General features: G+C 40.7%; 4 protein-coding genes across 5 annotated transcripts in view; 3 read left to right on the top strand and 1 right to left on the bottom strand.

Annotated features, from left to right (window-relative positions):
• The first annotated feature begins 4,330 nt into the window (after positions 1-4,330).
• On the top strand, positions 4,331-60,119 carry LOC144014178 (striated muscle preferentially expressed protein kinase-like). 2 transcript variants are annotated; one of them, XM_077513775.1, is made up of 39 exons: positions 4,331-4,580; positions 6,078-6,554; positions 20,634-20,732; positions 24,237-24,387; positions 25,969-26,270; positions 31,126-31,265; positions 31,355-31,443; positions 31,524-31,699; positions 32,928-33,111; positions 34,805-34,878; positions 34,949-35,107; positions 35,209-35,398; positions 37,001-37,230; positions 38,424-38,543; positions 38,613-38,717; positions 38,888-39,094; positions 40,807-40,930; positions 41,000-41,172; positions 42,165-42,277; positions 42,355-42,523; positions 43,445-43,544; positions 45,523-45,723; positions 46,027-46,084; positions 46,158-46,235; positions 46,310-46,482; positions 46,568-46,594; positions 46,679-46,831; positions 48,137-48,179; positions 48,249-48,314; positions 49,083-51,564; positions 51,659-51,826; positions 53,828-53,950; positions 54,042-54,206; positions 54,281-54,854; positions 55,600-55,839; positions 55,919-56,142; positions 56,218-56,293; positions 56,391-56,540; positions 57,512-60,119. In XM_077513775.1, exons 2-39 carry the CDS (start codon positions 6,182-6,184, stop codon positions 57,756-57,758), a joined length of 8,526 nt encoding a protein of 2,841 aa, XP_077369901.1. In that variant the 5' UTR covers positions 4,331-4,580; positions 6,078-6,181; the 3' UTR covers positions 57,759-60,119. The 2 variants fall into 2 exon arrangements, with proteins under 2 accessions (XP_077369901.1, XP_077369900.1); XM_077513774.1 differs by lacking the exons at positions 4,331-4,580; positions 6,078-6,554; positions 20,634-20,732; positions 24,237-24,387 and adding an exon at positions 24,585-25,875.
• Positions 60,120-61,740: 1,621 nt separating this feature from the next.
• ctdsp1 (CTD (carboxy-terminal domain, RNA polymerase II, polypeptide A) small phosphatase 1) lies at positions 61,741-78,899 on the top strand. The gene is made up of 7 exons (XM_077513772.1): positions 61,741-62,573; positions 67,327-67,475; positions 67,556-67,657; positions 68,722-68,778; positions 71,191-71,283; positions 72,311-72,496; positions 76,422-78,899. Exons 1-7 carry the CDS (start codon positions 62,450-62,452, stop codon positions 76,551-76,553), a joined length of 843 nt encoding a protein of 280 aa, XP_077369898.1. The 5' UTR covers positions 61,741-62,449; the 3' UTR covers positions 76,554-78,899.
• A 1,384-nt stretch (positions 78,900-80,283) lies between these two features.
• obsl1a (obscurin like cytoskeletal adaptor 1a) lies at positions 80,284-92,663 on the bottom strand. Its single transcript, XM_077513771.1, has 24 exons — positions 90,898-92,663; positions 89,723-89,992; positions 89,367-89,627; positions 88,959-89,261; positions 88,615-88,881; positions 88,221-88,496; positions 87,540-87,654; positions 87,264-87,424; positions 86,910-87,182; positions 86,562-86,837; positions 86,216-86,491; positions 85,850-86,125; positions 85,498-85,773; positions 85,140-85,409; positions 84,794-85,060; positions 84,454-84,723; positions 84,092-84,358; positions 83,748-84,014; positions 83,568-83,680; positions 83,325-83,478; positions 83,083-83,244; positions 81,794-81,898; positions 81,455-81,721; positions 80,284-81,361 (listed from the first exon to the last, which is right to left on the bottom strand). Exons 1-24 carry the CDS (start codon positions 92,024-92,026, stop codon positions 81,081-81,083), a joined length of 6,582 nt encoding a protein of 2,193 aa, XP_077369897.1. The 5' UTR covers positions 92,027-92,663; the 3' UTR covers positions 80,284-81,080.
• A 17,158-nt stretch (positions 92,664-109,821) lies between these two features.
• The window catches only part of LOC144014175 (sodium/potassium-transporting ATPase subunit alpha-1), a 25,144-nt gene continuing 9,060 nt past the window's right edge, over positions 109,822-125,905 (top strand). Inside the window, exons 1-11 of the mRNA XM_077513770.1 lie at positions 109,822-109,993; positions 110,256-110,366; positions 117,286-117,345; positions 119,007-119,108; positions 119,199-119,300; positions 119,376-119,489; positions 120,569-120,703; positions 120,816-120,933; positions 122,783-123,051; positions 123,130-123,438; positions 124,567-124,701. Of these exons, the coding sequence (XP_077369896.1) occupies positions 109,982-109,993; positions 110,256-110,366; positions 117,286-117,345; positions 119,007-119,108; positions 119,199-119,300; positions 119,376-119,489; positions 120,569-120,703; positions 120,816-120,933; positions 122,783-123,051; positions 123,130-123,438; positions 124,567-124,701 (1,467 nt within the window). The 5' untranslated portion in view covers positions 109,822-109,981. The remainder of the gene's footprint in view (positions 109,994-110,255; positions 110,367-117,285; positions 117,346-119,006; positions 119,109-119,198; positions 119,301-119,375; positions 119,490-120,568; positions 120,704-120,815; positions 120,934-122,782; positions 123,052-123,129; positions 123,439-124,566; positions 124,702-125,905) is intronic.

Below are 125,905 nucleotides of genomic sequence, written 5' to 3'. Positions count from 1 at the left end.
CTTTGTGAGGACATCCATTGACATAATGCATTTCCTAGAGCCTTACCCTAACCGCAACCATCAAAAATGATTGCCTAAACCTAACCCTTACCCTAACCCCAACCATAACCCAATTCAAACCTAAACTCTAAAACCAAGTCTTGACCTTCAAAAAGAGGTCTTGCAAAGTGAGGACCGGCCAAAATGTCCTCACTTCACAAAAATGTCCTCATTCTGTTGGATAAAGACGTATTTTGGTCCTCACTATGTATTATGTACAAGAACACACACACACACACAAGGTCTTCCGCTCTCATTTCCTAAACAACACCGCCATCCTGCGCCAAATGGCGGCACTACAGCACTTAAAGGGCCAGGCTTGGCTACACCCACTCTGGGTGACTGTAAAAACCTTTCTCACTCCAGCATGCCAAATAAATACGGAGCCCCTAAGGTGACAGATATTTGCACCCCTATGTATTAAACATTATATTTCTACTCTGTAACCACTACTCCCTTAGCTCTGAAAGCACACAGTGGTAACACAACTTACAACAAATAGAACACAAGAAAGGCCACTTGAAAGGGCATATAAACACAAACATTTTTTTTTCTGAGTATGGCAGCGATCTATGGGGTTCCATGAGTGCCAAAAATATGTCTTTGCCCCTATGTCTTATTTCTATGGGCGTTTGATGTGACATATGTATGTCTATCGGTGTGTGACGTGACATATGTCTGTGTTTATCGGCGTGTGACGTGACATATGTCTGTGTTTATCGAATGTCGAACTGTCCTTGTGTCCATGCTATGTGTATATGTACATGTCTTAGTGCATATGCTCGGTGTCTATGTACGTGTATATTCTTGTTGCATATGCTAATGCATATGCTAGTTGCCAATGTACTGTCTATGCTAGTTGCTTTTGCTAGGTGTCTATGTATGTGTATATGCTAGTGCATATGATACGTGTCTGCTAGTTGTATATGCTACGTGTTGTTGGACAATGTTGTAGCTACTTGTTTTTGTCATTAACTTGTGTCCTCTGGATCTGCCCTTTTGACGACGTGGTTATGCTTTGGTACCGCGGTGGCCCGGCCCCGTACTGGTACTGTAGCTGGCAGATCGGCTCAGAGATCCCCGTTGACGACAGGCTACGCCAGCTCCAATCCAAAAAGTGTGCAATGCCCCATTTAATAATAATAATAATATAATAATAAGTTTTTAAAAAATAAAAAAAGGGTAATAATAAATAAATAAATAAAAAGTAAAAAAAATACAATAAAAAGGATAATAATAATAATAATAATAATAATAATAATAATAATAATAATAAATACAATTTAAAAAAAAATTGAAAGGGTCTGGATTTCTGTTTTTGACGGACGGACTGACGGACCGACGGATTGACTGACGGATTGACGGACGGACCGACGGATCGACGGGTTGACGGACGGATTGATGGACCGATGGATTGACGGACCGACTGACGGTCCGACGGATTGATGGACCGACGGACGGACTGACGGATTGACGGACGGACTGATGGATGGATCAGTCCGTCCGTCAATCCGTCGGTCCGTCAAGCCGTCGGTCCGTCCGCCAATCCGTCTACCCGTCACTCCGTCTACCCATCAGTGCGTCTATCCGTCTACCTGTCAGTCTGTCAATCCGTCTGCCCGTCTTCCCACTACCCGTCAGTCCATCAATCTGTCAGTCCAGGAAAAATGTGACCGAAGCAGTTTTATTTTAAAAAAAAAACAAAAACACACACGTTACGGGGGTTAGGGTTAGGGTTAGGGGTTACATGAATCTCTATTTCATATTCACCTCCAGTGGTGTGCGATCAGTACTGACTTATCCCTGGACAGCATTCTATGACATGAGTTCTGGTCCGGTGTTGGACTAGAGGAAAATAGACTTGACTTTATTGATCCCTTTGGGATAGCTCCCTCTGGGAAATTTACATTTTCAGCAGCAATTAGAACAGATAATAAAATAAAAAATAATTAAATCAATCAATAAAAAAGGTTATTAGACCGAGATTGAATTAAATCAATTAAATTAAATACAGTAGCGTACAGTAAAGTGCCATATTTGTGAAGCGCACTCTACAGCACCCCCAGTGAGGAGTCTGGTTTGTCTCCCTTGTGTCATTATCGTTAACCTTGTCCACCTGCGTGTGTCTTCCCATATGTGTGACCAATCAGTGCCCTCAGCCAATTGTGTTTCCCAGGTGTGTCTTGTTAGGGTTGTTATTTAGTCAGTGGTGTTTGTTCACGTGGTGTGGGAGCATTGTTTTTGTTAGGTTCAGTCGTGTCGTGTCGTGTCGTGTCGTGTCGTGTCGTGTCGTGTCGTGTCGTGTCGTGTCGTGTCGTGTCGTGTCGTGTCGTGTCGTGTCGTGTCGTGTCGTGTCGTGTCGTGTCAAGTTAAAACAAGTCTTCCCACGTCCAGTCAATTCTGTCCACGTCCAGCCCAGTTTGTCCACGTTCTGCTAAGTCGGTCTCTCCACAGTCCGGTCCTCCCTCACCTCTTCTTGGCAACCAGTCCTCTCACATCCCGTCCTCTTGAGAGAGAGAGAGATAAATCATTGCCGCGGTGATGAGCTGACTCTCCCCCCGGCTTTGTTTGGTGTTTCTGAATTAACTTGAACTTCCTGAATTCGTCATAAAATGCAGAGGAATCTCCACTCTGTGGCGTCCCAGCCATAGCAACAGCCCAACTTCGAGTGAAACCACAGCATAACAAAAAAAATTGACGGATGTAGTAAGCACCACATTGACATTATTTACCTTTAAATTATTTGCAGTAACATGCCAAAAAACAATCAATCCGTGTAGGTAAGGTTATGATCAGAAATGACAGTGATGCACAGGAAATAGTTGAAAAGCCATAAATGATTCCAATTTGATCACATCGGAAAAAAATATTTATTCATTCCTTTCTTTAACAAATAAATTCTTGAATAAAAAAAAAAAAAAAAGAAGTCAAAAATACAGAAAAACAATTCATGCCAAACTGCAAGTATGTGAGAATCCAATGTACGGTGTTTCCTCACTTTTTGCGGGCGACATGTGACATTATCCCCCTGGATAGGTCAATTTACACAAAGTAAAGGTTGACTTTTTTTTGTTTTGTTTTTATTGTCGAGGAAGCAGTAGGCAGTGTAAGACTTGTACCTTGAACTTCTTCCTCACAAGTGTAAAAGATTTGGGTGAAATTGTCAGGCGACCAATTTTGTTGGAACATTTCAGGGTTGGGCTTTGGTAGGCGGCACCGCTGTTCTTTATCACAACTGTAGGAATAGGAGCAGTTAGGAGGGCCCGGACGATTTTTGGAATTCAAACATCAGCCAATTGGGCCAAATGGCCGATTATTTTGCCCTTTAAAGGTTATTAAAGAAAACCGAAGTTTCCGATGCTGTGAAAGCACCCTGAATTTTGCTTGCGCAGCAATAGCAACTCGCAAGTGCGTAGCATATGTTATTCTGTTGTCACTGAGCGTCCTTTAATTTGTTTCATGACACCGCAGTTGGAGTTGTTTGTAAAACTAAATACACAACATTCGGAATTACATCCACTGTATATTTAAAAACAAAACATGCTTCGTTTTTAAAACAACACTAGCCTAGTGCTAAAAGGAAGTTAGCAAATGCTAAGAGGAAGTTAGCGTTGACTTCGGGAGTGTTTTTTTTTCCATCAACTAACAAATATTCAAACGAAAATCTTGTGGGAACACATACCCACAGATGAGCTAACACTACGCAAAGGCACAAATTCTTCCCAATGTGTGAAAAACGAGTTATTTTCATAGACTTCAATCGCAACGTACTTCTGTACTCACTTTAAGTGTGTACGCCATAGATGCACGGCACCACACTGCCCCCAAGAGGCTAAAACACACAGGAACACTCAGTAGATTATTTGTTCTTACTGTTTTTCCAGTTGCTATTATTTTAATTTATTCTATTCATTTTTATTTTCAATTTTAGTCATTTATTTGTTTATTTAGTCATTTATTTATTTTGAATTTTGGCAGTTTTGGTCCTCCATAGTCATGGCTCAAGCGCACTAGAAGTTGCTCTACAACCGGCCATCTGTAGTCGTCAACTGTCTTTTTATAGCAATTGGTACACACATTTGGCTTGATAACATTATCTAAAGTGCTGCGTTTGTTTGTGTGTGTGCAGGTCAAATGTGGCGGGCTGAGAAATGTGACCTATCATTGGCCGTGCAGCTGTTTGCGCTCAAGCGGAGGAGGCATTTAAGACCGGGCGACGACAGGAGGCGGGACAACGTAATTGCTCAAAAGTTCCGACGAGTTTTCAAAGGATACATATCGCCGAAGAACAGGAAGCTGCGGCGCTTGAGCATTTCCATGTCCCATCGGTTTTCTCTCCCTCTCTGTCAGCGGACAGAGGGGGGAGTCAAAAGTCCTGAAAAGCGGCTGTGGTCGACCGCTGCTAATGCTTCATGATCCGGGGTGGACTTACACCTGCAGAAGGACACGCACAGATTTCCCTCCATGGGTCTTGTTTCTTGAACCCGGGATTTGCGGGGATGGCCAAAATAAATTCCCGTTGGCTTTCAAGGCAAGGTCAGGTGTGTACATTTGTGGCTATTTTAAGAGACACGAGTTACATTGTGAGTAATTTCATCAGTGCATGGAATTATTTTTAATGGGTATATTGAAATCGGATCAGAAATATGAATAGTTAGCTTGTTAAGATGGAGAAATAAAACAATGCAACCCTTGCATCAATGTAATTCGGGACAGTATGTGCACATTTGTATAAACACACTTTGCTTTGTTTAAACGCACAGTTTACTTCTGCTGTAAGTTTGAAGGAGCTTGTACTTGACCTTGAAAGTTCGAAATACTGTTCATTTAAACACGAGGCCGACATACACCAATGTAACCAACATGGCGGCCAAGTAGCTCACTCAAACCACTGACCTGTATATATGACTGGATAGCCGATAGCCCATACACGCCACATTGCAAGACGTTGAAGTCACAGGGCGGCCATCTTGTTACTCCTATCTCGCGAGCAGACTAACTACGCGACACGTACAAATGAGACATATACAGCTCGTAAGCAGTTTGTATAAGGTCGGACGCGGGGTGGGGGGTTTGTGCCGGGGTGCTCACTATTTTGTTACAAGTAAAAAAAAAAAAAAAAAAAAAAAAAAAAAGGACAGTATGTGCTGCTTTGAAGACCGCTCAGCTCCTTAGACCCCAATATTCGATTTGGCAGAGGCAGTTATAATTCGTTCATAAAAAATATATATACAAGTTTCCTCCTGTAAACATCATTAAGCATATAATTTCTACATGTATTTAACTCATTCAAACCCCAAAACGTACAAGTACGTTTTTTAATACTTTGTCCTTCACTCCCAAAAACGTATTTATACGTTTTTTATGGTTTGTTTGTTTTTATGCTAGAGCATACAGTAGGCTTTGATGCAGCTTCTGACCTGAAGAGGGCGCTTAAGCGCAATGGCAGTTATTGCAAAAAAATTGCCACCAGGTGGCAGCAGAGTATAAGAGATCAGCCAAGGGCCATGTTGCAACAAGCTCTTTTTGCCAGTGTTTTCACCAGGAATGTTGAATAACTACAAAACCTAGCTATATTCTAATGCAAATTACTGCAAAATGGAAACGGGTAGAAATGTACTTTTTTTTTTCCTGATGAAAGAAGAGACTCTAATCTTTCCTTTCCATGGTTTTATATCAATAGAACAGAATATTCTGTGGGCCTTTCAAAATCAGTCAAAATCCAGTAAAACAGCCGGGAGCGAAGGAGGTTGCTTCAGTGAAAATGGCTGGGATTGAATGAGTTAAGGAAAGTTGTTAAATGTCTGAAGTCCTCTTGTTTATGTTTAACAAATGTAAATCATGATAAATCACTCTGTTTCTACTAAGTACTGTCTCAAATGTTCTCCAATTTGGATACTGTAAATGTATCGAATCGTATGCCGAGAAGCGTTTCCTGGGAGGAGCAATATGGCGCCCTCGTGACCTCAAAAGTCTTGGCCTATCGGCTATCCAATAAATATCGATAAGTGGGTCAAACTGTCTTGTATATGTTTCAGCCTCCTGCCGTGTGACAGCTGAAAGAATATTTGGCATGAGCCCTGCGAAAAGTGCCATCCGGATATAAAGTTCTGCCTCAAACGGAGTCTATGTGGAATCCAAGATGGCTGAAAGTGCAGCATCCGGTAGCAGTCTAACCAGCCCAAACAAGGCCAAAGCTACTGGAATGACAGAAGACCAGGTTGTCCTCAGCCAGAAGCCGGTGCCACCAGTTTTTGTCCGTAAACTCCGCAAGGCTGCGGTGGGAACAGGCTGCGATATCCGTTTGAGGGTTTCGGTGGCGGGCTTTCCAAGGCCGTCGCTCACCTGGTACCACGACGATAAACTCCTGCCTCCCACGGAAACCCAGGACTCAGGAGGGTTGTGGATACGGGACTGCCGTATGCTGGATGCTGGCTTGTACACTTGCGTGGCTGTCAATGAGCTGGGGGAAGCCTGCTGCAGCGCCGTTCTCGACATTCTGGATCTTGGAGAAGGTAAACCGCTTCTGTTTTGTGTTTGTTTGTTTTACACTGGCCAGGTTTACATGGAGACTTTTTCATCATTCAGACTGAAATCATTCCGAATGAAGATCTCTGGTCACCTGTTTACATGTGACGTGATCCATTCCGATCTGCTGTTTAATCGGATCAACCGCGGGACGTATGGACATCGATCGATAAAAATTTGAAATAGCGCGAAATTGAGATGATGGCGTAACATTGTACGTTTTTGTGTAAATTTGGACGTACACACGTTGTCCGCTGTTGCATTAAAAAACAATGTCGGAGCGTGTGAGGCTGCAAGACCTGCAGCCAGTTCTGTCGCATCTTCGGCAAAGTGGGAGTGAGCTTCGTCATGTGGAGGCTGTTTGGTTACAAGAGGTCATTGTCGCGTATTGTTTGGCCAAGATAAACAATCCGCGGTGTTTATTTTACCGTGACCGGTAATTTGCCATCTAGTTGACGTGAGTTTGTGATGCTAACCGACTGCGAAGCTAACATGCTGTCAACGAGACGGTGTGTGCGTTGTTGTCGCACAGTGGCGTAAACATGTACTTTTGTGTTTTTCATACCTGCTAGTAATGTCTATAAGCAATAACGGCATTTTCTCGCTACTCTGATTAACCAATCAGATACTTTCACGGCAAAATAACGCACGCAGGAGGGTTTCCGGTTGCGGCAAAAATAACCACTGTCTAAACAAACAAACAAAAGCAGTTATGTTACAATTAGCAGGGTGACCACTACCTGTCCTGTTTTTAATTTCCATTTTATTCCATTACATTGGAAACATGGAAACATTTATTCCAGTTGCTATATTTGCACGTTGTTTACATTTTAATTGTGGAAAAAAGGTGACTTAAATATTGTTGCTGAAATAAAAGTGCTATTATTCCAAAGCGCTAATCACAAATCTATTGTTCAGTAATTATTACCAATATCGTCAAAAATATCATCACCGCAAATGTCTTTGAAATATCGTGATATAATTTTCAGGCCATATCACCCACCCCTATATAGCACCTTTCATACATTCCAATGCAACTCAAAGCGCATTTGAAACATCCATAATACAATAAAAAAGAAAAAGTCACCATCCCCCCGCCCCATATCCCCATGATCGCACCCACAGGCACACACGCAAAGGAACGGAAAGGATTGAGTCTGTTGGGTTGTTTTTGCACTTGTCCCGGTGCTGCCATGGCCCAGTTTCATCACCAAAATTAGTTGGTGAGAATTCACAAGCATGTGAGAGATAAATGATCCTGTGCATGTGCACCCTCCTGATTAGCTTTATAGCCTCCTCTGGCCCCCAATGTTGATGATTTTAATGATGGAATTTGAATGTGACATTTGCTTTTAAGTCATTCAATTAAAAACTCAATGTTTCATCCAGTTTTGGATCCCTCGGTATCTGTAACACTTCTCTAGCACCCCTCCACTCTGCGTAGCTATTTCCGGCACGGTATGTACCTCGCTTACTTGAGGGCTGGTGGGGCGGGGGGGCTTCAGAGCTCTGATGTGTGCATGTGTCTCCGATTGCACCAACAGACATCATAGATAATTATAGCACCACCGAGGTCAAGAAGTGATGCTGTCACACTCACTCACATTCCGTGCCATGAAAGCAAGGCGAAGTGGCCTCGAAATGCATATTTGACGTCTGTGGCAAATTTTAATGGCTGCTTTCTCTGAACCTTTGAATCGTAAACATTGGTGAGAAGTAACAAAGTACAAATGTCTGACTCTAGTTTTACTCCCTTCATTGGAATACGGACATTTGTACATTCTGCGCCGTACTTTCTCAAAAATAAGCTTGTGACTTTTTTCACTTTTATTTTTTTCTTCAAAAAATTTCAACATGACTTCAAAAAAAAAAAAAAAAAAAGATACATAGTGGATTTATTAGTTGGAATGTGAACCAGGGAGCATTAAACACAGTGACACAACAGATGTGGAGAAGCAAGTTATTTCTTATCTTTTGCCTTATTTAAGATAATACTTTGTTTTCAACTCCACATACATTTTGTTGTAAATACGGTTTTATGGGGTTTTTTTTGTGCCAGCCTAAAACTGCTTCTGCAATTCAAAAATGGTCGAGGTGAAGTTTTATTTTTTTTCCAGTTGGTATCTCGAGCTAATTTAGTGTAAGCAAAGCTATGGGAACATATTTTTTGGATCACATTAAAGCTGAGTCAATGCTTGTTAGCTTATTGTTAAAAAAAATAAAATAAAAAATTCTTAAAATGTGATATCAAAACTGGTATCTGTACATCTATTTAAAAGTACTCGACAGTGTGAGAACTTTTGCCACCTCTGACCTGTTGACAAGAGCGCGACGTGGTTGGAGTTTATCTGAACATTCTGACGTCACGCGTGGTGTCATATGCAGCCGGGCTGTCTGATGTAGCTCCGCCTTCTGGCCCCTCATGTGTCAACGTCAAAACGTAGCGCTGCAATGATAGCAGCTATTAGCATGAAGTAAAGTGTCATCAGAGGTTGGTAACCGACACATACTTGAATGTGCGGCGAAGATGTCGACTTCCGCACACTCATTGCCAGCTTCAATTCAGCTGCTTGGTGGGAAAACTTTTCCTTTTGGACTTTTGGTTAGTTTGAACAGACCAGAACCTCCCCAACCAGTGTGCAGCTCTAATTCCTTTACCTTGGTGTAGGGCGAACAAAGAACGCTCGAGAGCTAGCTAGCTTTAATGCTAACTTTAACGTAGTTAGCTAATAACGCTAGCTTTATTACCGTTTTCTCAGTCCTTTTGGTACATTTCTTAGATCAGAATTGCAATTATCACAATTACTTGTTCAATTTTCGTTTCATTGTGTCACTTGAGCGCATAAAAAAAAAAAAATCACTTTCTCATTTATTTGGACCAAATTTATTTAATTTTATTTTTATGTGGTCGGTTTACAGATCTGTGTTCTGGCTTGTTAGCTAGCTCACATTAGCGTGACCATCATGATCACCATATTACTAAACAAGCTTCTTATGGCTTCAAGAACAGTGACATTTTGACTTCACTACTATGTTGTATCGGGAGTTTTTGAATGTCAATATTTCACTCTGTCACTTTAGGAACGCACAAGGGGCACTTCTTCCAATCCCTCCAGTGTCTGAAGGCCATTCCTGTAAAAATGCCCTTTGTGTGCGTAACATTATCTTTGTCGCTACCACGGAGTGCACGATTGTAGTCGGAGATGTGTGAGCAGCAGAGTCAGCAGCAAATTCTACGTGCTAGAGTTTCAGAACCCCTCAACGCCCTGGCTCAAGCAGAGGGTGGACGGCAGAGGACTCAGTGTATCTAAACTCTTCCCGGAGTAGGAGGGGGTTGATTGCTTCTGTGCTATTGGGGGCGCAGAGGGAAAGTCCAGTGCAACTGTACAGACAACTTTGAATCAAAGTTTGGCTGGACAAGGAGAGTACCGGAGGAGAAAGGGCCATGGGCTGAAGAGTGTATTGGGAGTGTTGTGGACTCACGGGGGCACTTCTAGTGGGCTTCACTGTGTGTATGTTGGTGTGGTGGGGGGGATGCTGAAAAGGGACCTGCTTGACGCTCGCAAGGCGTTGAGGAGCGTGAGGAACTGTAACAGTGGATCAAGGAGTAAGAAGCACCAAGGTAAGGTATTGTTTGGTCCTGTTGTCTTTTTGTTCCCTTGACAAATATTCAGTGGAACTCCTCATTTATGTTTACAAATGAGCAACGTGTATAAATTATAGTTGTTTTCATCGTAGGACATGTAACTGTGAAACCATAAACTCGCTTGGGGTTTAGCATGGTTTGTTGCGTATCTTGGTTGTGTTTGTTTGGTTTCTTTCTTTCTTTCTTTCTTTCTTTCTTTCTTTCTTTCAATTACATATGGCCAGCCATAACATCTGTTAGCAAGAGGCTAAGATGCTCTGTGTTTGTTTACAAGCTATGTGAGGCAGTCAGCCCTTTTTTTTTTTTTTTTTTTTTTTTTTAAGTGTGGGAACCCTTATGATCATAATACAAAATTTAAGCTGAATTTGGTTAGGATTTTTCTGATTAGTTCTGAAGAGAGGTCAAGGAAAATGTGCGGCAAGCTTGGAGTGACAGATCATATGTGATACTGTACTTTTTTTTTTTTTCTTCTCCATCGTCATATCTTTTCTGCCCACCCCAGCTCTCTTGTATTATACAACCTGCTTGTCGTTTCACATTCTCTAAATGTTACATTTAAGTGGATTACTGCGCCATTAATTAGATGGCCCTCTTGTGACGAGGCAGCTGAGGTCGATATCTGTGGGGTGACGTTCCCTACGGCGTGTCCCACGCTTTGTGTCCTGTCCCCGGCGGTTTACAGGGACCCGCTGGGATTTAGTTAGGATTAGATGGTAGGATCGAATGGCTCGCCACGTGACACAAATTGGCGTGCCACTTTTGAAATGAGTCTCCTCAGAGTCTGCGTTGTGCGAACACAGTCAGGTGACACAAGAATGATGTCTTGCACAAGGTCAACACTTCACGTTTCTTATTGCTTCATTCAGTCTTCTGTTTACTCTGCCAATTTTCTTCAGGAGTTATGGAATTATCATTCCATGTCAGACCAGCATCACTGCAACTTATGAATGCTGTTCGATCTGGGTTGCTTGTTGCTGCTGTGCTTTTAATGTCATCCCCTGCAAATTTCCAGTACTTTTCTTCACTGTCTGGCATCAGTCACCGTGGCAAAGTAATGATCAATTCTGGGTGACCCAAAGATGCTGACCGCAAAGGTCAGATCAATAAATAACACATCCTTCATAGGTGCTCAGCTGGAGCATTGCACCGTGCTCAACCGTTATATTGCAATGGGGGGGTTAACAACCCGCCACATTTAAAGTGACATTATCGACTGAGTGCATGGGATCAAGCAACAAGTTTTCAGACGTCTGCAACTACAGCAGTGCCGAGCGGTTATAATAAGCTATTAATGCGGTGCATGCCCAAGCACTTCAATGAAATCGTTGAAAATATTGATCTGTCACTGTCCTCTATTATACAATACTCTACTACTTTTTACTGCTTTGGTCTTAAATTCCTGTGTAATTTATCCTGTTTTCCTCGCGGAGATGTGGAAAGCTGAGAGCTTGTATTGCGCATGCGCAATGAGAACTCAAGTTATGTAAGTTCCTAGAGCTTGTTTCTGTACGCGTGACTTTTGAATGGCAAAAAAGCTGGCAGTAAAGCAGCATTGACAACGTGCATGGGCATAATTGGCTTGCTTAGCTTGTTCTCCGGTAAACAGTCAGGGGTTGAGAAGCGGACCAGCAAACGCCGGATTTTTGGCGGGCACTCGTATATGTGTCACTACAGCATACCAATTCTAAAAGGTGACCGCTCGCCACTGAACTACAGTACATACAAGTATAAACGACTTGTGCTCACTTTAAAGCACAATCAAAGCTATACTAGCAGAAAGCTAAGGAAAACTAAAGAAGGCAGATATGTTTGAGGACATACAATACATGAGTGACATTGTGGTGCTTCGAAACCCGTCTCAAAATCAGAACGCCAGGTTTCACAGTTTCCGAGTCTCCAGTGGCGTGAGAGTCAAGAAGACTCTGACTGTAATTGGTTTGCCATCGTCCAGTTCACTTTTGTTTTGGTGTGTGGTCGTGGCGCTGGAGCCGCTCCTGTGATTGTCGCAGAAGCACAAGGTGATTTGGATGCTGATGCTGCTAATGAAGCAGCGCACCCGCACGTTGTCCGTCAGTGAAAACGGTATCCGTCACATCTTTCATTGATTGGCCTTCTGTCAAGTCTTGTTGTTTTAAGCTAATTAAACAGCAAATTTTGCCTGCAATCAATGTTTCTGTCTGTAACTCCAAGTCGCAGGAGAGTTGTGGCCTTACTGAGAGAAATAATCTCCAAAATGGGAGTGTAGCAAGCCTCCCATTGGATGTTAGCCCGAAGAGCTGCTGCAATGATGGATGTATTGATTGGGGAGCATTTGAGCTGTTTCTTGGTGGGGTGTATCCTCTATCACGCGTAAAACACTCACATCGATTGCTGCATGCACTTCTCCGCCACCTCCCAGCGCTGATGGATAGACGAGGAAATTGAAAGGGTGGAGAAGTTGAGGCAGCGGTACACTCCAAGGCCATTCTCATGCTCACGCAAAGCATCAAAGTTTCAGAAATACACATCATATTCTGGGGGTCATGATTAGCTAAAAAAAAAAAAAAAAATCTCATGTATCGATTGTGTTTGAATACGGGTGTCAAGTGTGACAACTGTAAGTGCTGGAAAAGCCCACTGCCCTGCAACAGCGGTGCCCTCGTGGTTACCGATTATTTTTAGACTCATTTGATGAAGGCGGAGGAGGTGTAGAAAGCACAGATGTGTCTGTAAGGACAATTAAGTCTGCGTGCGCAAGGGAGGGATGGAGAGAAGAGCGTATGGGGGAGGTGGGAGGCAAGGGTAGTGAGAAAGTTGTAATAAAGAAGAGTGCTGGAGGGAAAGATGAAGGGTTGATGCACAGGAAGATCTTATAAAGAGAAAATAAAAATCCCTGATAAATTTGACACACACCAGAGAAGAGTGTTGTTAACAACCCTGCCATATTTGAAGACAATGAAGATTGTTGGAAATTTTGGCGCCTTTGTAGGTTTGCCACAGGTGTAAGCTGTGAAATGTTTTTGGAATGATGTTTCAATCTGCTTCGAGAGCTGAGATATCAATTATTTAGTAGGGCATTGACAATATTGTTGAATTTCCAGGAAAACTTCAGGTTTCCAGTAAGCAAGGGGGTTCGTTTTCCACAATATCAATTTGGGACTGCTCCACGGTGATTTGCTCGGGAAAGGCGGGACATTCTGTACAATACTTCCAGCTGATTGGACAATGCGGCATCTTGTACACGTTTGCTTTGACCAATCTTGGGCACGGATGAAAATGTCGTCTTTGTTCTTGCCGAAAGGGAGAAATGCACGAACATCTTTAGCAGCTAAAAATACACGAAGCGACTCTCGCTGTTCAACATTTAACAAGGAAACGGTGAGTCATTCTGCGAGAACAGAATTAATTGCAGCATCCATTCATCCATGTTAGGTTTGTTTGTTAGCTCCGGCGTCGGCTGCATATCCCGCCCCCAAAACACAATGTCGCTCTGTGATTGGTGGAAATCAAAGGGCTCGGTACAAGATGTGTTCTCCGGAGTTTGTGAACTCACAAATACCGCCAGAATTCATCTTGCAGAGCAAGGTTATGTTTTCGGGGCTGATTCTAAAGTCATCCATCGGTTTGACAGGCATGTTTTTTGCCGGGCGCTTTAGGCCTTCATGGGTTAAACTGAGAAAGTGTAATAGGTCCACATAAGAGAGATCCTTCAAAGAAAGGCAACCATCATCCTGCCTGTGGCTCACACCGCGTAAGAGACGTGAACAGGAACATCCCGCTAGCCTTGTACCCACAATGCTTTGCCTTCCAAAATATTAGCCTGAATAAGACACTTGCGGAATTTAAATTTCAACATTGAATTTTTTTTTGTCAATTCTGACCTCCTGATTAGATGCAGTTTCAGAGTGTAAGCTCAATTAGCTAGCCAAACCAACTGCATACTGTAATAGTAGAAATGGGCCAAGTACTGTCATTATATAAATGACTCACAATAACCACTGATGTGAATGAAGACACTCAAGTTCTTACAGTGGACTTATGGTGACTCATGAGTCACGCCGTACTTCAAAGTGCGTCAGTGGGCACTGCTTTAGCCACACTATGAGGAAAACCAAAATATTGACAAACTTTCCAAGTTTGTGTTCTTAGTCTTTATTTCCACGTTTTCACCAATCATCTTCAAACATAAGGAAGCGGATTGTATTAACTTGAGAAAAAAAAAAAAATCCTTTTTTTTCCTGTTTTACTGAATATTTTTTTCTGTCATAAAACAAATATTTAAAAAAAAAAAAACGGGAAAAAATATTCAGAATAACAGGAGGGAAAATTTATCAGAAAAACAGGAGAGAATAATATATATATATATATATATATATATATATATATATATATATATATATATATATATATATATATATATATAAAAAAGACAAATAAATGTTAAAAAAAACAGGAAAAAAAAAAAATATATATATATATATATATATATTGCAAAGTATTTAACTCATTCACTTCCAGCCAGTTTCACAGAAGCAATCCCGTTCGCTCCAATATTGTGTTCAATTGTTGTAAAAACATGGAACCAATCAAAAGAAAGATTAAAGTCTCTTCTTTCATAAGGAAAAAAAAAGTAAATTTCTATTTGTTTCCGTTTTGCAACAATTAGCATTGGAATATAGCAAAGTTTCATCATTATTCACAAATCTATTTAGAATTGTGAGTAAATGAGCTTTTTTTCCCCCAACATGGTCCTTATTGATCTCTTATACTCTGCTGCCACCTGCTGGCCATTTGTGTAATAACTACCATTTCTTCAACCCTTCTTTGCAGAGGCTGCATCAAAGCCTTCTGTATGCTTTAACATAAAAACAACGTAAAAACACAAACAAAAAAACGTATAAATACGTCTTTGGGACACAAAACATTTTTAAAAAATGTATTCATACGTTTTTGGGAGCAAAACTGTTAATTCACTTCACAGTCTTTAAGTGAAGATAAAGTGAAAAATGGAGGAAGACAAAAGTGTCATGGCGATAGAGAGAGAAGGATTGAGGGATTTTTGTTCATCTATTTTTTTTCCCGCCATTTGATGTTGTTTGGTGTATGGAATGTGGCAAACACACAGGAGAATATTCAATGTTCTACAAGACAGCTAGCAAATAAACAAAGGCAGCGTAAATTACAGTCGTGACATTTCCATTTCCATTTGTAAGCCATGTTCATTCCAACCTTCTACGCTCTCGTGTTTTGGTATTTGCCGTCATCTCCCTCCCTCCATTTCTTCTCCTTCATCAGTCATTTGCTGCCCCTTTCCTTCTCCTTTTGTTTTGTCTGCCTGCTCTGAAGGCAGCAGTTTCGCTTCTCATCTTCCCTCCTCCAACGTGGCCCATCTGCTTGCACCCTCCTCCTCCTCCTCTTTCTCATTTTGCGTTTCTGCCCTCGCTGTGGAGGCGGGGAGGGTGTGCGGAGTCCAAGCGGGATGCTGCTCATCGGTGCTCGCATATTACGCTCCGACACGACGACGCCTGCCTCAGTCTGCTTCGATGCTTCCCCCTCCTTCTCCTTCTCCCTCCTCAACCGTTCCATCGACGCCACACGGAAGCCAGCCGAATCCCTTTTTTGTGTTTTTCCACATTCCACGCCACACCCTCCCTCGCTGCTCAGGCATTAGTGCAAGCGTTTGGATGCTACAGGTACAAATTTTGTCCAACAGACAGAAAGCGGGATGAAGAAAATCTGGTCCAAGAAGAGGTTCCAGGCAAGTCCAAAATGAACACAATGTTGCACTTGTTGCGCTGATGAGATGATTTCGTATTTTTCCCTTTTGCCACGCCCCTCGCCTCGTAATAGCACACAAATGAGTTGTTTATTAGCATACCTTAATTTGTGAAAACTAGTACGCAAATGTGTTTGTTGTTGTCTTGCCTTATTTGAGTAACTAGTGGTTGACTTATCCAGTCATTGCAATGAAAAGAAGTAATTAGGCAAGAATGAAATGAATGTTCTAAGCTAAAAGTGTGTCAGTGGGCTACACTCAATTTGATTTGATTTCAAGACCCTTTGGTATACAAACAGATGTTTTCCTTGCCGATCCGCCGATCACGACGAGCAGCCAGGCAACAGTTGCCTCACGCCAAAAAATACTCAGCCATTGGCTGAGGAAATGTGGAGAAGGAATCTGTCTTATTTTGGGAAGGGGTGGGTGGCGCTTTTGTTACTTTCCATCCATTCCAGTGTGTCATGGCGGGTCGCTCTCCATGGTTCTGATTGACAGATTGCGGCCTGCTCACACGCACACGAAAAATGAAAACTCTCATAACAACCGTGGTTTGCATTGTGGTCGAACAGCACTGTATCTCACTTATAGTGATTGGTGAAGTATAACTGCAATCTACAACCACAGTAGTGCGGTCACTGTCAAATATTTTTTTAAATTGAGTCCTCTATCCATTAGTCAATCGATTAATCGACTACTCGGATACATTTTAATTTTGCATTCACATGTATTACAAAGCATTTTTTTCTTCCGCTTCGGTCATTGTTTTCCAAAGTCAAAACACGTTTGTCTTATTTTGATTAAAAACAGAGGATAATCAGTCTTCTTTCATGAAGCACTACAGAAATCAGTGAACAATTACTGTTGATATGTTGAAATCACAGGATTTGGACAAATGATTTTTTTGCCCTCTTGTTGTTCGATCAGGTGATGTCGTTAATATTTGTCAATTGTGGGCATGTGAAGCCGTTTAAGACACTTTTGTGATTAAGGGCTAAATAAATAAGACTTCATTTGACAATTTTAAATAAAAAAAAAAAGGTTCCAAACGGTTACTGGATTATTGAAATAGTTGTCAATTAATTTGGTAATCAATTCATTGTCAATTAATTGATGAATTTTGACAGCTCTAAACCACAATGAATTAGTAGCGTCAATCTAATGATATAGTTATCCCTGAAAATTCGGACTTTTCAACACAGCTCTTGAATTGGCGGCTTCCATTGCCAACGTGTACCATTTACGGTGACTGCTTACTCTATTTTGAATACAGATGAGCATGACATTTGTGGAGTAGCCTACTATGCTTTATAGGACATTTCACCAAGATTTTACATGCTCATCCAAGTGGCAAAAGCTTGAATGATCTCAGATGCCACTACAGGTAAACAACCCCTTCTTTCATTTGGCCAAGGTAGAGCGATTTGAGAAAACAGGCTGTCAAATTTCTATGTAATGTCAAATTGTTTCGAAAGGAGACGTTTCAATAAATTCAGATGCAAAAGAGCCCCAAAATATCTCAAGAAAATTGCCTATTTTTTTCCATTGAACAAAAGGCAAGCTAGCAAGTGGTGTAGTCCAGGATATACACGGATATACAGAGTATACCCACGTCTTTTTCAGTCAGCATTGAGTATACCGACTTGTAAATCCCCCCTGATGCACACCGTTAAGCCATGACCTACCCTCCTCTGCTTCTATTGGCTGGTACCCTCTGCCGTACACTGATTAGATTGGCTAACTTTTGGCATTTGAGAACTGATGAGCCAATCAGAGACAGAGGCGGCCACACAATGGTGACCCAGAAATTTAGGTCAGGTCAACTGATTTTCCCTCGTACACAGGAGACTTGATTGTGACGTGGGTTCGATTCCCGGGGTGGACGCATACCGGTTACACACTAACGACAAACTCAAGTTTTATAAATGATGATTTTTAAGTACCAGTAAATTAAAACAAAGAATTGCAGCAAATAGCAATACTTAAGTCTAACCAGACTGTTGTTGACTATTCTTGTTTAACATAAACTTTATGCTTGCCTCATGATAAATACATTTTATACTATTTCAGGCTGTTTGTGTTACCAATGTTAGGGTTTGGAGGCTAGAGGACCGAGGTGCAGGGAAATAGGGTGAGGAGGCAGAGGTGCAATCAAAAAGAGATTTAATTAAAACAAGGAGATAAACCAGGATCTAACTGAGAAAAAACAATAACATCCAAAAAAACAAGCAAAGCAAACCGTGGGGGGAACTTCAGGGCAAAAAACGGGCAGCATGACGTGAGGGAAACACAATGAATTGACGCCGACAGCGGGGAGACAAGAAACTAAATACACGCACACACTAATTGACAATTAGACACAGCTGGGGAAGACACAAGTGGAAGAGGATGCTGATTGGTTGACACGTGAGGAAGGGCAGGCAATCACAGGTGGACATGACAATGCTTGACAAGACTAGGGAGGCACACAAGGACAACAAAACAAAACACAAATCATGACTGAACCTAAAGAAACAGGAGGACAAAATCAAACTAAACCAAAATTAAACCTAAGCCATGTCAAAAGTAACAAAATCAACCCAAACCCAACCCAAACCATGACAACCAAACTGTTCTTAGCAAGTCATGATCATTTTATTATTGTGAGCAATTACAAATAACGGATTTGTTGCCATTTCTAAAAGAGGACTTTATCTGGACAATATCGGTACTTAAAAATAAATAAATAAATAAATAAATAAATAAATAAATAAATAAAATTGAGAGTATATCCACTTCTCCATGGATTACAACACCACTCAAGCTAGCCACTATGTTTTGCTAAATTTCTCAAAGACAACGCAACTAAAATGCCTTCCACAAACCCGATGATCGCAGTTTGTCTCTTCAAACATGGCAAGTTAAGTTTGTAGGCAGGTTCCCGATCTTTTCTGTACAGCTATTTAGGACATCTGCTCGATTTATCCTCCTCACCTTACAGGTTCCGCTGGAATAATGTCATTTTTAAAAAAGACATTTAAAAGCAAAATAAGTTCTTCAGTTCAGGTCATTGGTCGTTACTTTCTTTTCTGCTACCTTATTATTGTAAGGTAGCCGACATCTATTAAGCACGACATAAAAAGGAGAGAAGACTCTCAGTTCAAAGCTCGCGAGGAGAGAGGAGAGGAACTGACCAATACAGTTCACTACTACACTCTCTGAAAAAAAATCCTCTCCTCACCTTCTCTTTTTATCTGGTTTCCACGCCCCTAGTTCCATAGGAGTTCCAAACCTAATGATGCAAATGCAAAACATAATTGGAACACAGTGTACTTGTTTGTCTATGTGTGTGTGTGTGTGTGTGTGTGTGTGTGTGTGCATGTGAGTGGAAGATTGCCGAGTACGTGTGTGGTCAAGTTTGCAATCATTTCTTAACATGATGCAATGGTCCATAGTAAGCAAGATCCTATTTGCCAATAACACTTGTTCTTTTGTCTTGTTGCAGAGAAGCGGCCATTCCACGCGGACTTTTGGCAGATTCACGCATGGTGTGTTGTCATTATGAGCTTTTTTCCCCCCTCTCGTTCTGTTTGACTTTAGCCATTTTGAGATTTTGGAACGGTCCCAGCAATGTTTTATTTTTTTGCTGCTGGATTATGTCTGCTTTGAAGTGGCCATCGACGAGAGTGGCTCGTACGAGTGTACATCCATCCGCCCCCGCCATGCAATAACTTTGCAATTTAGTTTCTGCATTAAAAAGCCTGGCGTGAACAATGTCTGACCCCTTTGGGATATTTTTGTTCAGCTTATCTTGTTTGACACTAAATCACGATGACATGATTTCAACCGTCACATTGATTGTGAGGTTGTGACTTCCATGCCAGAGATTGAAGAAGCTCTTAAAGCTAATTTGATGCAGCTGAGTGGATCGACATCTTACTACAAGTAAAAAAAAAAAAAAAAAAAAAAAAAAAAGAGTGATGACTTAAATGCTGATTGTTGATCTTGCAACCATTAGGCCGAGCCGCCGGAATGATCTAATCAGGATCTGGCTTGATGGTGCGCAGCGCCAATGAGGCGTGGCCAAGCCAAGCGCCGTGAGCGCTAAACATATGTGTGGGGCCAAGCGCCGGTTTTAAAACCTGCGAATGGGTACGAAGAGGATCGGTCGTGTGGGTGAGAGGGATGCTGGTTTCCATAGTAACGGTGCTCTCCCGTCTGCCCTCTCTTGCTGCCACTACGGAAGCGAAGTTTTCCGCTCCTGCCGAAAGCAAAGCTACGGTAAAGCCGCCTCTTTTGATTCCTCGCCCGCCTATTCTTTATTTTTTTTCCTTCCTTTGTGGTTTCATCTCATTGGTGTGGAGATGTGATTTCATCCACATACGCCGTTCCTGGTAGCTGTCCTATATCTTTTGATGTTCTCTTGCATTTCATTTGGTTGTGGTTTAATTCACATGTGACTGTTTTGGCGTTCCACAACCCACACCTTATGTGCGCTACTCAGATTTTTTTTGGTTTTGTTGACATGGTAGTCTAAAGTGATCATTTTGGTGGAAAGAAAATCAAATGTTCTCCTCTTTTTCCATGTATACAAGCCATTAAGAACTCCCCTGGGGAAGTTGTCCTCTTCTAACTCCCCTTCTTGGCTCAGCCATCATTTCTTTCTTTTCCTAATTTCAATTCCAGATTCTGAGACCACAGAGGATGAGACCACGGAACCCCAGATGGAAGCCAAAGGAGGGCTGGGGAGACACCAAGACAAGACCACCCGGGGAGGACCTTTAGGTATCAATGCTAACATTGAAACATGACTTGTTGTATCAAACATGGACACAGTGTAAGCAAAAAAAAAAAAAAAAAAAAGTCATTCATTTTGACAATTCTTTTATTACTTCATATGCTCTATTAAGAAAAAGTCATATATATACAATAAATTAGGGATGCACGATAATACTATTTTCAACCGATACCGATATCGAATAATTTAGAACGTGCCGATGTCGATAACCGATAAGAAGCCGATAACTTAAATACAAATACACTTTCGAGTCCTCCCGATCAGTTGAATGATTGCAAACTTGACCACACGTACTCGGCAATCTTCCACTCAACACTGTATTCCAACTATGTTTTGCATTTGCATTTTTAGGGTTGGAACACCCATGGAACGAGGGGCGTGAAAACTAAATAAAAAGAGGGTGAGGAGAGGATTTGATTGATATCTCTGCTTCAAAGACAACCAGTAACTCATTTTGATTTTGCCAAAACAAAACGGTCATGTTTTAAAAATGCAACAAAAAACTGCGAGGGTAACATTTTGTGGAGACAGTAAAGAAAGCCCACACTTGGCGACTGCCATGTCAACATGATGCACCGTCTGTCAATATGAGGTCGCGCGCATCATGACATCACAAATATGCAAAACTACCATAGGAGAGGGGAGGGGTTGAAGATTTTGGCACAACCTGAGCCACAAATACAACGGATGGATCAACGCGGTATGTCTATTATTATCGATGGATTTCTTTATCTGTTTTATCTGTTTCACGTCAAATTGGTCCATAATTGCCAATAATTATTGGCTACCCATATTATCGTGCATCCCTAGTTTTTTCAGGACAGATACCGATTATTAGTAGTCAAGGAGGCCGATAACCGATATTTGAAGTCGATATTCATTTTCAGTGAAAATGGGGGGGAAAAAATATTGGCGTAAAAATGTTTTAAATACAAATTCCAATCTTAACTCTGTGTTGATGTCATGTCAGATGTTGCTTATTGAACATTTTTTTCAGACTTTTCAAAATATAGATTTTTTATTTTATTTTATTTTTTAATTTTAGACAATTGACATCCTTTTAAATTTCTAACAAAATGTTCAGGGAGCTCCCAAGGTTATCAGTTGGTCTTAAAAAGTTAAGTAAATACCATAGCTCTCTATAGGTTTCTCCAGTAAATATTTTTCCCCCCCAAATTTAAAACTGCTACGCATTTCTTTTTTTTCATGTCAAACAAAAACAAATGGTTCAGAAGGTTCTCAGATTGAGATTAAAATGGTTTTAGATTTACCTTTATGTTGGCGGTCAGATTTTAAAAAAGGCTGACAGGCCGATATTTGTCGAAATGCCCAATATTGGCGCCGATAATCGGCGGTCTATCTCTACAATAAATCAATGATAACAAGAAATAAGTGGAATCAAAGTTGATGAAAGTTGCTGTACCTTGGAATCAAACTGTGCTGCTAAAACGGGACCACATTAACAATCTTTGGATCTGTTCAATGACGGCAGTTTTCCCAATATGAAGAAATGTGTTGATTTGAGCAGACGTAACTTAATTCTCAGGCTCTCGTATTGAACGTAAATGGCTTCAGTTGAAGCTGCCTGCTCTCACATTCCTCCAAACCCGGCAACAAGTACGTCTGAATTTAGATCCCAAATATTGACGCCCTCCTCCTCCTCCCCCTCGTCCGCCACAAGGACACTTCCCTCACTTGTGCTCTGTGTTGGCTCTTTTTTTGCTTCTGCGTTGGCGGAGCGGCACCCCACACATCCCCAAGAGAAAGCAAACTCGAAGAATATGCAATGAGGGTGGGAGGAGGTGATCCATCATTTGTTCTCTTGAAGGAGTAGCTTGCGGGCGCCTCCACAGCAACACAATATCAACGCAAGAAGTGCTTGTTTAAAAGAAATGCAAAAAAATCATTTGCAACCATGAAGTTAGGGACCATGAAGTGACATGATATTTAAATTCCGGTACAGTAGCAGAAAATGATGGTTCAATAATCCCATTTGTCCATCATTCTATACTGGGGTATCGATCCAGAAGTGCAACAGATCACAAAAGTCACGGTTTGGATCAGATCGCGGATATGAGTCATGGATCAGATCGTTTTTCGAATCGGAAAAAAGAAGATAAATAGCACTTTGTTTTCATTTATTTTTAAATTGTTTTTTTTTTTCATTAAATTAAAACAAAATAAATTCAAAATATCTTATAGGGCTGTTTCGGATTTCGTGTTTTCATTTATTTTGTAAAACGCTTTTTCCCGTTTAAAAAAAAATAAAAAATCAATTCAAAATGTCTAATATAGTCGTTTAAGATTTAGGAACAGAACTTTAAATGCAATATAAGGCAGAAATATTCTCGTTTTATACATGGTTCATGTATAAAATAACAAGGTAATTACCGGTAATGCTTAAAGTTGTGTTCCTAAAATCTAAACTGCTGTGTTTGACATTTTGAGCTGAATGTTTTTCTTTTTGGGCAAAAGTGTTTTATAAAATAAATGAAGACAAAGTTCTATTTATCGTTTTTTTTTTTTTTTTTTAAATGATAAGACCTCAAAATGCGATTTAAGGCACATTCACTTCCTTTAAACATGGAGAGTGAATTACAAAGTAGCCTTGGTCCAGAATATTGAAAAAGAATTCAAGTAAGCCAGGTACCAGCTGTCAAACTCATTTACAGCTACCAGGCAGGTGCTCGTTGGTAATGCTAACGGCTATCTGCTAGCCACTTACGTCCCAGATCTCTGCCGTATCATGCAATGATGACGTAATTAATGGGGTTAGATGCCACGGACTTCCGAATTCCGGGTTTGCACACATCAGCGCTGTTTCCGGCCACAGGTGGCTGCGTTCCAACACTCGCACCAATAATTTGTACTTTATGAATGAATTACGTCGTTGTCGTCCTCTCTGCTCTGTACAGCTTAATGCCGCTATAAACGCTTACTCTCGCTCCAACCTCGCTTTCAGATAATGTCATATTTCTCGCAACTGTTACTATACTACAATGTTGTTGGTGCAAATCCATTGCCATGTGTGGTAAATCAGGTCCAAATTTGCTCCCAGATGTCAGAATTTGTGGGTGTGTTTGCGCCGGTATATGATTACAGCAATATCCTTAGTGAATAGGTGGGTAACTGGGCGCAGACTGCGGGTGCAGTTGTGGTGCAATATTTCACGCTATTAGCGGACACGGCACATTCTTAGTCAATCGACCCCTTTGTTTTATTTTTTGTTTTGTTTTCCTCCAAACAATACGCGATCTGAACCCTGGGGCCTGATCCGAAACGACCACGGATCAGTGATGATCTGTTTGATTTTAGCAGTTATTAACAAAACTTGTACTTGACCGCAATTTAAAAGGTCAGCCTCAACAATGGGCTTAAAACAGACGGCAAAACGCCTATTCATATGTTTGTGAAAATGATGGTCAGTATGATATATAGTAATCCAACATTCATACGCTGCTAACCACTTCCTTCCTGTTTGGTCCATCTAGGTGAGGGGGATGGGATGATGGACTATAACCCTGACGCTTGCGATCACCGAGGTACCCTTCCCGGCTCCTACGACCCCGTGGTGGAACGAGAGCTCCGGACTCTGGGCTCCCGTCCTCCGGGGCCCAACATGGACCCCGCAAACCCATCCAGGCAAGCTCTCGGCGGCGGTCCCGCGGAGGGTCCCTTGCCCGTCCGTCACCTGGGTGTGGAGCCGCTGATCCGCGCCTCCCACGCTAACCTGGCACGACCCGTTCAGGGGTCAGAGGAAAGTGTTTCTGTCGGAAGCGACTACTACGGCAGCATGTTCAGCCTCTACCGGGGGAGAACATTCTCCATGCCCTTATAGGCAGAGTCTGCAAGGCCAAATTGATAAAGACATTCAAAGCCAAGATGTCGTCAATTGATCTCCACGTTAGCATTTACTACGGATTCCGTTTTTTTCTTCATCAACTCTTTGTTTTGGTGCCGCACTTTCCTTTGACTTGATGTTGCTGTGGGAGCATCTAACTATTTCTCGACTGACATTTTCTTGCACTGTGAGTGTACCTTGCTGCACGTTTTCTGGACTCTCACCTTTTTACGCTTGCAGTGGCATGGATTTAATATTCGCATGAACACAAACTTCTAATAACCACACGAAGGGGGTCTTCCTTCTTGGCATGGCGTTTTGTTTTTTGTTTTTTTTCCCCTCCACTTCACTACATTTAGATGACATTTCTGACAAGTTCATGTGAAGTCCTCCATGTGGCTACTTTAAATGTTATTATCAAGCCATCTGCACTTATTTGTTAGCAGAAAAAAAAGTGACATAATAAGACAAAATGGCACGGAATGACATCGGTTCCTTCCAAAGCTTCTGGCAAATCCACAGGAGCTTTAACGTCACCCCTTATTTCCCTTCAAACCTCATCCCTCCAGGATTCCGGATAATGACGAATCACATCTCAACTCAAGCTCTCCCCAGCCACTTCTCATCCCCTACACAAACTGGACTTAAGCACCCAATGGAGACCACGATCAGTGCGGACCACATCATATTTCTCAGCTTGCGCCAGAGCAGGGATCCGGCGTTAATAACCAGGTGGTGACCAAACTGGCTCGCGCAGGGCCCGAGCACCCTGACAAGGGCCCAACTTTTGATGATCGGAGGGTGAGTGTGGATCAAGCAGTAGTTAGATCCATTCCAGACTGTGGAAAGACCAACGACGCACAAAACTCACAAAAGCCAGCTGCCTTCAATCAACGAGCCTCCTCGCTGGAGGACACGATGAGGGCTCAGGGCTACCCAAACAAGTTCAGTGAAGAACTGGAAAGGATGGAAACGCTTGTTGGGAGTGCAAGAATCAGAAAGGCGCGTTCGACTGAGCAGCTGGTGACAGGCAAGCTAGAGCCCGTTGCGGCCAAAAAGCAGGAGGCGAGGGATCGAGTCATGAAGGGAGCTCAGGCATGGGAGACTGCTGGCGGATCAAAAACCTTATCGGAAGTTCCGGAAAACGCAAAGCCGAGCACGAAGACTAACTCGGAGCATTACTCATCACAAGGAAGGATGGGGAATGTTAGCGTTACCATGGCGACAGCACTAGTTCAGCAGTTGCCAGGGCAACCATTGCCAACAGCCACAAAGACCACACTCACCAGGTTTGAAAGGGAATCATCTCGACTGATGATTGTGTGAAAGGGAAGGCTTCAACTATCAAATGACTTGCATCCTCTTTTTGTCTTTCAATGCAGGAAAAGCACACCAAAATGTTCAAACACGTCAGCAGAACACCAATCTCCGTCAAGTAAGGAAAAGGACAGATCCCGCAGTCCAATGGGGAGAAGCGTGTCGCCAGTCCCAGTGAGGGCAACGGAGTCGCAGTATCCGAGCAAGCCTCCGCGTCTCACCCCGTCACCCGCACCTTCAGTCAGCCCGCTTCCCAAGAGGAGGAAGGCGGAGAATGCGGCCGTTCCCGCCATCCTAGTAGAAGATAAAAGTGAATGGGATGCAGGCCCAATGAGGGTGAATGATGCCAAAAGTGGCTCTGCACAAGGTAAACGTCTACTTTGTGACCATTGGTGTCCTTTAATTCCGTGTCAGGTGATTTCAAATTTTGAAATCACAATCGCATGACGTCAATAGTTAACTCACGGGTAATCGCAAATTTTATATTTTCTACATGCGTAATAAATTTTTTTTTCTTTTTTCATGCTCTTAACCAACCCTTGTGCGCCGGAACCCCGGAAAAAAGATATAAGGGTTAACATGAAAGTGGAAAAACTAAGTAATATGCCTGCATCATTTAGTCATTGATACATTTCATAAAATAATTAATAAAATTGAGTTAAAATGAAAGAGATGTACTGTAGTGTAAAAAACGAGTGTGATCTTGATTTGTGTTGAGATCATTTATCTGCCACTAGATGGCATAATTGCATTTTTAAGACATTGGTGACAGCTCAGTGCATTTTTCTTTCCATATTAAGAGCTAACTAATCTTTAACATGAAGTAACTTGTGAAATTTTGCACATTTTTCAACTTCACCCCAGTCTCCACAAATATATGCATTATTATTACCGGTACATTTAATACTGCTAAATTTTGACATGGATGTGTCTGCTACATTGCGACTGAATTCCCCCAGTTTTATAGGCTTTCCAACTAAGGGGAGGTCATTACTCGCGCGTTTATATAAAAAAAAAAAAAAAAAAAGTGGCATTAAAACACAATTTAAATTAACGCGCTAATTTTGACGCCCCTATCTTATATACTTGAGAAGGAAAATACATCAGAGCGTAATGTTTTGCTCTTCATATCCAAACAAAACGAAATGAGGAGATTGAGGTGCCCAACCACTTTTCATGGCAGTGGTGGTTACCATGGCAACTCATTCCTCATTGAACATTTGAGTCCAAATGGTTTGTGTTTCTATTGTGCATCCTTTCTGCTCATGCATGATGCAGTTTTGTCTGCAAATGTAAATGATGTCGCCAGCAGCTTGGGCCTGCGTTGCCATATTAGGCCGGCGAGTCCACCTTGCTGGAGTATTTTTAGCCACCCTCGTCTTCTTCAGGGCAAATGCACTCTGCCTTGTGTCCCTGTTTGAGCCTTTTATCTCGCTGATGTTGTCCAGGCAGCGTGAGCTCAAATGAGTTGCAGGAAGCTGTTTTTTTTGTTTTTTTTGTTTTTTGTTTTTTTCCCCTTTCCTTCTTCTTTCTTACACACACACATCACATGGACGTAGAATTGAGGCCGGCGTCGCTTTTGATCCATTGGGCGATCGGAAATCAATATAATTTGAACAAATGTCAACGGCAGTGTGGGCGTCAGGATGTCGGTAACGTCAAATGTTTTATTTTTTCCGGGAAGCGGGATCACAAGTGTGCAGCCGCTTTGTAAGAGTTGCCGGCTTGACGTAAACGCCCCGAGGAGTGTTTATCCCTTACAAACGTGACTCGGACAATTGGCGCTTGGTACGTTTTTGCTTTTCGATTGGGTTTTAATAGTTCTTTGTCGATTCCACTATAATACATTATACAGTGGCTTATTTTATGTTGAAGCTTTCCTGAGGTTGAGAGTTTGAATTTGGGCTCTGGACTTCCTTTTGTGCTGTTGCATGTTCTCTCTGTGCTTTTGTGGATTTTTTTTCCGACATTCCAAATGTGAATGCTTGCTTTTGTCTCATTTTGCTCACTTACTTTGATGCTCATAACTAGAGCTGCAACAATCACAATTTTCCGGCCAATCACCGATCCCCCATCTTTAAAACGTCTGTCCTGCTAATCTCGGTTTATCCCAATATCATTATGATTATTATTATTATTTATTTTTTATTTTTTTTATTTTTTTTACATAATATGCAGCCACCTTCAGTGCCCCAATCTTGTCTTATTGAAAAACATTGAACAATATCTGTGAAATAATAACAGTTTGTTTTAACTGCACAATAAGTATTTCTCTCAAATAAAAATAAAAGCCTATTAATTATCTCAGCAGAAGAGGATACTTTTTTTTTTTCAAACCTCTGAGGAGAGAGATAAGATCAGTGGAAAAGATCAGTTTATTTTTAAGGGATCACCCAAATTTAAGGAAATCGTGGCCGAGAAATCGGCCGGAGGATCGATCGGTGCACCCCTATTCATATTTATGCACAGAATCAGATATTCTAATTTTGAATCATTTCATCGGTGGATCAATTTGAGTTAGGATTTTGATGTGATATTTGCAAATACGAGCGCAGATAAGCTGAAAGATCGAATATACCCTGTCATTGCAAGCAGTCCATGATATATACAAATAGACTAAATATGCAACATGTACCCAAACAATCTCAAAAGTACAGCAAAAGCTGGTCGTAGCCATCAATCAATCCATCCATCCAACCATTTTCTACACGGTTTACCCTGTTCAAGATGACGAGTAGGGCTGCACGATATTGGAAAAACATGCGATATAGTTGCTGAATGTAGCGATATCGATATTATTGCGATATGTAACATGTACCTAAAAAAATTACATTTTTATTATCTAATGAAAGAATTACATTTTTTCTCATTAGGCAAAATAATCAATCTCAATGTATTCTTAATTAATTGTAATTACCGCTCGATAATGTTCAACTATTGGATGGCAAGGCAGTGCACATTTCGTTAAGTACACTGTGTTCCAACTAAGTTTTACATTTGTATTATTAGGGTTGGAACACCCATGGAACTAGGGGTGTGGAAACCAAATAAAAAGAGGGTGAGGAGGGTTTTTTTTTTTTTTGCAGAGAGTGCAGTAGTGAATTGTATCAGTCAGTTCCTCTCCTCTCTCCTTGCGAGTTTTGAACTGTGTCTTCTCTCCTTTTTTTGTCATGTTTAATAAATATCAAACAGGTAAACCTGACAGTTTGACTGGTCAAGTTCAGATAAAAGCATAATATTCCATATCAAACTTAATGCACGTCTTTGCATAGGCCAATATCGCTATATCTTCGATATATTGTGCAGCCCTAGTGACGAGTAAGCATGAAGCTGATCCCAGCTGACCTCAGGTGAATGAAGGGACAACATGCGGTGTTAGCCAAACGCTAATTCGCACTCACATTCTCAGTTGCTCATTGGAAACCCAGCACATGCAGCAGACTTAAGATGGATGCAGCAACAGTGAATAATAATGATATGACGTACTTGATCATCATCGTCATCAAATATTTTAGTTTTAATATATTTTGCTATTTTCATTTTGTGAACATTCTCAAAACTCATCGTTTCTGTTTAAAACAATTTGAGCTTTGAGAATGTTCGCAAAATATCTTCAAACAAAAATACTTACTCACAGCCACGTCAGTCCAAATAAATGTCCTTTAATGTTTCGTATAACTTTACAGGTTTTCACTGCCTAGTTTTGCCACTTGTGTTTCTGCACCAATCAATATCTGTTGACAAAGGATGTAGCATGTGAGACGTTTTCTCACGTTCGGCACCAAGATCAGATCACGGTTGAATGATGAAAAACCTCTCATTCCGGATTGGGCTTTTACAAAATTATGTATAAAAGCAAGCTAACTAAAGCTTAAACACCACCTGTTTTAGCCCGGATGAGCTTTAACGGGGCATGTGAAATTTTAGCGAGAGTACCAAGTGTTCCATCTCGTCGTCAATTAATTGTGACGCACAGGTCCAGCACTGGGAATAAATAAAGTTCATAAGTCAGATGTGATGGGATTCATTCATTCATTAAGCTGCTGTGCACATCACTTTGCTGCCTCCGCCAAATTGTTACAAGTGCGCACTTTGGCCAAAGAAAAGTAGACAGATTGTTCCAATCTAGAAGTTTACCATGCGGGCCCGACTGTCATATTTACTGACTGACTCAACACTCAATGTTTGGGAATTTATTGTATTGTATATGTAGGGCTTACTTTTGCTCTCTCTCTTCTTTACGTATATATAATGGATACAACTCATACCAATATATCTGTGCACTTAAGATGAACATGTTTTGTTTATTTTTTATGTTAGTAAGAACAACCCATTATGATATAAGTATTAGGAGGAGGAATAGATAAGTTTTTGTACTTCTTCCTACTCCTTTGTACATGTAAATTATGATACTATTGACGATGTTTTTTTTTCTTTTCTCCATTTTTTAACTTCAACTTGTATTTTATACTTGTGATTAGGGATAGACCAATTATCAGCTGGGCCGATTATCGGTGCAGATTTTCAGCATTCTGACAAATATCAGCATCAGCCATTTTGAAGAATTATATGGCCAATAATAGGCCTATTTAAAAAAAGTGTTCAAGGGGAAAAAAAATCAGGGAACTAATTATTTAAATTTTCATAGATGCTTCTGAGCTTGGTAACTTCTGTCCTCGAAATTAAAAACTAAGATGAGTAAAATTTTAATACTTCAGATATTTTGAAATAATAATAATAATAAAAAAAAACTTTATTTACTGTAGCAAACAATAGGGAGCTATTTACTTACGTTTTAATTTCACTTTTGAAGACATGCTATACTGCCCCTGAAAGATCCCTGAGCTTTTTGTTCGATCTTTAAAACAAAAATGTCTATTGACTAAGATTATTATTATTTTTTTTACGAACCCTAAACATTTTTCAATAAACATATGCTTAAAAAAATAAAATAAAACAAGAGCTGGAGTTTGTATTTCTTATTTTCCCTTTTAGTGAAAATGAACGTCTGCTCCAAATATCGGTCAGCGGCGTCCTTGACTACGAATAATCTGTATCGATCTTGGAAAAAAAACCATATTGGGGTATCTCTACTTGTGATGTGTTTATGTTTATATATTCAATAAACCAACCAAGAGCACATAATTGCTCAAATTGCCCAAATGTGGCTTTTTCGCCAAGAGTGAACTGCTTCGAATTGGATTAATCTCCTCTTCTTCCAGAGCAAAGCGGAAGACCAATCCGAACGCTGGGAGTCAGAAGCCCCGCCCACAATTCAGATGAGGAGTACCTGAGTCTGCAGGAGGGTGTGATGGAAGAATGTGCTCAAAGTGTCCATTTCAAGAAACCTCCCTCTTTCCAGGTACGGCCTCTACACAGCAGCAATAATCATCCAGAAAATGTGTCAAGCACTAAATGATGTTTTTTTTTTTTTTTTTTTTTATTTAAAAGGTGGGGCCATGCGACCAAGCAGTGATGGAGGGCCAAGATGTTGTCATCGCAGTAAAAGTCAGCGGGCAGCCTAAACCCGTAGTTTACTGGTGATATATTTGACAAATACAATGGCCAGACATTACCTCACACTCCGTTGAATGACCCATTCCATGTTTTTGTGAGCCAGGCTGAAGGACAAGGTGTCGGTGAAGTCAGCGGGACGCTTCTCCTTGAGGGAGACGGAGAACGGGGCCAATGAGATCCGGATCATCTCAGCGCAGAGGTCGGACGCGGGGCTCTACGCCTGCCAGCTTGTCAATGAGAGCGGAACAAAGCAGGAGGAGTGCAGACTTGAGGTCAAAGGTCAGCCATCCAAAATCCTTTTCATGGCTTTGTGACCAATTTGTTGTCAATTCAATTGAGGCAACGCAAGTCTTGTTGGACATTGAGGACGTTTCGCCATTGGATGCAAAAGGCTTCTTCACTTCCAAATTTGAGCTGTGGAGTCCTCCAGGGGGCTGCGTCCCCTCATAGTGCTCACATGAGGGTTGTTGTTGTTGTTGTTGTTGTTGTTGTTGTTGTTGCCATGTGTGGCATGTGAATGACTTTATTTATTAATTTAAAAAAAAAAAATAACAACCAGTCATTAAACTGCCTGGTGGCAAAACGGCTCATTAGTGGCCACTTTTTCCCATTCCGTGAAACATCTGTCAGGAGATGTCACTCAAACAAAATGTCGGATGGATGGATGGATGGATGGATGGAATTGGGTTTTGGGTGAATGGATGGATGGGTGGGTCGGATGGATGGATGGATGGATGGATGGATGGATGGATGGATGGAACGGATGGATGGCTGGATGGATGCAAATTGATGATGCATGGATGGCTGGTTGGCTAGATGGATGGATTAATGGATGGGTCAGTCGGATGGATGGGTCGGATGTATGTATGTATGGATGGGTGGGTCGGATGAATGGATGGGACGGATGAATGGATGGATGGATGGATTAATGGATGGTCGGATAGATGGATGGGCGGAGGGATGGATGGATGGTTCGGATGGATGGATGGCATAGAGATGGATGGATGGCCAGATTGATGGCAGATGGATGGACAAATGGATGATGCATGGATGGCTGGTCAGATAGATTGATGGAACGGATGGATGGATTAATGGATGGGTCGGTCGGATGGATGGATGGATGGATGGATGGATTCGGATGGATGGATGGGACGGATGAATGGATTAATGGATGGGTCAGATGGATGGATGGATGGGCGGAGGGGTGGATAGATGGAACGCATGGATGGATAGTTGGAAGATGGATTGATGGATGGATGACAGATGGATGGACAGACGGATGATGGATGGATGGGCGGAGGGAGTGATGGATGGATGGAACGGATGGATGGACAGTTGGAAGATGGATTGATGGATGGACAGACGGATGATGGATGGATGGATGGATGGACCGGATGGATGGATGATGGATGGGCGGATGGATGGACCGGATGGATGGATGATTGATGGATGGACGGATGATGGATATACAGATAGTGAATAATCATGATATGTACTTGATCATCAGCCGCAGCGCAGACACAGCTGGAAATGATCCGAGAGGCCAAAGATGTGTCGGTGGAGGCCGGTGAGTCGGCCATGTTTGAATGTCACATGACAGGACCTCCAGACGTGGACGTGGATTGGCTGTGCAACGGGAAGCTGATCCAGCCTGCGCTGCTTAACTGCAAGATGCAGTTTGATGGCCGCAGGTCAGTTCATACGGCTTTTTTTTGTTTGTTTGTTTTTTGGGTGTTCTGCGGGCTTGTGTCAACTTTTAGTACTAGTTTTGTTGAGAACTAGTAGTAGTTTTAGTTCAAGCATCTTCACACAGCATTCACTTTTGTAGATGTAAGTCACCTTGTCGATTATTACTTGCATACAAGGTTAAAGTATCTGACATTGGTTGATGGATCAAAAGTAATATTGTGATATTGATTGTACTGAAATATTGGAAGTCTAAAGCAAAGCATATTGTAAAAAATGTTAGCATCTTTATTTAGTTTGCTTGGTTGTTGTGTGAAGCTTAAAGATCTGTTTGTTGGCTACAGTTAGCATCCAGCCACACGTTAGCTTGGTCAGCACGTTTAGCATTGTGATCATTAAAATAGCATTGACCTTTTGACTTCACTTGATTAATTATACCAATCTGGAAGTCTAAAACAAAAGTAGTCTATGTTTAAAACATAAACATCTTTATTTAGTTTGCGTGGTTGTTGTGCGAAGTTTAATGATGTTTGTTGGCTACAGTTAGCAGCTAGCACACGTTAGCTTGGTCAGCACGTTTGGCATAACAAGCTTGTGATCATTCAAATAGCATTGACCTTTTGACTTCACTTGATTAATATAAATTAAGCCAACATTGAAAGTCTAAAACAAAAGTAGCGTAGCCTATTTTTAAAAAGTAAGCATCTTTATTTATTTTGCTTGATTGTTATATGAAGGTTCAAGATCTGTCTGCTGGCTACAGTTAGCTAGCACACATTAGCCTGGTCATCACATTTTGCCTAAACAAGCTTGTGATCAAAACATTCATGTTTTTTGACTTCACTTGATTAATATGAATTAATTCAACCTACTGTAGCCTATTTATCAAAAGTAAACGTCTTTATTTAGTTAGTTTGCTTGATTGTTGTATGAAGGTTTAAGATCTGTCTGTTGGCTACAGTTAGCAACTAGCACACGTTAGCCTGATCGTCGCGTTTAACATATGCCTGAGCAAGCTTGTGATCATTCAAAAGGCATTGACGTTTTGACTTCACTTGATTATTATAAATTAATTGAACCGACCTCAATGTACTTCTTCAAGTTGGATGGGGAGTTTTTGTTTGCCAATGTTTGGGTAGGCAAATACTATGTAAGAAACTCGTTCCTAGAAGTATGTGTATAACCTATAAAGATGGTGTATACAGGATCAAAGTAAAAGCGCATACCATTATTTCTGAAGTGTAGTGCAGTAAAAGTTACATTTGCTATAAGTGAAAAATTTTCACGAGTAATGAAGTATAAACTCCATTACTTTACTAGACTGTTTTTTTTTTTTTTAAACTTTTTACTAGTCAAAGTTATAGTGTTAACTAATTGATTAATCACAAAAAAAATTGCATTAATCATGTAATTACACAGATTAATCACAATATTAATTTTGACCACAGATGATCCTTTAGCTGACAGTGGATGGTTACATTAAAGGTAACAGGTTGTGTTTGAGCAATAAACATAACTAGATGCTTTAAATAATTAAAAATACATTAATAATAAATAGAAGTAGAAATAAAAATACTTTTTTTTTTTTTTTTTTTTTTTTTTTTTTTTAATGAACTGATTCTTTATGATGAATCCAAATTGTAAAATGTGAATAATCTGATTAGAAATGTAATCGTTTGATGCCACGTTTTTTCTCAGATGCCGCTTGCTGTTGAATTCGGTGCACGAAGACGACAGCGGGACCTACACTTGCAAATTGAGCACAGTGAAAGGTGAACAACCGGAACCGATCGATCCGATTCATGATGGCGATGATGAGAAAAATACATGTTTCATATTTAGACGAGTTGACCTCCAGCGCTAAGCTGACGGTGACTCCCTCCAAGGAGCCACTGTTCACCCGTCAGCCGGACGTCCTGGAGGTTATCGCGGGTCGCACGGCCCGCTTGGACTGCAAGGTGAGCGGCTCGCCGGCGCCGCAAGTCACCTGGATGCACTTTGGTAGGGAGGCTCAACTTGACTTGCCACTGTTTTCCCCCACAAATCTCGTCACAACGTGATCTTCAAAGGAATGTCGTGTTTCTCCTCTCGGTGCCTTTCAGAGTCGCGAGTGGAGGAGAGCGACGACGTGTGCATTCTCAGCGAGGGAGGTCGCCACTCGCTCGTCATCGCCAACGTCAGCGCTGACGCGGAAGGCTTCTACACGGCCGTGGCTCGCAACGTTCACGGGACGGCGGAATGCACCGCCGAGCTTTATATACAAGAGCACAGGGCCGCCGTCTCCTCGCACATGTAAGACGTCACTCGGGATCAATTACTTTAGAAATCACATTCCCACTGCCCAGTACTTTACATTTAGCAAAATCTCACACCACCAAACTGATATGTCCACCACATTTACCGTATTTACTCTGTGTAAAAGCTGGGCCTGTTTAGTTGAACACAAAGCTATAATTTGGTCCTATAAATCAGTGGTCCACAACCTTGTATCCACCGCGGACCGGTTCATAGGGTGGTAGGTGGTAGGGGGGTGAAAGGATAGGGGGCGGTCAGGGCATCTCGCATCAAGCTAAATCCGGTATATTTCAAAATAAAACCGTTTGCGAACTCGTTTTTGGGAGGTAAGCTAGCTATCTGCATAGCATGACATGAGTTGGATATTTAAGACAAAAAAAATAAGCTCAGAATAAATTAAGCATGTACTTACCCATGGTAGAAGTCCCAGAAATAATGTCCCAAAAGCATATGGATGTGACAACAGGCAAGCGTGGCTCTTGTATACAAAATAGGACTCAATATACACGGTTGTTGTCGCGTGAACTCAACTCTCCAGCGTCATCTTGTGGTCTGGCGGGTGCACATTTACGGACAATTGCAGTCCGTGCGGCCGCCATACGGAAAACGCACCGCGTCCGTTCAGCTGTCAGTAATTGGGTGTTATCATCTTGACATGCTTTTCAAAATAAAACATTTTAAAAGCCTCGGTTAATCAATTAACCCGAAGTACAGTAAGCTTTATTTTTTTATTTTTTTATTCTTTCAACTGTGCTGCCGCCGCGGCCCGCTCCAAAGTGGCCCACGGCCCGGTACCGGTCCACGGCCCGGTGGTTGGAGATCACTGCTATAAATCACATTTGGTGGCTACACAGGTAACTGTACCTTCTGCCCTCTAGTGGGAAATCATTGAATTGTTCTGCCTGTTAAATGACAGAATAACTGTCACATAAGATTGAAACTACACTCCCATGACTATCCAACCAGTGACTGAAGTCAAAATCTAGTGGTCTACTGTATCAAATGCAACAGGTAAGTCAGGAAGCAGGAGGCAAAACCCTGTTTTGACAGATTTTGCAAGGCCCACAGAACATTGCGTTGTATTGCTATAAAAACATGGAACCTACAAAAAGAAAGATTCGAGTTTCTTATTTCATCAGGTAAAGAGTAATTTGTATATGTTACCATTTTGCAGCCATTAGCATTAGAATATAGCTAAGTTTAATCAAGATTCACATTCCTTCAAAGGGTTAAAACACTAACAAACAGCTTGTTGCAAAATGGTCCTGGCTGATCTCATACTCTGCTGCCACCTGCTGGCTGTGTTTTTAATAACTACCATTGCTTTAAGCCTCCTCTGCATGTCAGAAGCTGCATCAAAGCCTTCTGTATGCTCTTTCATAAAAAAATTTTTTGCATGGGCCAATATCGCGATATCGATATTTTTTTTGTGGAGCCCTACTTGCTGGTTTTAGTTTGTTACTCGCGGATTGCTGCTAACTTTGTTAGGTCGACTTTCCAATTTATAGAAAACAATGCATGAAGAAAGCAACAGCATCATGTCTTTGGCAGATGTAATAAAAAGCAAAACAACAGTGCAACTTTTCCACTACCCCGCAGGTCCAAACTTGAGAAGATGCCGTCCATCCCGGAGGAGCCCGAGCAGCCGGAGAGCGACACGGTGAAGAGAAGCATGCCGGATTTTATCAAACCTCTGGCTGACCTGGAAGTGATTGAAGGCAAAGAGGCGGTGCTCACCTGCAAGGTGACCGGCCTGCCTTACCCGGCCATCACCTGGCACCACAACGGGAAGCGAATCGAGAGCGGCGAGGAGCGCAAAATGACGCAGAGTGAGCAAAAAACCAAAACGGGTCGTCATCTTTGAGCGGCAAATAAGAAAGGTTGTGCGTGTTAGTGTTCGTTTTGTCAACAAAAACAACATCAAAATATTTTTTGCCATGTTTTTCACCGGACGAAAATGAAAGTAGACCAGACTAAAAACCACATCAAGAAACAATAATTGCGACCGAATCGGTCTGCATTTCCATCGACTAATAAAAACGAGACAAAAATGAGCGACATTTTTGTCTCGTTTTTTTCATAAAAACTGGACTCAAATCGATGGACATTTTAGTTCACAAACAAAGAGGAAATGAAAATGATGATTTTTCATTCAAAAAGATGAGTGCAAAGTCGTTTTATAGTAGATGGAAATGTTTTATATTACCTGCTGACAAAAACATTGTAAAAGTGTCAAATGATTGTCCTGACTAAAATTAGACTCAAATGTTGACAGTTTTTGTTGACGAAAACTAGATTAATACAAATTGTTTGCTTGAAAAAAATAAAAAAATAAGACTAAAGTGCTTGACTTATAGTCGACTAAAGAGTGACTAAATAAAATGGGATGAGGCGAACTAACTATGATCAAAAGTGTGATTGAAACCAGGGTTATTACAGTTTTGGAATTTTTCATTTGAGTTAGTTTTGAGTATTGTTTTTTTAAATTGAGTTAGTTTTAATTAGTTTTCAGGGTGGTTCTATTTGTTTTTATTAGTTTTAGTTTAGTTTGAGTTCGTTTCAGTGATAGTTTTAGTTTTTTTTTTTTTTTTTTTTTAATGTATTACTTGTGCCCAATATTTAAAAAACAGTATGGGAGCGATGTCATGTGAAGGTGCTTTTCTATTGGCTGCTGCTCGATGACGTCACTTCTGTGTGACACACTTTCAGACAGCCTTATTCCGGTTCATATCAAAATAAATCTTCTTAAAATCACATTTGAAATCATTCCCAAAGGCTCATGCATTCAATTAATTATCAAAGACTAAAACCAAGGACATTTTTTGCTATAATTATAGTTAGTCTTAGTTAGTTTTGTAAACAAAATGAAGAGTGTCAGTTTTCGTTTTGGTTTTATTTCGTTAAATTTTAGTTTTGGTTTATTCGTTAGTTTTAGTTGACTAAAATAACCTTGATTGAAAGTGGACTAAAACTGAGACTAAAAATGGCTGATAAAAGTAACACTAGTTTGTGTCTCCTTCAGACAGGGACGTCCACAGTCTGGTCATTCCAAGCGCTTGTCACGCTGACGGTGGCGTCTACAAGGCCGTGATTTCTAACAAAATGGGCAAAGCGGCCTGCTACGCACATTTATATGTTTCAGGTAGGCCTAGGTCCCATACTTTTTATTTCTTTGACAAAATGTGAACATGTTTTTGTGCTTTCTGAACAGATATAGTTCCAGATCCACCTGATGGCCCGCCCGTCATCGAGGCCATCACAGGAAAAACGATAAGCCTCAGCTGGAACAGATCAAAGAGATTGAATCCAACTTATGGTAGGATATTTTTGTAAAAGTCTGTGAAAGGTTATTTGTTAGTTGAAGCCATTTGTTGTGCTTCTGTTCCAGTTGTTCAGTGCAGCTACGAAGCTCTTAGATTGTAGCCATTCATTTATGAAATGAGTTTTGATGATCTCTTGACACTTTTCCTGCTTTAATGATTGCAGATTGTGGCTCGTTGACGTATGTGCTCCAGCAGCAAGCTTTGGGCTCCATCCAGTGGTCCACTGTGGCATCCAACTTGAGGGAAAGCAACTACACCATTAGCGGCCTTTCCAAGGGGGTCCGCTACGCTTTCCGGATCCTGACATCCACCGGCAAGACACTTAGCAAGCCTTCGCCTTCCACGGATCTGGTCCAGCTCCAGGACAGAGGTAAATTCAGTAGAGCAAATTTTACTTGAAACACAGTCTATTTGGTCCTCCACTAAATTGAGTCAAATTGACACAAAAAGTACGGAAGCGTATTGCATTCACTTGAGAAAAGAAAAGAAAAGCCTTTTTCTGACTATTTTTTGCGGGGACCTTTGTTTTATTTTTGTGCATTTTTTTTTTTTTTAATTTTCTGTTTTTCTGAATATTTTTTTTTCCCTGTCATAAAAAAATATTCCAAAATACGGGGGAAAAAATATTCTGAAAAACAGGAGGAAAAGGGTTTAAAAAAAAAAAAATTCAGAAAATCAAGAGGAAAAATTCATCAAAAACATAATAAAAAAAAATCAGAAAAACAGGAGGAAAAATTCATGAAAAACATAAACAAATATTCAGAAAAATTATTTAAAAAAAAAAATCAGGGACAAATTTATTCTGAAAAACAGAGCACCAGCTTCTGTTTGCGTAGTATTTATTTATTCATTTATTTTTTAACGTCTGAACTCCAAGTGACTTGTTGCAGACTCACTAATGACAGACACTTTCCCGCATATCTCCAACATCCCTTCAACTATATCATTTACTGGCTCAGTTAAGACATGTGCCGTAATTAGTACCACACACAGTATTGGTAATGTTTTTTTTTTTGTTTTTTGTTTTTTTTACTGTATACTATCATTTCAATGTAAGCTAGGTATATTGTTTTATGTAGCATGTAAGTATACAAACGTCAATCGATTGGCATGATTTTCGTAACAGTTAAGTTTCTACGGAAGCATATTGCATGCGAGAAAGTGTCCGCCATTACCGAGTCCTCAACAAGTCACTTGGAGTTCAGAGCTCAATGTTTTTTTTAACAGTACTCCAAAAAAAAAAAGACCGCCAAGCTAGTGCTCTGTTTTTCGGAGTACTGTGATTTCCCCCCCTTTTTTCTGAGTAATTCTGAGTAATTGTTCTCCTTTTTTTCTGACTATTTTTTTTAATTTTTTTATGACAAAATACATATTCCAACAGAATTAAAACATTCAAAAAACAGGGAAAAAGCTTATTAATCATTGATAAAGCGTATTGAAACATTATTCAGAAAAACAGAAAATTGCAGAAGAATGCAATATGCTTCTGTTAAAAAAAAAAAAAAAAAAAAAAAAAAAAAAAAAAAAGAAAATATTAAAGAAAAAAAAGTCACTCAAACGAACAAAGTTGATAGAAGCCAATCTACTCCCTTAGCCATGCAGGTCTTACTGTGTCTTAGTATATCGCTCATGTCAGCTGGAATCTTCGGAACGCCAAACATTTTTGGTATCCTTTTGGATATAAGCAATCATTAGGAGTGTCATAGCTCAGGTGGTAGAGTGGCAGCCTCCCAAGCTGAAGGTCGTGAGTTCGTTCCTCAACCCTTGAGTCACTTTTTTTTTCTTTTTTTTTTTCAACTAATAACATTTAGTGAAAATCTCCTTGCAAAATTTCTGAGTGAAAAAAAAAATCTTGAATATGTTTTTTTATGGAATAGGCCAATTCCCTCATTCACACTAAAAATACTTTGAGTAAAATTGATTCTGAATATTTTATTTTGTTCCAAGTGTAAATTTGACTCTGTTTAGAGAGGTGCCAAACAGATTTCTGTTTTCAGGATTTACTGTGGATCAAAAGGTCCTAACGTTTCTGCTAGTCCAAAAGAATTGGAACTGTGTATGAATGCACGTCTTTTTGCATAGGACCTTATTTGAGGAAAGCGCCAGTCATCATCGACAAACCCGACATCGTGTACGTGGTGGAGAATCAAGCCGTTAACGTCACCGTCACGCTGAACCACGTGCACGCCACCGTCACTTGGAAAAGGTCCGTATTTCTTTTCAACTCACGCAAGTGAACATGCTACAAAATGTTGCTGGCTTGTGTGTTGACCAGGAGGGGCGTGGCGTTGCTCCACAAAGCGGGGGTGTGCGAGATGAGCATGCCTGATGACGATCAATACTCCCTGAAGCTTCAGCGTGTCCGAGCATTGGACCTTGGCCAGCTGGTGGTGACGGCCAGCAACCAGTTTGGCAGCGACCTCTGCACGCTGCAGCTGGTCATGGCAGGTGCGATCACGGCACATTTTGGCTTCCTCAATCCAAAGTCACAACAATTATTATTAGGGCCCGAGCAGCGACCGCTGTGAGGTCCCTATTGTTCGTTATTAATTCTTCTCCGCAAACGATCGCACTTTTGAGACACTAAATGTGAACGAAAAACTCACCAAACTTTACACACACATGGGGCCTTGTGTTTGATATTTTAAAGTCGACATACATGATAACAGAAAAATGGCTCCGTAGCGCCCCCTGCATAGGTTTAACGGATCCCTGTCCCGCTACCATTGTCCTACAGCTACAGAAATTGTCTGGTACTTGTAGCACATCCAGATGAACAAAAAAGTATTTGACAAGTGTACCCTAAAATAGACAGGAAGTTAGGTCTGAATATTTGAATTTCCAATTTTGTCCAATTTTTGCACATTTACAGGGTCATACTTATGCCCCCCTTCTCCTACACGGTGACCCCGATTGTTTGCCAAGTTAAATACTGCTTTTTTGAAAGTCTAAACGTGCGTTGCTCATGAAACTTTGCACACACATCAGACCTGTCATGAGCGTGAATATTTTAGAGATTTCTTGTGCAAATTTGCAAAAAATGGTTCAATAGCACTCTCTAGACATTTGTATGAAGCTTTTCCAATTGTATGATTCAGCTAGATTTGTGAAAATTGGGACAGATACCTATCAGCCTAAGACCTACGAAACAGTATGATGTAGCCATATACTAAACCTAACAGGAGGCCGCCTATTGATTTTATATTGGGAATTAATCATCATTTTTGGAAAATGATGATTCATGAAACTATGCACACACAAGGCATGGCAAAAAACGTTTACAATTTAGACGATTCTTGTCCTATGAAACAATACCTCAACGTGCCAGTACCCTGAAGTGCAAGTACCCCAATGTGGCCCAGGTTGCGAGGGCCTTTTATAGCTGCTTGCAGCTCTAGTTATTATTATTATTATTCTTATTCTTTGCACCTAATCCACAGTGCCACCAAAGTTTGAAAGCATCATGGAGGACGTGGACGTGCGTGCAGGAGAAACAACCCGTCTGGCTGTCGTGGTCGAAGGGAAGCCCGATCCAGACATTCTGTGGTACAAGGTGCTTCATGCAACAGTTGAACCCGTCAAAGTCGGCTCTGAATATTTGATGAGTTGTTTTGTTGAAATCTTTCACAGGATGACGCGCTTCTCTCAGAAAGCAGCAACTTCACCTTTGTGTACGACGAGCCCGAGTATTCGCTTGTGATCCTCAACGCTCGCACCGAGCACTCTGGCGTGTACACGTGCACAGCAAAGAACCTGGCCGCGTCCAACTCCTGCAAGGCTGAGTTGACCGTTCGCACAGGTCCAGAATCAAAAACATCTTCCAGGCGTATACGTTTTTTTTTTCTTCTAATTTTTTTTATATTATATGCAAGCAGTAAAAACGTACATATCACCCCCTTAAAATATATATATTTTTTTTGTGTTTCCTGAAAAATCAAAAAAACGACTCAGACAATTATTTTAACTCTTTGACCACCAAAAACGTTTTATAACGATTAGTAAAATTACGATGTATACCGCCATAAACGTTAAATGATGTCATCTACGTTGGGAATCAATGGGAAGTGCAACGTCTAAGTGCAGCGCTGCCTGGTCAATGGGTTGTGCAATCAAAAACACCAGCTAACCTTCAATGGGCTGCCGGTGTATGAAATTACAATGAAACATGGTGGAATCTGATGAAATAGAACGTTTTCAAGGACGACGTGAATGATCAAAGCCTTTGTCACATTAACTCGTACGCAGTATTGTGACCCATTTTTGGGCTTTTTGGTGGTTCTGACCAAATCATTTCAAAATAAGATACTGCCTACAGGCTACACCTAATTCACAGAGCGTCACGAAACAAAAAATGTTTGTGTCAAAGTCACTGTTGTGGAGAAAATTTACCTTTTCACAAAAAGCTTGTTTTCTCCTTATTTTTCTATTTCCGCTTGTTACTCAAATTACCTATTTTCAAATGGTGATTACTCAAGAACGGAATAAGGTAAAAACATATTTTTTTTTCCTAATAAAAGAATGGAATGCCATTTTTCATTTGGTACCCACATTGTAAATGTAGTAAAAGTACACAATATTCTATTTGCCTTGAAAGATGAGTGAAAATGCTCGAAATAATTTGGCACTGTGGGGGTTGGTCTTTTTTTTTCTTTCTGATAACGTGGCAGTAAAAGAGTTTTAAGAAGGTGTGAATATGTCAAAGTGTGCCTTTTTTCCACAGAGCAAAACGAGGCCATGGAAGCAATGGAAGACGAGGGAAGCATTCTCAGGAAGATGCGACGCTTGACAGACTACTATGACCTCCACAAGGAGATAGGCAGGTACGTGTGTGCCCGTCCTTGTGAGGGATAAGACCAAACAAGTCGCACCTTTTCTCAACTGAAGCACCGTCATGACTAAAACCACTTACTGCAGAATGAAATCAAGTCATATCAATGAGCATAGACTTCCACCAAGATAAAAGTGTTAACCGAAGTGTTATTCTGTATGTTACATAATGTCAAACAGAACGCGGCCAACAGCTCTTTGTGGAGACAAAAGCGTTGAGCTCTGTCAAGAACGAGGCCGTAAGTGTAAATCCACATTTTTACATGAGAAATTTTCCTAATTTGGAACAAATTGAAATCACTCATAGATGTCCAGTAAATGCAGAGTGCCGTCACTTAAAGGGATACTTGACTCATTGAGCCATTTTCAGCAGTAAAAAGTTAATATTTTGTTTATAATTAATGTGGTAATTTCATTATTTTATAATGTACAATTAGTACCTTTAAAAAGTAATTTTTCTATTGACTGCCGACTGATGATGACATCACCTGTGCTGAGGAAGTTGCTAACGACCAATCACGGCTTAGTTTGCTGACCAACCCCAGAAAACAGGTGAGCCATGATTGGTCGTTACCTACTTCCTCAGTACAGGTGATGTCATCAGCAGTCGACGGCAAGAGGAAAAAATTGTTTTTAAAGGTATGAATTGAACATGAAAAATAATGAAGTTATCAAAATATGAACTTTTGTTCAATGAGTCAAGTGTCCCTTTAAGAGTATGTAAATTGTGTTTACATTAGGGGTGGGAACCTCACGTACGATACAATACGTGACACAAGGCTCACGATAACGATAATCTCACGATACGACGATTATCAATATATTGGTCAGGTAATAAATCCACGATAATCTACCATAAAAACTACCCAAGACATAAAGTGATGTTTTTTTCAACGAGAAAATAGTTTCATTTTGTACCATCACTGAAACACAATCCTAAAACTGGTGTCTTCTTCACAGTGAGTACTTTAATGTATTTTTTTTTAAACAAATACAAATGTCTTCCTAACAGAGACCACTTTCTGTCAACAAATTTGTGTCTTTCTTAAATATTAGTGTCATGCACCATGTCAGTCAGTTTTTTTGTGTAAAAGTAAATAAATAAAATTACAAAATTGTGTGTTTCAAAAAGTCAAAACAAAAAAAAAAATGTTAAAGTTGAAGATATAATACACATTTTTCATAGAAACCGATAAATGTCATAAGTAAGCTGATGAGTCTTCTTCGCCTGAAGACTTGTTTAATATTTCCCTGCCACTCTTATGAGGAGCTCCCCCTAGCGGCCTGCCAAGTAATTGCTCAATAAGTAATAGAATAATGGAGCCGTTATAGTGGCTGTATATTAACTCATTCACTCTGAGCCATTTTCACAGAAGCAACCCCCTTCGTTCCCGGCTGTTTTACTGGATTTGGACTGTTTTTGCGAGGTTCACAGAATGTTGTGCTCTATTGCTACAAAAACATGGAACCTACCAAAAGAAAGTATATTTGTATCTGTTTCCGTTTTGGAGCAATTAGCATTAGAATATAGCTAAGCTCCATTATTAATTACAAACCTGTGGAAAACAATGGGGAAAAATAACTTTTTTGCAACATGGCCCTGGTTGATCACTTATACTCTGCTGCCACCTGCTGGGCACTTTTTCTAATAACTACTAATGCTTTAAGCCACCTCTTCAGGTCAGAGGCTGTATCAAATCCTATATTCTCTAGCATACAAAAAAATGTATAAATACGTTTTTGGGACCATGGGAATATTTAAAATAGAACATTTTTATACGTTTTTGGGAGCAAATGAGTTAACTAGAAATATTGCGATATTTGCGTGGGTGTATTGATAATCTACCGGGAGCCAAAGTATCGCGATATCGATATATCGTCACACTCCTAGTTTGCGTGATCCTATTAACTAATAAACAAAACAGCCATAAAGTTGTTGGCCAAAGTAACATCAAACGTTGCCGGTCACAGGGGGACGTTTTCCTACGTGAAACGAGTGACTGACAAGAATGGAAAGAAGGATTTTGCCGCCAAGTTCATATCTGCGCGAGGGAAGAGGAAAGCGTCGGCGCTGCGAGAGATGCAACTGCTGTCCGAGTTGGAACACCAGCAGATCGTCTTCTTCCATGACGCCTTTGAGAAAAAGAATTTGGTGGTGCTGATAACCGAGTTGTATCCCTTTTTATGTGCAGCTTTCGTTAACCCGTTAAGCGCCTGTCAAAAACATGCCTGTTAAAACATGCCTGTTAAAACATGCCTGTCAAACCGATGGATGACTTTTACAATCAGCCCCGAAAACCTGAAGTTTTCCTGGAAATTCAACAATATTGTCAATACCGACTAAATAATGTAATGTAATGTAATGTAATGTTTAAAAAAAAAAAAAAAAAAAAAAAAAAAAAAAAAGATACGTGTGTGTTGAAGATCTTATCCGTTGTATTTTGTAGTGTTGTTTTCCTCAGCCGTGGCTTGAAGGTGTCATGAGGAGATGTTAGAGCGAATGTCCCGAAGAACGACAGTCACAGAGTTGGAAGTGGGTGGAGTTCTGCTTTTTCCCCGTAACATGACCTCGGAATCATCTTCTCATCGTTTGCGCGTCTCCACAGGTTCGTCAAAGTGTTCGGCAGGTGTTGGAAGGCCTTCGCTACCTTCATGAGAAAGACATCGCCCACCTTGATATGAAGGTAGCTGCTAGTGTTCACACAATCGATCACACAATCGATCAGATGAGTTTCCAATGACAACAATTTTTTTTTAGCCAGAAAACATTTTGATGGCAGCGACGGGCAGCAACCAGATCCGTATTTGTGATTTTGGCAACGCCGTCAGACTGGAGTCGTCAGACGAGCACTACTGCAAATATGGCACCCCTGAATATGTGGCGCCGGAGATTGTGAACCAAAGCCCCGTCTCCATGGCAACCGACATCTGGTGAGCCAGCTGCCTGCGTGTGCGTGCGCACTACTTGCAGCAAAGCACGTCACTGACTTTCATGTGTCTATGCTCCTCCCTACAGGCCAGTCTCCGTCATTACATATCTCTGGTAGGTCATACAGAAAGTGCACCATTTTTTTAATTTATTTTTTTTTAACATGCAATGCCTCATATCATGTCTACACTATTGCAGTCTGACAGGAGTGTCACCATTCGCCGGTGAAAACGATCGAGCCACCGTGTTAAACATTCGCAACTACAATGTGGCCTTGGATGAGGACATGTTCTCAGGCCTCTGCAAAGAGGCCAAGGGCTTTGTCGTCAAGCTCTTGGTGGTCGACCGACTGTAAGTGCTCGCAGATATACAGTATATATGGATGTTAGAGATAGACTGATATGGGTTTTTTTAGGGCCAATGCCAATTATTAGTATGAAAGAAAGCCAATATTAATAAAAAAAAAAAAAGGGGGGGGCGGATATTAACATCATTTAAAAAATATTTTTATATAAATTTATTTTTTTTCCCCAAAAAATTCTTCAAATTATTATCATTAATTATTAAACCTGACTTCTCTTTGTTTGTGTGTTTTGAATTGATAATTTTATTTAGATATCTCTCTCTCTCTCTCTCTCTCTCTCTCTCTCTCTCTCTCTCTCTCTCTCTCTCTCTCTATATATATATATATATATATATATATATATATATATATATATATATAATATAATAATAATAATAATGCATTATATTTAAAGGCGCTTGGCACTCAAGGACACTACAGTGTATTAAGAGAGGACTTTAAAAAAAAATATTTAAAAAAATTCTATTCATATAATATATGTTTATATTTAGAATTATATATGTGCATATATATATATATCTATATCTATATATATATATATATATATATCTATATATATATATATATATATATATATATATATATATATATATATATATATATATTAGGGGTGTGAATTGCCTAGTACCTGACGATTCGATTCGTATCACGATTCACAGGTCACGATTCGATTCGATAACGATTAATCCCGATACGAATTTATAAGTCGATTGTTGCAATTTTTTTTCATTCAAATTTAGAAAATACTAATCAGTAAGCTTGTAGAGTGTAAGATTTATATGAAAATGTATTATTTATTTATCTGAAATTTCAGTCTTATAGAGGTTGTAATCTGTTTCATGTTTGAACAGCATTAAAATAAAATATTAAGGCTTAATGTTCCGTTCATATAACATTCTTCCATGCTCAAGGTGTGAATCCTAACCCGAAGTCAGACGTTTTGTTGAATATTTTTCCATTAAAAATGGAAGTTTAAAAATCGATTCACACACAAAAAAAAAAAAAAAAAATCGATTTTTTTTAACACCCCTATATATATATATATATATAGCACATTTTAACGAATATTGGTATCGGCCTTTTATAAAAATCTAACGGCTATATATATATATATATATATATATATATATATATATATATATATATAGCCGTTAGATTTTTATAAAAGGCCGATACCAATATTCGTTAAAATGTGCAAGACCGGCTGGCCGACTATCGGTATATACCTAATATAACCTAATATATATGTATGTATGTAACTAAAGCGTGGCATTTTCTGTTTGTTGTGACAGAAGGCCGAGTGCCACCGAGTGCCTTCGTCATCCTTGGTTCAAGGTAGCTGTCCGACTTTCAGTGTTTCATTTGGGTTCTTCTTCAAAACATTGATGACATTTTATCTCGCAGTCAGAAAGTAACGGGAGCATCTGCACAGCAAGGCTAAAGCAGGTTTTGTCGAGAAGGCGATGGCAGGTACAAAGCTAATTGTCAATATTCATTGGCTGGCCTCAACATTAGGTACACCTCTACAATCCAATGCCATTCAAGCAAATATTTCAATCTGTCAGGACATGGACAATAATCATGAGTTTAGCCATGTCAAGGGAGTTCATATTTAAACAGTACAGTCATTCTTTGTTTCATGAACTTTATTCAGCCAATCCTGTACTTATTTTTCATTGGTATGTTGTTAAAAAAAATATTTTCTGTTGCACCAGCAGCATGGCATGAGCTCAGTGCGCTTCAATTCGGCCTCACCAGTGGGCAAACCCCAGTCTGCACGTTAATCCTAAGCATATTTTTGGTTTCTGCCCTCATCCTTCCTCAGAGGCTTCATGTTGATTTCCTGGCTCACGCTGCAAGCGCTTTTTATGTCATTCGCTTTGTTAAAACAGTCGTTCCTGTAGCCACAATGTCTCATTTATTGCCTCTTTGTTCTTCAGAATAGCACAAATTGATTATTTTGCAGCGAGATTGCAAACACGAACACCAGCCTTGTGTTTTGCAATGACTTCCTTCTTTTTTTTATTACATTTCAATTAAGCCTTCTAATGACAGTATAACAAGCAGTGTGAGAAAAACAACTGAGCTATCCGCACACCTTTGAAAGGAAATAAAGATTTTTTTATCTTCCTTATGATGTCATTAGATTGTGGAGGTGTGCCAAATGAAGTGTCAGATTATAAAATGCATTGACAAAGCAATTCTTCATCACTTTCTATCCTGACGTTTGCCCCTCAGCGCTCCCTAATCAGTTACAAGTCCAAGATGGTGATGCGAACGATCCCAGAGCTACTTAATGACGCATCGAGCCACGTGTCCATTGCCGTGGCTCGCCATTTAAAAGAAGGCTCCCCGCCACCTTCGTCGTCCTCCGACTCAGAAGCGGACGTGGATGAGCTTCCCTTCGTTCCGATGCCGTTGTCTGCGTTCTTCTCTGGTTCCAGAGTCTCCCTGAATGAGATGCCCGCCGGGGATCAACATGGGCCCAAAGATATTGTAGATAGGAGTAAGAACAACTTGGACACAGCTGGTGTCAAACGAGAATCTGGCGAATGTGTGACACGTAAAGACGAAAGCCCAAACGAGGAGATCAGTCAACAGACAAAAAGAGCTCCACTGCAAAAAGGATCAAGTACGGAGACGGATGAGACAAAAGCAAGACGATCGACCATGAGGAGAGGCAGTTCTGCTGACTCTGCGTTGCTTCTTCAGGGTGATATCAATGAACCGACAGAAACTAGCAATAGCCTGAAAAAGACCGTTTCGCTCGAACTGCCCAACCGTAGTCCGAGCCCTGGAATGACCAAAATAAGCCAGGAGGATTACGCCTTGAAACTGGAGCTCATGCGACAACGGCTGCTCAGGGGAGGAAGCGTGGACAAAAAGATGAGCGGCCTGCGAGGACCCTTGTTTGAGACTCTCGGCATGGATAATGAGGGACAGACGGGCTCTCTCGATCGCAATCTGAGGAGATCCCGAGCGGGGCCGCCCACGCTCGTGCGAGCGGCATCCTCTGAGAGTGCAGGACAGGACACGCCAAAGACCAAAGTTTTTCAGAAAAGCGCTTCCTTCACTCAAGAAGATTCAGAACCCGTGCCTCTTCATCGCAGGTATGGCGCTCCCTTGGAAATCCCAACAACAAACACTGGAGGCACCGAGGGGAGAAAGCTTCAGGAGGCGACGTCCATGTCTGCCCTCACAGAACAAACCATGCAGGAGTCACCCACGGAGCCAAACTCATTTCTATACCCAACAACATCGGAATGGGACCAACAGAATCGAGAGAAAAGGACCAATAAGGAAAAGGTCAACAAAGAAGAACATGAGCTGAGATCTTCCCCACTTGTTACTCCATTGATTGTCATTGAAGAGGACGTTGAGGCAGAGGATAAAAGGAAAGAATATTTGGATCCACATACCAAAACAAAAGCACCATCCGCATACGAAAGCAAGTCAGAAGCTTTGGGCAGGTCATCTGTAACATCTGACCAAGCGTCTGGCAAGTTGAATGGAATTGAACCCGAAGGCGTCGCCCCTTCACCACAACACCCGGCCGTGTTTGCCAAAGTGGCAACCACAGATCGATCTTCTGCATCTCCAAAGCCAGAAATTACCGGCATGCTGCGCCAACCACTACTTAGAACAGACATCAAAGACATTGACTCGGAAGAGGTATTTGAAGCCATGTTCAAGAAGCGCGAGTCATCTTTGACTCGCAGTCTCAGAAAGCTAACCAGAAACAAGTCGGAGGAAAAATCACCTACACTGAGCCGTACGATTGGCGGTGGCGGAGAAGATGAGGTTTACAGACCGGGCCAGAGGGGAGCCCCCCTTCAAATGGTCTCCAAAGGGCTACAAGAGAAGTCCAAATCAGTCCACGACCTGCGGGACGATAAGGAAAAAGAAGAAGCAGGCCTCAGCCTTATTGGGAGGTGGTCACTGCGAGGAAAGAGATCAACATCAATTGATAAAAAAGCGGAGAAATCAAAGGAAAGTGCAGCCCCAAAGAGGGTCACGTGGGCAATCGGACGTAGTAAATCTTTGGACACAAATGAGCAGGAAGAAAGAGGACGAACAAAAGCTGACGAGTCTGCCGTTTCCGCTATGAGGCGCATGTTTGAGTCCAAAGTGGCCGGAATCTCTGCCAAGATAAGGAGCCAGTCCGAGGACAGGAAGGAGAAAAGTCAGCTGGGGAAGCTCACAGATTCGCCAATCCTAGCAATGCGACACAAGTTTGAGCGTAAAGTGGCCGAAACGCCCACAAAAGTCCGCAGTCTATCAGACCAAAGACACAAGAACGCGGAGGAATCGACATTTTCTCGCCATCGCCACTCACAGTCGGAGGGGCGAGGACTGAAAGGAATGGGTGTGCCAGAGAATCAGCTGGCAAAACAGGCCGGCGTTGGCGCATCAAAGGAGTCCGTCGAATCCACTTCCAGTGCTAAATCTGAGAAAGAGAATGACCAGCGGTCTCGATGGGACCGCTGGGGTTTGACCAAGAGCAAAAAAGACAAAACACCTTCTCAGACTGACCTCATTTCTTCACGCACCCCAAAAGAAGAAGAGACTTCGCACGCTCAGAAGTTTCTGCGTTCCGCTTCGGATTTCCCACCCGTCTTCCACATCAAACTCAAAGACCAAATCCTGCTCGAGGGCGAGCAAGTCACCCTCAGTTGTCTCCCCGCCGGCAGTCCGCATCCTGACATCGCATGGATGAAAGGTTTCTTGCTTCCGTCCTCGCGTTAACATTCAAAATGATGTGGCAAAATTCGAACATTCCAAGTATTTATTTATGTTTTTTTAACGTCTTCCAGATCGGAAAGCTGTGGATGTGGATGAGCGAATCCATCTGATCTCCCATCCGGACGGCAGGCAGCTTCTTAGCATCCTGAAGTGCAACCAAAAAGACGCTGGGGTGTACGAGTGTGTTGCGAGCAACCCCCTCGCCACCATCACCACTTCTTGTACGCTCACCATTGCTTGTAAGTGTCACCCGAACAAGCAGTCATCAAAACCAACATTCAAGTCGCTTCTACTCATCTTATCTTTCATCACTTACGGCATCTTCCCATTTTCAATGGGAGAGGGCATGCAAATGAATGCAGTAGTAATCAGCTTTTATGTCAGACCATTAACCACATACTGTATTGGTTTGGGGGTAAATGGTTGGGTTGTCGGGTATCTGCCGTAAAAGCTGCACCAAACAAAAACATGCGAGCGACTCGTGGCAACTCCTGACGAGCCGAAAGACGCGCCACAAGTTCCAACACTCGCACTCGCTGTAGTCATAATGTGTGTCTCAGATGTTGAGGCATGCCCGCTTCAATTCTTTCATTTCACGGTGTGTGTTACGTGTTGAACCACTCAAATATTTTGTCTTTTCGTGACCGGCTATTGGTGGGTTGCAATCACGTGATTCTGGTGGCGTGCGCAATTCAACTGGAAGTCAGGAAGTAGGAAACACCCATTGAAAAAGATAGAAAGTGACTATGTCCAAAAGCGTTGGGTGAGCCTGGGCGTACCTGACAGGCTCTAAAAATACTGTATTAAAATATGTTGGATATGATCCTTACACTCTAAGGAAAAGAGATTTGCCTGGTGTGGAGGCAATTGACATCACGAACTACCTCGTCCTCCAGACATCGTACTACGCCGTTAGCCATATGAAGGCGTATAAAAGCCTGGAGGCTTACAGCTATTTCGTGTGTGGTTAGGTCAGCAAACTTGGATCAAAAGAAGCACTAAATGACTACCGTCTTGTTTATGTTCGGGTGAGTAAATGTCTCTTTTTTTTTTTTCAACTCAAATGTACACAAAGCTGGCATCAGGCTACAAGGTAGCTGGCTAACTGTTACGTTAGGCTACCTGCTGTGTTGCTAGGTTAACCATTCTCACAGGTATGTTGAGGCCTTCCTGGGAGAAGGACCTCAATTTAAGAACCACTCGTGATAGCTAACGTTGCTAGCATTGCTGAAAACAAAGACACAGCCACCTACCGTGGACACACAAGCTGTAGAACAAACTCCACATAGTCATATCACGGTTAGTTATGTTTCTAGTAATACCGCACCGACCTATTGAGAGTTTTATTCCGCTATGTAAGTAGTTTCATTACTGTAGCCTTACCTTTCACGCATGCGATAACTTCATATCCAATCGTTGTCCGACTCCGCTCCTCCGGATTTCCGCCGGAGGTTTTAAATCCAGGTCTGCCGTCTTATTTCTGTAATTTTTTTTTTTAATTTTCACCTTTTTGGGTTACTATTTTCGGGCCGCGAAAGTAGCTTTCATTTTTTTCTCGATTAGACCGGTTGGTGCAGCTATAAACGGCACAAAACGTCAGCATTTTCTCAGCTCTTTCCTATGGGGAAATTACTTCTTGTCGTCTATCTGGGGTTGGGCGCTTGTCGTGACGTCACATGAAACCCACCTATAAGCAAGAGTTTATTTGACATTCTGTATTATTCACAATATAGAAAAACTCACACCTTTACGACTCTACAGATTGAAACATCCATCCATCCATCCATCCATTTTCTGAACCGCTTACTCCTCACAAGGGTTGTGGGGGATGCTGGAGCGTATCTCAGCTGGCTGTGGGCAGTAGGCGGGGTACACCCTGAACTGGTTGCCAGCCAATCGCAGGGCACACAGAGATAAACAACCATCCGCACAAGCACACCTATGGACAATTCGGAGCGTCCAATTAACCTGCCATGTATATCTTTGGAATGTGGGAGGAGACCGGAGTACCCGGAGAAGACCCACGCATGCACGAGGGGAACATGCAGACTCCACCCAGGAGGGCCGGAGCCTGGACTCGAACCTGACTCCTCAGTACTGGGAGGTGGACGTGCTAACCACTCAACCAACGTGCCGCCCCAGATTGAAACATAGTTAGATAAATATTCTGTCAGCAAATATCAAATGAGCAAATGGTCGCCTCATTCGGTCCTCTTTCCCCTTTCCCACAAAAATTCAAGACGTTCCCAAGCGACCTGGAACCCCTGAAGTCCCTCAGATGTACAACAACACTGCCCTGGTGCTGTGGAAGCCGTCTGACACCAAGCCTCCGTGCAGTTACGCATTGGAAAGAAAGACGGAAGGTGAAAAATCCTACTCTTCAATTTGAAACTGCACCATGAACCTTTTAGGTTTTATCGTTTTTCAGTGTATTATTCCATCTTGTTCCGTCAGGAGATTCAACGTGGCAAACTGTTGCCACCGGAGTGGTTGACTGCTACTACAATGTGACCGACTTGCCACGAGGTGATGTGTTCCGGTTTCGCGTATCCTGTGTGAACAAGGCAGGACAGGGACCACATAGCAATTTTTCCGCTCCAGTCCGTTTGGATTCAGCAGGTACGACTGCAATGTCAGGCTGAAGATGCACAAGTTGTCAAATTTTGTGTGTTCATGTGTTTTGTTATGGTCAGCTGACAAGGCTTCACCCACGGTGGCTGTTGTCAAGACTGCCGCTGTACCGGGACCTTTGGCATCCCCCTCAAGTCTCCTCACATCCATAACGACTCCTACAACCTCCACTTTGACGGGTCCTGAAAATGCAACTTCACCGTTAACATCCCTCCCTCCTGCAGTACTGCCATCATCAACATCCATAGAGACCTTCTCATCTCCATCTGCAATGGCAAATACGCAGGAAGCACCGAAAATGAGCGGCAAACTTCCATCTGCACCGTTTGTAGCAGGCAAGCTTCAGAGTCCAGTGAACGTTGTGTCTCCGATGACGCAGATCCCAACCACTCTTGTAACTCCTCCTTCAAGTCCCACCAAAGCGGCCAATTACATCCCCACCACCACCGTGGCTTCTATGGCCCCATCTCCAATCTCCTTCTCCCCTAAAGTGCTCCAAACATCCAGCCTGAGCCCTATTGGTGAAGGGGCCTGCACGCCCACCAGAAGCACACCAGGCGGCCGCACGACACCCTCCACAGCTCTGCGCCAAGGCATTCCACAGAAACCTTACACCTTCCTCGAGGAGAAATCCAGGTGAGGGAAAATACTTGAATGTACGCAGTTAAACAATTATTAGCCCGTATCTGAGTGAGGGAGGGATGAACATTTGCCACACAGGAAAATGTTGACTTCACATCAGGGTTCGTTCAAGGTAGCTGAGTTTCCTAAACATTCTTAAACAGTCGTAATGTTTTGAACATGTTTCAAACGAATAATCATTAAGACTGTTTGGAGAACTGTTAAGACCGTTTTGAGGAACATTTAGGAACGTTTAGGAAAAGTTACAACCACGACACTGTTCAGTTTCCTAAACATTCTTAAACTGTCTTAATGGTTCTCTAAGCAGTCTTAATGTTTTTTCTTTGCTGCAAGACACCTTGAACATGTATGAAATGACTAACCATTAAAATTGTTTGGAGTACCATTGAGACTGTTTTGAGAACATTTAGAATCATTTAGGAAATGATATAACCTCGACAGTGTACAGAGTTTCCTAAACAATCTTAAACTGTCTTAATGGTTCTCTAAGCAGTCTTAATGTTCTTTTCTTGTTGCAAGGACATGTTTAAAATGAATAACCTAGAAGAATGTTTGGACAACCATTATGACCGTTTTGAGAACATTTAGGAGATGTTACGAGCTTGAACGAACCCTAACGTGAAATCAATGTTCGCCACCGTCACAAACGTTCACAACAGTGGGATATGGGCTTGACCTTCGCATCCTACAAACCGTACATAATAATGCAACTATTTTTTATTTTTTTTTTTTTTGCCAGAGGTCGTTTCGGAGTCATCCGCGAGTGCCGCGAGAACGCCACAGGCAAAATGTACATGGCTAAAATCATTCCCTACAGCCAGGAGAACAAAAAGGAAGTGCTGAAGGAATACGAGATCCTGAAATCTCTGCACAATGATAAAATCATGGCTCTGCACGAAGCATATGTCACGCCGCGCTATGTTGTGCTGGTAGCAGAGTACTGCACGGGAAAAGAGCTGCTGCACTGCCTCATCGACAGGTTAACCGGTCACAAATATAGCGTCCGCATGCGTGTACCATCTTTCTAATTCTTTTTTTTTTTTTTTTTTTTCAACCAGGTTCCGCTACTCTGAGGATGACGTGGTTGATTACGTGGTGCAGATCCTCCAGGGAGTCGAGTACCTCCACAACCGGCGGGTCCTCCACTTGGACCTGAAGCCCGACAACATCATGGTGACCAACCTCAACACCGTCAAGATTGTGGACTTTGGAAGCGCTCAAAGCTTCAATCCGCTTAGTCTCAAGCAGCAGGACTTGGGTGCAGTAACACTGGAGTACATGGGTGAGGACAATCATTTACATGAATATCCATTCTTCGATCATGAGGTTCAACGCTTCTGACAAATGTTGCTTGAAGCTCCTGAGATTGTGAAAGGCGAAGTAGTGGGTCCTCCCGCAGATGTTTGGACTGTTGGCGTTGTGACTTACATCATGTGAGTCCAATCACTTTGATCCCGTTTCAGCACATGAACAATCAACACCAATTTTTTATTTGTTTTGGTTTTGTTGTTGTTTTTCATGCACGGGAAGGCTTAGCGGCCATCTGCCCTTTGAAGACAAAGATCCTCAGCGTGTGAAATCCAAGATCCTGATGGCCAAGTTTGACCCAACCAGACTTTACCCCAACGTCTCCCAAAGTGCCTCAGCCTTTGTCAGGAAGATGCTGAGCAGTTACGCTTGGTGAGAAATCGCTTACATTTGAAAATGAAGGATTACTCAAAACTAAATGTGGGACAAACCTACTATTGCTTTTCCTATAATCAGAGATGGGAAGTAACAAAGTACAAATACTTTGGTATTTTACTTGAGTAGTTTTTCCACTACTTTGTACATTGCTGAGTATTTGTTTTTTCCACTACTTCTGACTTTTATCCGTTACATTTTAACATGACTGTCTGTACTTTTTACTTGAAACGTTTCCAAAACAAGGTCGTTATTTTAGTTTTTGAAACGCATGAAAACGATTCAAATATTTGACCTGGAAGAAAAAGCAGCTGTCAAATGTCCCCTGATTCCGCCAATAAACTGCCCTACATCCCTGCTAGTGATTGGCTTTATGTTATGACACGCTATCACATGAGGTACAATTGGCTCGATAAGAACAAGCCGTAAATACGAGGGTAACGCGCACCGCCACAACAGAGGATCATTTGAACTTGATAAGAAGAACGCTGCAGACTGCCAGTCAACGATTATGAAAGAAGGTTCAATCATGTCAGCGAGGAGTGGAGCGGCAACATGAGCGAGCGATACTCAACGCTGTTGACTCGAGAGAAAATTTTATGTGAAATAGTCTTAGATCCAAAATTTTAAACTAATCTGCTGACAAAAAAAAATATACAGTGGCAAAATGATTGTCCTGACTAAAACTAGACTAAATCGTTGACAGTTTTTGTTGACTAAAACTAGATGAATAAAATGGTTTTCTTGGACTAAAATAAAGACAAAAATGCTCGATTTATAGTTGACAAAAAATGGACAAAATAAAAACGGGATGAGGTTGACTAACTATGATTAAAAACTAACAGGTGTGCTTGAAACTGGACTAAAACTGAGACGAAATTTAAAAATGGCTAGTCTTCATGAAATGGAGAAACACTGCCCCCTGTTGGGGAGGAGGAGTTAACATCCTGTGTTGTATGTGTGTTTAGGGCGCGCCCAACCACGCGCGACTGCTTCACGCAAGCCTGGCTCCAGGACTCATACATGATGAAGCTGAGGAGGCAGACCGTCACCTTCACCACAGGCAAACTCAAAGAGTTGCTGGTGGCGCAGCAGTGCCGTCGCGCCGACAGCACCACAAAGCACAAGGTGCTGCTGCGCAACTACCAGAGCTCAGGCAACAAGTCTCCGTCGTCGTCATCCGCGCCCGGCTCGCACGTTCCCCACTCCAAGTGAAATTCATGAGGACGGAAGGGATGCTTTTGAAAATGTCCCACAATGCATCACTCACTGCTGTGTTCTTCAGTTCAAAGACTCCAAAATCTACAATGGAGAGATGCTATTCGCCTGACTGCACATTTCCATCAATCGCGCCCATTAAACAAATTTGTAAAACGACTCTTTCAGCACAAAAACATCACCGACCTTGTTTTAGCAAATTTCGAATGTATACCATTCTTTTGAGCTGCTAATTATGTTTGCATATACTTCTTTTAGATCTTCACAGCAAATAACTTTTACTTAAAACTGTTTACTTTTTTTCATGTTAATTTATTTGCATGCGTGTGTGAGTGTAAGCATCTCTCAATCACTTATCGACTCTCTTAAACCCGATTCACACTGGCTGCGCAAAGTTGCGTTGCGTTGCGTTGTTCGTACGACTTCCGCAAGGACTGCAATTCACACCACGTGCGTTACGTGTCCGGAAATCTGTTCCCGACGGACCACAAAATCACCTGGGGTTCACACTGGAGAGTTGCGTTCACCCGATAACAACCGCGTATATAGACACTTCTAGTGTGACGTCACCTTGAAGTCCGCCCCTTGCGGTTGGCAGGCAGTGCGTCAATGCGAGTGAATTAGAAAACAATTAGTGTGAGCTAGAAAATCGGTCAAACGATAAATCAGCGAGCAATGCGTAGCCGACGGATGCTCTAATGGCTCAAAGTGAGATGAGAGCATTCTTTCGGCTGCCAGCAGCGATTCTAAACCCCACGAAAGACAGTGAGGAGTAAAAGACTAGCGTGAAATTACGACCCAACTGCATTGCACCCACAAAAAGTACGAGGATATGCTCAGATCATTTTACATCAGTTACTTTTTTCTCTTCTTTTTTTTTTTTTTTTTTTTTTTTTTTTTTTTTTTTTTTTTTTTACAGTTGGTCATAACATTAACCTCTGATTGTAAATTTGAGACAGACGTGATGAATGTGCCGTATCTTTAGTGAAACAATCATACTTTTTTTTTTTGTATAAGTATTCAAGTCATTTTGAACAAAAAGTTAACAATTTAACATGATTATCATAATTAACACTTTAACTCGGGCTTGATTTCTGCTGAGGTATGTGTAGGAAACATGCGGTCTGTTTGTTAGCAGCTCGCAAGCTAAGATAGCTTCAAGACTTCCATATACAGCAAGACGAGCATATCCGGACACAAACGATTTCATGAATGACAATTTACACGATGAAAGTAGTGATCAACGTACTGTTTCAAGCAAAAACAACATACCTTAATCTTCCACTTCCACTTTGCCCTCCAACAAACACCATATTTTTTTTGTAGCTAGCGGCTTCAAACGACTGGTTTCAATGATTCGCAGTAATGTAGTGTCCTACTCAGGACGTTTTTTGTGACACTTGACATATTTCCCACCTTTTAATGAAAACGCTTGCCGAAAATCAAGCTCTCTACATTCATTTGTTATGGGATGTTTGCCCTTTGGGATGGCAGTGGAAGCTAAGCGGTGATGTTGCTGGAAGAGTCTAGTGTCCTATTTGTAAACAATAACTACGCTATGCTTTTTGAACATTATTTCTGGGACTTCTACCTGTTCTCCCATGGGTATGTTTTGTGTTTAGTGTAATTTTGTCATGTTTAATTTATTCTAAGCTCATTTTTTGTCTTAAATGTCCGACTCATGTCATGCTATGTAGCTAGCTAGCTAGCTAGCTCCCCCCCCCCCCCAAAAAAAAAAAAGAGTTCGTAAATGGTTTTATTTTGAAATATACCGGATTCAGCTGGTGTGAATTGACACGTAGACTTGTATGTGTATCCTTGCGGCATCCGTCCGGAAAACGCACCGCGTCCATTCCGCAGCCGGTGTGAATTGGACTTCAGACCAAAAACAAAAAAAGTGTGTCTTTGTGGTTACTGTATTAGGGATTAGGCAATAGCCCAAATTTGGGGTGCAATTGCTGCATCTGTTGTTGAACGTGTAGGACGTTCGCGGTAGGACGCACACTGGTTACTTGCTGTGGTTGCTCAGTAGTACACTTTAGCTTGGTGAAGTCATGTTTGCCCAGTCAGTGCCTAGATTGGAGTCAAATCCAAACGATGTTTCTTGTCATGCGTCTGTTGGTTCCAATTCACACGTGATGAGTTTCGTCGGACAAAATGTTTAGCGCCACTGTTGCAATTTCACGAGTCCGACTGACTGAAACGATAGCATTTAATAGTCGTGTGCGTTCTTCTCAAAGCACTACTTTTTCTATCAATTTGGATGCCTGAAGAGTTGTACATGTGCCAACTTGCTGTGTTTCTATGTGGGATATGTTGTTTTTCAGACACGGTATGTAATAAAGTAAGATTTGCCTAGTTTTTGTGAATGCCCCACAACACATTTGAATAGTCCCATTTTTCTATGTACATTTAGGTTTTCCGTCGGAGTAGAATATATTTTACGATATATTTTACAATGAAAAATATACTTTAGCAGAAATTGAGGCATATTTGTACTAAATGATCACTATAGTGTCAAGATATGAAGTGGGCTATAACCATTCATTTTTGTAGCGCTTGTCCTCAGAGCCACGGAAAAGCTGGAGCCTATTCCAGCTGTTTGAGCCAGAGTACACACTGGACTGGCTACCAAGTGTAGATGAACCTGTAAAGTAGTGTTAATTTTAGCCACCATTTTTAAATTTAGTTTCAGTTAAAGACTAGTCCAATTTCAATCACGCTTGTTAGTTTTTACTGAGTCCATTTTTAGTCAACTATAAATTCTAGCATCTTAGTCTTTATTTTAGTCCAAGAAAACATTTTTATTAACCCCTGTATTTTATTTGTTTTGGTCAGCAGATTATGTAGAACATTTCAGATCTAAAACTATTTCACATACAATGTTCTCTCATCTTTTTGATGAAAAACAACTTGACACACAATTACAGTACAGTATATTAACAAGTGGCTACATCGCGCCATGCTATGAGCTAGTAATTTAGCTAGCATTAGCTAGTGGTCGGATTAACATTATTGTTGGAACATTATAGTCATTGGATTAATGTTGCATTTTAACTATAATTTCCTCTTTTTTTTTTTTTTTTTTTTTTTTTTTTTTATAAACCTTTCATTGTGTGTCCACAACCTGTCTGTCTCATGTGTTTAGCTGCAGATTTGAAAGGGGGTGTGTCACTACGTGTCACATGATGACAGTGACAGATTAGCAGACAAGATCTTACAAAATCATATTTTCATCTCGTTTTTGTTCCTGAAGATTTTAGTCCTGTTTTTAAGTTCATTTCTGTCTTCATTAGTCAACGAAAATGCATACTGATTCAGTCCCAGTTATTGTTTATCGCGGGTTTTAGTCTATGAAACGTAATTTAATAAATATATTTATGACAGCAGCTGGTAAAGAAGATAATGCACACTTAGAATAGGCCTATCGCAGAAAGTTTTGACATAAGTTGTTCCTCGCTATAACGCGGTTCGCTTCTCGAGACATCGCTGGATATTTTCAAAGGGCAATTTTGCATATCTTTTTTTATTTTACAGTAATGTACCTATTTTATAAAATTGATGAAGATTTGAACATTGCGAATGTTTAAGCAAGAGAGAAGTGTGAGAAAACGTAAATACCTCGACGAGAACTGTATAAACTGTGTGGTGAGGGACTTTAGAGCCTTAAAAAGATTTATAATAAATGCAAATCATAAAGCTAACTACTCAGCGGATTCATTTTTTGCGGGTATTTTTGGGAACCGAACACCAGCGGAAAACGAGGGAACACTGTATTGAGTTTAGTTCCCCCTTAAAGCAACATTTAATGAACAGCCATCTTCATATTTGTTAAATTATTTACTTTAGACGAGCACAACAGAAATCTCAATCCACATTTTACAGGCAAGGAGAAAGTTTTTGTCCAACTTTTTGAGCCACCGAACCCAGAGCCTGAACTTTTTTGACGCTCCCTTGTGTGAACCGAGGCAGTTTCAAGGGTACCCGAACTGGGGAAGTTTCTGAAAGGCAACTCCCACGAAAAGACGCCACTGACTGACTGACTGTCTGTTTGTCTGTCCGTCTTTCGTTTGTTTTTTCTACCCGACCCTTCCAGCCCTGCATCCTTTCGCCACCGCCGAATTTATCACCGGGAATCCGCTCCATGAACACAAACCACGGCTGAGATTCTTCCACGTTGACGTCGAAGACTTCGAAATAACTTCTCACAACGGAAGCACCCGGACCTACCTAAGTCAACGGTTTTTTGTTTTGTTTTTTTAATTTGTGCCTATTTCCCGGATATATTTTCTGTGAATGCCGCTAAGTTACGCATCGGAATGCTTCATATTTACTAAAATGGTATCGGAAAAGTTTTGAGTTAGTTTGCTACTTTTAAGGGACCATCTACAAAGTTGTGCGAGGCAGCAAGAGGCCGCGGCACGCACCGACATTCCCTTGCTTTTCACTGCGCCGCTTTAAGTGGAATGGGGACGCCTTGAAACCACCGTGTTTGGATCTTGAAACTGTGTGGGGCGCCCGAGCACCATATTGAATCAAAGTTGGCAACTTTTTGGTGACAAATGTGCTGCAGTAAGTTCGGCCTTTCGGAGCAAGCGACACCAGTGGCCGGCCTGCAAGCGCTGAATGGAGGAGGACCTGTAGGCGGCGAGTGGCGAACCTCCGCTCGGCTTCGCTGCTGGTCGTGAATGCACGAATCCACAAAGTTTGACGCGCGAGCACACTCGGACGTTATGGACAGCCCGTCCTCGGTCATCACGCAGGTCAGTCGGGATGAAGAGGGAAATAAAGCCGCGGACAGAGGGGACACGGGTGAGTTGAGTGCTTTGCTTTTATGTCTTCCTCAAATGTTGCTTTTAGGAAAGTTTACGCCCCCGCAAAAAGAGAGATCGCATTCCTGGGAATGAGCCGATATTGTGCGTGACAATTCTTAACGGAGTTTGAGCACCATCGAGGAGTGCAAACAAGTTGAAAGAGGGTGAAAGTGCCACTTTTGACGCAACTTTCTGCTCATCATTGCTGCAGGCCTTGAGTTTGTGGAGCGGAAGTGACGACACAGCCAGTTAGGAGTCTCCAAAGTTCGGTGTAAACAAAAAAAAAAAAAGTGGAGAAAAGACGCCGTCAATATTACTTTGCGTCTCCATACAGTCTTCTCGAAAGCAAACCACGTGATTTTAGTTTGAGTTATTTATACTCATAACTGACTAACTTTATAGTCATAACTCATGACTGTGATGTTTGTTGTTGCACATAAGCATATGCAGGAGAGAGCAGAGAGTGAAAGTGCAAACAGTGCCGTGCTTCTTGTGTGCCTTGCTCAACGACCACAGACGAGAATTTGTCCAACAGACATTTTTCCATTTTATCCACAGTAGTGTTAATTTTGTCTGCCATTGTTAAATTTAGTCTCGGTTTTAGTCCAGTTTCAGTCATGCTTGTTAGTTTTTTATCAGTTATTCAACCTCATCCCATTTTTATATAGTCAATTTTTAGTCAACGATAAATTGAGCATTTTAGTCTTTATTTTAGTCCAAGAAAACGTCATTTTATTCGTCTAGTTTTAGTCAACAAAAACCGTCAACCTTTTAGTTTAGTTTTAGTCAGAACAACCATTTTATCCCTCTGTGTGTGTGTGTGTGTGTGTGTGTATTTATATATATATATATATATATATATATATATATATATATATATATAATTTTATTTTATTTTTTCTTGTCAAGAGATTATATTGAACCTATTTGGATCTAAAACAATTTCACATTAAATTTTCTCATCTTTTTGATGAAAAACAACTTGACACACAATTACAGTGGCTAAATATGGCTCCATGCTATGAGCTAGTAAGTTTGCCAGCATTAGTAAGTAGTCGCATTACCATTATTGTTGTTACGTTATAGCCATTGGATTAATGCTAAATTATAACTATAATTTACTTTTTTTTTTTTTTTTTACCTTTCGGCTTGAATCCACTTCCTTTCTGTCGCATTTGTGCTATGCGTGCACAGACGTGACATATTAGCAGAGACAAGATTTGACAAAATCATATTATCATCTCGTTTTTGTTCATGAACTAAAATGTCTGTAGATTTTAGTCCATTTATTTATTAAGTGAAGTACATTTTCGTCTCGTCTTCAGTTAGTCTCGTTAGTCGGCGAAAATGCTGACTGATTTAGTCCCACTTATTGTTTATTAATGAGGTCTAGTCTAGTTTTAGTCTGGTGAAAAATGTTTGTTGACGAAATCATTTTTGTTTAGTTTTTGTTGATGAAATTAACACTAATCCCCAGTAAGACTTGAACCATCACCCTGCGGCTGGAAAGTTGAGCCGCCACTCACATATATGTTTAGCTGTTTTGTGTTCAAAACTAGTCATAAAAAATGTTGATAATGAAAAGCGGGGGCAATTGTGTAATATGATTGTGTGTTAATTGGGGTTTCCACATCACAGACTCGTAGAATTCAATTTCCAAATTACAAAGGCTGCAATTTTGAAAAAACAAAGAACTGCCATTATTCTAGTATTTTCATTTATTTATATTTCATTTGTTTGTTTATATTGTATTAAGATACGTTCAGTGAACGGCGCAGTCAACACGTTTGCATGTTTCACAAAGCTTGAAAAGTTTAATGATGAAGGATTTATTTATGTTATTGTTATAATCTGATGTATGGTTTACTGAATTAAGTTTTTACGCCTTACTTGTTTGGTAGACTTTAGTGAAGTTGTACTGAACACTAACAGACTGCAAGTCAAACTATTTTTAAAAGTGAACAACTCTATAAACTGTATTTCATATTAATTCATTTAATTCTTTTATTAATTAATTTTTTTAAACATCTTTCAGACCAAGTTTCCTCAGAATGAGTTATTTTTTGTGTAAAACCTAATGATGATAAAATAACCCTAACGATAGAATAACTCATTTAATTTGATTGTAAAAAAGAGTTCAAGCAAATCTGTGCTTCGAAATGTTGCCGTTGTCGTGATGATTTTGTTACTGCAAAATACAACATTCCTCGTAGAAGCATAGTGACGGGATGGTGGTGAGTTAGGATCATAATCGCGAATCGCGTTCGTGTGATTATATGTACGTCCGACATACAAGCATTACTATGCTGAAAACAAGTTTCACACGGATGTAAGCCGAAATGTGTTTACTCACGAGGTGGACAATTGTTCAGTGTGCACGACAGTCGATTGCGGAGTGTCAATGCGGGTTACTGAGTAATCGGTTGGCCTGGCAGTTGTTAAGTTACATCAAGGCCAAATCACACTGCTTGCATACATTAAGCACGCTTATCTGACTCATCGGTTTTCTTCTTGTTTGTCATCCGACCGCTGAGATGAAAGCTGAAATATATGCCAAATGTTTTCACTCAAACAATCGTTTTCTGTGATGAGTTACGCTAGTCTTGTCGTTGTCTAGATAAAAAAAAAAAGGTTGACACGGAACAATTTTCATCACAAACGTGCATGTGAACGTCTCTCTAGTTCAATAATAATAGTCCAGAGATATTTGTCAAAAGCATCCATGTGTAAAGTGGTGCTTTGTGCTGTCTCCCGTATTTTGTTTGTGTTATGAATTTAATGTTTAATTAATTAATTTATTTATTCACTTACCTACTTCTTGTTATTAACTCATTCACAGTTTGTTTCACTGAAGCCCACACAATATTCTGTTCTATTGCTATAAAAACATGGAACCTACCAAATGAAAGACTAGAGTCTCTTGTTTTTATCAGTAAAAACATATATATTTGTATCTGTTTCCGTTTTGTAGCAATTAGCATTAGAATGTAGCTAAGTTTCATCATTATTCACAAACCTGTTGAAAACACTGGCAAAAACAGCTTGTTGCGACATGGTCCTGGCTGATCTCTTATACTCAGTTGCCAGCTGCTGGCCGTTTGTGTAATAACTACCATTGCTTTAAGCGACCTCTTCAGGTCAGAAGCTGCATCCAAAGCCTTATGTGTGTTCTAGCATAAAACATGAAAGAAAAAACAAAACAAAACGTATAAATACGTTTTTGGTAGTGAAGGAAAAAGTATTAAAAAACACATTTATCCGTTTTTGGGTTTGAATGAGTCAATTTACTGATGTAAATTTTTATTCACTTGTATAATTACTTACAATGTTTGTTTTGTTCTTGTTTTACTTATGTTATTCTTTACTACATTACTATCCATGTAAAGAACTTTGTATATAGCGATGTTTGTTTTAAAGTGCTTTATAAATCAAGTTGAGTTGAGACTAGAGTAAAGAAGACCTTGGACTACTTTCCGGACACTCCAAGGTGCGCTCGAACGCGCCGCTTCCTGCATCAATACGCGCCTGCTTCCTCGTCTTCCTGTTTTGTGCAGCGCTGCGGAGGCCAGCCGAGGGTCAGATGGCGTTTGAATGCACAAGCAGAGGCAAATGAAAGAGTTTGCTTTGTTGGTAATGCGCTCACGTCCGGCTCAACACAGAGTGGCCACGTTTGGTTCTTGGGGGTGTTTGTTTGGGCTCTCAACAAGTCGTCAAGTAACTTCAAACTTAACATTGTGGAGAGAGAGTTGGGGTACCTCACGATAGGATGTGCGATACAAGCCTCACCATAACGATTATCTCACGTTTTGACGATACCGCGATTTGTCAATATATTGGTCAGGTAATAAATCCACGATAAAAACTACTCGAGCCATAAACTGATGTTTTTTCAATGAGAAAATTGTTTATTTTTGTACCGTCACTGAAACACAGTATTACAACTGGTGTCTTCTTCATACTGAGTACTTTAGTGTATTTTTTTTTAACAAATAAATACAATTGTCTTCTAAACAGAGACCACTTTCTGTCAACAAATTTTTGTCTTTCATAAAGAAACACAAGATTTGTGAAAAACTAACCAGCTATTCTGTGAAATGGTTCATTTCAACTCTTCTGAAAAGAATGCCAATTTATGTTGAGCAATTATGATTTTATAGCGCTTTTTTTTTTTTTTTGAATAGTTTTGCATTAAGTACTGTATCGGGCATTTTGGACGATCACATGATCATCGTGACCCTGTGTGCATAAAATACACATTGAACTGTGGATGTAAACAAAATGGAAACTTTTATCTGATGCTTGTTGCAATGCTGTGAATGTTAAATGCAGACTTTCAATTTTTTTAAAAATGGCATGAAAGACAACAAAGACAGTGATGAGGAATGATGGTGTCCCACGGCGAACATCAAAGGTGGAATTACGTCTTAAAACAAAGAAGCACTTCAAAAGCAGTACAGTCAGAGAGGACACGTCAAACATTTGTTTCCAACCGAAAGCCGGATAAAACTGGCGCATCCAGCCGTTGGCGAGTCCAAGTGGACGGTAAACATCCGGGTGACTTTCACTCTGCTTGGCTCAACTACATGTGTGCTAAGAATGCTTTAGCCCACATTAGGAGCAAATATCATGTTACTTGCATAGGTGTATCGATAATCTATCGGGAGACAAAGTATCACGATTTATCGCAATATCGATATATCGTCACACTCCTCGTCATGAGGCTGAGCACCTGGTCTTGCTTCATTGCGCAGGTTCCACTCCCTCGCCGTCCACCAAGAAGCCCAGAAGCGGCGGCTTGTTTTCCATCTTTTCCTGCTGCCTGTGCCGAGACCAGCCCGAGCCGCCGCCGGTCAACAACAACGCCCCCCTGCTCGTTGAGGAGAACGGCACCGTCTCCAAGGCGAGTCACAGCTCCTCCTATTCCTTCCTTCCTTTCGGTTTGAGGCGTCCCACCCGGCTCACGTTTGAGGCCCCTTTCAGATCCAGGTGAAACCGCTGCTGCCAGCCGCCAAGTCCAAAGACGCCGGAAAAGTCTGCGTGGTTATCGACTTGGACGAGACGCTCGTTCACAGCTCCTTTAAGGTACAAAATGGACAAGACAAGTGCTGCTTCTGCAAATATCATCGGCATATGTTATCATGTTAGGGTAACAAAATTACATGAATTTTGAAATGTTAGAAACTGTCCATGGAAATGTATGGGAATAAAAGTGGAATTGAGCAAAGTGAAGGTTAAGTAATTTGGGAAAATCAGCTTGAGTAAAATCCACAATTGATTGAATGCAAGTACATTGTTGATGAGTGCCCCTATTTGAAGATTTTTTTTTTTTTTTTTTTTTTTAACTTGGGCTACTCGATTATGAAGAAAATATTAATCACAATTATTTTGATAATAATTGAAATTACGATTAGGATGATCATTTATTTTTTTTGGTACAAAACTACAACATATTAAATGTAGAAATTATTAAGACAAATACAATTATTTGAAACTCTATAATTAATCAAAATCCTTTTGGATGAAACAAAATATATTAAATTAGTTATTTTAAAATTTAAAAAAAAGGTGCAAATGTATACATTTAAACCACTCAAAATTAATATTAATAATCTTTTTTTTTTTCTTCCATTATGCTGCTTTATTTATGACATTTTTTTTTTTCTCGGCCGTTGTGATGCTAGCCATAACTGAGGAACAATGCTAAATTAATTGACCTTTTTTTTTTTTTGCAGTTAAGGATCATTCTTTCATGGATTTTTTTTTTCTCCCCATAATTTGCATGGACAACTTCCAAATTGGAATACGTCCAAATAGTTTTCCATAGAATAATAGCGTCCATCCATTTTACAGTACATAAATTTGTGAGTAAATTGACACACATTATTTCAATATGTACAGCATATATATATATATATATATATATATATATATGTATGTTTATTTATTTATTTATTTATTTATTTTTATTTTTTTTCCCCCATTTTTCTTTGACAGTGTCGCGTGAGATTATTCCAATATAAAAATGTTCTTTGGCTCCATAAATGTTGAGTGAATACTGGACGAACCTAAACGACCTTTAAATGACACTTTTGTTATCTCCAACATGACGTAATGGTTTTCTATCGCTCTTGACTTTCTTCATCCAGCCTGTGAACAACGCCGATTTCATCATTCCTGTGGAAATCGATGGAACCGTACACCAGGTAGCGCCACTGTTTTTATTATTTCGGTTGTTGCGCGCACAAGATATGGTGGACAGAGGACCGAAGACCCGATGCCAGCGGCCCGGGCCTGATTCAAGTAATCCAGGATAGGTTTATTCCCACAAACACAGCCTATTCCGGATGACTTGGTTCAGGAACGTGGCCCTCAACGCCACACAGAGAAAAGAAAAAAAAACACATGGAGGGAATGAGTCCCAGTTTTGCATGTGTCTGTGAATTGCACGTTTATATTTAGCTTCTTGTACACGTCCAGCTCACCAGAATGATGATAGTGTACATCAGGGTTTGTGCAAACTTTTTCTTTGGGCTGTAATACAGAGAATGGAAGGAGGCAAGGGCCAATTTGACATTCTTCATTCTTTGATTCATTTAAAACGCAAAAACCATCAACGTTGGTATTGATAGGCCAAAGCTATTATTTATTTATTTATTTTTTAATAAAGCCTGGACTTGTTCCCCAAATCGCTGTTCGTTTACTGTAAAATGGATACTTGACTTATTGAACAATTTTCAACATTGAAAATATTTTGTCCAGAATGAATTTGATATCTGTTAGGCTCTGGGGTTGGATCCCAAAAACGGAGAATAACTCTTTATTCGCGTAACATCGAGAGGCGTAGAACAAACTTGACTAGACGATAAACAACAAGAATGTATTGAGAATCACGAGACGCTAAACTAACTTGGCTGTGGAGGTGCACAGAAGAACAGAGGTAATAATCCGAAGGAAAAAAAACCACCCACTTCGCAGATAGACTTACATAGACAGCAAATCGATCTGATTGGCTGTGGCTAAACGTGGGTAACAGGACTGATTTGGAATTTTCTGATTGGCTGTTGACCAATAAGGAGATTAAAGATTCCTGACATCACATAGCTTCTCACATCACATAGTGTCTTACCAGTTGAAACTAGATGCTGGTTACATCAGTTCAAAACAGACAATTGACCTCACGGTCATGACCAAAACATAAGCCTTATATGACCCTAGTCATGACAGTAAGCATAACCCTTGCATGATCCTCGTCATGACAGTAAACATAACCCTTGCATGACCCTAGTCACAACAGCAAGCATAACCCTTGCATGACCCTAGTCACGACAGTAAACATAACCCTTGTCACGACAGTAAACATAACCCTTGCATTACCCTAGTCACGACAGTAAGCATAACCCTTGCATGGCCCTAGTCAAGACATTGTTAAGCATAACCCTTGCATGACCCTATTCATGACAGTAAACGTAAACCTTGCATGACCCTAGTCATTACAGTAAGTGACCCTTGCATGACCCTAGTCAAGTTTTTTTTTTTTAAGTTTTGAAAAAGTTTTAAATCCATCACTGTTCTGTCTTACCTGACCAACTAACTAGTGCTAAGCTAACCTGGGAAGTTTCATCTCTCTGGTCTAGCGAGTAAGGCCTCAGTATCCCTCTGCGAGAGGCTCGCGTAGAGGCGTCACGTTGAAGCTCCGCTCGTGCGTTTGCCTTCCGACTTGTGCGCAATACACATCACAATACACATCGGTGTCTGCTGGAGTTTCGCACCAAGTCCCGCTGTCGTTATGGCTGGGACGCCACAGAGTGGCGATTCCTCTGCATTTTATGACGGATTTAGGAAGTTCAATTTAATTCAGAAACACGGAACAAAGCCGGGGGGAGAGTAAGTTCATCACCGTGGCAATTAATTATTGCCAATTTGCACCGGTGTCGGCCGTAAACTCTCTCTTTAAGTTATTGTTGTTTTCCGCCTCTCGTCCCAGGCACATATCCACATGCACAGCCGTGGTCTCCGAGCAGGAAGTCGATTTGCGCCGCCAGTTGCCTTCACGGAAACTATCTGGGCGGGAGGCGGGGAGAGAGAGAGAGAGAGAGAAAAAGAAAAAACGCCATCGAACGGACCAATCAGAAGCGAGCTACGCCCCGCCATCTACGGCGTTCAAGGATTGGCGACGTGTGCACGGCAGCCGGCCACGAGCGACGCGGCACTTAAAATTCATGGCTCACGTCGATCATGTGACCTACGGCGATCATCAACGCGAGAGCAAGCGTGGAGGCATAAATTAGGCTTTAAGTTTCCAAACTCGCTTTGTGCTCGGACGGCATCAGAGGCAACAAAGTCTGACATGTTTGTGACTATTTTAGTGAAGCGTAATTGGTCGAAAAGAAAGAAATGAGAATGATGAACATCAGGAAAGCTAATTCAGTAGTATAATGCAGGCAGGCCAGACCCAGACTTTTTTTTTTTTATTCTACTACAAAAAAATAAATAAATATGATGGTCCACAAAGTTTAGATGCCACTGGTGAACTTGATTTTAAAATCTTACCATTGTAATGTTGGTTGCAAGAAGATAGTTTTGTAAAAATGATCCGATGTTTTATTTTTTTGCAGGTGTACGTCCTAAAGCGGCCTCACGTGGATGAGTTCCTGAAAAGGATGGGAGAAATGTTCGAGTGCGTCCTATTCACTGCCAGTTTAGCCAAGGTGAGATGTCGCCGTTTGTTTACAATTCACTGTTGGTGCGTGGCCACGCCCACCACATCCCACTTTGCACTGCCCGCTTCATTTTCATTCGTCCTACCACGGAACACCGGCTTTATGCCGCACTGCCGTCACAGTCAACGGCATGTAGATAGAGAGACTTCTATACAAGGTTATTTTACTCAACTAAAACTAACGAAAAAACTCAAATTAAAAAAACTATTTCGTTCATAAAATAAAATAAAAACAAAAATGCTTTATGAAAGAGCTGAAACTACATTTTATGTTGTCAGAACTAACTATAATGACAGCAAAAATGCATTTGGGGATAATTTTAAATGTGATTTGAAGTACGGTATATTTATGTTGATATTGATCGGAATAAGGACGTTTGAAAGTGTGTCACACAGAAGTGACGTCATCTAGCAACAGCCAATAGAAAAGCACCAAAAGATGACGTCGCTCGTTTTTTAAATATTGCGCACAATTAATACACTTTTTTTTTAAACTAAAACTGAAGCTAACTAACTAAAACTAAACATTTATTAAATAACTAAAACAAATAAAAAAACAACAGAATCACCCTGAAAAACTAATTAAATCGAACAAAATTTATAAAAACAAAACTCAAAACAAAATAAAAACTAACTCAAATGAAAATTGTAAAACTATAATAACCCTGCTCTTATATAACATATTCATATATATACTTATATATACTTTTATTCTGCTTTTGTGGTGTTTTTTTTGTGTTTTTTTTATCCCTCTCTCTATTCTCTTTTCTTTCTCTCTCCCCCTTCAAACCTCCACTGTATTTCAGTATAAAAACACAAATCCCTTTGCTACATAAATAAAATAATAATAATAAACATAATAATAATAAACATAATAATAATAACCATATAAAAAGACGCATAAATAAAATAATAATAATAATAGAATAATAAAAATACATAATAAATTATAATAATTAAAAAAATAAAAATAATGAATTAATAAATTGTATCCATCAACCCTGTGACCGACGTAGTATGCGGACCCCGTGTCGGACCTCCTGGACAAGTGGGGAGCCTTCCGCTGCCGCCTCTTTCGGGAGTCGTGCGTCTTCCACCGAGGAAATTATGTGAAGGATCTCAGCCGCCTTGGCCGCGACCTCAACAAGGTCATCATCGTTGACAACTCTCCCGCCTCCTACATCTTCCATCCCGACAACGCAGTGAGTCTTTTCTTTCTCTTTTTAAATATTTTCTTCTTCAAAGAAATAATTGACAGGAAAATTGAAGTACAGATCTTGATGAGACAAAACACGTTGATGGTAGTAACAGAAAGGAAAGATGGGATTGTGCTTAAGGGCTGTTGAGAAAAGGAAAAAAAAATCCAAATTCAATTTTACAAATGGGTGAACACTTTGGAATCATGTTTGTGAGGGTATCAGCTCTGGATAAATCACATGAATGGAGATCGGGTGTTTTTGTAATCGGTTATATACTCAACAAACATATAAACGAAACACTTTTGTTGTTGCTCCCATTTTTAACTCATTCACTCCCAACCATTTTCACTGAAGTGTTTTCCTGGATTTTGACTGATTTTTCAAGGCCCGCGAAATATTATGTTCTATTGCTATAAAAATATGGAACATACCAAAAGAGAGATTAGAGTCTCTTCTTTTATCAGGTAAAAAAGTATATTCCTATCTGTTTCCGCTGTGCAGCAATTAGCAATAGAACATAGCTAAGTTTCATCGTTTTTCACAATTCTGCTTAGAATTGTGGGGAAATCAGCTTGTTTTAACATGGCCTTGTTGATCTCTTATACTCTGCTGCCACTCAACCATTTTCTGCAGTAGAAAGACTGCATCAAAGCCTTCTCTATGCTCTGGCATAAAAAAACAACAACAAAAAAACGTATAAATACGTCTTTGGGACACTTAAAACATATAAAATATGACGTATTTAGACGTTTTTGGGAGCTAATGAGTTAATGAGATGAACACAAAAGATCTCAAATTTGTTCCACAAAAACAATATCAGCATTTCTCTCCAATATTGTTCACAAACCAGTCTAAATCTGTGATAGTGAGCACTTCTACTTTGCCGAGATAATCCATCCACATCCAGATAATCCACTATCCAATGACAGTCAGTCCAGTTTTCTGAGTCCCCAAAAAAACACTTAAAATTTAACAAAAGTGCTCCTTTGAGAGTGGCCTTTCTTTATGGGCAGTCTTAATTAATGCTGCATTCGAGGAAGGTCAAAAGTCTGATTTATTCCGGTTGTTTTCTTCCCAGTTCCGACCTGAAAGCGTTCGACGCGAACGTAAACAACCAAAATGGCGGATAGTGATCAATTGGGTTTTGTTTTTTTTTGGTCCTCAAAACTCATTTTGACCTCCAGCAAGCTTACCTTTTTGCTTCATTTGTTTTGATCTGATTTCATAATCATTCCATACAATTTAGTAGTTCACCGGACAATTTCATGGCGGGAGATAGCGGCAATAACTGTCACGTACGTTGTGTTACGTCAAGTTATGTCGAATATTTATGGGCGTATTCAGACCTGCACTGTTTGGTCCGCTTTAAACGGACCAGAGTTCATTTCCCACACTAATCCGGACCTTTTGTGCAGGTCTGAATACACACAAACAAATCCTGGTGTGGACCAAACAAGCGGACCGAGACCCACTTTTTGAGGTGGTCTCGATATTTCCCGGCAGTGAATATTGTGCTAAATTCATTCCTAATCATGCGTATTCTGTTTAGCCATGCTGCTGTCATCATTTTGTGGTGGGGGCAGGGCACGCGAAACGCAACGGCTCCTCCGGTTATTGCACGCAATCGATGACACTGTTCCAAAATTAGAAACAGCGTTGTGGAAACACCATTGAATGAGCTTCCATTGACGCTCGCAAATATCTTGCGTTTAATAATGCCGCAAATGTGCAGAGCAGTAATGCAGCGCGTCGGAATTTCATGTTGTCTTCTATTTCCACGTTTCGATATGCGTTCAGCCCTCGTCATTTTTGTCCAATGGGAGCACAGATCGTCACGCGGGTCGACGTGATTGCGCAATATATACCGGCAATATCGTGATATGAAAACTGCCACAATATCGTCGTCGTCATGTTCACGATATTTATAAGCTACGCATCTGTTTAAAAAAAGTCGGGTTGATTTCCATTTGTGCAGTTCTAGCACCCTCTGGTAGTTTATATTTATTGCTGTTATGTACAAAAGCACAATATTGTGTTTTTTTTTTTTTTTTAGTGTGAGCTCATTTTTTTACATTATTGTGACCTTTTTTAAATATCACCAACCTCCCCACAATATCGTGATAATTATCGTATCGTGAGCTTCATATCGTGATAATATCGTATTATGATATTTGGATATCGTTACATCCCTAGTGAATATGTACCACACCAAACGAAAAAAATAAAGTCCGCTTTTGGTCCGGACCAAACAAGCGGACTAAAGGACTTTTCTGGTCTGAATACACCTTATGAATGAAGAAAGCTATCTAGTTTTATACTCGAGTAAATTGTGTTTTATCATTCACTGTATGTCTTTCCAAAAGGGGTCGCCATTGTTGCCATCGTCTCCCGCTGCTGCCGACAGCCAATTACATTCCGCCGATTACAAGCAACAACAGAACAGCGGCTCAACAAAAGACGCTTTTCTCGGCTCGTGGAGGGGGCGGGGAATTTTAAAAGTTCACGTGACCATAAAACACGAAACGCTGTTTTTCGATACACATGACTGCTTCAATTACCGGCGCCTTCATGAGCATATCGTCAATCAGGGATGCGGTTGCTAGGAAACGGCAGTCGGCCTTCTCTCCGTCTGCCTCCGCGACCGTGATGGGGGAGAAAGGAAAGGTATGCGTAAAAGAGGCGTTTCCCAGGTAATTGTCATGTACATTGTCCTCTTAGCCAATCAAGTCTTTCGGGGAAAAGGCACAATTAATTAACAACTGCACAATGAGAAAAGAAAGAAAGACGTCACATTGTAGTCGGTCGGGAAAGTCATTGTACTATTTAATTTTTTTCCCCCGATTTTGCAAGTGGGATTTCCGAGTTCAAAGGGGGTGTTCCCGTAAACACTTCCTGATTTGTCAGAAAAGTCCAATTTCCGACCATCCTCGAATGCAGCATGAGGCACACCTGTGCACTAATTATGATGGCTCATCAGCATCTTGGTATCAGGGTTATTATAGTTTTGGAATTTTTCATTTTAATTAGGTTTTATTTTGTTGTTAAAATGTCGTTAGTTTTCACATTGGTTCTATTAGTTTTTAGTTGTTTTAGTAATTTAATAAATGCTTTGTTTTTGTTTAGTTTGAGATAGTTTCAGTATTAGTCTTAGTTGTTGTTGTTTTTTCCCCAATGTGTATTACTTGTGCACACTGCACAATATTTAAAAAAACACCATAGGAGTGATGTCATCGGAAGGTGCTTTTCTATTGGCTGCTGTGAGATGATGTTACTTCTGTGTGACACACTTTGCTTTTTCTGGTTAATATAAAAATTAATCGACTTCAAATCACATTTAAAATAATGCCCAAAAGCTCGTGCATTAAATTAGTTACCAAAGAGGAAAACAAAAGACATTTTTGCTATATTTAAGGCTGGTTTTAGTTAGTTTTGTAAACATATAATGTAGTTTTCACATCACATTTAAAATCATCCCTAAAGGCTCATGCATTAAATTAATTACAAAACAAACAAACAAAATATAGTTTGTTAGTTTTTAAAAAAAACAAAAAAACATTTTTGTTTTTATTTTATTTTGTTCACGAAATAGTTTTTTGAATTTTAGTTTTAGTTTTTCTGTTAGTGTTAGTTAACTAAAAATAACCTGTGAAGTGGGCAAAGGAGAAGTGCTCACGATCACAGATTTAGACTGCTTTGTGAACAATAATTGAGAGGAATGCTGATATTGTGTATGTGGAACAAGTTTTTACATCATTTGAGTTCATCTAATAAAAAATGGGAGCAGAAAGAAAAGTGTTGCGATGATATTTTCTGTTGAGTAATTTAAGTTATATCATCCTTGATCGATGGTAAACGTGAGACGGAATGGAGGTGACTGTGAATAAACAAAATGACGTCGTCCGTTTGGTGTTTGTTTGGCGACCCGCAGGTGCCGGTGGCCTCTTGGTTCGACGACATGTCCGACACCGAGCTGCTGGACCTCATTCCCTTCTTCGAGAGGCTGAGCAAAGTGGAGAATGTCTACGCTGTCCTCAAGCACCAAGGGGGGGCCGCAAGCTAACAGAATTGGAACAGAACGGAATGCAAAATCGGATGCGCCTGCGCTCAAACACACACACAAAGCAGCTTGCACTGCCCACCCAAACTCAGACTCTTCCCTTTCCCAGCCTCCAGCAAGCAAGCGAGGGAGTCTGCGTGTCAGTGTTGAGGCTGCCATCACGTGGCCGTCCAGGAAACTGCACGACACTAACGTTCCCTTTCCTCACCTCGGGAAGTGGCGGCCGCGCGAGCAAAACGAACGCCAATTGGATTCTCAGAGAGTTCAACCATTCACTTTTCACTGAACGTTATGGCATCCCCAATGCGCTTTTTAAAAACTTTATTATTTTATTAGCCCTCACACAAAGACAAAAAAAAAGTGCCACAGCCCTCAAAAAACATCTGCTTTGTGGGTGTAGATTTCCAAGTCACTTAAGGTCACATTTGCTGTATATTGACTTCTGGGTCCGTGTACTTTTCGGTCATTCGTGTTTCCTTCTGAAGCAAGGAAACGAAAAACGGTAAACGAACCGATTTCCATTTTTTGTTTTGATGTATATGAACAAATACGGGGAAACGAGTCATCCCCTGTTTTTGTTAAAAAAAAAAAAAATGAAAAAGAAAAACGAGACCTTATCTGATGTTCTATCCATCCATCCATTTTCTTGACTGCTTATTCCTCACAAGGGTCACGGGGGCTGCTGGCGCCTATCTCAGGTGGCTCTGGGCAGTAGGCGGGGGACACCCTGGACTGGTTGCCAGCCAATCGCAGGGCACACAGAGACGAACAACCATCCACACTCACAAGCACACCTAGGGACAATTCGGAGCGCCCAATTAACCTACCATGCATGTCTTTGGAATGTGGGAGGAGACCGGAGTACCCGGAGAAGACCCACGCGGGCACGGGGAGAACATGCAAACTCCACCCAGGAAGGTCCGAGCCTGGACTCGAACCGGAGACCTCAGAACTGGGAAGCGGACGTGCTAACCACTCGACTACCGTGCCGCCACTCTGATGTTCTATTATGTGTTTATTTAGCACAAATTGGGAAATGAACATTTCCCGGAAGCTGTTTTCTCCTTGATCCGGAAGCCGTTCATCTTTTGGTGCTACATCAATGCTGCTGTTGCGACGACAACTTGCTGCCCCCCAGTGTCTATGTCGAGGTCTCGGTTGGCGGCCATTCTTCGGGACTTCGAAACAACTTCTACACAATATTTATTATTGTCGGTGAACAGATGGAATCATATATTTTGTTTTGGGGTGGGAAACGTTTTACTCTGCGAGAAGATGACAGTGGCCTCGAAATAGACACTAGGGGGCAGTAAGCCGCCACTGCAGCAGCAGTCGTGACAAAGCTGCAAAAGATGAACGGCTTCCGGGTCAAGGAGAAACCAGCTTGCGGGAACCACCTTTCATTTCCCGATTTTTGCTAAATAAACACATAATATAGAACATCAGATAAGGGCTCGTTACCCGTTTTTGTTTTGTTTTTTTTCTTCCACAAAAACGGGAGATGACTCATTTCCCGTTATTTGTTTGTATACATTAAAACAAAAAACAAATCGGTTCGTTTACCGTTTTCTGTTTCCTTTGTTTTAGAAGTGAAAACGAGTAGCTAAAAAGTACACTGACCCTTGTGTTTGACAGGCTCGCTTCCCTTCTTTCGAAGGTGAAACTTGAACGCTTCGGTGCAGCATTGGAAGAGCAGAACTTGCCCGCTTGCCTTGTTTTGTTGTAAGGACATCGTCTTTTTTTCTTCTTCTTCTTTGTTATTCCGAAACGGTACACATAGGCTGGAAACAATCTCATGCAAAAGTGTGTTAACGTTGTCTATATTTAAAGTTGAAGTCAACCTTAAATATTTCTTGACAATAATGTTATTTATGACCTCGCTCGTCTAAACATGACATTCTGATGATTATGATATTTGTGGAATGCGAGTTATGAAGCAAAATCCGGCCATGTTTATCCATCTCAAGGGGGCGGCCATTTTGCCACTTGCTGTCGACTGAAGATGACGTCATAGTTGCTCAAGCAATGAGCAATCACAGCTCAACTGTTTTGTGAAGAAGCTGCAGTATGATTGGTTGTTAGTGAGCCCTGAGCAACTGTGATTGTTTTTTTTTTTTTTTTTATTCAAACTTTGCTTTTAACATTGACAACATTCCACAAATATCAAATCAGAGTTTCCATCTTGTTAAATCCAAAATATTGAGAACAAAAATCAATCAACAATTTTACATAAAAAAAAAAATAAACAATGCAAACAAACAAAATAACATAAGGCACAGAAAAATTCAAGCAACTGTGATTGGTTGTTAGTGAGCCCTGAGCAACTGTGACGTCATCTTCAGTCGACAGCAAGTGGCAAAATGGCCGCCCCCTTGAGATGGATAAAAACTGCTGGATTTTGCTGCTTAACTCATATTCCACTAACACACTATTAACCAGAATACCATATTTAGATTAGTGAGGTCATATAGGATATATTACAGTATTCTTTAAAAATAAATAAATAAATAAATAAAAGTTTTATTGGGTTGACTTCCGCTTTAAAGTAGCAACCCACCCCAAACATTTCTTGGTTAATGTTTTCATGTCTGATTGTTTTGGGATCTGTACAATTTGTATCTGTTGTGTCTGTGAGTGGGAATCCAAGTGCATTTTTTTCAGGGTGGTATTGCGAGAGATGTCAGGTGAGTTGAAAGGGTCTGTGTAGCAGCCAACAAAGCCTCTTGGGCTGTTTTTAACCCGTCTCGTATGCAAATGACAAAAAAATCACACCCAATCAGATGGAATGACAGTGGATAATTGTGCTCCACAGAAGAAAGCAGGGTTGACAATTAAATCTATCATGTTAATATTTTTTTAATAGTATTTCTGTGTGCTTGCAAAGATCCTGTCAATCAAACTACATATTCATAAGAAAAAAAAGGAAAAAAAAAAAAAAGATTTTGTTGCTGGTCCATGATGGGTCCTCTAATGCATTTAGTAATCCCATTTTTATGGCCTCTTCAGTGACATTAAAGATGGATCCAAACTTGTCTAAGAAACACCAGCAAGTTACTAAAATGAATTGTACTGTTCTAGGCACATAACAGTCATATGATGTTTGGTGTGCTCACACCAGGTGGCTTATTTATATAGGGCTTTGCCATTACAACTAAAGTGTCACTACAGAGCCACTACTGTACCTCACAGGTTCAGTAGATTTGTTTTGCACAGCAAGGAAGCAAACAAATGTCATTAATATATGGAACATCCATGTTACTGTATTCATGATTTCATCTTTTGACCCGTTTTATCATGCCATGTTATACATGAACTGTATGTAACAATGCCTTTACCCTTATAAACGCGAAATGAACATTGTTTTGTCATCTTGTTGTTTATACGTTGAGGGAGGGGTGAACATGTACGCCTGGAGGATCAAAAGAAAGAAATGCACAATTGACAGGTAAACTATGTGCTCCCGGATTGCTGGTCACACACCCGTGCAAGCCGATGAAGTCACAGGACGGCCATCTTGTTACTCCCACCTCGCAAGCAGTGTACTGTATAAACTATATGGTATACGTACACATGAGATGAGATGTATACAGCTCGTAGGCAGTTAGTTTTTTTTTTTTTTTTTTGGGGGGGGGGGGGGGGGGGGGGGTCGGGTCACTGGTCACTATTTTTTAACAATTAAAAAAAAAAAAAGTAAGAGCGTATGTGCAGCTTTGAAGAACCCCTTTATCTTTTATTGCTGAGTTCCATAGACACCAATGTTAAATTTTTCTGAGGCATCTTTTGTTGAATTACAGTTATAATTAGCAAAAAATATACGTTTCCTCCCGTAAACATCATTAAGCATTTTATACATGTATTTAATGCAGGTTGTAAAATGTCTAAAGTCCTCTTGTTTATGTTTAACACATTTAAAACAGCATAAATCATGCCGTTTCTACTAAGTACGGTCTCAAATATTCTCCAATTTGGATACTGTAAATGTATAGGATCGTATGCCGAGAAACGTTTCTTGGGAGGAGCAATATGGCGGCCTCGTGGCTTCAAAAGTCTTGGCCTATAGGCTATCAAGAGAGATAGATATACATACATAGATAGATAGATCAGTGGCTGGTCAAACAATAACTGCTCGCTAGCTGTAAATAGCTTCTTGTTAGGTATGGTTTTAATTGGTAACTTGATAAGACAAACAAATACTGTAGACAACAGCGACTGAATTGGCATTGTAGATGTGTTAGTGTTGTAGATACTTGAGTGCAAAGAGGCTAATGTGTGAATGTGTTCGGCCAAAACAAGATTGTATCACTAGCTTAACCAAAGAAATGACTTGACCAGCTTGCTTGAAAATTTGTGGTGACCCAACTTGATCCCTCCCTCGGACTTCCCCACCATCAGTAACTTGGGACTTGCTTGAAACTTGAATTGGTGGTTAAGACTTGAAACCTATTTATGAATTGCACCTCCTTCCACCTCTGTTTAATAGTGTCAACTAGAAATTTGAGGATTCGAGGCAGATCGACTTGCAGTTTCAGATCATTTGCATTCTCTCACAGTGAGATTTGCGCTGCTCTTGGCTTTACCAACATTGAACTTGACCACGCCGCTCATGTCTACGCTGGTGTGCTTCAGTGTAAGTTTGTGCACAGTGCCGTGGTTCTCCAGGCGGACTGAGGGGCCGGAATGAACATTCTCGCCGTTCAGCGTCCAAACTGGAGGTCTGCTGAGAGCCACAGAGACCTTGCACTGGAAAACCGCTGATTCATTCTCCGTTACTTCCACATCGTCTAACTCTTGCACCATCATAAGCTCCTGGGCTGTGCGGTAAGAATATATTGTTTTATTACGAACCAAAAAAAATAAAAAAAATGAGGTTAAATGAATGGAATTAAACTGTTAACCGTTCTTACCTTCTACCATAAGTTTAGCTTGGGAGATATGCTGCCCAATCTCAATACTGTATGTGCCCTCATCCTCAACTTCCACCTCGTGGATGACGAGTTTATGGCAGCAGCCATCGACCAGGAGATCCAGTCGGTCGGATGGGACGAGCCTTTGCTCACCCCGGTACCAAGTGGCACGACAGCGAGGGGAGGACACGGTGCACTCCAGGATGACACGATGTTTCTCCAATGCTGTTCTGTCCCGCAATGGTTTCACAATGGACGCTGGGAGTTCTGAAGCCAGATGAAACGTATGCATATTATGATTGCCGAAATCACAGAGTATTGACTACCCAGGAGTTGTACCTTCTACTTCGAGGTAAGCCGTAGATTCAACGTCTCTGCTCACAAATCGTATTTCTCCAGCATCTTCAGCTTTGACATTGCACATCAGCAGGAAGTGTTTGGTCCCTGAAAGAGAAGGAATTTAGCAAAATGTCAATGCCTTACGTCAATTGCTGTTAAAGTGGTTGATGTATCAGACATATGCTTGGGACACATTCCCACGCCACGCAATGCTAACCTGGCAATAGCCAGATTGATATCGGTGGAAATCAATGGGCTCGGTACAAGACGTATTATCCGGAATTTGTGAACTCACAAATATTGCCGGAATTCATCTTGCAGAGCAAAGTTAACGCAATGCACCAGTCACAATTTCACAAAGTCACATAGCAACTGTAAATTACAGCAGGATTGTGACTCATTGATCAGTTCTATTCACAGTCTGTAAGTCAGTTGACCTTACAGTTTGCCCCAAAACAAAAGGAAATACGCATCGCTGCGTGCAGCTAACAGAAGTCAGGAAAAGACAGTCGCCTCACTCACTTCGACCGATTGTCAGAAAAACCGAAGTTTTTGGACATTGTTCCCATCAAGCCGCGTAAGAATGAATTTATATTACCTCGTAGTTTCAATGTTCTGTTGGCATTTATAGTAAATAGTAAGTCAATAAATGTGTGGATGGCTAGCTACCCGGAATTATTGTTAGCCTTTGGCTAAAAACAACAACTCAGAAAATTACCTTAGTGCAGACTTAGTACTTTCTGGTTATTTTGGAGGGATTCGACTGGTCGTATGTGTGCTCTTCCACAAAGTTTGATCCAACGCAGACATTTTTTGTAGTTGTTTGAGAGTTTAGGGAAGAGAATAAACCGGACAGTGTCTCTCTCGTATCTCCCTTACACAAGCCGTAACGACAGCAGGACGCCGGTCAGTCGATCGGGATAACGGCTATCACTCTTACACAAGTCTAAGACTACAGCGTTGAACAATTGTATTGATTTTTTTCTTGGCTTTGAACAACCATGCAATGCACTACCGGGAGCGGGATTGCTTTTGTTTGTCCGCAGGAAAACACAGGTGCCGTCGCAGACATGACATCTTGCGTCTTGGTTGGTTTTCTAGGTCATGTGCGCGTGGTTTACGGTAAGGTAAATTCAAGTGTGGTCAGCCGGGATAGGCAACCCTGAACAGCACATTTTATTCCAGTCCTGTGGTAGACAAGCGATCAGTCTTTGGCGTATGCCACCTCTCACACTGTCACCTGGTTTATAGTTTGAACTGCATTAAATAGTCAATGTGTTTCAAACGACCTTCTGTGCGAGTCTTGATGGTGCTGGTGGGACGGATCTTGTGGCCATCCTTATACCACTCTCCGCTCACATCGTGGAGGGAAACCTCACACATGAAGACTGCGTTCTGATCTTCCTGGATGTAAAGGTCCTCTAGATCCTGCAGAATTGTCAGCTCATGCTCTAGGAGTTCAGCAAACAGGTTGGATCAGAGAAAAAGGTCATAAACATTATCCGCTTGCAATTTTTGTTTTCACATTCACCATAAACCTCCAAAGAACAGGAAGTGCTGATTTCCCCAACATTGCAGGTGTAGATGCCAGAGTCCGCCAGAGAGCACTGCAGGACCTGACAGAACTTCTTTCGCCCCATGGAATAAATGCGACAGTTCTTGCCTGGCTTCAGCTCAATCCCACTCTGATTTGTTGTTGAAGATGGACAAAGGTGTTTGTTACGTTTTGTCCATTTAAAGTTTAATTCTGCATTCAGAATGCCAAAGATTTCACCTTGAACCATTTGACTTCAATGTTTTGTCGAGAGAATTCACACTCCAGAGTGGCAGGAAATTCTTCTTCCACACGGACATCAACCAGTGCTTTTAGGGTGGTGGCTGGAGTCTCTGTTAATGTTGTACTCAGTTGTAAATACTTGTGCTGGAAGCGGTGGGGGTTTAACCTGCTTGTTACCTTTGACTGTGAGCCTGGCAGTTGTGCGCACCCCTTCGGCTGAGAAGGCAATGGTGCCCGTGTCCTCCAGAGTGAGATTGGAAAGAGTGAGGCCATGGACTCGCCCATTGGTGCTCACCCTAAACTGGTTGTTGGGCTTCAGCCGAATACCATCCTTCTGCCAATTGCCCTCCACATCAGTGTGGGACAACTCCACCTCAAACGATGCCGTCTCACGTTCGAAGATTTCCTGGTCAGTCAGGCCTTTACGAATGGAGATTTTGCGGGCTGGGAAGGTAGAATTAGAAGAAAAGAAAGTTTTCAAATGCTCTTGGACCCCGGTAGTATATCGCTTGACCACTTACGCTCAACATTCAGCTTGACCTGTGTCCTGTCGTGCAGAGTCTCACAACGGTAGGTTCCGCGGTCCGACAGACTTAGATTGTGAATGGTCAGACTGCGTTTACATCCATTCTGGTTGAGTGAATATCGAGACCCTGCCTGGATGACCACCCCCTGTCGCATCCACTGCACCTCGCCCGTCTCATGGCTGATCTCCGTCTCCAGGGTGGCATCACCAAACTCGTCTGCCATGACAGCCTCCATTTTCTTTGTAAACATAACTTGAGCTTCTGAATATGAAGGAAGCAGGGGACACCAAGCTCATGCAACACAATTTTGATATTCTAGGGGACATTCACCCACGTATTGCTTGTAATACTCATACCTTGGACTCTGAGGCTTGCTTTGCTTGTTTTACCTTCAGCTTCAGCTGTGATTTTGGAACAATCCAACATCTGGCACTTCCTCATCACTAAGGTGTGGCAGAGACCATTCTGTGTGACCTGGACCCGGTCACTGAGATTGATCACCTCATTGTCCATGAACCAAACCAACTGCACATCCTCGGGCGAAACCACACACTTAAAGGTAGCGTCCTCCCCTTCCAGCACAGTGGTGTTCTGAAGTTCAGTGAGGAACTCAACAACCCGAGGCACTGAAGTGACAGAACGACGTGTGTGAACCATTACCAAATGTGTGCAATAGAAATATATCAGCATACGTACTCTTTACTGTGAGTGTGGCCACTGTGCGGTCGTCTTTGGACTCGCAGGCGTACTCTCCAGCATCTTCTCTTGTCAAACGATGGATGGTCAAACATCGCTCGACTCCATCTGCTCGAATGGAAAACCTCCTGTTGGGAACCACTTCCACGCCGTTCTTCAACCACTGCACATCTGCTTTGGCCTTGCATACTTCACAGCGCAGGGTCACCATTCCGTCGGCATGGGCCACAGTGTCTTGCATTGGCCTTACAAACTTTATTCTCATACCTGCATTGATCAAAATGATTTATTTTTATGATGACGTTCTACTTGAAGTATCAGCTGTCAAAAGAAAACTGTTTTGTACCTTTTACCAGCAGGCTGAAGTGAATTTGGTCAGTATTGACATCACAGGTATACTCGCCGGCGTCTGAGCGCCTTAAAGGTGCGATGGTGAGGTTACGCCTGTGGCCTTCCATGAGTGCCTGGAAGCGCTCACCTTCAACGGGTGTCCAGTCTTTGAGCCAGCGCACCACAGCACTTTCCTTGGAAACAAAGCTTGTCAAGGTCACACTTTCTGCCTCGTAACCAGTCACAATAATGTCATCTTCCTTATTCAGGAATGTCACCGGAGGCTCTTAATACCAGAAAAAAAAGTACATGGTCAGTTTGTCTGCTCTAATGTATGTCCTGAATGGTCAAAGTACTTGAGGGGATGGCTGTACCTTGAATCCGAACCACACTCATCATTTTGTCGTCTACTGCATCACAGATGTACTTTCCAGAATCCGAAGGTTGAACATTTGAAATGATGATTTTCCTGAGAGTCCCGTAGCATTCAATAGTAGTTCGGGAGTCATTGACAAGCAGCTTGTCGTTGCAGTACCACTGGACAGGAGCATTTGCACGGGACAGCTCACAAGCCAGGATTAGGTCATCACCCGCTGCCGTCTCCTGGAAGTCGGCATCTTTAGAGTTGCCCACGATGGCCACTGGAGGCTCTGAGGCAGAGAAGATGTTGCAAGTTTGTGTTTCCAAGTAAGATGCATTGATTTGCTTCGGTACAGTAAATGCTACCTTGCACTGTAACCTGGAAGCTGATGTTATCATCTTCAGCATCCAGAAAGTATTCTCCAGAATCTCTAAGCTCAGCGTTGAGAATGACAAGTGAGCGAAACGCGCCTTCCTCCTCCTCACAGAGTCTGTCGTCACACTCGATACGGCAGCCATCTTTGTACCATTTGGTTTTGGCATCGCCTCGGGAGAGTTCACATTCGAGCACAATGTCGTCAGAACGTAGTACCTTGAGGTTCGTGTCCAGCTCAGACTTCCTTAAAATATTCACTGGGGGCACTGAGGTTGCAGAATTACACATAAAACAATCAATAAGTTACACAATTGAAAAACCCCCCACAAGTTCTGCATAGCTGGTGACTGACTTACCTAAAATTTTAACCTGGAAGTCAAGTTTGTCATCTACAGCATCGCAGCTATACGTGCCAGAGTCCGCTGGGGAAGGAGAGTGGATTTCAAGACGACGGAGTAATCCATTCTCTGTAATGGTCACAAAATTACTCCGCTCTATTTCTTGTCCATTTAACAACCACCTCACTTCTGCATTGAGGCGAGATGCCTTGACCTCCAGTAGGATTGACTTCCCTGCAAAACTCTCCAACTTTCTCGGTGTGTTTTCAGGACAGTAAAGCACCACCGGTGGCTCTAAATCATTGAAAATGCTTTAATAACGGACATGAGCGTCTTAATGTTAAAAATTTACCTTCACTCTTACCTGTAATAGTCACCATGAAGGCAACAGAGTCATGTTGAGTGTCACATACAAACTCTCCTACATCCTTCACAGAGGCCACAGGGATAACCAGCCGACGTTTTACCCCATCCACTTCCAGGATGAGATTTGGACCCTCTTCCACCTCCAGACTGTCTTTGTACCACTTGACATGGGCGTTAGAATGTGAGATCTCACAGCTGAGTTGGAGCTTGGTGGAAGCCAAGTGGGTGAGTTTCAGCTCAGATTCAGTGGGGCAAATAATTCGGACGGGAGGCTCTGGTGCACAAAAGAAATACGACTAAATAATCTGAAACATACAAAATGTATTCAGTCAAATTCCAGTTTTACCTGTGACATTCAGTTGAAAGAATACAGAGTCTCCATTTGTCTCGCAGATATACTCCCCTCCATCCTCCACCGTGCTGTGGAGAATGGTCAACCGTCTGTAGGGTCCCTCTTTAGTCAGCTGAATATTGCCACCCTCCTCCACTTCTTCACCATTCTTGAACCATCGAACCTTCCCAGCTGAGCGAGACAACTCGCACTGCATGTGAATGTCCTCCGAAATGAAACCTTCCATCATGACATCATCTTTAGGGTCCACAATCATCACCGGGGGTTCTGCGGAGGAATTATGGGAATTGTTTTGCAAAAAAAAAATCTTTATTTAGCTGTCGCCGTACTTGACGTCCTGCGACACACCTCTAATGTTGACGATGAACTCCATCCTGTTGTTATCCACTTGGCAAGTGTAGTTGCCCGCATCAGAGATTTCAGCAGAGCGGATAATCAGCCTCCTCAGGGTTCCCTCTGCCTGCAGAGTGATGTTGTCATTGGATTCAATTTCACAACCATCCTTAAACCTGGATCAAACCATACAAAATACAGAATTACAGACATGAATAAACTCAGAAACAACCAGCTTGATTGAGCAACGTAGCAATAAAGGCCATATCAATTCCTCTTGCTTGGATTCACCACATAACTTGAGCATCCTCTCTGGACACATGGCAGAGCAGCACCACAGGGTCGAGCTCCATGCTGCTCTTATGAAGATCTTCCTCAGGGGTTGGAATGAACTCCACTGGGGGACCTGACAAATGGCGGTGATTAGTTTTACTGATTCTCTAGCAACTGTTTCTCCAAGGTTGTTATAGGTAATGGCCGGAGCTTAAGGTCCTGTTTGAAGCCTCACAATGACATCAAACTGTTAACTGTTGTCATGTGAACAGCATGGTGAAGACGACATTCCAATTGGAAGTGAATTGGAAAATGGATTGGTCTCATATCACATCATATATCTGTTGTGAATTTTGCCATTCAGCTTGTTGTTAGAGACCGGCAAGTTGCACAAAAATATTGAAAAACTGAACACCTAGAAATTAAATTAAGAAATTCAGGCTGAAGTAAGTTCACATGTAAAGATTGAAGCTCATTTTAGTTTTTTGCTGAAATCGCGTAACTTTTTATGAGAAGTGAATCTTATAGTGCCAGAACAGATTTGGTGTTTAACAGGAGAGAGTTGAAGTTTGTAATTAGATTTTTGGGAAATTCTGCTGGACAAGATGTGCTTTTATAGGGAACAGAAACGGAAAACAAGAGAAAAATCACAGCAGAAATGGTGGCCATAAAAGTATAGCATTTGATCAGGCACTTTACCTGCAACTTCAACCACGAATGTGACGACATCCCCCGATGTCTGACATGTATAAACTCCAGCGTGATGTTTCTCAGCTGACTGGATCACAATTCTCCTCATGTTCCCATCCGATTGGATGTTCAGGATATCGCTCACCTGCAGCTCTTCACCGTCTTTGTACCAACATACTTTAGCTGAAGGGTGGGAAACTTCACAGTAGAGCACAATGGTGTCGCCCGTCTCCACCTTCTTGGTACTGTCAGATTCCAGCAAAGGGCTGAATTTGATGACTGCGGCTGCAAAGACACAAGTAGGCTACATACTCAACATTATGAACCATTTGGAGGACTGTCATTCATGATGTCATCTCAGGTTCAGTTTGACAACAAAAAAACAAGAGACTGCTTCACTTACGTTTAACCTTGAGAACTGCTGAGTTTCGCACCCCGTTGGCGATAAATGTGATCTCCGCCTCGTCCTCTTCAGGGAGAGTTTCATGGATTTCCAATGTATGCTGTGTTTTGGATTGTTTTATTGAGTATCGGCCACCATCTCGTAGTTGAGCACTGTTCAAAAACCAGGTACCAACTCCAGAGGCCGACAACACGATGGAAAAGACAGCATCTTCTCCCTCTGTGACCTCCAGGTCCTGAAGGTGACTGCAAATCTTTGTTCCTGGAACTAAATAAAGCAAGAAACCTTACTATTGGGATCCGGATTTCACATATCATTTCCCTAATGTTTACAATATAACGTACCCATATGGACAACTTTTGGAAACTCTACATGGCCACTGCGGCCGTACTTGTTGATGCAGCAGACTCTGAAGCGGTAGTCTCCCTCGTGCGGTACGCTGTCACTGCAGATCTCTGTTGAGGTGGCGTCCTCGGAGGTAAAGCATTTCTGCCACTCTTGCGAACCCACTTCCTGTCTCTCCACCACAAATATGGAGCGGGTGGTCTGGTTGTATGGCGCGGGAACCCACGATAGCAGGGTGCCATTCGGGCCATCCATATCCATTTTCACTCCAAGCGGACAAATTGGTGGACAGTGTCTTGCGGCTTCAAGAAGAACATTTGTGATTGTACCAGAAAAGAAAAGAACAAAAAGTCTCTTACATTTTTGTCACAAAGATGATCTAAAAGAAACATGTTATGACAGCGTACCTCTAACTTTAAGACGTGACGAGGTCTTAGATCTTCCTGTGACAAAAGTCACCAGCCCCGAGTCTTGGTGGGCCACGTTGACAAAGACCAGAACGTGTGTTTTCCCAAACGACTTGAGGATTGTCTGGTGTGTCTCATGCAGCTTGAGGCCATTTTTGAACCAATGAATCTCCATGTCTTCGTCCTCCACTTCCACACAGAATGCAGCATTCTCACCCTCCAGCACCTCCACCTTGCGTGGAAGTTTACGTTGGATTTTACCTGAGAGAGTAAGACTTATTGTGAATATTTATACGGGTGCTCGCCTTCATAGCAACACGGCTCACAAAGATAAACGGTGACCTGGTGGAGAATACCTTTAACTGACAGCTCTGCTATGCTCTTTGCCCCATCTGGCGTCTCGCAAAGATATACTCCATCATCGTCCATTTCCACATCTTGGATGGTGAGTTTTCGCCTTGTGCCTTGCTGCTCAATCCCATATTTGCTGCTGGCCATCAGCCTTTGATCCTCACGGTACCACGCGGCCGGGAGTGACTCATCGGGAACGTCGCATTCCAGAACAGCGACATTCCTCTCTCTTGCCTCCACATCTTTCAAAGGATGCTTAAATCGCACATGTGTTCCTCCAGAGCAAAGAGAGGGCCGTAAATGTTTTTATTCTTTAAAAGTCACATTTGCGAAATACTCTAAAGCCAGTTATATATCTAGCTACTTTTTTTCTGTCCTCAGGTAGTTCTATTACTCGCTTTACCTCAGCTTAGATGACTATAGGGGAGATGTGGGGTACACCGTGCACATGGTTGCCAGTCAATCACACTCACATTTATACCTTGTTGTCTATTAACTCATTGACTGCCATTGACGGCTATAGACGTCAAACGATTCATTTCAACTGAGCTGGCATTGAATGAGTTAGGAGTCAACACAATGGGTGGATTCTAAACTTTAAATACGATTTGTGGCAAATTTAACAGGTTCTGATTTTAATAGTGATAAAATTATCCAGAAGACGCAAATATGAATATAAAAATACCATTATGATCAGGACTACTATGTACCCACCAAGCAGCCCATTGAAAAGAGATACAATGCTGCTATCTGCCATCGTTACTGGTTGTTTTTGATTCCACAACCCATTGACCAGACAGCGCTGCACTTAGATGTTGCACTTCCCACTGATAAAAAAAAAAAACTTAGTTGACGTCATTTAACATTTATGGCGGCATCCATCGTGATTTTACTCATCGTTATGAAACATCTTTGGCGGTCAAAGAGTTAACCTAAAGGAAATCGGAGTATCTGGAGAAAACCCATGAACGCACAATGAGGCACATGTAAGGGTGTATCCCACCTATCACTCAATATCAGCTGGTATAGGCTGTAGATTTCTTGTGACCCCGAACATGATAAGCGGTACATAAAAAATGAACATCTAGAAAATCACAACACTGAAGTAAAAGGAAGAAGAACTTCAGCGGTGCAACTAATAATGTGCACGCTGCGTTGTGTTCCATCAGTTGCATCTTACCTTTGACTGAGAGATGAACTGCACTGAGAGTGTTTCCAAGAGCATTGGATGCCACACACGCATACAGTCCCGTGTCCTGAACTTTACAATACAGAACCTTCAGTGTGTAATAACCTTCCCTGTCTTCGTATATCAGGTGGCGCCTCCCCGGTTCGAGGGGCATACCGTCCTTCTTCCAGATGATCTCTGGCTTTGGCTTCCCTGTGACGAAGCAGCGGAACTTTGCGTGTTTCCCCTCTGCCACGACATACTTCTTGACCTTAGAGGTGCTGACCGGTGGATCCTCCCTGAGTCTTGACAAACTAAGTTTTGCCCCACTGTGTTTTGGAGACCACTGGCTGGACTTTCTGCTATCTTCTCTCTCTGGCACAGGTTCAACAAGAAGGACAGCACCAGCCAGGGCCTCGCCATTGCGGTTCATGGCCTTGCAGGTGTAGACACCCTTGTCAGGCATGCGTGTTCTATAAATCTTAAGCTGGAACCATCCTCCGTCTTGAACGCTTATGCAGAAGTGAGCGCTCTCAAAGATGTCGTTGAGTTTCTTGCCATCTTTTTCCCATACCACCTCCGGCAAAGGCACGCCCCAGACTTTGCATGAGAAGGCGGCGTCCTCTCCTCTGTGCACTCGCAACGACAGGGGCTTGATAAGGAACCCGGGTTTGTCATCGGATGTGAAATCAAGCTCCCGGTCAAACTTGTGAGCTCCGTTCTCGTCACTTTGGTCCCCATCGTCTTGCCAGTGGTCTCCGTTGGGCAATGTACTGCTTCCGTTTAGATGCCCATTTTCTGTCATCTGCTCCTTGGCACCATGAACTTCCGCTTGCTGGTTGTTTGCCTCCACTTTGAGGGAGGCTGCAGCATATGTTTCCCCAACATTGTTCTTGGCTTTGCAGATGTATTGGCCAGCGTCCATCTCGCTTACCCCACTGATGCTCAACAGGTAGAACTTTCCCTCCTCTGAGAGCTTGTACTTTCCTTCGGTGACAATCTGGCTGTTTTTGCGCTCCCAGATCACGTCGGGACGAGGGTCTCCGCCGATTTGGCACTTGAGAGTGGCGTCAGCCCCACATTGTACCACCACCGGTCGCGGGTAGCCCAGAACGCGAGGGGCGCCCCCAAAAATGTCCATGATGTCGTTTTTTGTTGTTGAATGAGGAAAGTGGATCTAAGAGGCAAATAAACACAAATTAAACACGTTTTTGTAGGGCTCCTTGTTTGTTGATACTTTTAAGAAGTGTTCCAGTTTGACTTTTGCGCTGAAACTCGTAGTGTGTCTAAAAAAAGCCACTAGTGAGCAGACGGAGATACTGTCCTGCTTCAAGTTCAGAATGGTAAGTGTGCACACATGCTAGGCAATTTGTAACTAATAATATTAAAGATCAAGCTTACCTTTTTTGAGACGTTTGCTTTCAAGCCTGGTGGTACCCACTTCTCACGCTGGTGACATTTTCATTCCTGCTGACCTTATTGCTCTTCTTTTAATGACTGATTCCCTTACAATGAGATTTTTTTTGTTTTTGTTTTCTGCTCTTAATCGGGGTAGTAATTCCGTGGTCACTTGTCCTTCTTGTGTCCCTGTGCCCTGTCAAGTAACATGACGAGCGTATGCGTCAGACACCGACATTGTCCGTCATCCTGGGAGAGGGAGGTTCATTTTGGAGGAAGGGCACTGTTGGTGTCAGGACTTGCGCAGCTGCTCCCACTGGGCTGCAATCCCCCACTCCTAATAGCACTAAAAATAGCATCCGCTTCCATGACAGATTATGTTAGGCCTTCCGCAACCACTAAAGATAGCGAGGAGGCCCAGATAAAAACTCGTACCCTGACTTCAAGCTCACAGGAAGAGGTGGGACACCACAGCTGCCGGTGCGTTGGAGTCTTGTTGGTGCATGAACAAAATCTATTAAAATTAGACCTTACTGGGCATGAGTACACTCAGTAGACACTTCATTCAATACACCTGATGGTGTAAGTCAACCATTTTGTTCCCATCATCCACGCATATTATCTCTGTATTTAGGAATCAAGGCAAGTTTATCTTGAGGCTTTCCAATTAAACTTTTTTTTAATCACCAATCCTAAACATTTTGACAAATGGTGCCCTATTTTGAAGAGCTAACATCCGCCGAGGTTGGCAGCTTTTTAGTTTCTCCGGGCATGAAGAGGATGCTGGTAACATCGACGCTAAGTTCTTTCCAAATACAGGGAGTCCTCGAGTTACGTTGGAGTTCCGTTCCTACGCTAGCGAAGTAACCCAAATTTCGACTAAAGTCGAATTTCCCCATTAAAGTCAATATTTACATCAAAATAATTTGCATAAAAAACCTCAAATACATTAAAATAAAAAAAGAGATGCTGTCCGACTGTAAGTACAATGGCCAGGTTGATAAAGCGATTTTATTTTATTTTTAAATGTATTTGGACATTTTAAAAAAAAATTATTATTTTTTTTAATCCTCTTTGATACTTTTAAATAATGACTCGGTGCTGATCATTTTGTGATCATCTCTTTGTGTCAAAAAGCGGCCACTCCACTAATGAACATCGAGCGCAAATTATTTGTTCACTGGACAGCAATGTCTTGTGAAAGTCACTGACATTCTCCTCCCATGCACTCATCCCAGCAGCTGTTGGCATGGCGATCACTACCGAGAATCAAAAGCTGCTTGAGCTTTTCACTGTCAGAGAACAGAGAATCCCACTTGATCTCAACAACCAAGTGTCGTTTATTTCTGACCAGTGACTCCACGTGGTAGCAATCCACTTGCTCATGGCGGAGGAGGGGAACAAGTCAGCGTGTGTTTCACAGTCTGTCCACTAGATGATGCCAGAGCTCTATTTATTTGACCACTCAGCTTGTAGGTTTAGATTAAGCGTGTGTGTACACAGTAATGCAAAGACAGATCAAAGGGTTTTGTCAGATGACCTTTGGCCCCATCCTGTCTCCATGGAACCTGCAAGCATGCTGGGAAAAAACAAGAGATGCTGAGAAAGACGGGGGTGGTTTTAATGCGCTCAAAAATGGCAGCATGGTGGACCAGTGGTTCAGGAATGTGGGCTCCGACCTTTGACCTGTGATGGTGTGGGTTTCCTTTCTTCTCACATTCCAAAAGGATACATGTTAGTTTCATTAAAGATTCTGAATTGGCCAAAGGTGAGAATGTGAGTTTTTGATGAGTTGTTTCTTGAATTGTTTCCCATCTGTGAGTTGACCTCACCTTACGCTCAACGCCAGCTGTGGGTACCCCGCCTGGTGCCCCGAAATTGATAAGTCTGTACATATCGACTTGCAACTCCGCCAAGGTTCTGTTCACAGCTGATTTTCAGTTCCATTTATGGATCGAATTTCCAGTTTCATCGAGTGGGTTTGCTTTTGCATTGATCCTGCATCAGCAGTGATGCAGGCTCCGCGTCGGCCCGTCGTGGTCATCAAGGATGTACGTTTGCACCCTCGCCAGTGATCACCGGTTGTGTGGGTCATGAGTCAAAGAAAGCGATAACACATACAAAAGGCGGCCCAAGTGAGTTAGTTTCCTCTGCAGGGTGTCCGTGGTCTAGCGTGAGAGGCTCGGTCATCCCATCAGGAGGAAGTCTCGGGGACCAACCCAGGACATGCTGCAGAGACTATTGCCTGTCTTTGGACGCGCTGAAAGTGGATGTGGAGAAGGAAGTCAGGGCTTCCCTCTGCGACCCGATTTTCGCGACAAGATGTATAGTTTGATATGACGTGGAAAGTTTGGTTTGTGGATGCCAGGCAGGATCTATTGATGTTTTTTGCAAGGTTATTTTAGTTAACGAAAACGAAGGGAAAAACTGCAATTAAAAAAAACTATTTTGTTCAAGAAAATAAAATAAAAACGAAAACTAACTGAAACTACATTTTATGTTTACAAAACCAACTAAAAGTAATTATAATTATAGCAAAAACATCCTTCGTTTTAGTCTTTGGTCATTAATTTACTGCACGAGCCTTTGGGGATGATTTTAAATGTGATTTTTAGTAGATTTATTTCGATATTAACTAGAATAAAGATATTTGAAAGTGTGTCACACAAAAGTGATGTCATCTAGTAGCCAATAGAAAAACACCTTCAGATGACGTCACTCCTAGGTGACACATTTGACTTTTGGCTCCAATGGCTCAGCTTGCCTGTCATTTAACTGCAACGCTAGGTAAGAAATGCATTACTTTTTTCATTTCACCATGATGTTTATTAAATATTATGCACAAGTAATACACATTAAAAAAAAAGAAAACTAATGCTAGTCTTAAGACCTACATGCACCAATCTGACGTCAGTGCATGCGCGAGGAGTAATTCCCCTCCATACCATCGGCGGCAGTAGTCATTATTCCTAAAGGCAACCAGAAACCTCTTTACGGGGGCGGGATATAAAACCGTAAACAATGCATACCGGTTACTTTTTCTCTCATGATGTCCTCCCACGTGAATGAAACCCTCCGGCTTTTTGCACACTATCGTATATAAAAGTCAATCCGACCTGATATGTCCAGTCACATCCCCTTGTCATGCCATAGTTTGGCTTTCATACCTTTGTCGGCAAACCTTTTTAACGGTAATATCGTACAATGCCGGTCTCTCTTGAACCAAAGAGACAAAGTCATCTTCCCGATCTTCTGTCCAGACAGACATACGTTCAAATGCGCAAAATGAGCAGAAAAAAAAAAAAAAGGTCCAGGCTTTCCATCAGTACTCTTTATCCGCATACGTCACTCTCTCTTCTTGCCCCGTGCGTTGATTCGCTAGCTAACAGCCAATCACAGTGATCAAATGCCCCGACGCCAATTCAACATGTCGAATTTGTTGGAAACGATGCCCCCAAGACTTATTCCAATTCGATCCAACTTTACGACAGTAATTTATACACTGATCAGACGCCGCATGCCGCCGGCCCAACGCTGTCCGACTCCGACATCCGATTGATGTCCTATAAACTAACTATAAAATTAACCATTTAAAAAAAAACTAACACAACCAGCCTGAAAACTAATTAAAACTAACAAAAACAAAACTCAAAACAAAATAAAAAGTAACTAAAATGAAAATTCCCAAACTATAATAACCCAGTTTTTTTTTTGTTTTTTTTGCACCATCTTTTGCATAAGTCATGTGACCTCCATGCAGCCAACCGAGCGAAACCGTAGCGGCCTGACATTTGCGCTCAGGTCAGTCACGTAACTTATAAAAAGGGCTTTTGGCGGCAGATGTGCGTGTCAATTACACGCCAACACATGGGAGGGCAGATGTGGAGGGAGAAGTCGATGGCGGCGCATTGCATTGCCTGGTCGCCGCTGGCAACCATCTGCTCTGAATGCAGGCCCTTGGGCGCATGTTTTGCTCCTGCCTCCATCCTAGTGTTGTTGCCTCCCCGCTACTGCAATTGTAAATCTTGTTTCCATAGTGGACCAAATCTGGAGGGACGTGTGTGCGCACATCGCCTTCAAGCACTCGTTAAGCACAGCTGCTCATTGTGTTAATTGGCCTCCAGTAACCTCCAACTCCCATTAGTGGCACGTTATTTACTGTGCGCGCACGTGTGAAGGTGCGTTTGACCGAGACAGACGGGGAATCATGAATGGAAGCGAGGTATAAATATTTGATGACCTCCTTTTTCAACAGACCTCCCTAACTCTCCACCGCCACACAAAAAAAACAACAACAAAAAAAACTTGAGGCTGCTGTTACCGCGGTAACCAATTTGTGGGCTCTCAAAGGCGTCCTTCGCGTGAACTCTCATGCAGCTTTGGGAAGCGACTCTTCCTTGACGTCCCACTTTTGCAACTTTTGTGATGAGCAGAGTGATGTTGTGGAGTCGTGTTCATTTTGTCTGACATTTTGAAATTTGAGTCTCAGTTTTAGTCCAATTTCAGTCATGCTTGTTAGTTTTTATCACAGTTAGTCAACATCTTCTCATTTTTATTTAGTCCTTTTTATTCGACTGTAAATCGAATATTTTCGTCTTTATTTTAGTCCAAGAAAACGTCATTTTATTCATCTAGTTTTAGTCAACAAAACTGTCAACCTTTTAGTTTAGTTTTAGTCAGGGCAACCATTTTACCCATATATATATATATACATATATATATATATATTATATATATACACATATATTATATATATGTATATGTATATATATTATATATACATATATATATATATATATATATATATATATATATATATATATATATATATATATATATATTTATATATATATATTATTATTTTTTTTGACAGCAGATTATATTGAACCTTTTCAGATCTAAAACCATTTCACATACAATTTTCTCTAATCTTTTTGATGAAAAACAACTTGACACACAATTACAGTATATCAACAAGTGGCTACTATGGCTCCATGCTATGAGCTAGTCAGTTAGCAAGCTAGCTGCTAGCGAGCTAGCTGTTTTATGTTAATGTATGTGTTCATGAAGTGGCTACTATGGCTCCATGCTATGAGCTAGTCAGTTAGCCAGTATTAGTTAGCAGTCGGATTAATATTATTGTTGGAACATTATAGTCGTTGGATGTTAAGTTATAACTATAATTTACTTTTTAACCTTTCACCGTGAATCCACTTCCTGTCTGTCCCATGTGTTTGTGCTGTGTCACATGACAGTGTCACAGTCTCAGATTAGCAGAGACTTTTCATCTTGTTTTTGTTCATGAACTAATATGTCCATCGATTTTAGTCCAGTTTTTATTAAGTGAAGGACATTTTCGTCTTATCTTCATTAGTCCCACTTATTGTTTATTAATGAGGGTTTTAATCTAGTTTTAGTGCGGTGAAAAATGCGTGTTGACGAAATGATTTTTGTTTAGTTTTTGTTGACAAAATTAACACTGCTCTATTCAGCCAAGCCACAATAGAAACTCAACAAAAATGCCACCAAAAGTAGATAGACAGGACAAAGGTGCAATCTGGTGTCGTGCCAAACACCAAATGTTACCGGTTTGATGTTTTTGGAAATCTAAAAATAATGATCCATCCATCCATTTTCTGAACCGCTTGCTCCTAAAGAAAAAAAAACAAAACAGAAACCCATCATGATGTTGAACAGTGATGACTACGAGCTTTTGTGTACCTCTGATGAATCTAAAAAATAATCTTCATTAAAAAAAAAAAAAAAAGTAGCCATTTTTACCAGAAGAAAAGATGCTCGCTGTGATGTGCTTGCTTGTTTTGGTGCTCACTTTCATGTCGGGCTGATCCGATTATCGTCTTGTGCACGTGCGCGCTGTTCGACGTGCTGATTGGCGCACACGCGCAGCTGAATGGCAAAGAGTCAGACGAGGGAATGGTGTTTTACGTAATCCGGCGCGCACGTGGGCCCGATTGAGTAAAACGGGCCGCAGTCAAACAAATAAATCCCCTTGCCGTGACATCCTGGCAACATTTTGCGTATGCGATTTGGACTTGCGTGTCTGCAATGTCTTCATTCACAAGCCTGTCACAAAAAAAAAAAAAAAAAAAAAACGATGCCAAATGACTTCTTTGGCATTCCAGCAACATTTTGACTGATATTCAACAATTTTGTACTCTTCCATCTTCACAAACGTCTCCCTGCAAATCCCGCCACTGTAATCCAGCGCTGCGGTCATGAGATTAAAAGGAACGCATGTATTTATAGCGGAATATGACGATATTAATTTGGGAGTTGGCGATGGTTACTGAGTCAATGCTCCGTTTGGATAATCTCGCCAACATGCGAATAATCCCATGACGCAAACGCACGCACAAACCTGATGAACTTGTCAAGTGTGTGGGGTTGGATTGGGTCATCCTCAAATCCAGATCTGTCGCTTGGATTTTCATCATTTTCTCGACCCCGTGGACACTCGTGCGCCTCTGTTACCATCCAGGGTGGACCTTGTTGCTAGGCAACACTGCCCTATGTCAGAATGCACCAAGGTGTGCGCGCGTCAAATCCAAACCTCAAAACATAATAGGTGTCGAAATCCGGTCCTGGAGGGCCGCAGTCCTGCAGGTTTTGGAGATTTCCCTCTTCCAACACAAGCTGAGTCCAATTAACAGCAGTGTTCAAGGGATACTTGACTCATTGAACCGTTTTCAGCAGTGGAAAGTTCATATTTTGTCCACAATTAATTTGAAAATTTCATTTTTATGTACAATTAATAGCTTTAAAAAGTAGTTTTTCCTCTTGCTGTGGTCGACTGATGATGACGACATCACCTGTGCTGAGGAAGTAAGTAACGGCCAAACCCAGAAAACAGGTGAACCGTGATTGACTGTTACCTACTTCCTCAGCTCAGGTGATGTCATCAGTCTACGACAGCAAGAGGAAAAATGACTTTTTAAAGGTATTAATTGTACATTAAAAAATAATGAAAAAAAAAAAAAAAAGAGCAATGATGATAAGACGTTGAATTGGTACGACTACCGAATGAACAATTCTGAGCTCTTTAAGAATAAATAAATAAATAAATAAATAAATAATGAAGTTATACCACATTAATTATAGACAAAATATGAACTTTTTACTGCTGAAAATGGCTCAATGAGTCAAGTATCCCTTTAATTTTGACAAGAAATTTGAATTCTTTTGACTAAAATTAATTAGCTTTAGTCATCTGATTGTATTTTAGTTTTAATCTAATTATAGTCGACAAAAAAGAGCAATTTTCGTGGACTAAATTTGGCAGTTTAGTCGATATTTTCCTTCAACATACATTTCAACTTTTATGCAGAAATTTGTAACTGTAGTTTAACACGCAAGACACATTTAATATAGTGTCTCATCCTGGTGTTAATCATTAAATGCAGCGTGTCCACATCTGCATTTCATCTAAGATAATGCAACATCACGTGCTGGTGTCTTATTGTATCACTTTTAAATGTGTCCATGTTCCAAATGACGTTTTTAACAATGAGCACGGAACCCTTGACCAATCAGTCGAGTTATTAAGAAAGCAAATACCGTCATCAGTTTGAAGCACAATTGACGAATTCATAGGTCAGATCTTACTACTCCTTTTTCCGATCATGTGTAAATATTGTGCGTTGTCAATATTCTTTTTTGTTTTTTCCTATTTTCAAGAGAGAGGTCAGAATTGTTCATTCGGCAGTCTTACCGATTCAACATATCATCATCATTGCTCTCTCTTTCTCTTTTTTTTAATCTGTGCAATGTGTGCACGCGCGTGTGAATTTGTGCTCATAAGTTCACCTGAAACCTAATAAAAGAAAATTACGTGACCCTTCACCTAAACCGGATACTTCAGAGTCTCGCCAGAGTCGTAATGTTCAGAAGGTCAAGGAGACCAGAGGAAAGATCAAAGGAAAAGAAAGACGAATCAAAGTGAAGTGTGCGTGCGTGTGAATTTGTGCTCATGAGTTCACCTGAGACCTAATAAAAGAAAATCCCATGACCCTTCACCTTAAACGTATACTTCAGAGTCTCGCCAGAGTTGTGAAGTTCAGAAGAGGAAAGGAGACCAGAGTTTAGATCAAAGGAAACAAAGATGAATCAAAATGAAGTGTGTGTGCGTGTGAATTTGTGCTCGTTAGTTCACCTGAAACCTAAAAAAAAAATAAAAAAAAAAATCCCATGACCCTTCACCTTAACCGGATACTTCAGAGTCTCGCCAGAGTCGTGAAGTTCAGAAGGTCAAGGAGACCAGAGGAAAGATCAAAGGAAAGAAAGATGATTCAAAGTGAAGTGTGCGTGCGTGTGAATATGTGTGAAATTGTGCTCATGAGTTCACCTGAAACCTAATAAATAAATAAATAAAAAATCCCATGACCCTTCACCTTAACCGGACACTTCAGAGTTTCACCAGAGTCACAACGTTCAGAAGGTCACGAAGACCAGAGGAAAGATCAAACGAAAAGTAAGATGAATCAAAGTGAAATCCAGCACCAACCGTTGACGATATTTCTATTTTATTTTATTTTTTTGTTTTTCGTTTTATACGTTTGAAATGAATGTATCCATTTATTTATTTAATTTGAACATGAGGTGACATTTTCAAAGTCCAACATGGTCAGCCGGGGGTGTTTAAAATCATAAAAGTGTGCTTTTAGTGGATGTAAAGCAAATATTTGATTTTTTTTTCTTTTCTCCAGCACATGTAAGCAATATGGAGGCGTGTGTTGTCTTTGGCCTGAACGCACACTTCTGGCAAAGGGCCCTAGCTTGAAAAGAGGCGGGTCCATCCATGTGAGCTAACTGTCGCCGACGACTGCTCTCTCTCGTCTGTCAGTCTGTCTGCGTGTGTCAGGAGCAGCCGATCTCCCTTCGTTCATTTTTATCTTTGCGTTCCCAAAAATACACAATACACAGTGTTTGTGCGCTGCACTGTGTGTGTGTGCTGGTAGTTTTCCATGAGGGAAGCTTGCGCGGGCCCAGGGGGAAAGTCTCATGTGCAAAGGGGCGGAGCTGGCAAAGGAATTCTCAACTTGTGTGCTGTGTGTAAGTGCGCACATGGAAGTGTGTCTTTTAAAAATGAAGACAAGGCAAAAATATGGGAAGTGTGCTTAAGCGGCAGAGCGGAAAACTCCAAAACATAAAAACGGGGGGGGGGTCATACGTGTGTGGTTGTAAGAGGAAATAAGATGGTATTTCTCAATAGCCCACTCAAGTCACACGTTTCTTTTTGCTGACATTGAGCAGCAATGGAAAACTTGACTGAATAACTCACTACAATGTGCCACAGGTAGCGGAATAACGGTGATGACAATAGCCCCCCCCCTTATTTTAATGCTATTTTTAATGAAGCACGTTAGGGGTTTGCCAAAAAAATATTCTCATTTAGTACAATTCAGAATCAATTTTAAATGTCCTAACATGGATTTTATTGAAATGATTTGATGTCAAGTTTAATCCCATTTTAGTGACACGATCTCACTTCTGCAATCTCTCAGTTTAGTCATCTGATTGTATTTTAGTTTTAATCTAAATATAGTCGATAAAAAAGAGCAATTTTCGTGGACTAAATTTGGCAGTTTAGTCGATATTTTCCTTCGACATACATTTCAACTTTTGTTGGACAGCCTTTGGCTTGAAAGGCAGGGCTTTTATTTTGAAGGCAACAACGGATTGCGTGAACTCCGTGATGAGATTTCATAAAGCAAAATGCACGGTGGCCATAACTGGGGGCAATTTATCGCGATATTACAGCACGCAATTCTTGTATCGATTCAACATGCGGCTCAGTTGCACTTTCAGAATGGAAGAATGTTAAATGAATGGAACATTAAGCCTTAATATTTTATTTCAATGCTGTTCAAACATGAAACTGATTGTTAAATATAGTGGCTCACAGTTACAAGCCTAAAGTGTAAGATAAATAAACCCATTTTCATACAAATCTTATAGTGTACATGTACACGCTTATTGATTAGTATTTTCTAAATTTGAGTAAAAATTTACAAAAATCGCAATAAAGGACTCGAATCGTGACCTATAAATCGTGATGCGGATCAAATTGCCAGGTACGAGGCAATTCACACCTTTAGACCGCACACACATTTTGTATAAACCGGTGCTAATTTCATCAATGGAAATTTTTCGGCATAATTTTTGTCACAAACATTTTTTTTCAGATGAAAATTAAATGAAAACTAAAATGGAATCTATTCATTGAGAGTATAACGATAACTAAAATTGACTAACAATTTCGTCAATGATTAAAATGAAAATAACACCGTGATGGAAATTCGCACAATCCAAACAGAAGGAATGAAACGCGGGTGGGAGAAAAGAACCACTCAGAAACTGTTCCATGTTACTGCACTTTATTTCATCTTTAAACATGATTACATTCTTTGTGCAGCTGTAAGATTATTAATCTCAAGCAATTTGCACTTTTTTTTATTCAGGTGAAAATTAAGTTCTATTATTGTCAGTTCAGCATGTTTCATTGAAACAATTAACTCTTTTACTGTCACACGTTATCAAAAAACTTTGATATGACCATTCACGAAAAAAGATACAATGCTTCCATCTGGTCGCTATAGTTAGTGGGTGTTTTTGATTCCACAACCCATTGACCAGGCAGCACTGCACTTAGACTTTGCACTGAGAAAAAAAATAAACTAAAAAACTTAGTTGACGTCATTTAACGTTTATGGCGGCATACGTCGTGATTTTACTGATCGTTATTAAATGTTTTTGGCGGTCAAAGAGTTAATAAAGATGCTGTTGTATTAAATGTATCTTACGTGTTAAACGACAGTTACAAATAAGTGTTATCATTTTTTGAATAAAAGTTGAAATGTATGCTAAAGGTAAATATCGACTAAACTGTCAATTTAGTCAACTAAAATTGCTCTTTATTTTCGTCGACTAAAATTGTATTAAAACTAAAGTAAAATCAGATGACTAAATTATGACCAAAACTTGAATTAATTTTAGTCAAAAGACTATAACTAAAGCTGAATGAAATTTCTTGTCAAAATGAACACTGGTATGAACCGGTGTGTGAAAAGCAAAGTGAGCGAAGATAGTAGCTCTTTGTTAGCGCTGGCGGCTGGTGGCCCCGGCCCGGCCCCGCCGACAGTCTATTTTCAAGACAATTCTTTTCCACATGCACACAGCCACCAGCACTGTGACATGTACAATTCCACTTTAACAGTCAAGACAAATATTGTTGTGTCATAATTGCCTCTGTCAGCCTAACCTGCTTGTCTAGGATACGTGTCATTTGCTAATATTGACACGAGAGGTGCCAGTGATGATGTTAACTGCTTCGGATTCCTACCGTCAAACTTCGGTTTCACATTTCATTGCAATCGTTGGAACCCATGAGCAGTCCAAATCTCATATACTTGTCCTTTGAGGCTCAGATGGAGAAAAAAATGGTGTGGATGCCCAAAGCAGGATGCTAGATTTACAAAATCAACTTTGTGTTAACTGATACCTGTTCCTATGACTGGGAGCACGATACAGAGAGTCCTCGAGTTATGTGGTACGTAGTGTTAATTTTATCCGCCATTTTTAAAATTTTGTCTCACTTTTAGTCCATTTTCAATCACGCTTGTAAGTTTCTATCATTGTTAGTCAACCTCATCCGTTTTTATTTAGTCCATTTTAGTCGACTATAAATCTAGCATTTTAGTCTTTATTTTAGTCTAAGAAATCATTTTTATACGTCTAGTTTTAGTCAACAAAAACTGTCAACATTTTAGTCTAGTTTTAGTCAGGAAAGTCATTTAATCCCTGTATATTTTTTTTCAGCAGATAATGATGAACATTTGGGATCTAAAACTTTCACAGAAAATTCTCTCTCATCGTTTTGATGAAAAACAACTTGACACAATTACAGTGGCTACTATGGCTCCATGCTAGTAAATTAGCCAGCATGAGTTAGTGGTCAGATTAACATTATTGTTGGATTGTTAACGCTGTTGGATTAATGTTATGTTATAATTTACTTTTTTTTTTTCTTTTTTTTTTACTTAAAAAAAAAACACTTTTTTTAATCTGTCTGTCCCATGTGTTTGGCATGTTGCACTAGCTAGCTGAAGATTTGAAAGGGGGTGTGTCACTGAGTGTCACATGACAGTGTCACTGTGACAGATTAGCAGAGACAAGATTTTATGAAATCACATTTTCGTCTCATTTTTATTCATGAACTAAAATGTCCATAGATTTTAGTCCAGTTTTTATTAAGTGAAGGACATTTTTTGTCTCGTCTTCATTAGGGGTTTAGTCTTAGTCTAGTTTTAGTCCGGTGAAAAATGTGTGTTGATGAAATTATTTTTGTTTAGTTCTCGTTGACGTAATTAACACAAGTAGTATGCCACCTACGTCATTTCGGCTTTACAACTCCCTCGTCTGGAGCACCTTCTTTTGGGTTAATTTCCCACAGTGGTCACGCCATTTTCTAGTTATTTCAAGTTGTGTTGTTGTTACCTCCAGCATCGAGCAGGTCAGCTCGCCATCAGGTGCATCACATTTCAGTGATGAATTTTCCATTAGCGCCACTTTGCCGTCCATCAGCAATGAATGTCTGTGCGGAAGCACGAAATATTGGTTCCAGCATCTTCTGGGTGACGCAAATATGTTTCTAAAATTATGTATTTTGATGTCAATATCGAGTTTAATTCATTCACTCGCCGCCATTTTCACAAAGGCAATCCCCTTCACTCCCTGTTTCACTGGATTTTGACTGATTTTGCAAGGCCCCACATAATTTTGTGTTCTATTGCTATAAACACATGGAACGTACCAAAAGAAAGACGAAAGTCTCTTCTTTCATTTGGAAAAAAAAAAGTACATTTGTATCTGTTTCAATTTTGCAGCACTTAACATTAGAATATAGCTAAGTTTCATCATTATTCACAAATCTAATTAGAATTGTGAGTATTTAAGCTATTTTTTTCAACATGGCCCTGGTTGATCTCCTTTGCTCTGCTGCCACCTGTTGGACATTGATGTAATAACTACCATTTCCATTCTTTGCAGGTGAGAGGCTGCATCAAAGCGTTCTGTATCTCTAGCATAAAAAAAAAAAAAAAAAAAAACATGTATAAATACGTCTTTGGGACATTTAAAACAGTTAAAATAGAACGTATTTACCGTAATTTCCAGACTATAAGCCGCAACTTTTTTCACACACTTTGAACCCTGCGGCGTATACATCAATGTGGCTAATTGATGCATTTTTTTTTTCTAACGGCCGCCAGGGGCGCTCGAGCAGAAAAGATAAGAGTGAGACATGTGGAATATATGTGTGGAGGAAGACGCAAATTTAATGTAACTTTGCGCTTTGTGCATGAATAAAATGAGCATGAACAGACCCTCATCATGGAAATACAAGTCTCAGTCTCAGTGACTTTTACCGGTATGTTATACCAGAACATGTGAGTGTGATTGGCCGGGGAGTGATTACCCCGTGCACAGTTTGAGTTAACATTGTCGTATATTTTAGATAACCTGTACTTTGTCCAGTGAGCCCGATGTACAATTTTGCACTGAATAGCATGTCGTGCACATATCGAGGAACGCATGCACTCGTTTAAATACAGACCCCCAGAGTGTATCCGGGATATCCTCACCCAATTCCTGCTAACAGTGAAATCTAACTTAAGTCGAAATTTGGGTTACATGTCCAGCGTAGGAACGGAACTCGTCCGTAACTGTATGTGGCGCATGACGAGGCTAATGCTACGTTCAGACCAAATGCAGAATGAGCGTTTCTGGCGGTATGATTCCATCTTTAGTCAATGCAGTTGGTGCTATTCTTGCGTGGATGCGTGGGGGGCGGCGCAGATGGCTTCTTTATTTCCAAAATGACTTCTTTTGAAGTCACAATCAATAAAAGGGAACATGTACAATACTTAGTTTAGCCTTTAGCTTGCTTAATATCCGAAGTAATTATGTCCATATGTTTATTCTGGATTTTTCCAGGCTCTTTTTTGTAATCACGTTTTGTTTTTTTTGAAGTTTTGAGCCATCACAAGAACTTTTACCTTGGCACGGTTTTATCGTGTGCATTGGTCCCACTTTTTTTTTCTGCCCAAACTCCCCCAATCCTTGCACCAACTTCATCCATTCATCTGCCATGCCAAAACAATTTCAGCGCTACATGCAGCCTTTCGACTCTCAGACACATTCCATTATTTCGCAGCCTGACACAAACGCAGGGAATTTGGAGCAGGCATGCAAACGTCTGTACTGGAGGACCGATAGGATGGTTCACGCAATAGTCAAAGAGTAAGAATATTATTTAAATAACTGTCAAGAAGTATGGACATCCTGCGATTGTCTGCTGTGTTTCAGACAGCCGAGTTCATGTACAAGTCACACTTTCCCGACAGAACATCTCTGTGTTTAATTTCTAAAAATATACTTGACGTTCACTCGCCATCTTAGCACAAGAGGCTGAGAAACACCCTCCTCTTTTCCATCCCAGATATTCAAGTCATACTTGCACAGTGGAAGCTTCTTTTGTTTTCAAAACAATGGCATAGCCTGTTCCTAAGCTTCTCGCATTCATGGTGAAAAACATCCTGATTATAAATGCGAATCATAACTTTACTCTGCAAAAATGCGCATGAGATGTTTGCCAAAGGAGAAAGAATGTCATGTCAATGTCAAATGTTTACTCGCTATACTGAAAGTTTGGACTGACACATTTTAAGCCTATAAGCAGATAGTGAACCAAATTCTTTTGTTCTCATTCATTTGTGACATGTACCCGAGGTTCAACCGGGCTAATCTGGAGCTGATCCCGCTTATACTTGTAGTCAATCAGTGTCCAGCCTCTATCACATAGTTGTAAAACGAAGAAACTTTGGTTTGATTATTAAACTTTTTTTAAAGGTCTATACGCCACTCATGGTCCAAAGTCCAGAACATTGCAGCATTTCTGCTCGAGGATGAAACATTTTTACTGCACATTGTCGGATAAACTCAACAAGCTTCTCATCATTCATTCACAGAAGTCAGCTCGCAAAGGGCATATTGTTAGCTTACACGCTGCCTCTGCGTGCCGTGGAAGGCTTTGTTTAGGGTTAAACAAGACAACAGCCACGACTACTCCCCCACGTCATCAGCCCGGATAAAATTATGATTTCGGGGTTTTGGCCTGCGAGTGGGAGGAGAATTTGCCAAAGAGTAAAAAGTGAGAGGCCTGGAAAGCGTCACCACTCCTGTGTGGTTTCACAGAAGATGTTTGTCAAAGGGGAGAGAAAGGCTACACGTGTGACGAGAAGTGCTGTGAAACACATGCTAGTTAGCATCCCAAAGAGCTCCAATTTTCAGAAACGGCACCACAAACCTCTTTATTGTTCCGCAAAGAGCTGCTAGCAAATTGTTTTGTCTTTGTGTGAGCGTGCTGTCCCCCTTATATCAGTAGCTTTTTGTGTGGAACTTGGTCATTAGGATTAAAAAGGATAAAAAAAAAAAAAAGCAAAACAAAAAAAACACCCTGTAGCCTTAAACAGGTTATGCAGCTAAATAAACTGGATTGTTCTCTCCCCCCAAATTGACCCTCCCCCTTCCTGTACGGCTTTGTGACTGTAAACAGTTAGAAGTTTACTACAAACACTTCCACCCCCTCCCCCAACCTCCCTCCCCTCCTCCAGCTCCCAACAAGGACAACCTTTCCTCCTTGCCGGTTTCACTGAACAGTAACGCAGCTTTTTGGTTTCATAATGGACTCAAGGGGTCACTTTACCAACTGTTGCCACCTCCTCAGCCAGAAAAGTTGCTTGTGGGTGGTCTTAAAATGTGCTCGAAGAAATGAATAATTTCCAGTTGCTCGAGTAAAAGTTGCTAATGTAGCATTAAATTTGCTAAATTTGGAAGTGTGATCACAAATATCAAATTCAGATCATATCAGACATGTTAGAACGTCATAACATTCACTAGAAACGCTTTGTATGTGCAAAGACTTTGAAGGACGTTTCAGGGGCACAGCGTGGCTCAGTCATTCATTCAAGCGTGCTCTTTTCAGCTTTACGTCTTCCTGCTAGCTAAACAAACCTTCCACTTCCGGTACGCGTTTCCTGCACTGCTCAGCTTTATTTGCAAACACAAACCTGGTCTCTTTTGTGACGGAGTCCTAGTGAAACATCGGCTAGCGCTAAACTCTGTTGTTTGAAACAGACGTCTGACTTTTCCAGACGTATCGAGATTGTGTTAGCCGCTTAGCATTTCACGTTTTCTCAGCTTGGGAGCGAGTCTTCGCTCCGACCTCTGACTCCTGAGCTCCGACAGGGTCCCCTTTTGTCGCTAATGTTACATTAAATTCGCTAAATTAAAAGCGTGATCTCAAATATCAAATACAGCCTCATATCCAACATGTTAGAATGTCATAGCATTGACTAGTAGTCGGCGTTTGTATGTGCAAAGACTTTGAATGACGTTTCAGGGGTGCAGAGTGGCTTTACGGTTTCCTGCTAACTAAACAAACCTTCCGCTTCTTGTACGGGTTTCCTGCACTAGCAGCAGCTCAGCTTTATTCACAAACGCAAACCTGGTCTCTTGGGACAGAGTCCTAGCGAAAACATCGGCTCGCGCTAAACCATGTTGTTTGAATCAGACGTCTGACTTCACCAGACGTACCGAGATCGCATTAGCCGCTTAGCATTTTATGTTATCCCAACTTGGGAGCGACTCTTTGCTCCGACCTCTGACTTCTGAGCTCCGACAGGGAAAGTGACCTTCTCTCCCTTTGTCTTAATCTAGCATTAAATTCGCTAAATTGTAAGCGTGATCGCAAATATCAAATACAGCCTCAGATCATATCAGACATGTTAGGATGTCATAACATTCACTAGTAGTCGCCGTTTGTATGTGGAAAGACTTTGAAGGACGTTTCAGGGGCACAGCGTGGCTCAGTCATTCAGTAAAGCGTGCTCTTTCCAGCTTTATGACTTCCTGCTAGCTAAACAAACCCTCCGCTTCCTGTACGCGTTTCCTGCACTAGCAGCAGCTCAGCTTTATTCACAAACGCAAACCTTGGTCTCTTGCGACAGAGTCCTAGCGAAAGCATCGGCTAGCGCTAAACCCTGTTGTTTGAAACAGACGTCTGACTTTTCCCAGACGTATCGAGATCGCATTAGCCGCTTAGCATTTCACGTTATCTCAGCTTGGGAGCAACTCTTCGCTCCGACAGGGAAAGTGACCTTCTCCCCTTTTGTCTCTTAGCCATTGTCATTCAAAGACATGATCTGGCTGGACTTTTACCTTCTTCTACTAACCTTGAGTGGAAGGAGGCCTAAATTGGGCCAAAGAGCAAATGAAGGGCACGTTTTTCTTCCGCACCCACCACCATCAACGTCACCGTTACTACTCACCTGTTTAGTTTCAACCAACAACAACCAACCCCCTTCAGTCTCCCCTTTGCTGAAACTCCTCCTCAACCCCCCCTTTCCTCTGGCAGGTAGCTATAAAGGTATGCTCGTGTGAAGCAGCCTATCTTCTCTGCTTGGGCGAGAGAGGAATACTTTGGGCTTGTAGAGAGGGTGAGAGAGAGAGAGAGAGGGAGAGAGAGAGGCAGAGAGAGAGAGAGAGAGAGAGGGAGAGGCGGAGTAGAAAAGTTGAAGTTAAAGACAATTGGATTGGCTGTTCTCGGACTGACACTGCAAGCATGGGGCTGGGAGTAAGTATTGGAACTTGTTGCTCACATACTTTGGCCTAGTTTTGCTCAAGTGTTCCGTTTGAGATTATGTTTGGGCTAACATTTGCTTTCACTTGTTTGTGCATGTGGGGGTCTTTTCAACGTCTTTCCTGACTGACTGACTGACTGAGTGACTTTCAACAGATAATTAGCACGTGTGTGTCTGAATGTGTGAGTGACAAAGAGGCAGCCGTTACTCGCATATGGAAAGGCTCATTTTGTCCCTCTTATCTTTTTGATCCAGAGAGGGAAAGATGAGTACAAACTGGCAGCAACCTCTGATGGCGACAGCAAGAAAAGCAAGAAGGCCAAAGACAAAAAGAATATGGAAGACCTGAAGAAAGAGGTGGATTTGGTGAGTTGTCCGTCTCCAAGGCATGAAATGTGGCATGACTGTCGTGAAGCTGACAAGCCATACCATCCTGGAAGCATGAGCCATCTAAGGCTCTGTCACGCCGCCGTTGGCCGCCATTGGTCGCCGTCCCGGCCTGGACAAACGCTCGGCGTTGACCTCACGGCGTTAGTCACATGAAAGGAGGCTGTGTGCCCTCAATTTCACAAGAGCTGCTTTCTAAACGGATACAAGCGCCGTCACGTGCTAGTCATTTTGCAAATCTTCGGGGGGTGGGGGCAGGAGTAGACGTCACAGGCACTTTTTAGCACAGAAACAAAGTTTCCGTATTGAGTGCAAACACAGTTGCTCAAGTGTAACCGCTGGAAAGAACATTTGATTTGAATGATCCGCTGTTTAAAGACAAACAGGAATGACTGTCAGCGCTGGCAGGCAGGCAGGCTTTTTTTTCCAGCATGAATATGTGTTGTCATTTTGTCAAGGTCACAAAATGGTTTCAAGTTAACTCTCAAGAAAAAAAAAGTGAATACATAGAGAAGTTCCGTTTCCCACTCTGCAAGCTCACGACAGTATTTGCCAGTAGGTAGGCGGAGCCTTGCAAATCGTCTGTGAGTGAACCGAAAGGGTAAAATAAAGGACAGTGTGACCTTCTTCAGATTTGACGGTGTCCTTCACTAGGTCAGGTTATGAAGTGGCCGTTTGTCAGCATAAACTCACTAATGAATGAACCCTTTCAATAGTCCTATTTCCACTGAGATAACATAAAATCTGAAGACTTTATTTGTATCAAATTGAATAGTGTTTGATCAACTACCTTGACTGACTTTGAGGTAGTGTTAATTTTGTCGGCCATTTTAAAATTTAGTCTAAATTTTAGTCCAATTTCAGTCACGCTTGTTAATTTTTAATCACAGATAGTCAACCTCATCCCATTTTTATTTAGTCTGTTTTTAGTCAGCTATGAATCTAGCATTTTAGTCTTTATTTTAGTCCAAGAAAACATCATTTATTTGTCTAGTTTTAGTCAACAAAAACTGTCACGTTATAGTCTAGTTTTAGTCAGGACAACAATTTAGCCCTGTATATGTATATTTTTTTTGTCACCAGATTATATTGAACCATTTATGATCTAAAACTATTTCACATCACATTTTCTCATCTTTTTTTATGAAAAACAACTTGACAGACAATTACATTGGCTACTATGGCTCCATACTAGCAAGTTAGCCAGCATTAGCTAGCAGTTGCATTAACATTATTGTTGGAACGTTATAGCTGTTGGATTATTGTTAAGTTAAAACTATAAATTACTTAAAAAAAATAAAAAAAATAAAAAAACTTTCACTGTGAATCCACCTCATGTCTGTCCCACGTGTTTGTGCTGTGTGTCACATGACAGTATCACAGACGTAACAATTAGCAGAGACACGATTTTAAAAAATCACATGATTTTAGTTTCGTTTTTGTTCATGAAGTAAAATGTCCTTAGGTTTTAGTCAAGTTTTTATGAAGTGAAGGACATTTTTGTCTCGTCTTCATTAGTCGACGAAAATGCATACTGATTTAGTCCCACTTATCGTTTATTAATGAGGGTTTTTGTCTAGTCTAGTTTTAGTCCGGGGAAAAATGTGTGTTGATGAAATTATTTTTGTTGACGAAATTAACACTACTTTGAGGTTACACTGTTTGAGATCAGCTTATTATCCATATATGTATTTATGTATACAGGGATTGCGCGAGTTAAAGAGCACTCGACCTAAAGCGTTTCGTCTTCGGTTAGGTCCACCATTTTGGCTCCTCAAACCTCCATTTCGCCCGCAGTGTTTTTCCCTCATCCACTGTTTAACCCTTAGCTAGTGCTAACGCTTGTGCACTTGTGGGAGTATCTTTGGCTTTTTCGCCCTCTTTATTCCACATCATGGCCCCAAAGAAGAAGAAAGCTACGTCTTCTATCAATGTTGGACCATCCAAAACAAAAGCAGTTACCATGGAAACAACTTGGGCTTCAGTCGGACAGCATCTTTTTTTTATTTTTATTTTTTATGCAAATTATTTTGATGTAAATATTGACTTTAATGGGGAAATTCCACTTAAGTCGAATTTCGGGTTACATCGCTAGCATAGGAACGGAACTCCGACGTAACTCGAGGATTCCCTGTACGTGTTCTTTTGTTACTGGCCTTATTATTGACAGAGTCTCACGACTGTTATCACTTTGGCTGCTGCTGCTGCTGATGCTTCAGCGTTGTAGAAGAAGAAAATTTAACAGAAGAAGAAGAGTGTCTTTTCGAGTGAAGGCGAAACAAGTTCGAGGGGAACAAATTAGAGTTGCATTTTGTTTCCCCAACTTGTGTGAAATAAACACATAATAGAAAATCATGTAACAGCTCGTTTTCTTTAAACAAGAAATGTCTCGTTGCTGTTCATTGGAGACAGCAACACTGCCTCCCAGTGGATGGAGGAAGAGCACTTAGACGCACGTGAATATCCGAGGTTTTGCGTTTGTGAATATCTTGAAACAGCACGATAAAAAAATAAATGCGCGTTTGTGACGATCCACAAACGCACTTTCGGCAACTTGCAAGCATAAGTCATGGAAAACGCGTCACAGATATATTTATGGATCTGAAAATCACGTGAAAATCCCAAATTTATTTGTGTGAATCATTTTGAAACAAATATCTCGCCCATATACAACAGGGTCTGCCCATTGCAGTTGGAAGAAGATTACCTTAATAATATCAAAGGTAATAAAATTGTGCTTGAGGTGAAATATTAATGATTATGAGCCTCGGTGTGTCTGAACTTGAACTCAAAGTCCTCGCTCCACTGAAGGACATAGCACAAGCGGTACTATAACAACAGTATCAGCAGTGTGATGTCATCTCAAATCCTCCTGTGTTATTCGCTCATCTTTTTTCAAAAGCTTTTTCATTCAAGTTTGGCTGTTGTTTGTGGAAGTCAAGAAACAATGGCAGCATTTGAGAAACAATGGAAAAGTTAATGACAAATGTCCCCATATTTACTAGGGATAGACTGCAAATTTAAAAGAAAAAAAAAAAAGTTTTCATTTTCATTTTTGCCGACCCTGGGAACTCTCTGCGCCTTCTGATTTTGTTTTGAAATTAAAACTAAGATAAGTAAAAATTTAATACTTCAGATATTTTTGGAATACATAATTTGGAATACATTATTTCGTGTAGAATACAATTGTTTGTTTTTATTTAACTTTTGAAAACATGCAACTGCCCCCGTGGGATATCCCGGATCATGTTGGGAAAAAAAAAAAAAAAAAAAAGTCTATTGACTATAGATTAAAAAAATAATAAATAAGATTAATAAATAATAAATAAAAATTATATATATATATATATATATATATATATATATATATATATATATATATATATATATATATATATATAAATGAAAATATATTAAAAATATCTATATTTAATATATTATTATAATATTATACCAATATGATATAAATATAAAAATAACTAAATAAAAATAATAAATAAGATTTAAAAAAAAAAAACTCAATATTTTACAAATAAATGCTAAATGCTGCTCAATAAATATATACTTTAAAATTTCCCCCCAAATTAAGAGTTGGAGATTTGTATTTTTTTTTCCAAATTTTGATGCTAATATTTTCTCTTTTTAGTGAAAATAAATATCGGCTCCAAATATTGGTTATCGGTGTCCTTGACTACGAATAATCGGTATTCGTATCAGCCCTGAAAAAAAAACCCCATACCGGTCTATCTCTAATATTTCCCCTCATGGTACAACATCTTGGAGGAAATGCAGGCTAAGGTTGGATTCATAGTCATGCTTGAACTTTGTAAAATGTTTCCATGCGTGTGAGTGCTGTCAAATTTGGAGGTTGGAGTCAGATGCAGTATCAGGAGTTCATCATCCAAATTGAATTTTGGTTTTTTTTTTGTTCCTTGTGGGCGTTCAAACACAAATGCCGCGTAGGCGCGCGCATGCACGTCAGAGCCTCTTGTTCACATCCCTCACTCGTAAGCCTTCTTTGGTTATATCACTTTTACCGAGTAAACACATGAAGCAGTATATGTAAGCCATGTTCACACGGCTTTTTTGTTCAATGCCAAACACAGAAGCAATCTTGATGTGCAGCAGACAATCGTTGGGTGACATTTTGTTGTTTCAGCAGCAAAACTGTTCTCTGGTTTCGCCCACGCGTTCGACTTTTCAATCTGCATGCAGATTCAAATTGTACCACATAATGTATATCCGTAATCCCCAATGTATGACATCGTCATCGATGAGTTCCCTCTTGACACTGACTTGAATATATGACTGGATAACCGATAGCCTGTACCCGCCAGTGGGAGCCGTTGAAGTCACGCGGCGGCCATCTTGTTACTCCCATCTCGCAAGCAGACTACTGTATAAACTATATGGTATACGTACAGATGAGACATATACAGCTGGTAGGCAGTTAGTATAAGGCCAGAGGCGGGGTCGGGGGGTGCTGGGGTGGTCACTATTTTTTAACTCATTTGCTCCCAAAAACATATAAATACATTCCATTTTAAACGTTTTAAGTGTCCCAAAGACGCATTTATACGTTTTTTTTTTTTTAGTTGTATTCTTTTTTTTTTTATGCTAGACCAGAAGGCTTTAATTCAACCTCACAACCACAAAGAATGGTTGAAGAAATGGTAGTTATTACACCAATGGCCAACAGGTGGCAGCAGAGTATAAGAGATTAACCAGGGCCATGTTGAAAAAAAAAAGCTAAATTACTCCAAATTCTAAATAGGTTTGTGAATAATTATGAAACTTAGCTATATTCTAATGCTAATTTCTGCAAAATGGAAACAGATAGAAATATACTTTTTTTTTTCATGATGAAAGAAGAGACTTGAATCTTTCTTTTGGTAGGTTCCATGTTTTTTACAGAAATATAACACAATATTCTGTGGGCTTGCAAAATCAGTCAAAATCCAGTAAAACAGCCGGGAGTGAAGGGGGTTGCTTCACTCAAAATGGCTGGCAGTGAGGGAGTTAACAAGTAAAAAAAAAAAATCCATCCATCCATTTTCTTGACCGCTTATTCCTCACAAGGCAAGGCAAGTTTATTTGTATAGCACATTTCATACACAAGGCAACTCAATGTGCTTTACACAAGGAAAGACAACACATCAGCATCAAGAAACAGTAGTTAACATTCAGAGGAGGAAAAATAAATGAAAATAGGTTACAAAATTTACTAAAAAGAACATACAATAACAATCTTAAAACATTATTCAACAAACTTTAAAACATTTAACATAAGGAAGTTTAAAATAATAAAAAACACTTAATTAAAGCTGTTTAAAAGTCCCTAATCAAAGGTATAAGAAAAAAGAAAAGTTTTTAACCTGGATTTAAAAGCATTCACACTCGGGGCTGACTTCACTTCTGTTGGCAGCCTATTCCATCTGTGTGCAGCATAATAGCTAAATGCAGCTTCACCATGTTTGCTTCGAACTCTGGGTTCCACTAGTTGGCCCAAGTCTGTAGATCTCAGAGCCCTGCTGGGTTTGTACTCAATCAGCATTTCTTGGATATATTCAGGACCCAAACCATTTAGTGATTTATAGACGAGTAGCAGAACTTTAAAATCGATTCTACAGCTGACAGGGAGCCAGTGTAAATCCTTAACTCATTCACTGCCTTTGACAAGTATACTTGTCAATTGTATTTTTTAGAGCGGTGCTAAATGGGGGCGAATCTGAGCATGCTCCACTGTAAATATCAAACTTGGAAACAACTTTACTGATGCCCAACCACCGGTAGATGACATCATTGCCCCATTTTATAGGAAATAAACACAGTTTCAGAGTCCATGGGAGAAATGGCTGTATTTTGGCAAACCTACATTTTTCTGCTGTCAATTATAAAAGAACGGGACGGGACAAAAAGTAGGGAGTCTATTCTGTTATTTGGTAGATTCGGTTTATATATAATTATTGAATGGAATATCACGCGAGTATTGGAAATGTAAAAATTTTCTATAATGACTGGCAGTGAATGAGTTAAGTACTGGAGTCATATGTTCTGATCTTTTTGTTTTGGTCAGAACTCGAGCTGCAGCGTTCTGAATGAGCTGCAATTGTCTCATGTTCTTTTGAGAGAGTCCAGTCAGAAGAACGTTACAATAATCTAGTCTGCTGGAGATAAAAGCATGGATAAGCTTCTCTTGGTCTGCTTGAAGCATGCAGTCCTTCAGTCTGGATATATTTTTTTTTAGCTGGTAAAAGGCTGTTTTAGTGATCAATTTAATATGATTGCTAAAGATCAGGTCTGAGTCTATTAGTACCCCAAGATTTCAAACTTGGTCTTTAGTTTCTAAAGACAGCGACTCAAGCTGTTTTTTTTTTAACAGCAAAGGTCACGGGGGGGTTAAAAAATAAATAAATAAATAATAATAATAATATTAACAAGTGGATGGTATGTGCTGCTTTGAAGACTTTTTTTTTTCTTTATCGCTTAGTTCCTTATCCCCCAATATTAGATTTGACGGAGGCATCTTTTGTTGAATTACAGTTAGAATTCTTTAATTAAAAAAAATATACAAGCTTGCTTCTATACTAATCATCATTAAAAATGTATTTAAGTTGTAAGATGTCTGAAGTCCTCTTGTTTATGTTTAACAAATTTAAAACATGATAAATCATGCTGTTTCTATTAAATTAAATATTCTCCAATTTGGATGCTGTAAATGTATCGGATGGTATGTCAAGAAACGTTTCTTGGGAGGAGCAATATGGCGGCCTCATGACCTCAAAAGTCTTGGCCTATCGGCTATCCAGTCATATAATATAAATGAGTGCCTCTTGAGGACAAGATGGTTGATTTTCCTTGTAACTGAAAATCTCTCTTGCTGTCTCTTTTTCTACAGGACGATCACAAGCTCACCTTAGATGAGCTTCATCGGAAGTATGGAACTGACCTGTCCAGGGTAAGTTCATAAACTGTCTTCTGGTTGTTCATGCCCGCACAAGACAGAAGCGAAGAGACTCCTCGTGTGATATAAACTGGCAGCATTCCACATAAGAACGTGCCAGCTTCATTATGAATATAGCCACAGAAAGTAGATTGACGGATGATTCAATTGATTGGAATCGTTTCACTTTCTTCTCTGGAGTCATTAACTTCATACTTGGCTGCAATTGAGCAATTTTTTTTGTTATTAATTTTGGCAAAGCAAATTCCAGCTCGAGGGCAGAGGACAAACGGGATCCGATTACAAGGCACAATCAAGCCTCACATAGTGTTACTACACTATCATCTACCGAAACTTGAGCTGTCTCACTTTTGCCCCGAAAACAAAGTCTTCATTCTCAGTCATGTTGTCAACTCCCACTTTTTTTTCCCCCTGCTCAACTACAAAACATGACCTTGACTGATTGTCTCGGTACATACTGTTCTGGAATAACACAATCACAAGAAGTTGTGGGCACAGAAACTTTCTTGCTTATTCTATCATTTTGATCTCAACCAAACTTCAAATTTTTTTTTTAATCTTGCATAGTGATAATTTCGTCGCCGAAAATGTGTGTCATTTTCGTCATGGAAAATTTTTTTCCAGACAAAAATGAAACGAAAACTAAATAGAAGCCATTCATTGACACAATAACGATAACTAAAATTGGATGACAATTTCGTCAATGACTAAAATGAAAATGAAAACAACACAGTGATGAAAATTCACACAATCCAATCAGAAGTTGTTTGGATAAAAAAAAAAAAAAAAAAAACACCCACAAACTGTTCACTGCACTTTATTTAATGTAATTTAATGTAATTTAATTTAATTAATATTTAATTTTATTTATTTCATTGTGCAGCTGTAAGATTAATCTCAAGCAATTATGCACTTTTTTAAATTGAGGTGAAAACAAAGTTATCTTATTGTCAGTTCATGCTTCAATGAAACAATTAATAAAGACATTTTTGCGTCTTGCGTGTTAACCTGACTAACCCGGTTAACTACAGCTCCAAATAGGTGTTATTAATTTTTGTATAAAAGTTTCAATGTATGAAGGAAAATATCAACTAAACTCAATTTAGTTGACAAAAATTGCTCTTTATTTTTTTTCGGCTAAAATTGGATTAAAACTAAAGTACAATCAGATGACTAAATTGTTTTAGTTAGAATTTAGATAACTAAATTGTGTTTTAGTCATAATTAAAACTAAAATACAATCAGATGACTAAATTATGACTAAAACACAGTCATCTGATTGTATTTTAGTTTTAATCCAATTTTAGTTGACGAAAATAAAGAGAAACTTTAGTTGACAAAAAAAGACTAAAATACAATCAGATGACTAAATTATGACTAAAACATAATTTAGTCATCTTATTGTATTTTAGTTTTAATCAAATTTTGATCGACTAAATTATGACTAAAACAATTTAGTCATTTGATTGTATTTTAATTTTAATCCAATATTATTTGATGAGAAATAAAGAGCAATTTTAGTCGACGAAAAAAAGAGCAACTTTAGTCGACTAAATTGACAGTTTAGTTGATTTCATTTTAGTCAAAAGACGCTAATTAAAACTACATTGAAATTTCTTGTCAAAATGAAGACTGTTCTTGCAAATGTATTTCAGGGTCTGTCCTCCGCCAGAGCAAAGGAGATTCTGCTCCGGGATGGTCCCAACGCTCTCACGCCGCCGCCCACTACGCCCGAATGGGTGAAATTCTGTCGACAGGTAAAAATGGATTTCCACGCAGGATTGAATGAATTCGATATTCACCGTTGTTGTGGCCACCGCGTTCACCCCCAAATATGTCCTTGCCAGCTTTTTGGAGGTTTCTCGATGCTTCTCTGGATCGGAGCCATTCTCTGCTTCCTGGCTTACGGCATCCAGGCTGCCTCTGAAGACGAACCTGCCAATGATAACGTAAAGGAGCATTCGTGAGTGAGCGAGTGTGTGTGATAGGCACGTGTGCCCAACACATTTTTTTTGCGTTTGCAGTTGTACTTGGGCGTCGTGCTCTCTGCTGTCGTCATCATCACCGGTTGCTTCTCCTACTACCAAGAGGCCAAGAGCTCCAAGATCATGGAGTCCTTCAAAAATCTGGTCCCACAGGTGAGCTTCAGCGAATCCGCATCAGATTCACAATATAAAACAAACCTGTGCGGTCTTCATTTTGACAAGAAATTTTAACTCATTCAAACCCAAAAACGTATAAATACGTTTTTTCTAATAGTTTGTCCTTCACTCCCAAAAATGTATTTATACGTTTTTTGGTTTTTTTTTGTTTGTTTTTTGTTTTTTTTATGCTGTAACATACAGAAGGCTTTGATACAGCTTCTGACATGAAGAGGTCGCTTAAAGCAATGGTAGTTATTACAAAAAAACGGCCTGCAGGTTGCAACAGAGTATAAGAGATCAGCCAGGACCATGTTGTAACAAGCGCTTTTTGCCAGTGTTTTCAACAGGTTTGTGAATAATGATAAAACTATATTCTAATGCTAATTGCTGCAAAACGGAAACTTTTTTTTTCCTGATGAAAGAAGAGACCCTAATCTTTCTTTTGGTAGGTTCCATGTTTTTATAGCAATGGAACACAATATTCTGTAGGCCTTGCAAAATCTGTCCAAATCCAGAAAAACAGCCGGGAGTGACGGGGGTTGGCTTCAGTGAAAATAGCTGGGAGTGAATGAGTTAATTTAGCTTTAGTTATAGTCTTTTGACTAAAATGAAAGTTTTAGTCATAATTTAGTGGTCTGATTGTATTTTAGTTTGAATCCACTTTTAGTCGATGAACAAAAGCAGAATTTTAATCGACTAAATTGACAGTTGAGTCGATATTTTCCTTCTGCATACATTTCAACTTATATACAGAAAATTATAACGCAACTGTAGTTTAACGTGAAAGACATTTAATACAACTGTGTCTTTATTAATTGTTTCAATGAAACATGTTGAACTGACTAATATAACTTAGTTTTCACCTAAATTAAAAAAAAAGGCATAATTAAATTACTTGAGATTAATCTTCCAGCCTTAGTCATTGCCAAAATTGTCAGGCAATTTAGTTATAGTTATCGTCTCAATGAATGGCTTCTGTTTTAGTTTAATTTTCATCTGAAATTTTTTTTTTAAAAATTGTGACGAAATTGATGCCGAAATTCTTTCGTTGTCACCCGTTCATATGCATGCAGCAAGCCTTGGTTATCCGTGACGGAGAAAAGAACAACCTCAACGCTGAGGATGTGGTGGCGGGAGACCTGGTGGAGGTCAAAGGTGGCGACAGGATTCCCGCCGACCTGCGAATCATTTCTGCTCATGGTTGCAAGGTGATTATTTATTCATCTCACCAAACTGACCTTTGTTTGCTATTCTGCTTTGGAGCAGCCAATGTAGTTTGTGTTGATTTCATCCTGTTTTTTGTTTTTTTTTGCCCTTCAGGTGGACAATTCCTCTTTGACGGGCGAATCGGAGCCGCAGACGCGAACTCCAGACTTCTCCAATGACAACCCGCTGGAGACGAGGAACATTGCGTTCTTCTCCACCAACTGCGTTGAAGGTTTCGCTTATGAAAAAACAAGACTCTAGTATTAGTTTCTACGCTCTAAAAACAATTGGGTCCAAAATAACCCAACTTTTTTGTTATTTAACCCAAAAAGTTGGGTCAAATTAAATGAATAATGCACAAATCAAGCCCATTCTTAGGTTGTTTTGTGGGTTATTCATTTGACCCAATTTTTTAGGTTAGTTGAATAACCCAAATGAATTGGGTCAAAAACCTGCGATTGGCTGGCAACCAGTTCAGGGTGTACCCCGCCTACTCCCCAAAGCCAGCTGAGATAGGCTCCAGCAACCCCCGCGACCCTTGTGAGGAATAAGTGGTCAAGAAAATGGATGGATGAATTGGGTAAAAAACGAACCAACCCAACATTTGTTAAGGTTCCGGTGCGACCGGAGAGTGGATCCCAGAATCACAGAACACAGAGGAGTAAGCGAGAGGTTTTATTCACCAAAACACGTGAATATGAACATAAAGCGCTGGACACAGCCAGGAAAAAGGTTAACAAAAGGTGCTTGCAAATTGCAAGGAGGGAAATTAACACAACACAAAAAGACCCGAAGGCTACAAACCGCAAACACAAGAAAGCAACAACTTACTATAGCTATGAAACACGCCACATAAAAGTGGGAACAAAAAGAGACGTAGCAAAACTTACGTAGATGAAAATCGAGAATCTTGGACTATTATAATAATAATTAGCGAAGGCGAAAAACAGTAGAAACACTAGACGACGGCTGTGAGCAGACGGAGCAACGACCCGACAGTGGCTGCAAGGCGTCCCAGTCCTTATGAAGGCCTAATAGGTGATGCACTGCAGGTGTGGTGCAGGGGACACGCCCCTCTCATTAATCAGGCACTGTGAGACAAGGAAAACACACTGAGAGCCCAGCAACATGACAACATTTTGAGGTATTTAACCCTAAAAGTTGGGTCCAATTAAATTATTAACCCACAACTCAACCCAATTTTGGGATTGTTTTGCAGTTTATTCATTTCACCCAACCTTTTGAGTTCATTGAATGACCCAATTAAATTGGGTCAGAGATGAACCGAACCAACTTATTGAGGTATTTAAGCTGGGTCCAAATAAATTAATAACCCACAAATCAAATCCAATTTGGGGGTTGTTTTACGAGCTATTAATTTGACCCAACTTTTTAGGTTCATTGAATAACCCAAATGAATTGGGTCAAAAATGAACCGACCCAACATTTTGAGGTATTTAAACCTAAAAGTTGGGTCCAGTTAAATTCATTACCCACAACTCAACTCAATTTTGAGGGTTGTTTCAACCCAATCAACCCAATTTTGGGGTTGTTTTGCGGGTTATTCATTGGATCCAATTTTTTAGATTAGTTGAATGACCCAATTAAATTGGGTCAAAAATGAACCGACCCAACTTTTGGAGATATTTTACCCTAAACGTTGGGTCCAATGTAATGAATAACCCCCACCTCAACCCAATTTTAGGAGTTGCTTCAACCCAATTTTGGGATTGTTTTGCAGGTTATTCATTTTTCCCAACATTTTGAGTTTGTTGAATGACCCAATTAAATTGGGTAAAAAATGAACTGACCCAACTTATTTAGGTATTTAGCCCTAAATGTGGTGTGAAATTAAATAAATAACCCACAAATCGATCCAATTTTTGGGTTGTTTTGCGGGTTATTCATTTGACCTTGGTTTAATTTGTGGATTATTCATTTGACCCAACATTTTGGGTTAATTGACTAACCCAACAACCCTTCGGTCGGTCCCTTTTTCACCCAATTTGGATTAATTTTGCCCCAATTATTTTGCGAGCGTATTTTAGAATGTTGAATGACTTTTGGAAATCTTTCTCCAGGCACAGCTCGAGGAATCGTCATCAACACAGGAGACCGCACGGTGATGGGCCGCATCGCCACCCTGGCGTCAAGTCTGGAAGGCGGCAAAACTCCCATCGCCATCGAGATCGAGCACTTCATCCACATCATCACCGGCGTGGCCGTCTTCCTGGGCGTGTCCTTTTTCATCCTCTCCCTCATTCTTGGCTACGGATGGCTGGAAGCCGTCATCTTCCTCATCGGTATCATCGTTGCCAACGTGCCGGAGGGTCTCCTGGCAACCGTCACTGTGAGTTTTGCTGTAGTTGAAGTCTCCTTTGGGACACGTGTTTGAAGGCCACCTAACCATAACACCGGATGTCTCCAGGTATGTCTGACTCTAACAGCCAAGCGTATGGCCAAGAAGAACTGCCTGGTGAAGAATCTGGAAGCCGTCGAGACGCTGGGCTCCACCTCCACCATCTGCTCCGACAAGACTGGCACCTTGACCCAAAACAGGATGACAGTCGCCCACATGTGGTTCGACAACCAGATCCACGAGGCGGACACCACCGAGAACCAGAGCGGGACGTCCTTTGACAGGAGCTCGGATTCCTGGGCCGCCCTGGCCAGAATCGCCGGACTCTGCAACCGTGCCGTCTTCCTGGCAGAGCAGAACAACATTCCCATTCTGAAGGTATCAACGTGTCACTCAACTTTTTGGTTTAGTTTCGGGTTGCTCGCTGATGAAGAAAATATCAATCATGATTAATTTGGTAACAACTGAAACTGTTTCTTTTGGACCAAGCCAAGATTTATTCAATTAGTTATCTTAAAATAACAAAAAAAAAGGTACAAATATATACATTTAAACAACTCAAAATGAGTATTAACTCATTTGCTCCCAAAGACGTATTTATATGTTTTGTTTGTTTGTTTATTTTTATGCTAGAGTATACAGAAGACTTTCATAGAGCCTCTGAACTGAAGAGAATGCTTAAAGCAATGGCCGTTATTACAAAAACGGCTGGCAGGTGGCAGCAGAGTATAAGAGATCAGCCAGGGCCATGTTGTAAAAAGCTCTTTTCCCCACTGTTTTAAACAGATTTGTGAATAATGATGAAAGATAGCTATATTCTAATGCTAATTGCTGAAAAATGGAAACAGAAACATACTTTTTTTTTCTCTCTGACTTTAATCTTTCTTTTAGTAGCTTCCATGTTTTGATAGCAATAGGACACAATATTCTGTAGGCCTTGCAAAATCCGCCAAAATCCAGTAAAACAGCAGGAAGGGAACGGTGCTTGTTTCAGTCAAAATGGCTGCCAGTCAATGATTTAATAATCTTTTGTTTTTGATCACAATGATGCCCGTCTTGTAATTGTGGAATGTAATAATTGAAATTGTAATTGAATTTTGATTAATTGCACAACCCTAGTTTAATTCACAAAAGCGTGTGAATAATTGACCGAAGGTAACGGATATCAATAAGCTTTGTTATGATCCCATGTTTCATGAATTGGTTGAAAAAGGCTTATTTATGTCACTGACGCATTTATATAAAAGGTATTGACGAAATTAACATATTGAGTTTCTGAGCGGCATGAATGGGGCGGAAAAAAACGCCACCGCAAACCAACTGCACCACAAATCTTCCATGAAAAGCTTTCTACATAATGAAATGTTTTCAGAAATAGATCTTGTTACTAAGCAAATATTTGGAGCAATACCTTAATGAGCACCAACAAACGGTGCATGGAGTGAGTGAGGAGTGTTTTGCGATGTTTGGAATGTGTCACTGATCTGCCTCCTCTCAACTTGCCAGAGGGACGTCGCTGGAGACGCCTCGGAGGCCGCTCTGCTCAAGTGCATTGAGTTGTGCTGCGGATCCGTCCAAGGCATTCGGGACAAATACCAAAAGGTCGCCGAAATCCCCTTCAACTCCACCAACAAGTACCAGGTAAACCGCAAAGAAAAAAAAAAAAAAAGTGCACAGAAACATCTCACTTATGCCCCCTGGTGGATGGATTTTTCAATTGGAACGTTTGAGTTCATATCTTGACTTCCTTAACATTTATAAATACTGCAAACTTTTGTCTTTGAACTTTGTAGACCGGTGATCATTTCGTCGTTTAAAAATTCTCGTCATAATTTTCGTCACAAAATTTTTATTTTTTATTTTTGGAGCAAAATTCAACAAAAACTTAAATAGAAGTCATTCATTGAGACCAAAACGAGAACTGAAATTGATGGACAATTTCATCAATGACTAAAACGAAAATGAAAACAAAAAAAGTGAAGAAAATTCACACAATCCAGTCAGAAGGAATATAAACACGGGTGGCAGAAAAGAACTACTCAGAAAATGTTCAGTAAGTAATATTATCATTTCAACATGTTTCATTGAAACAATTAATACAGAAAATGTTGTCTGAACTTAGTGATAGACCGATATGGGTTTTTTTCAAGGCCAATACTGATACCGATTATTCATCGTCAAGGAAGGACGATAACTGATATTTCAAGCCGATATTCACTTACAGGAGAAGAGAAAATATTAGTGTCAAAATAAAAAAAAAAAAAAGAAAATAGTTTTTGTTTTAATTTTAAATTATAGACAGCTTTGATTTAAAATTATAACAAAAAAATTAACAACAAAAATTGCAGGGAGCTTCCAGGGTCATCAGCATGTGTTAAGCTAAATTAAATACTAAACAAGTAAATAGTTCCCGAAACTTTTCTACTGAAAATAAAGTTTTGCCACATTTCAACATTTCTTTTTTAACTTTTTTTTTTTTTTTTATTATTTTTAAAAATAAGTGTAGGGAGTTCCCAGTGTCAGCATCATTATTTATAAAATGGAAATATAAAGAGATCCATAAATGAAAAGCTCCTGTATCTCACTGTGCAACAACTGCACGTGGACGGAGCTCATTTGGGGTTTTCATCGGGGTTGATCAAAAGTTTCAAAAGAACTTCGCAGACAGTGAAAAATTTTCTGAATATGTTCAAAACACCAGATTTTATCGGCCTTCAGATTGGTAAAAAAACAATGCCAATGTCAAAATGCCAAATATCGGTACCTATAATCTGCCCGGCCGATAATCGGTCTATCCCTAGATGAAACGTGTCTTACGTATTAAACTACAGTTACGAATAGGTGT

This window comes from Festucalex cinctus, chromosome 2, assembly GCF_051991245.1.
Source record: "Festucalex cinctus isolate MCC-2025b chromosome 2, RoL_Fcin_1.0, whole genome shotgun sequence".
Taxonomy (NCBI): domain Eukaryota; kingdom Metazoa; phylum Chordata; class Actinopteri; order Syngnathiformes; family Syngnathidae; genus Festucalex; species Festucalex cinctus.
Note: the sequence above shows the minus strand (reverse complement) of the source record. Positions and strands in the feature narration are given on the sequence as shown.

Bases quoted from the DNA above. Each gene is read 5' to 3' on its own strand.
- LOC144014178 (XM_077513775.1), top strand. From the start codon at position 6,182: ATGGCTGAAAGTGCAGCATCCGGTAGCAGTCTAACCAGCCCAAACAAG. The intron at 35,108-35,208 runs GTAGGGAGGCTC...GGTGCCTTTCAG, and splicing joins AGTCACCTGGATGCACTTTG to AGTCGCGAGTGGAGGAGAGC. The intron at 39,095-40,806 runs GTAAATTCAGTA...CTTTTTGCATAG, and splicing joins GGTCCAGCTCCAGGACAGAG to GACCTTATTTGAGGAAAGCG.
- ctdsp1 (XM_077513772.1), top strand. From the start codon at position 62,450: ATGCACGAATCCACAAAGTTTGACGCGCGAGCACACTCGGACGTTATG. The intron at 67,658-68,721 runs GTACAAAATGGA...TTCTTCATCCAG, and splicing joins TCGTTCACAGCTCCTTTAAG to CCTGTGAACAACGCCGATTT. The intron at 71,284-72,310 runs GTGAGATGTCGC...TGACCGACGTAG, and splicing joins TCACTGCCAGTTTAGCCAAG to TATGCGGACCCCGTGTCGGA.
- obsl1a (XM_077513771.1), bottom strand. From the start codon at position 92,026: ATGGACATTTTTGGGGGCGCCCCTCGCGTTCTGGGCTACCCGCGACCG. The intron at 89,262-89,366 runs GTACGCTGTCAT...TTCTTCTTGAAG, and splicing joins GTCACGTCTTAAAGTTAGAG to CCGCAAGACACTGTCCACCA. The intron at 81,899-83,082 runs GTCGTTTGAAAC...CTTCTCTTTCAG, and splicing joins CATCAAGACTCGCACAGAAG to GGACCAAACACTTCCTGCTG.